Source organism: Nycticebus coucang, chromosome 9 (assembly GCF_027406575.1).
Source record: "Nycticebus coucang isolate mNycCou1 chromosome 9, mNycCou1.pri, whole genome shotgun sequence".
In the NCBI taxonomy this organism is placed as follows: domain Eukaryota; kingdom Metazoa; phylum Chordata; class Mammalia; order Primates; family Lorisidae; genus Nycticebus; species Nycticebus coucang.
This window is the reverse complement of record NC_069788.1, coordinates 120,755,711-120,899,548: the sequence shown is the minus strand read 5'-3', so window position 1 is coordinate 120,899,548 and position 143,838 is coordinate 120,755,711. Positions and strand designations below refer to the sequence as shown.

Genomic DNA, 143,838 nt, shown 5'->3' with positions numbered 1-143,838 from the left:
AGGGAACTTTCTCAAACTGATAAAGGACATCATACTTAATGGGGAAAACACAAATATTTTCTCTAAAATTGGGAACACGGCAAAATCTCTGTTCTCACCCCTTCTATTCAACACCTGAACTGGTGTTCCTTGCCAGTGTAATAAGGCAAGAGAAAGAAATGAAAGACATATAATTTGGGAAAAAAGGAAATAAAAATGTTATCACTTATGTAGAAAATCTCAAAGAATATACAAAACCATGAGTATAACTAATAAATGAGTTGAGTAAAGTTGTAGGATACAAGGTCAATATACAAAAAAACAGTATCTCAAGATACTAGCAACATACAATAGAAATTTAAATTGAAAAAAATAACATTTATCTTAGCATTAAAAAACATGAAATTGTTGGGGATAAACCTAACAAAATATATTCAAGATCTTATGCTGAAAATTATAAAATATTAGTGAGAAAAATTAAAGAAACCCTAAATAAGTGGGGAGATACACCATGTTCATGAGCCAGATGACTCAATGTTGTTAAAATGTCAGCTCAGTGGGCAGGGCACCAGCCCCATATGCCAAGGGTGGTGGGTTCAAACCTGGCCCCTGCCAAACTGCAACAAAAAAATAGATGGGCATTGTGGTGGGAGCCTGTGGTCTCAGCTACTCGGGAGGCTGAGGCAAGAGAATCACCTGAGCCCAAGAGTTGGAGGCTGCTATGAGGCCGTGGCACTCTACCCAGGGCAATAGAGTTAGATTCTGTCTCAAAAAAAAAAAAAAAAAAGTCAGTTCTCCCTGACTAAAGATTCAAAGCAATTCCAAATCAAACTCCTGGCAGGCTTATTTTTTTTTTAGAAATTGACAAGCTGATTTTAAAATTTGTATGGAAATACAAAAATCTTAAGATAGGCAAAGTTATTCTGAAAAAGAACAAAGTTGGAGTACTCACATTACCACATTTCAAATCTCTTATGAGTTTGTAGTAATTAAGACAGGGCAGTTTTGACATACTGTAAACAGATTAATGGAACATAATATAGAGTTCAGAAATAGACCCACACATACAAGTCAAATGATTATAGACAAAGATACCAGGGTGATAATATCTTATTGAAGCTCTAGAAACTTTTTTTCAATGAAGAAAGGATAGTTTCACAACAGCAATCAGATATAGACGATTCCTACCTTTGATTCTTACCTTGCACCGTATAAAAAAATCAATTCACAGACAAATCTGTGCAGATGGGAAAGTAGATTAGTGATTGCCTAATTCTACTCCCAAGGAGTAGGAGGAGAAATGTAAAGTCACTACTAATAGGTGTGGAATTTCTTTGTGGGTTCACAAAAAATGTTCAAAATTAAATCACAGTGATGGCACAACTCTGTAAAAACGTAGAATTGCACATTTTAAATGGATTCAGTGTGTGGAATGTGAATTACGGTAGCGCCTCCTTAGTTGACCATCTCCTTATATTGACCACCCCCTGAAGTTGACCTAATTTTCATAGATAGACATACGTCACATGCACGTTTCGGTACAGTAGGCCTAGTTCCTAATGTTGACCACCTCCATATGTTGACCAATTGTTACAGTCCCTTGGATGGTCAACTTATAGAGGCTCCACTGTATATTTCAATAAAGCTGTTAAAAAATAACTTGAATTATAGACCTAAATATCAGAGCACAAACTATAAAGTTCTAAAAGAAAACATAAGACAAATCTTTGTCATCTTGTATTAGGCAAAGATTTCTTAAAAAGGACAAACTGCTCAAGAAAAATAAATATACTTCATCAAAATTTAAAACTTTTGCTGTTCCAAAGATGTTGCTCAGAAAATGAAAAGTCACAAACTAGAATAAAATATTAGCAATAACACATCTGTGATAGGCTGGGTGTAGTGGTTTGTGCCTATAACCCTAGCACTCTGGGAGGCCAAGGTGGGAGGATTGCTTGAGCTCAGGAGTGCAAGACCTCATCTCTATTAAAAATAGAAAAATTAGATGGGTGTCCTGGTGGGCACCTATAGTCCTATATTCTCGGAAGGATTGCTTGAACCTAGCATGAGCTAGGCTGGTGCTATAGACATTTTAGCCTGGGGCAACAGAGCAAGCCTTTGTGTCAAAAATAAGATAAAATTAAAAAAAGAACCACAACTATGATAAACATTTTATATTCAGAACATATTAAGAATTCTCAATACAATAATGGAAAGATAATCCAGGGTTTTTTTTTGTTTGTTTATTTGTTTGTTTTTGAGACAGAGTTTCAAAAAACAGAGTTTGACACCTCGGTAGATTGCTGTGGCATCATAGCTCACAACAACCTTGAAGTCTTGGGCTCACGCAATTCTCTTGCCTCAGCCTCCAGAGTAGCCAGGACTACAGAAACTCACAACACCTGGCTATTTTTAGAGCTGGGGTCTCACTCATGCTCAGGCTGGTCTCGAACCTGTGAGCTCAGGGTAATCCACCTGCCTTGGCCTCCCAGAGTGCTAAGATTACAGGCCTGAGCCACCCACGCAGTCAACCCAGCTTTTTTTTTTTTTTGAGATAGTCTGACTATGTCACTCTCTGTAGAGTGCTGTAGTGTCACAGCTCACAGCAACCTCAAACTCTTGGGCTTAAGTGATTCTCTTGCCTCAGCCTTCCAAGTAACTGGGACTATAGCTGGCCACCACAACGCCCAGCTATTTTTGTTGCAGTTCTTATTGTTTAGCTGGCCTGGGCTGGGTTCAAGCCCACCAGCCTCGGCGTATGTGGCTGGCACCATACCACTGTGCTATGGGCGCCGAGCCCCAATCCAGCTTTTTTAATGCATAATAGATTTGAAGATGTCCCCCAAAATGATGTACAGGCCAATAAGCACATGAAAAAATTTTCAACGCCACCAGTCATCATGAAATGCAAATTAAAAACATAATGAGATGACACTCTTTCTAGAATAATTCAAATTCAAAAAAATCACCAATACCCTAACTGGGATACCCATGGTGGGAATGCAAATAATATGGGCACTTTGGAAAAGTTTGGCAATCTTTTATAACAATCTCATTTCTAGGTATTGAACCAAAAGAAAACACAAAACTCCTGAACAAATGTTTATAGCAACTTTATTTGTAACAAAGACAGAAAACAAGCCGCATTGGTGAATGGATATGCGAAGATACATTGGAATACCACTCAGCAATAAAAAGAAAGAAACTACTTCAAGCAACAAGATGGGTGAATCCACTGAAAGAAGCCAGACCCCAAAAGCTACATGCTTGTTGCATGATTCGAATTTTACATGACATTATAAACAAAGCTGAAGAATGGGCACCTAAATCAGACCAGGGGTCACCTGGGGCTGGGACTAGGGGCAGGAGATTGAGTGCAAAGAGGCAGAAGGAGACTTTAGGGGGTTATGGAAATGTTCTGTGTCTTGACTTTGGTGGTGGTTACATGACTGTCCACACGGGTCAAAATTCACTAAAAATATTGACGTAAAATATAATGCATTCTCTTTAGGAAAAATTCAAATAATATAAAAGTAGACAAAATAGAAAATGGAAATCCTCTTCTTCCCTCTGTAATCCCAGTTCCATTCACAGTTTGTAAATATTCTTCCAGATTGTTGTTTGTTTTTTTTTTTTTTTTGCTTCACAGTGGTTTAATATGAACAGAGTTGAGTATGACATTGTCTGATAGAATGAACAGTTTGCTGAAAAAAAGCCTTGAGTCAGGATATACACTAGCAGAAATGGGGCCTTGGACTCTCAGCACTTGTGCACAATGAAAGAAGGAATCTTTTTTTGTAAAAAGTCTTTAACAGAGGATACAAATCAAAAAGGAGGCAGCAACAACACTAACGTTGGCAAGGTGGGAAAGGGAGCACAGGCTCGCAGCTGGAGAGCTATCTTAGGGCACGTTAACATTAGATGGCTCCAAATCCATATCAAAATCCAACCCTAATCTCACTGACCAGGGTCATGTTGGAATCAGCAATCCTGTCCCCCAAGGTTCCATATAGAAAACTCTAATCCTTCTGTGATAAGGAGTCTAATCAAAGAGCCTTTCATCTGGCACCAGAGTTAACTCACTGTCATCCCACCACTTGGGATGGGAAATCAGGCCCCAACAAACAAACTACCTCCTCCCAGACAGAAGCACAGGATAGCTGCCAACCTCAAGAAGCTGCTTCAGACTCTAAGATTTAGGAAATTCATATCCAGTCACTATCCCTAGTTCAACTCTTGAGGAAAATGCTGGGGTTGTATGGAAAACAAGTGCAGGCAGTTCAATAACCCTGTGACCAAGCTGGGGAAGGCAGTGACAACTCGTGCCCCTGAGCCCCACTCAACAGCTCAAAGTGCTTAGTGAGAAGTCGGAGACTGTGTGGTTTGTTCATGTGCTTCTGCCCAAGGGCAGCTCCGAACGGGATGGTAGCCGGGGAAGGAGAATGGAAGAGTGGTGACGCCCTTCCCTACCACTGGGAGGAACTTAGAACATAATCAACTCCCACAAGTTTTGGAGCTACCTGGCAGTGGTGAGTTACCCCCACCCATTATACCACTAAACCTACAAAGCTAACCCATAAAGTAGCAAGGCCTTGGGCAGTGAATGCTTCTGGCCCATATTAACTCACCCACTTATGAGTGGGCAGCCAGAATGGGAAGCCACAAAACGAGAGGAGCTAGGCACTAGGAGCTCCCTTACTGCTCTATGGCTTTCCTCTGACTCTGAGGCAGCCATGATGATGGGCCCAGAAAACCCATACACCTTGCTCCACACGACACAATGCTTGGACTCTAGAAGAATTACTGCCATGAAAAGCGGTAAGAGAGAGAGAAATGAATGAAAGAAACTGTTAAGAAAACTGGAAGCAGGCCAGAGAAAAAAAAGCAGAGCTTCTGGATCTTTACCATCTTCCCAAAAAGGAAAAAGTTCATGCAGGCAGGAAGGGCAGGGTTTTTCCCTGTTCAGTGTTCCTGGTTAAACCTAAGAGTAATAAAAATTCCCTGGACTTGCAGCATCAGTATGTCCAAGTACCTCACAGAAAAACACCGCCTCCCCCCAAGGTTAGTCTTCTGGCATGGGTAAATGCCCCCCAAATTGCTTTCCAGTCCAATCCCCCCACCTCCCAACCCCAAGCAAAGGGCATCTGCCTGTGGTTTCCCACCTCTCCTCAGAGAAGAGGATCCTAGTAGAATGCCCCCATGGTGTCATCAGGTACCAAGGAGCACAATGTCAGACAGTCTATCAGGCCAAGGGATGGGCAGCCAACTTGAGATCAAAGAGAGAGAGGCTTAGTGTAAAACCCAATGTCATTTCAGCAGGAAAGTAGAGGGCAGGTGGTTAGAGGGGCTCCTACTGGCACCTTCCCAGGGATGTAGTTCCTGTCAATTGCCGTCTCCTGCAGGAACTTGTGTAGGCCGCGTTCGTTCTGAGCCAGTGGGGGCCCAGCAATTTTGTTAATAAATTGTTCAAGGCCCTGCCTCCTTTCTTCAATGAAAGATTCTTCAAAGATCCCTTCATCTCCTTGGAAAGGGAGCCGCCACTTCAAGGCTTTCCCTGGCAGAGGTGGTACTACAGTCTTACTGTCTCGCTCCAGCTCATTTTTCAGCCACTCAAAGTCACTGGAACACTGCCTAACACAGGACTCCTTCAGCCTGAAGACAGGTAGGTTTGTCCGCATGACAACCTCATAGGTGGTGGAGCTCAGGCGGCCCACAATCACCGTCTCCAGGAAGTTACTTGGCAGCCCGTAAGCGTCCGTCAGGTCCTGAGGCTTCAAGTTAAGGCGCCGAGTGTCAGCGACTGCCATGTCCCACATCTTTCCAAAGGAGAGTCCTTCCAGATGTTTTTATGATATTCATGTATATTTGCAAAAAAAGTGAATATAATACCAAGGTATGTATTTTTTTGTAACTGTCTTCATTTTTGTCACTTTAAATCACACACATCTTTTATCAGTAGATAACAATCTCTCCCATCATGGCACATCTCACTGTCAAGGATGGAGTGGGCTTTCCAGAAATGTTGACTGTTTCTGCTTGCTGTAAGTCAACTGGTCAGAGAGGGTCGGCCTCACTGGCAAGAATGGCAGACTTATTCCAGCAGCTGTTGGCATCCAAAGGGCACTATTCTTTCATCCTGTTACCAAACCAGCCAGGTCAGTTTCTTCTCCTATTTCCAAGCAAATTTCCTTTCATTCTCCTCAATCGCCACAGCATCAGGCTTATAGTTTCACTACAGGGTTGGGATGGGGGTGGGGAGACAGGGAATATTGTGACCTAAAAGAAAATACAGCAGAACCTCCACAGATGACCACCTCCCTACATTGACCACCTCCTTAAGCTGACCAAATTTCATAAAATAGACATGGACCACGTGTACACATCAGTCTAGAAGGCCTAGTTCCTTAGGTTGACCACCTCCATATGTTGACCAGTTTGTTACAGTCCCTTGAGTGGTCAACTTACACAGATTCTACTGTATTTCTACCATATTTCTATAAATACAGACCAACTCTTCACACATTTTAATTCCCATTTATTTATTTAAATCAACATGGTTAGTTCTTAAATAGTTCTAGTGATCCTTGAGAGACTTGTTTAAGGTCACATAAGCTACTGGCCCCAACTGGAAGGAAGAGGGTAAGGTAGCTATGCTGTCCTCAGCCAAGACAGGTGGTCCCAGGCACTGCCAATCACACCCAGAGTGGAATGCCAGGAGCACACTGGCAATTGGAAGTGACAGTTGGAATTTGGGAAGCTACATGGCAGCTTTGGTGGCATTTTCTAGGTGGCAACTTGCCCCTAGAAAGACCACCTGAGTGCTCTAGACACCTGAATGTCTGTGTCACAGACCACTGCTCTTTGTTACCCTGACACCCTTGAACTTCCATCTTGGTCAAGTGGTGCATGGCAACTTCAGACTGTGCTAACCCCACAAGGGTCTTAATCCATGAGCTGGGGTTCTCCCACTCACCTGTCTACAAACTGGAATGAGCACGAAGCTTATGAACTTAACACAGAGGGCAGAAACTATGCTGGGCTCAATCAAAAGGCAAGGTTTGGGGTCATGTGACAAGGTTAGTTCTAAGGGCCCTTCACTTGTAAGGTTCTCTTTTTATTCAGGGTAGTAGCACTGTGGTCAAGAGCATGTGCATTTCACATTTCGGTATCAGAGACTTGGACTTGGTCCTTGTTCAGACACCTACTAACTGAGTGATGTTGTGCAAGTTACTAGACCTTCTGCAACCTCAGTTTCTTCATCTCCATGGGGCTGTTGGGAGGTTTCTATGGCGTAATGCAGGGCTTCACACAGCACCTGCACCCAGAAAATGCTGGGTACCATGTATTATTAGCATTATTAAGAAAGTTCTCGTTCTGGGAAAACACATTAAATATTTTCTAGATATAAAGATCTTTCATAATAAAACTGTGACTAAGTAAAATAGAGGGAGATGACACAATGTGAAGGGGAGGACTAGTCAGACGGTTCTTTTTATTTTTTCACTTTATTTAATTGTTATTTTTATTTGGGGGGCTGGAGAACAGAGCCTCAAGCTGTCACCCTGGGTAGAGTGCCATGGTGTCACAGCTCACAGCAACCTCCAACTCCTGGGCTTAAGCGATTCTCTTGCCTCAGCCTCCAAAGTAGCTGGGACTACAGGTGCCTGCCACAACGCCCGGCTATTTTTTGGTTGTAGTTGTCATTTTTGTTTGGCAGGCCTGGGCTAGATTCAAACCCACCAGCTCTGGTGTATGTGGCTGGCACCTTAGCCGCTTGAGCTACAAATGCTGAGCCTATTTTTTCACTTCAATAGACCAGTATGATCCCATTAGTCACAGTTCTTTGAGGGACCTGCTGGAAAAAGTGAAGCCTTATTGAAAAAAAAATGAGAGGGGAAGTTAAGTGACTGCATGAAATAATGAGGCTAATAAACTTGCCACAGATTTCTTCTGCGTCCCAGGTAAGCACCCAGTTAGAGGCACCGTGCTGCCTAATTCTGACCGTGATCTAAGAAATGGGGTTTGAAGTCAGGCACTTACTGTTTCTGGGCTGTATTAATGTAGAGCTAGCATTAATTGAGCACTTACTATTTGTCTGTCATTATGCTATGATCACTATTCATCCGTTCTTAAAACACCTTGTGTCTAAGTATCACTTATGGGCTGAGACACTTGGGTACAGAGAGGTTAATCACCATGTCCATGGTTGCACAGCCATTAAGTGGTGGAATCAGGATTCCAGCAAGGATAAAAGTTTACCAAGTTTATCTTCCTAAATCTCTGCCTCCGTGTGGTGGTAGGGGTGGACCCACATCAATGCAAGAACCAAGTCCTCTCTTGGCACCAGACTCTCAGCCAAACCTCCAACTGGAAAAGATGATCATTCCAACTGACTTTCCCACATTCAGTTAGATTGACAAGAGCCTTTCTTCCCAGAATATTCTCCAAAGACATAATGTGGGACTTATGGTGTGGTTTTGAGGACACTTATAGCTGAGACTGAGCCTAGAAGGGAAGCTCTGTGAGAGCGTAGCAGCAGAAAGCTCAGGACCAGCTGGCAGAAAGCTGTAGCTCCACCAGTGTTCTTAGCCTAGATTTTGGGTGCAAGGAAAAGCAGGAGATACGATCTAAACAGTCTGAATAACTAGAAGTAAGTCATAGCTAAAAGGCCAGCAGGCCAGCAGAGAGGGAGCTATTATAAGGGTGTAGTATCTAGAATCCAGCACCGGGGATTTTATTCCCTGGTAGGTCTCTCACACGCTGGGTTGGCTTTGGCATGTTACTTACCCTCTCTGATCTTCATGCCCTTATCTAAAAGATGGAAGAATAAAAAGAAGGTCAGTGTGAAATTTCATGTAAACCGTGAAGTCCTATGCCCAGGGTATGGTAAATACTTGATATATGTGTGTATTAACTGTGATTCTAAATAAACAATATTCTTTGCAGCATTGCTCCAAAGATGCAATAAACATTCTCAGCTGATTTTTATGGCCTCTGTTGGTGAATTTATTAAACAATTTAGAACTGTTTCTAAATTGCCCTTCTCAATCCTGGGACAATCCCTTTCTACCTGCCTTTCTATTCCTTGTAAGTGATATGTAGATAAAATCATTGTCACAACACTTATTCATTGCTAATGGAACTGATATTTTGGAAACAGTTGGGCAGTTTCTTAAAAAGCAAAACATACACTTACTGTATAACCTAGCAATCCTACTTTTAGGTACTCATCCAAGGTAAATGAAAACTTATATTTACACAAAAACCTGTATGGAAGCATTTACAGCTGTTCTATTTATAACTGTCAATAACTGGAAACAACCCAAACATCCTTCAGCAAGTGAAGGACAAACTGTGGCGCATCCATCAATGGGATGCTACCTGCCGATACAAAGCATGAGCTGCCCATTCATGCAAACGCCTGCATGAATCTCAGATGCACAGCAAAGAAGCCACCCCCAAAAGGCTACATACCGTCTGATGCCACTTCTGTGACATTCCAGAATAGGCAAAACTATGGAAATAGAAAGCAAGTCGATGGTAGTGTTCAGGAGCTGGAGGTGGCAGGAGGGTTTGAGGGGAACGGGGCATGGAAGAATATTAGGGGTTGCTGAAACTAGTGCTGGTTTACATGACTGTATTTGTTCCTCAAAACTGCTAGAATCATACCCTAAATTTTACTTTGTGTAAATTAGGCCTTAATTTTTTTTCCATCTATAATGTTTTTTTAATTAATATTAAATCATAGCTGTGTACATTAATGCAATCATGGGGCACCATATATTGGTTTTATAAACAGTTTGACGCATTTTCATCACACTGGTTAATATAGCCTTCCTGGCATTTTCTTAGTGATTGTGTTAAGACAATTATATTCTACATTTACTAAGTTTCACATGTACCCTTATAAGATGCACTGCAGGTGTAATCCCACCTATCACCCTCCCTCCGCCTATCCTCCCACCTCCCTCCCCTCCCTATGCTTTAATTTTAAAAAACTAAAACTAAATCCTGCTGCATATACGATTTCAATATATCCCTATTTATCAGCTGTAGCAGATTCTCTCTTGTGTGCTGTGGGAGGGTAAGGCTTTGGGAGGGTAAGGCTTGGGGTGGGAAGTGGCAGAGGCTTTGGACACTGGCCCCTTGCCTGGAACTGTTTCCATTCTGACCCGGTGAGGCCCCTGCGGTCACTTCTTCCTCCCATCTTTTCTTCCCCATGAATCTGATGTTTTAAGTCATTGGTTTAAATAACATTGATAATTGATTAATCAATTTGTTAATTAAACGTTTGGTGGTGCATGTCTGAATTCCACAAAGCTTCAGAGAGCCATATTCCTTTCAAGGTCCATAGTTCTGTCACAGGGAGAAGACAAAGGACACCTCTTTGGAGGAACCAAGGGCCCTGGAGGCTGTTCCTCCAAAATAAAAGGAACTTGGAGTTTGCAGACAAATTTTTCTTGCTATCATATGAAAGAAGCAGGATCAAAGCTAGACAATCTGTCACACTTCTCAGTGGTGACTTCTGACAAAGAATCTTTGCTTGGCCAAACTTTAGCGTGGCTCCTAAACCTTCTCCTGGGTTCATCTGTGCACTTCCCCATAAAATCCAGCTTTAGCAAAGAAACCTACTAAGGCAGTTTAGCAAGAACCCCCATCATTGATACCTTACCATCCTCAATTTCTGATCAGGCTCCTTTCTCATCCTCCACCATTCTCAGGGCATAGCTCCTCGTACTGGCTTGTTTTCAGCAAGAATCCCACTGGGGAAGTTTAGCTAGAATCCCTCTTAGAACTGGTATTTCCTCTTAGTAATTCTCCATCCACTGGCCCCCACCCTGCTCCTTGATTATAGATTCCCATCTGCCCATGTTGTATTCAGAGTTGAGCCCAGTTTCTCGGCCTGCTGCCATGATCCTTACACCTACCACAATGATCCTGAATAAAGTCTTTCTCACAGTGATTTCATAAGTGTTGTTGAATAATTTTTCCTTTAACACTTGCAGACTGTCTCTTGGACTTCATTTTGCCTTTTAGTGTCAGAACGGAGACTCTGATTGGATTATTACTTTAAATAAACATTATTGTTCCATTCAATATTCAATATTCCATTAAATATCTGTGATTTTTGTTTGTTCTTTATAATTTGGGCTTTGACTATGGGAAATATAATGCATTCAATTATTATTCTATTGCATTAAAATTTCTCCTAAATCATATAAAATCTATTGTAAAACTAACAGTAGCCAAAGCAATCCATGAAATATCTTCCATCAACTTGTGATGTGTATTAGGAAACCAATCCTGGTGTTAACAAAACATCTTCTGCTGGGCTTTTCTTATAAGAGCTGTGAACAAATGGCTTTGGTGTTCAGATAAATGAGTCAAATTAATTCGAGGACTTAACGCATTGGCTAAACACAGACTTGGCCCTTCACATTAATCTCTCCACCGTGATCCCTGAGTCCTTAGGATTGTTGAAAAACATTTTGAGAATAATTCAGAGCTGGACTGCCCTGCCACCCACACTGTGTGGGAGCAGAATGTAAACAAAGAGCCCTCTTCATTTTCCACCAACCCCAGTACGTGAAGTCAGGTAGGGAAGCTCTTCTTAGCACCCTGGCAAAGGTGAAACTATCTTCATGATGTGTTTCCAGGTACTTCTAGGAATGACTAAAAACTTACCCATGCAGCTTACAAGATATGATGGGACTGAAATAAACAATTGTAAGTCCAGTCCCACAATTTTTATTGCCTTAGTCCATCCAGGCTGCTATAAACAAAATACTATATGCTGGGTACATTATAAACAACAGAAGTTTATTTCTCACGGTTCTGGAGGCTGAGAAGTCCGAGGTCCAGGTGCCAGCAGACTCAGTGTCTGGTGAGGGCCTGTTTCTCATAGATAGCACCTTCTTGCTGCTTGTTCACATGTCAGAAGAGGTGCAGCAAATGTGCTTTGTGAGGCCTATTTCATGAGGGCACTAATCCCATGGATAAAGGCTCCATCCTTATGACCTAATTACCGTCCCAAATGCCCCACCTCCTAATATCTTTGCTTAGGATTTAGTATCAACGTATGAACTTTGGTGGGGACACAAATATTCAGACATTCAGACCATAACATATTGTATACTTACCATGTGCCAGATACCACACTAGATGCCAGGCAATATGACTAGGGAAAAAATGAACAAGGTCCCTAGCCTCATAAAATGTATGGTCTACTGGGGGTAATGGTCAGTAAATAAGCAAACAAACTTTAAATAAAGATAGATGGTAATAATGTGAAAACAGCCTAAATGCCCACCAACCCAGGAATGGATTAACAAGCTGTGGTATATGTATACCATGGAATACTATTCAGCCATTAAAAAAAATGGAGACTTTACATCCTTCGTATTAACCTGAATGGAAGTGGAAGACATTATTCTTAGTAAAGCATCACAAGAATGGAGAAGCATGAATCCTATGTACTCAATTTTGATATGAGGACAATTAATGACAATTAAGGTTATTGGGGGGGAAGCAGAAAGAGGGAAGGAGGGAGATGGGTGGGGCCTTGGTGTGTGTCACACTTTATGGGGGCAAGACATGATTGCAAGAGGGACTTTACCTAACAATTGCAATGAGTGTAACTGGCTTATTGTACCCTCAATGAATCCCCAACAATAAAAAAAAAAAAAAGATAGATGGTAATAAATTCTGCCTACCTTAGACAATGAGATCTCTCAGAGCAGCTAAGAGTGAGCTGGCCACTTCCAAAGCCAGCTTCAGATGGGGGGACAAAGACCCTGACAAGGAGGTGAAGTAAGGAAAGAAAACCAGGGAGACCAGGGGTGGTGATGAGGGTAGGAAAGGTAAGAGCAGAGGTCAGAGGGCCTGGTCAGGAGGAGAAGTCAAGGTGATTGAAGGTTAAGTACACAGATTTACCTTTGTAAACAACCACTCTGGTCGTTTGAGCAGAGAAAGGATTCGAACAGGGGCAAGTATGGCAGCAGAAACCAGGTTTTCATTACCTTAAAAACTTTCTATGAAATGCCTCCCGTGTGCCAGGCTCTTGGACTAAGGCGAGATGGCAGAGAAGGGAGAGAGTAAATAAACTGAGTGTGCACTGCTTTGGAGATGGGACCCACTACTGGTGGGAGCGCAGGGCTCCCTGCTAGGAAAAGGAGAATTTAACCCACAGGTTTTGGTTTTGGATAACTGGGAGGATGGTGGCACCATTCTGGAGGAGACGGAAGACTGGTGGGAGACCAGATGGGGGAGGGGTGGGAGACTCAAGTTACTTTAAAGAGGTAAGTTTGAAAGTCTGAGATGCCTAATCGGCACCTAAGAGGAGATGCCATGTGCAGTGGACAAACGGAGGCTCCCAGGACATCTAAGCTAGAAGGCCCTGAGTGTCAACACTCAGATGACAATGGACATGAACACCTGGGAGAAAGAATTGAGCCCCAAGGACCTCCAGGAAGCATTCATGTAGAAGAAGAGTCAGCAAATCTGGCAGAGATGGGAGTACGTAAAACCACCTAGTGCAAAGACTTGTGTACTTGAATAAGGCCACCCCAAGACACAGCAGGGCCTATTCTTGAGGGGCTTACAATCAGTCCAGCAGGGGAGAGCGACATGCAAACAGCAAGTTACAAAACAGAATAGTAGGTCCCACGAGAAGGAAAGCGCCAGGTGCTACAGGAGCTGTAGAGGGCACCTGATCCATCTTCAGAGAATCTGTGCAGACTTCCTGGAAGAGGAGATGTATAGGCTCCAAAGGACTAGAGGAAATTGGAGATTAGTGGGAGCAGTTTGGAGGAGATAACACTCAAGGCAGAGGGAGCAGCATATGGAAATTCCTTTGGGGGAAAGTCAAGAAATTCTGCATGGCTGGAGCCTGATGGAAGAGTGAGCGGGAGCTGAAAAATGAGACCAGCAAAGGACCAAATCATCAAGGGCCTTGTCTGCCAGTCTGTGGAGTCTAGGCTTATCCTGATGTCATTGGAAGGATTGAAATGTTTAATGGAGTGAAGATATTTCATTCCAGATAGATCACTCTGGCTGCAGGGGGGAAATGGCAGGAGAAGGGTAAGCCTGGAGCCAGCAAAACTCACTAAGAGGCTGCTGCCAGGTGAGAGATAGCAGAGGCTTGACTGGGACTGGACTTCAGTGGGAGTTAAGAACATTCCAAATATGCTGATTGACCAGATGGGGAATTGGCAGGTAAGGGAGAGATGTTGTGGTTTAAGAGGGCCAATAAATAACACCCCAGTCTCCTACCTTGAATTTGGCCTCCCAGATCCAACTGCTCTGGGCCTCAGGCCTAAGCTCTACCAGGCATGTCCATCCTGCAGCCTGCAGGCCTCATGAAGATTATTTGAGGCCTGTTTTGCTTATCTGTGGTGTCTGATACTGCAAAAATTATGCACGATCCTTTTTTTTTCTGCTCATCAACTTCCATTAGTGTTCATGTTTTCAATATGTGTCCCAAGACAACTCTTCTTCTTCCAAGGTGTGTCAGAGAAAAAAAAAAGAGAGAGAGAGAGAGACTGGACATCCCTGCATGGGCCTCTCCACACAGCACCTCTTCCCAGTTCTGATTGCCACTGTCCCCTCTCCTCTGTAGGCCTAGGAGTGGGAATAGATTCTAGACAGTACTGTGCAATCCCTTGCAGTCTCTTTATATCCTTCCCAAAGATTAATGAACAACCTCTTTATTAAGAACTGCCAGCCAGACTCAGTGGCTCATGCCTATAATCCTAGCACTCTCGGAGGCTGAGGTAGGAGGATCACTTGAGCTCAGAAGTTAGAGGCTGCAGTGAGCTATGATGGTGCCACTGTACTCTAGCCCAGGTGACAGAGTGAGACTATGTCTCAAAAATAAATAAATAAATAAACAAGTAAATAAGTAAATAAATAAATACGAACGTCCCAAACTTCCAAATGATCCTAATTTGAGTGTGCCAGCTGGTTCTGGTGGGGACCCTGGTGGTTACACGCCCTCCCCCAAATAAGGAGAAAGCAAGCACAACTGACATGGGGAAAGGATGAGACTGTCTAAGGATTATGGTTTGAAAGTTTGCTGCTTAGGAAAGATATGGACTTACTAAGATAGTGGTAGTCTTTTAATAGCTCTGTTGTTTTGGTCAGAATGATGCTGCTCACTTAAAAAAAGAAAAAAAAATCATTGGAAATCCCACTTCCCAGAGACAAATACTTTTAACAATTTTGATAAATGCCCTTTCTACACATTTCTCTACATACCTATACAAATACACTCAATTTTCTATGAATGGCTCATATTCCAAATGCCGCAGCAAACCCTGCTTTTTGTCACTCATCCACAAGCCTTGAGTTTTGAATTGCCTATGGAATAATCCAAGTAGATATGTTCAGAAATAAATAGCATATAGCAATCCAAAGTTAAAGAGAGAGAGAGAGCTAGCCTTGGGGTCACCATAGCAGAGATGGTCATCAAACCATCAGAAGGTGAAGGCTCCCAGGAGGCCAACGGTGGAAGGAAAAGAGGCAAGTGCTAAGCACCGAGCCCTCGGAGCTTAAATGGTGATGGTGATGGGCAAGGGAAGGAGGAAAGCACGAGAGTTCTTGGCCTTCAGGAAAAAGGAGTGGTCAACAGTGTAGAAGGCCACTATCGGAACACATAAGATGAGAGTTTTGGATTTGGCAATGAAGGAGTAGCTAGTGGTAGAGAAAAGAATGATTTTAGTCGAGTGTTAGTGTTGATGCCCATCCTTGCCATCCTCCTTCCCCCATCAGAGCTTCTCAAATTCTTATGTGCACATGAATTACCGGGGCAAAATGTTAAAGTAGCGTGGGGTCCAAGGTTCTGCATTTCTAACCCGCTACCTGGCATGTGTTTGACACCAGATCATGCTTAAAGTAATAAGGCCAGTCTTGATAAGCTCACATAAGACTTTACCAAAGACAGTCAAGGGTATAAAGATTAAAATGTATTTTTTTTTTTTGGAGACAGAGTGTCATTATGTCACCCTGGGTAGAGTGCTGTAGCATCACAGCTCCCAGCATCCTCAAACTCTTGGGCTTAAGCGATTCTCTTGCCTCAGCCTCCTGAGTAGCTGGGACTAAAGGTGCCCACCAGAACACCTGGCTATTTTTTGGTTACAGTTGTCATTGTTGTTTGGCAGACCCGGGCTGGGCTCAAACCCGCCAGCCTTGGTGTATGTGGCTGGTGCCCTACTCATTGAGCTATGGGCGCCAAGCCCGAGATGAAAATGTATTTGTAGGATCCTAGATTGTTATTCACACCAGAAAAGCACTAAAAGGAAAGCTAAAGGAAACGTGTGTTCTTGTCTACCTCATTCTTTCTTGCATACATGCTTTTGCTCACAAAATCCCTTCACTAGGATTTCAGTTTCTTAAATCACAAACTTATAAGAATTCTCTAGTTATCTTTTTGTCACTATTTCTACTTTAATTGCATTAGGTCCACGAATATGCATTTTAAGATTACAGTGGTTAGGGTACCAGCCACATCCACTGGGGCTGGTGGGTTTGAACCCAGCCTTGGCCTGCTAAACAACAACAACAGCAACAACAACAACAAAGGTGGGCATTGTAGTGGGCATCTATATACCCAGCTACTTGGGAGGCTGAGGTAAGAGAATCACTTAAGCCTGAGAATTCGAGGTTGTTGTGAGCTGTGACGCCAGGGCATTCTACCAAGGGTGACATAGTAAGACTCTGTCTCAAAAAAAAGAAGATTACAGTTCTTTGAAATTTGTTGACATTTCCCTTTATAGCTTAGAACATGGTCAATTTTCATAGATGTTCCATGAGTGCTTAAAAACCACATAATCTACAATTGTTGGGTGAGGTGTTTTGTCTATTAGGTTAAATTTATTAATGAAGTTGACGTGTCTTCATATTCTGACAATTACTAAAAAGATATGTGTTAAAATCTCTAGTCTTTCTATGTGGAAAGCCTTTCCTCCTCATCTCAGCCTACTTGCTCAGGCCTCCATCCAACTGGAGATTCATGGTCTTTGCAGACCCAGCTTGTGCCATGATAGAGTTGACAACCTAAGAAGACATCCCTGACCACTGACACCTCTACTCCCACCTAGCACTCTTATCTCCTTCCTTTGAACTCTTAAGCAGCATTCACTACCTGTACAATTCATTTGACACTTACATAGTTTGTCTTCATTAAAATTGTATGTGTTCATAACTTACTCCTGTCAGGTTTTAGATTCCACATGAGCAAAAATTATTTTTCCTTTGTAACAGCTTTATTGAAATATAATTACTTACATATCATAAAATTCACTTTTAAAAAGTGTGCACTTCAGTGGGACATTACCTCATTTATTTTGGCTTCTCTATAGCAGTGGTTCTCTGTGTTGGGTGCATATTATAATCACCTGAAGGGCTTTAAAAAATACTGCTCTCTGGTTTCCAATCCCAGAAGTTATGGCTTAATTGATTTGTGGTATGGCCTAGGGATGGGAAATTTTTAAAGCCCTCAGGGGGATTTTAACTTATAGCCAGGGGTGCCCTATAGTGCTCTGTACATAGCAGACACCCAACCACTGTTTGTTGTAATCATCATTTAGCCTTAATTTCTAGTATCCAGTGAATTAACTCACCCAAGAGCTGCTGTCTGTGTCTCATAGCCCATCAGCTCCTATAATGGTCTGCTTAAGTCTGTCTACCCAACTTAGTGTGAAAGGAACCCCAGGACACAAAAGGATTTGGAAAAGGTAAGTTCACTTACAAACATGCACAGACTTCAGTAGGCCTGGATCACTGAATAAGAAATACAACAGACAATTAAAGGGAAAAATGTAAGGGAAGGATTGCTATATTTACATGTGTCTCTTCAGCATGGATGATGGTATGTGTCAACAAATTTTGGTGTTCAAAAGTCAAGGATAAAAGGGTTTTAATTCCAGAATCAGTAACTCATGAGAAAAGCTCAAGATTTCCTTCACTTGTGGACTAGATGTAAAAATAATTTGGTTGTTTATCTCAAGGTGAAGAGTCTTTGTTGTTGTTTTTCCTTCCAGGTGGGATTTGGTGCACTCTCAAAAAGTGCCGGTAGGACACGCAGGTTTGCTTGCACAACGTAAGCAGTATGAAGGCAGGGAGCATTCTGGTTTTATATATCAGGGCATCCTCGTGCCATATTTAGGTGTTCAATAAATGTTGGAATGGATGTATTTACACCTCATATCACGGTACATACAAGTATGATTTTAAGTGGACAGAGAGCTGCACAAGTTTCCCTCTTTGATTCTTTTTGCAATCTTAATTATGGTACTCTAAACTGGGACACTCCCTAAACCAACCTCAGAAGGGGCTTTACTTCGGTTGTTGAGGTTCTGTGACTGTACGAACTTCACGTTGAGCAGCTGAGTAGCGAGGATGGTCACTCTCGGAATATAAGATTTTCCAGCAGGGAGCGGCCCCACAACGAGGTCGGTCATCCTGCCTGCCCTGCACTACCACTCAACACCTGCCATTGGCACCTCCCCACCAGATCCCGAGCGTCCGCGTGGGGATCTCGAGCCGCGCCCCACGTCCCCAGCAGCACAATTTCCTTCTGAGCGAACTACGCCCCGGGTGCAAAGCCAAGAGACTCAGACACCAAAGAGACGAAGTGAAACCAGTCGCACCAAAGAGAGGCAGCTGGCTACTCCCCGTGAGCCTCCGCCCAGTCTCTAGGGCCCGGAGTCCGCAGCTCAGACGGTGCCCGGCTCCGGGAGACCCGTTCCCTCCACGTGTCCTGTCTTCCCAGCAGCCTCCTCTGCTGCCTGAGGATGAAAACCTCCTGACAACTCGCGGTCTGCGGACTACGACTCCCAGGAGGCGCCACACCACATCTCTCCCCACCGCCCTTACCCGGGACACGCAGGAGTCAACAAGCCGGACAATACACTGGCCTTGTGGGATTTGTAGTTTTTCTGCAGCTGGATAGGCCGTCAGTCAGAGGGAGAAAAACTACAAGTCCCGGCTGCCCCAGCGTGACGAGCCCGGTCACGTGGCAAGGGGCCGACCGGGCGTGCGTGCCGCCGTTGATCCGGTGCTGCAGTGAGGAGGTGGTTCTTACCCGTGTTGTGTGTGAGTGTGTGAGTGAGAGAGCGAGTGAGTGTGTGTGTGTGTGTGTGGAGATTCAGCTTGGTGTTGTCGGTGACTTCCCCCTCCCCTCCATCCCTTCCCCTCCCCGCCGCCGCTGCAGTGGCCGCTCCCTGGGCCGTAGGAAATGAGCGATAACGATGACATCGAGGTGGAGAGCGACGTGAGTCCCCGGGCTTCTTCCTTCTCGTGCGGGTTGTCAGGCGAGGACAGCGGCCGGGGCTCTCAGCTGGGCGACGGCGGGAGGGGGCCGGGCCGCCGCCGCTTCCTTCCCCTTCCCTCCGGGGCGGGACTGCCTCTGTCGCGCTCCCGGCTCGTTCCCCTCTGGGCTCCTGGCCGGAGCGGCCTCTTGGGACTGGAGGTGGGGAGGAGACACGCGGCCTCTGGGACCCCTACCTTCTCCTGTGGATGAAGGTGCTGCGGTCTCCCGCTCCCTTCCTACCCGACTTAGGATTCGAGGCACAAGGATGGGGGGCGGCTAGGAGCCCATTGTCCGGATCCTGGGGAAGGAGACTGTGCCCAAGACCTGTCTCTTGGGTCCGGAACCCCCTCCTCCCGTGACCCGCGGATCCTGGGGGGTAAGGGAGAGCAGAGATGGGTTGGGAGTGCCTGGATGCCCGAGCTAAGTCCGAGGGGAGGAGATAGTCCTAAGGACCCCTCTGGCCTGTGCTGGATCCCGGAAGGAGGGGCGGCGCTCGGTACCCCCCTACCCGGCTACTGGATCCTGCCCGAGGGTGGGGGCAAAGGGTGGAGAGGGAGAAAGGAGGGGGGTGCCAGGCTGACTTCCCCACCCGCCGCTTCCTTTGCCGCCGGCATTTTCTTTCTTATTATTGAATGTTAAGTGTAAAAATAACTTCTTTATTTTCTATTTTTTTTTTCTCTCTCTTATTCCAGGAAGAGCAACCGAGGTTTCAATCTGCGGTACGTCTCCTACTCTCCATTTCATTTTCATTTCTGTTCAGTTCTAGTCCTTTTTTGGGGTCTGAGAGAAAAAGAGATTGTTCTATTACCTTTAATATTGTAGTAAACTCTTCTGTTAACCACTAAGGTGAGGTGGGACCGATTCTGGGGCGGGAGGAGACTTCCAAATCCTAAAATTCCAGATTCTCAGGTGATAAATTTCAGGGACTATAGGTGAGTGAGAGGAGTTATATCAAAGAACTGAAACATCCTGTAGTTTTCTGATGGTGGGCTGCCCCTGCCTTTATGTAAATGGGATGTGAAAAATAACAGCATTCTAAAGTAAATGGTAGTATTATTTCAGGGCAAAGTGGTCAGAAGATTTACTTAGCAACAATAGGGTTTTAAATGGTATCTGCATAGTAGTGTGAAGCTGAAGCCACATGCAGTAATCACCTTTAACCAAGTCGTGTGTCTGCTGTAAACCCACAGGATCTAACATAGCATGGTATTTTAATGCAAAAGTTGGAAATGTAGAAGAGTGACACATAAAAGTGTCACTGATAGGTTATTGTGGTCTGACTCTTTATATTTCAGTAGAATGAGAGTTATAAAGAAAAACAGTTGTTGAAGGAAACTGGCATCGCTGAGACAGCTGTGCTGAAAGGTGATGGGTGAGACTATATAATATTACAAATAATTTCTTAGGGTTTTGGTGTTCATGTTCTCAGACGGTTCTGTGGCTTTTAGATATGCTCTAATCTTGTGTCTTTGGAGGCTAAAACAGTAATGTGGGTGTTTTGTGATTGGAGAAAAAGAGTAGACACAGAATAAATCAGAATCGGAGGGGGGAAGAGAAACAAGTATATCATAGGAACAGTAAGAAGTATATAGAACGGAGGTCAAAAATTGAAGTGCCCTTGTAGATAGTCAAGAATAAAAAAGAAGCCAGGCATGGTGGCTCACACGTGTGATCCTGTCACTCTGGGAGGCCAAGGCAGGAGGATTGCTGCAGTTCAGGAGTTCCAGACAAGCCTCAATGAGACCAGGTCTTTACAATATATAGAAAAATTAGCCTGGCATGGTAGTACACACCCATAGTCCCAGTTACTTGGGAGACTGAGGCAAGAGGGTCACTTGAGCCTAGGAGTTTGAGGTCCGGTGAGCTATGATGGCTCTGCTGCACTTTAGCCAAGTCAGGGCACCAGAGTGAGACCCTGTCTAAGATAGAGGGAAGAAGTGAGAACCTGGGTACTGGAAAGTATATGGCTCTTCTAAAAGGGCAATCATTCCAATGGGTTATTCCATGAGAGTGAGGGCTCAATGTTACCATATATTCCTATTTTTTAAAGAAAGATTAGAAATACAAATGTTATGTTAATTTTTCTGATTTTTAATAATATTTTTAAATGATAAGTGGTACAGCTATTTGGGGCTTTTTAGAGTTTGCAGGATGCCACGTTGATCTCTGGTATAAGAATTTAATAACCACAGTATAAAGGCAAGTTGTACCTGCTCTTCGTTAGAGCAAGCAAAGATTTTGCAGGTTGTCCAAGCAGGTTGGCATTAAGAAAATTTATATTTGTTGGGAGTTGCTATTTCTATAAAATCAAGGATGCCAGTATTGCAGGGCTCTTAAAAATTGTTCCTGTTATTAAAAATAATTTGTTTTATTTCTCCCTGAAGTATTGTCACATACTTACACATATATTCGAATTCCTTTTTTCATTTATTGTTATCCTTCATATTTGGGGCTCAGTCTATTTAAAACATTTTGTTCCCTCCAAGTCTCTAGTTGTAAAATCTGCCTCCGAGTTTGATCAGGATTGGTGGGTAAGGACTGGTTAGGCTTCCTTTGCAGAATCATCCTTTGGATTGAAATTAATATTGGCTTTCCAGTGAGAGAAAAGTTTTCTTTGTGAAAATTTGGCTCACAGTTCTTGAAAGCCTTCTGCTTTTCAAAATAATTATCCACATGGGCATTGATGTAAATTTGTTTATTATTAAAGTGTTTCTGCTCTCAGAATGCTAATCTCATTGTGTTGTCTAGATGCTTTTAGTTTGCTTTTAAGGTACCTAGAATTTCTCCTTTTGATTTTGTGGGGTTGGCAAGGGAAGTAGATTTGACCTTTTTTTGTAATTTGACACATCTATTTGTTGAAACTTAAAATTTTTTCTGGTACAAGATAATTACAGCAGCATAGAAAGCAAAAGCAGATGTGTTACAGACAGATTTTGTAGTATATTAAACAATTATTGTGAATGTGTAGGGTAAAAGGATTCCATTTTCCCCCCTTCATGAATGCATCTGCTTCTTGAGATTTAGTATAAATACATATTTTTTAATTTTAGGAGGAAGGTATTCCTAAGTTTTGCTGTAGAAAAAAACTGAAGAAAACAGCGTGGGCTGTGAACAATCAAATATTTAGGGATAGAGAAGAACTTTTTTAAGTTATTTGGAAAAGGTTCTGTAGTCCTAATGTAAAAAGAGACATTGGTTCTTGTTTTACAAAGTCACTACAATAGCTAGGCCTGACTGCATGAGAAATGTAGGCTACTGAGCAAGAACAGAGTTGGGAAGTGAGGCTAACTATAATAGAAAGTGAAACTAATTTGACGAATATCTTTTCTGTTGCTTTAGTACAAACGGAAAACAGCTTCTCCAGTGACTAGTAAGCTTTGTTAAAGGAAGTAACCCCAAACGGTATCTTCTTAACTAAATATAATACATTGCAGAATCCCACAGATGTGTTATAGTATTTTTATTATTTTTTGAGGGACATGGTTATATTTTAAAGATTAATTTCTGGGACAGGTGTATTTTATGCAAGTGATCCTTTGCTTTACTTCTCTTTGGGAAATTGCAGAAAAGTGAAGGTATACGGGAAGTGTAGGGTTAATGTGTTGGTCAGAAACACATAAGTCCATTTCCAGTTAATGTCCTTTATGGCACCTGACTGTGTTGCAGTTACAGTATACCTGTTGTGGGATAAGAAAAGATGTGTGCAATTCCACTTCTGGAACTTTCTGGTATGAAATGTTTTTAGCTTCTCAGAGCTCTTTGCTTCTTTAGGATTATACTGTATTCAGATAAAATGAGCTTGGTTGCCTCTGAGATTGGAATCACTCAGAAAACTATTTTACCTGGAATCAGGTGAATGGCATAAGTGCTGCAGAGTACATATACTTTCTGCTTAGAATGTTGAAGAGTGCATATACTTTCTGCTTAGAAATGCCAGGTTTATTTCCTAAATATGCGTGTTTGCTAGTTAAAGATGTTTTTAACATTCAAAAGAATCTTTTTTCAAGTAACTATGAAAAAGTTCATCAAACAATCCAACTTGGTTTTCAATTAAAATTTCCTTACAAAAGCATTCTTCCTTTTAAGTGACCGTAGTTGATGCCATGTTTGGACAATAGTATTCTCAAGATCCTTGAGGCAGGCACCATGTGATAGGAAAAGTTTTGAAAACAAATGTACACATTAGGTAACTTTGGAAATGTATTCCAGGGAATTGGCTATAAGCTAGAGAGATGTTGGGAAATTGAAATTAATATCTTTCTGTTAGGGACCTTAGTGAATTCATCTCATCCTGGGTGCCCATTATTTCATGTTGTAATTTTCATGTTGATTAAAATGAATATTTTAAGTTGCTTAGAAATTTTGCTTTATTCTATCTGGTTCTTATTTATTAGAAATAACGAGTAGATCTTTTATGATGAGAATTTTAGATCTCTGTATTCTGTCTTTAGTGTTAATATGAATAGCTTGATAATATAAACAACACTATTTTCCTCTAAAATGCAAGCTTTAAATTATAAAAGGCAGTAAGTATTTGGTGGGAAATTCCCTGTATGCTGAGAACTTTCTGTACTGGGATTGAGTACAGACTGACATCTAACCCTTGTAACCCTATTACAAGGGTTAGGTGTCAGGTAGACTACAAGAAATTGTTCTGGAGAATCTTGTGCATCTTTGAATGATGAAGCATTTATATATCCCCATGGAGGAAATAAGGTTGCTGACTGATGTAATGCTTGAACAAAGATAGGTTCTCTGTGCAATGAGTTGAAAGGAAATCATTTCAAGAGATTCCCCTTCTGCCCCGAAAGTTATGAACAGAACTCCTTAGCTTGAATGACCTCCTGCCAGTTTAGCAACCTCTTGGCTAACAAAATAATGTTTGCCTTCAACATTTAACAACACTTAAGATACACATGCTTGGTAAGTGTCAAAAATGAACAAATTGTAGGTGAAGATTTTTGTTCTGGCTGCCAGTGTGGAAAGTTGATAGAAATAAAACTGAGAGGCTGAGTAAAAACCTTGGCAAAGACGTCAAAGCTGGAAGTGATTTGGTGGGGGAGTTGCTATTTAGCATCTGTAGGCCTCTGCATATAACCCCTTAGTATTTCTGTTAGTCTGGGATGCCCTCAAGAAACGGTCTTCTGGCAGAAACCCTAGATGTACAAATCTAGTGTTTGAAGAGCAGGCAGCATCCCCTGCTGCCACTGTTCCCATAGATGTATAGGGGAGGTATTTGGGGGGCTGCTCTTTAGCCCAGGAGTGCCTCTGTCATCTCCTAGAATAGTGCCTAATTAATTCCACAGGGTGCTTTTGGTACCATTAGATTTCATTATCAAACATTGTTCTCAGTACACAGGAGAGAAAGCTGGCTCATCTGAGTTGACTTTTTTTTTTTTTGTAGAGACAGAGTCTCACTTTACTGCCCTCGGTGAGTGCCATGATGTCACATGGCTCACAGCAACCTCCAGCTCTTGGGCCTAGGCGATTCTCTTGCCTCAGCCTCCTGAGCAGCTGGGACTACAGGCATCTGCCACAACGCCCAGCTATTTTTGTTGTTGTTGCAGTTTGGCCGGGGCCGGGTTTGAACCTGCCATCCTCGGTATATGGGGCCGGTGCCCTACTCATCGAGCCACAGAGGCGCCGCTGAGTTGACTTTTATTTGTTCAAGACACATTTGTGGCACTTATTTTTTTAAACCAGTTTTGAATTTGGGGGAGGATCTTAGATGCCTTACCTTGGGAGTAATTCACCCAGTTTTTCTTTTTTGACTCTGAAATCTTGCCCCTGTGAGAAAGGGTTGCCAGCAAGTGATGACATTAACAAAGCAATGATAAGCCTGCCAACTAGCCTTCCATGAAGGAGGCTAAGTTATCAGGCTGGATAAATCTGTGGTTTGGAAATGTTTCCCAAAGAAAATTCTTAGCCTTCTGTAAAGGTTTTTCAGTTTTTCACGTGATCTTTCAAAGCATTTGTGATCAATGCCATTTAATTCAGAGTTGCCTGGAATTAGGTATGTTGTCCTGCATGTTTTTAACTTGCTCTTTCAAATGAGACTTAGGGGAGAGAAAAATAACATCCTTGCCATTGTCTTTGAGAGCTATAAAATTGACTCTGGTAGCAGGTCAGGGATGAACATTGCAGCAAGGATTGGTATAAGATTCCACTCTTCTGCTAGTTAAATTGGGCCTGGAACCACTACAGAAATTCCATCCACTACTTTGAGAACAACAGTCCCCAGCCCAGGCTTTCTACCAGGCAGTGGACTGCTGCCTTTCCTTGTTGAGCCAACTTCTCAAACTTGGCTGGCTCCCCAGATGAGAAGCCAAGATTTTTGCTAATGGTCCACAGCCAAGTTCACTTACAATCCTGTAAGCGGGAGACTTGTCCATTTGAGTCCTTTCAGGGCTTACTGAATGGGAAGGAGTAGTGCATTGTGGGGATGATTTTGGTGTCAGATTATACTTAACTCCACCTCTCTAGTGGAGACCCACGTGAAACCAAGTCCAACTTGATTCCAGCCATTTGAGATTTGCAAGGCTCTCCCAGAAAGAAAACAATTAGAATTTTATTTGTATCAAGAGGGGGGATTATGGGTAACTCTGGTGTCAGTGTTTCTGTGCACAACTCCTGGGAGGGGGGCCCAGGAATCAGGGTGATTTAGTAGAGACAACAGTATCTTGGACTGCTGCTGGAGACTAAAGCTGAGAGGTTAATTTGCATGTAAATAAACCATCTTAGGTATTACATAGCAAGCACAGGAGAGGCAGATACCTACCAAATGCTGGTGTCTGCCTCTCCTCAGCTCTCCCTCAGCTTTCTAAGCTCTTTATGTATACTCACAGCCCACCTTACCTTTGTATAGATAGCTAGAGGACACAGTAAGTTAGAAAAGGACTAGGTTTAATTCTTTCAAGCTCTTTCATACTGGTGTTAGAAGGCATCTGCAGTTTTCTTGCTGTAATAGGTGGGACAGAGTACCTACCTCTAGTCTCAGTTTCCCTGTAATATTCCACATATCACTGTAGTTCATTAAACATTCATTTTACAATGAATCAGGCAACAAGATGAGAACAGCTTTAGAAGTGCTCCAAGCTTCTGCCCCCCAAAAGAGCGATATGCTGTGGAGAAAGAACCATGATTGTGATGGGAACCACATGTCCAACTCAACAGGGCTGTAGGTGAGCTATTGTTCTGGAGAGACCAGGAAGTAAATGAAATGACCACAAGTGCTCCTGGCCTCTTCCTCTGTAATGACTCAGACTTCAGACTTTTAGGATTAGATGATAAGAGATCCTTTTATTTACATAATTTTTTTTTTTTTTTGGAGGCGGGATCTTGCTCTATCACCTAGGCTGAAGTGCAGTAGCATAATCATAGCTCACTGCAGCCTCGAACTCCTGGGCTTAAGTGATCCTCCTCCTAAGCCTCTCAAAGTAGCTGGGACTACAGGTTCACAGTACCATATGTGGCTACTTTTTTTTAAGAGGTGAAGTCTCTCTGTTTCCCAGGCTAGTCTCAAACCCTTGGTCTCAGGGGATCCTCCTGCCTAGTCCTTCCAAAGTGTTGTGACTATAGGTATGAACCACTTATAATCTTTTTTTTTTTTTCCACTTATAATCTTTATACTAGATTTTTGCCTGTACATCTTGTCTAGTACAAGGACTCATTTGAGGCTGCATTATTCTTGTGCTAAGCCAAGTTATTTACTCTTTTTTGCTCTATTTTTAAAATTCTTGGTGCTATGGGGAGATAAAACTACCTGAAGTTTCCATATACAGATTTGCTCTTCAGGTTAGCTCAGTGCAACCTGCATATTTAAGATGTGTTCTCAAAGTGGATTTTCCGGAGTATGGGTGTGAAGTTCTTGCTTTGGGTTGTGTCTCACTTGGAGGGGATGCCCCTTTAGTGGGGACCTGCTGACGCTCTTGCTATGATCTCCTGCACTGTCTTTTGTGCCTAAAGCCAGTGCATCTTGTCCTTCCTGATTTGTACTTAGCAGTTGATTGTTCTTTGTGCTTCCAAGCAGGACAGGTTAAAGATTTGATTAGGGAGATTTAAATACCACCAAATGAGCCTTACCTGCGACAGGTGCCTGAGCCTGTGGGTGTCAGAAGGTCTGCCCTCTAAGAACTGCCTTTCTGGCATCACCTGTAGGAAGGGATACCCTTGGCAGGATAGCACTTTGGATCTACTTTAAAAAATAAGAACTCAGAATGCAGTTGGCATCTCTCTCAGCTCTTTCGTCATGGTCTCAGAGTTGCGCATCAGGGTTCTCTAGAGGTTTTAGTTTCTGTTCATGATTTGACGCAAAGGTCTTAAACTAGTGCCTTTTAGTGGGCTGGAGACTAGGCCAGAGACTCATGGTGATGGATTTACATGGAATGAACACCAGGGATATAACTCTTCTCCACACCTAGCCTGGGGGTGATCACATCCTAGTCACCTCCTAACCACAGACTGGTGGCTGTTCTGTCACATAAAGTAAGTTAGGACCACTAACATTGTAGGAGAGTCGCACTTTGTCCCCATGAATAACTTTTATTTTACTTATGCATGAGCTGGATGCATCGAGCTACTTTGGATGTTCCTGTTGCAAGTCTTGCTCACCCCTTTCTCCCCCTTCAGCAGAGCCTAATTCTGGAGACTCCTAACTGCCCACCTCGACAAATCCTTCCCAGTCCACTCACCAGGGACAGCGCTGACAGCATATACTTCCAGGCTGTACCCCACCCACCCAGTACCCAGCAAAAGGAGTGACATTCCTAATTTATTCTTTCTCCCATTCTTCTAGGCTGACAAACGGGCTCATCATAATGCACTGGAAAGAAAACGTAGGGACCACATTAAAGACAGCTTTCACAGTTTGCGGGACTCGGTCCCATCACTCCAAGGAGAGAAGGTGAGTTTATTGAGAAAGCTGAGTAGCTGGCCACTACCCACTTGGAATGCAGGAGGCTTAGCAGAACATTAACCTCTTTGGAAAGAGGTGTAGTCAGGGATGTGCAGGTAGCATGCTTCCCTCACTTTTTGATTCTTTGGAGGATCATCAGACACCTTACCTGCTCTAGTTTATCCTTAGCAGAACGTGTCATATGTAGTGGAGCCATTCATAAGACATTAGCAGGAGTCATCTTTCAAAATTAGTATTATTTTATTGGAAGGGTACATGTCAAATCTATTTAAGTAGAGTATAAATGTCATAACATGTTAAATAAGTGAGGTGAAGACTATGTTAACCAGTTTGGTGTAAGCATTCCAAATTGTATATAAAATCAGCCCATTGTACCACATAAATGCATTAATGTTTACAGTTATGATTTAATAAAAAAAAATTTAATAGTATTTGTAATAAATTTGAGAAACTATTATAACTGTATACTGTAGTGTAGAGAGTGGGCCATACTTTGAGATAACATTAAAGATTCCTGAGGTCAGTTATACCCTAGACCTCCATGAGCATTTCTTTCCTGTGATTCAAAGTTATTACTTATTATAAATGAACATTTCCAGAAATGTCTGTGAAATAGGCTAAACACCACTGATTTTCCAGCCCCAATGACTATTATTTCCAAGACACGTAAAGAGCATTTTAAGCAGCTTGGGGCAAAAGATTTGAGTAAAAGGATATGTTCGTATGAAATAAAAACATAACCAGTCTCCCTCCTCAGTGCCCCCCTCCAACTGGGGCCTTTCAGAAACTAATCTTTTCCCTGAGGAGTAGGCACCACCTGTCTCTGCATTTGAAAAACAAAGTTAAAAGCACTGAGTAAAAGCCTGTGGGTGAGGGTCATTCCTTGGAATTTGGAGAAAACATCTGCACAGCTAGTTCCGGTCTTGACACAGACACAGAGTGGCGTTATCTGCTCTCTGTAGCAGTTCAGTGGTGTAACTGGCAAATTGGGAAGAGTATCTGTGCTTCTATTTCAGTGATCCAGCGTTTAAACAAGAAGCTATTCAATCTCTGCTCTTAGGTATTCTCTGAATGGCTCTACTGATTTAGCTCTGTGTTGGGGGTCCTAGTTTTTTTGGTTTATCCAAGATCAAATTTGGAACCATTATGATTTCATTTTGTTTATATTGTCACTCTGGAAAGTCATGCTTTATACTTTTTCTAAAGTACGGCTTTTCATGTAGCAGGGGCATGAGGAAGGTCTGGCTTTATAAAAAACACAAAAACAGGCCATGTGAATGCCTGGTGTCTCAAAACCAGAATTTGCCTTGGGTTAAGCCTATTTGATATGGACTTGGCCTAATGGCCGTGAGCCAAGGTACTCACCTGGAATAACAACCTTCCCTGGTACAACACTTGCCTTGAGTACCACAGAAATCTTTATGGCTGGGAGAGAGACTTAACCTTTTAGTCAAAGTGTACACATGCAAAAGATTATCTCTTAGGCTTGTCTGACCTGTTGACAGTTGATGCTTATTGCTTTACCATGGTATCAGTTAAAATTGCTTTGGTGAACTATATGGACAAGTCTGTCTTCTAACCAGGAGAGTCACTAAGGCAGTATTTCTCAAGGGGTGGGCTCTGCTGCTGCATCAGTCTTTCTGGTGACAGTCTGGGAATCTGTACTTAGAACAATCAGTCAGATGATTGTTAGGCATTCTTAAGTTTGAGAATACTGGGAGATGTGGGTTGTAGGATTATGACTATATCTTTTTCCTTATGTAACCTATTTTATATAGCCATTGCATTCTTCTTTAAGTCTTTATATTCACATTATCCTAAATCCTGTTGTCTCCTTTCTTCGAGGAAGTCCAAGGTCTGTATTTGGTAGTCTTACAAATAGAATAGTTTGTCATTTGTTCACTCAGTGATCCATTCAGTAAATATTTACTGAGACTCTTCCATATGCCAAGCACTGTTCTAGATACTGGGAATACAGCAGTGAATGAAACATGATATAGAAGCTCTTACCTGATGAGAAATGATAAAAATTAAGTAGTAATTTTTAAAAAAGGTATATATATCTATATATATGTCAGATAAGCGCAATGGAGAAAAATTAAACTGAGGAGGAAGAGCTATGATTGTAATTAGGACAGACAGGACAAGTGTCACTGGCAAGGTGACATGTTAGCGAAGATTCAAAGGAAGACAAGGAAAGAACCACAAGAACCACATATTTCTCCAGTAATGAGCATTCCAGCAAAGGGAAGTCAGGGGTAATGACTCTGAGGCTACTCTTGGGGCAGTCAGCAGAAAGGAAGAGGCCAGAGTGGCTCGTGTGGAATGAGTGAAGGGATGGTGTTAGGAGGTGCCAGCGGAGAAGCAGCAGGTCTAGGGGAGAGGAATGGTCCAGGGGAACAAATCAACAAAGCCCCAGTTTGAGAACTTAACTAGTGTCATTCTGACTTCGAAATCCTCCTGTCCTGTATTATAATCCAAATATATCACACTGGGAGTGAATAAAGGAAGTGACTCTTAGTTCTTGTTGAACTCAACCCCTTCCCATCTAGAGAGCACGATCTTCATTATTCTCTTTGTCTACCAGCACTGCTTCATAGGTGCAGTGAGTCTAATAGAATACTTTGATCTTTCAAGCTTCTGAGTTCTCACTAAATGTAGTAATTTTTATTTACTTATTTTTTAAATGAATATTTAAATTTTAAGATTCAAAATACACTCAATTCTAAGGTTATCCTGTGGAATTGGTTAATACAGAAAGCAAGCAGAATTCCTTAAGCATGCATACATAGCACCTTAAAATGTGGAGTACAGTTTAACAACCCTGTGTTGGAATGTGTATGTGTGTCTAATATTCTAGTCTCTCTGGCAACTAATTTTCTTCCCATTTATTACAGGGACATGTTGCATTCTTGGGTGAACTTTGTTGAAAGTACTCAAAATGTATAGAAGTAATGTTTTGTTTTGTTTTTACCTTGAAGGGTTTTACGACTAGTCATGGTAGTTCACACCTGTAATTCTAGCACTTTAGGAGGCTGAGGTGGGAGGATCACTTGAGGCAAGGAGTTCAAGACCAGCCTGGGCAATGTACTGAGACCCTGTCTACAAACAAATAGATGTGGTGTGGTGGTACAACCTCATAGGCCCAGCTACTTGGGAGGCTGGAGCAGGAGGATCACTGGAGCCCAGGAGTTTGAGGTTGTGAGCTATGATAACACCACTGCACTCTAGCCTAGGCAACACAGGCTAATCTCAAAGAAGGAAAAATTATATTTGGACCAGAGGAAATTGGCTTCTTTTTAATTGAGAATAGTAATTAAGGTTGTGGCATTTATCATGTAAGTTTTGGGGAACTTAGATTCTTGAAGGGAAAGCCTTTGAGCCTCTTTGTTACAGGTGATTTCTCACCTAGCATTTGGATTATCTATTGTCCATGCATTGTGTTTTCTAAAGAGAAACAATATTGATTGAATTGGATTCTACTTAAGAGTAGGGGATACTTGTAGGGAAAAAAAAATAGCTTTAAATCTGAGACCCAAACTCCATTCTCCATTTATCCTTTGTTTACTGTATTTTTGCTATAAAATAAACATTATAAGGAATGGTTACCTTTTGCTTAAGTACAAAAAATCATTAATAACATCTATATTGCAATTTAGAAATAAATTCACATAGTAATTCTGCGGTGGATCGTACTATATTACATTAGGGGCTGCTCTTGTCAGCATTACTATCAGATCCAAGTAAACAGGTTCAAGATCATCATTCCACTCTGTAGCAGGACAGGGACTAGAACTTGAGACTGCCAGTTGCCAAGTTCCATTTTTCTCCCACACCATAGGGTACACAATTTAAGCATATATTTTAAGGAAATCTTACCTAAATACCTATATTTTGTCATTATCTTGGAAGCTTCTCCTGGATGAAGCTATTAATCTTGGCAGTATGTTGTGCTAGGGCTACTCTCATGAAGTGCAGGGTTGAGGATCATTATAGTCTTTGAATTCTGAGTTCACACAGAGTCTTTTTTCTTCCTAGTAGTTTCTCAACTGGACATGGAGCCCACTGGGAAAAATAGGATGGAATTAAACCATCAGCCAGTTAACCAGAATAATGGAGTGAGGGCAGAATCAACTGTGGCCCCATTTTTTTCCCTATAGGGTGATGTTAAGTTTTCTTTCTTTCTTTTTTTTTTGTCGCCCTCAGTAGAGCGCTGTAGAATCACAGCTCACAGCAACCTCCAGCTCCTGGGCTAGGGTGATTCTCTTGCCTCAGCCTCCCGAGTACCTGGGACTACAGGCACCTGCCACAACGCCTGGCTATTTTTGTTGCAGTTGCCACTGCTATTTTAGCTGGCCGGGGCTGTTTTAGCTAAACCCATCACCCTCGGTATATGGGGCCGGCACCCTACCCACTGAGCCACAGGTGCCACCCAATGTTAAGTTTTCTTGAGCAGAAATTATTTTTTGTTTTAAGTGGCCTTGGTTGGCTACTAGGGAGTGTTACTCAATGGTTTACTGTCACTGAAGCTCACTATGTTTATGTTGGAGGTAAGACCTGATGGCCAGCCCATCAATTTGTGTTTACATGGGGATATAACTGTCCTCTACCCTTTAAGTAGTTCTCCTGCTTGAGGCAGAATGATTGTATCCAATCACCCTTTCTCCTTATCATGATTGACTTTAGCAATAGAAGTTTATTTTCACCATTGCCACTTGCAGCTGTATAGTGGTATATAGTAATTTCTCATTTTATAAGTCTCTCCCTAAATGCCTATCATACTTACTGCTCTCAGACATTTGTGCTCTGAATTTCTCCCTTCTGGATAGAGCTGTGTTGAAGAAAGAAAATAAACTTGAAAAGAAAGAAAAAATTTATTTTAGTCAGCATTAAATTTAGAATTTCTTGATTTTGAGGTGAAAATACTGCCTCTGTCAGTTCCTATTGCACACTCAGGTACAGAAAAGGTTCTTGGTACATAGTTACGGAGGGAAAGAGCCAGAAGAGACAGAAGAAAACAGTGACAGTTAATGCTGTGTGCTCACCTATGTAATTGAGACCCTGTGAGTGCTGTAGAAATTGAAGAGACATTCTAGGTGGTATCTACTCTTGTGGGTCTTGTCCTCATTGTCAAAGAAAAGTTACACCTAACAGGGCGGCGCCTGTGGCTCGAGGAGTAGGGCACCGGTCCCATATGCCAGAGGTGGCAGGTTCAAACCTAGCCCTGGCAAAAAAAAAAAAAGTTACACCTAACAGCAATAAGGCAACATATAAGCATCGACCAAGAGGTTTAAAACACTGAGCTAATCTCACTTTCATTTCTGAGATTTTTGGGTAAGGAAACCAAAAAAGATTCTGGTTTTCTTAACAGGTAAGTGTTAAAACCAAATAGTTCCTTATGTCAGGGAACATGATGACTCTGAAGGCCAGATGCTCTCACAGCACTTACACATATACATGCTCTCTCTCATATGTATAAATACACACACACATTTAGATATCATACTTAATGTATGTGGTTTTACATATGTTTGCGTTGTAATTTGATGACTGTCTGCCAGCACTATACCATAACAAGTACCATGAAGGCAGGGAAGATGTCTCCTTTTGGTCATATTCCTTCCTTCAGTTCCTGACAATTCCTTCCTTCAGTTTCTGACACATAGTAGGGATCACAGGGAGTATTTATTAACTGAGCGAGAAAGCCCCCCTCCCCCATTATTCTTGGGACGTGGCTCATTCTTTTGGATGCTGTTTAAAGCATGCAGGTCATTCAGCAGTACTGTGTCTACGTCATATCTGGGCTACTGGAGGGATTGTCTTTGAAATGAAATGTAAACCACAGCCATATCCATTCCACCTCATTACTCATTAAGGTTATTAGCTGGCCAGACTCCAACTTGGGCAATTATCTTCTTAAATTTTCTACCTCTTAAATTGTTGCCTATAGTTGCCAGGTCTCCCTTAAGCTCTAGGCACAGCAACTATAAATGTATTTATTTAATTCCTCATAAACTGTTTGTGTGCCGCCAAAAACCACAAGGGTTTTTCGTTGCCCATTTAGGACAGCCTGGCATTCCATGTTCTCCAGATAAAGCACCCAAATTGCCCACTGCTCCTTCCCCGCCTTAATGCTCCAGTTACCGTGAGGGGTATACACCTTCCTCTGTTTGCACAGGAATGTCATTCTTGGCTTATCTGAGTTCTTTGTTTCCTCAAATCTCAACAGCCCAGGTTGCATGTTGAAGAGACCTGCTCGCAGGGGCTCCGAGGGGTCTGTAAACACCCTCCTCCCCACCCCACCCCCACACACACACCCCTCTTCACCATGAGGCTACATCAAGTACTGCCTACCAGTAGAACCCTGTGAATTTCTCTTCTCCCTTGAACCCCAGTGGCCCTCTTGGGGTGTCTCCTGTGTCTTCCTTATTTCTGTGACTATCTTATCACCTAACTAAAGGGTGTGCTCCTTGAGGGCAGAAACTTTGTTAATCATTCTGGAATTCTCTGCAGTGTGGAATGGAGGAAGTCTCCCTCCTATGAAGAGTCCTAAAAAGCTAGCTGACTCTCAGCTAACATTTTTTGCTTCTTGAGATTTGGATGGTTGGGGATTAATTACTAGGCCTTCCCTTCAAGCGTTTCTTTTTCTTTATATCCTGAGCAAATTGCAAAAGCTTTAAAGAAATGGGAAGAAGAAAAAACACGAGTTTGCCCCTTCACCCTTTCTTCTAACACAACTACAATCTTCCCTTTATTCTAAAATTCTATGACAAGTGCTGCCAAATAGAAATGTGAGCCATAGGGCAGCACCTGTGGCTCAGTCGGTAAGGCGCCGGCCCCATATACCGAGGGTGGCGGGTTCAAACCCGGCCCCGGCCGAACTGCAACGAAAAAATAGCCGGGTGTTGTGGCGGGCGCCTGTAGTCCCAGCTACTCGGGAGGCTGAGGCAAGAGAATTGCTTAAGTCCAGGAGTTGGAGGTTGCTGTGAGCTGTGTGATGCCATGGCACTCTACTGAGGGCCATAAAGTGAAACTCTGTCTCTACAAAAAAAAAAAAAAGAAATGTGAGCCATAAATACATATACTTTAAATAAATTTTTAAAAAACACCAAGTATAATTTAAATACAGTTTAGTATAATTTCAACATGTGATCAGTATATTAAAAATTACTGAAATAGGCGGTGCCTGTGGCTCAGTGAGTAGGGCGCCGGCCCCATATGCCGAGGGTGGTGGGTTCGGACCCAGCCCGGCCAAACTGCAACAAAAAAATAGCCGGGCGTTGTGGCGGGCGCCTGTAGTCCCAGCTGCTCGGGAGGCTGAGGCAAGAGAATCACGTAAGCCCAAGAGTTAGAGGTTGCTGTGAGCCGTGTGACGCCACGGCACTCTACCCAAGGGTGGTACAGTGAGACTCTGTCTCTACAAAAAAAAAAAAAATTACTGAAATATTTTACATTCTTTTTCTTGTGTTTTCTTAAAACATCTGATGTGTGTTCTAGCACATCTCAATTCAGAGTAGTCACATTCAAGTGTTTATTAGCCACACATGACAAGGGACTGTCAGATTGGATAGTGCAATTCAAAGATACACTCTCCCTACCTCGCCTCCCATTTTAATAGGACTGAAATTGGGTACCATCTTCAAGTGGATGTTGAGAAACATGGGTCCCCCCTCCCCTTTTTTTTTTTTGCAGTTTTTGGCCGGGGCCGGCTTTGAACCCACAACCTCCAACATGTGGAGCCTGTGCCCTACTCCTTTACATCACGCCCTTTTTTCTCCCCCAAAGCTGCTATTAATGTTAAATCAGTGGATTTATTGATGGAGTCTGAGAAGCAGAGAAATAAGTTATTACCATTTGATGTATTCCTTTCTGGTCTCTTCATGTCAAATCTCTTGATTTCTGCGGGTAAAATGCTATACAGCTTGTTGCTTTGGGGTAATATGCTTTTTCCCTAGGTGATACATGTTCATTTTTAGTCATTAAGCATGTTTCTGTTGGTCAGTTTGGGTTGCAACCAGTTTTTAAATTTTATAAATTATGTAGTAATGATCATCTTGGTATTTATGCCCATGTCCATAGATCAAGAAATGGAATCTCTGAGTGGAGGGACACGAGCATCCTTTTTTTTGCTGTGTGTTGCCAAAATGCTTTCCAGGAGGATTGTTTTATGTCATTTTTCTTTCATTTTTTACAAACAACTTCTAAAGATCAGTCATTTGGTGGTATTTGAGAATACCAATTTTGTCATTATTGGAAATTTTGTTTTTGAGGGAGGTGACTAATTTTTTTTTTTTTGTCAGGTTCTACCCTATGTCCTGAGCAGAGTGCAATGGTGTCATAGCTCACTGCAACCTCAGACTCAGCTGTGGGCATCCTGCTGCCTCAGCCTCCGAAGCTCCTGGGATTATAGGCACTCCGGCGCCCGGCTGGGTTTTTTAATTTTTTTCATGAGTCGGGGGTCTCGCTCTCTCTCAGACAAGCCTTGAACTCCTGAGCTGAAGCAATCCTCCCACCTCAGCCTCCAACAGTGCTGGGATTATAGGCGTGAGCCACCATGCCTGGCAGGAGGTGACTAATTTAGTAGACAAAAGTTAGTAATTACTTTTGTGTTTTATTTATTATGTGTGAGAGTAAATGCTTTTCCAAATGTTTGTTTACTAGCTCTGTTTCCTCTTTGGGGAACTTTGTGCTCCTCTCCTTCATGACCGCAGTTTGATGGGGAAGTGTCACACCTTCATTTCAAGCTACTTAAAGGGCATGAGAAAAAAGAACGTTCAAGGTTTGGAAAATGGTTTGTGTTGACCCTTAAGTATATGACTGACTCCTGGTTTAATTAAACCCCTTGCCAGGCATGATAGCTCTGCCTTTTTCTAGTGATCAACATATTGGGTCTGCTGGGAATAGAGGGAGAGGGCAGGAAGCCTTCAAGGGGCCCCAGGGCTGTGCTGTCTCTGACCACACAGCCTTCCAACCTCTCTTGGCATTGGTGGGGTTCCACTTTTGAATGAACTAGTCTAATGTAGAACCAAATTTAGTGTGCAAATTCTTAATTTTGTTTTCAGAAGATAGCTTATTCAAGTAGAAGAGTGTTTTGGCTTTGCTCTAGCCTCCCTTCACCTTTCATGTGTGTAATAACTTGTGCAGGTTTTATCCTCTAGAACAGCGGTTCTTAACCTGTGGGTCGCAACCCCTTTGTAACAATGAAAATACATCACGGCATTAGGAAGGTTGAGAACCACTGCTCTAGAATAACTAGTGCAAAATAAAATAGGTGCCAGTTGGTGAATCAGATAGTAGCTCTCTTTGTCCTCCAGATACGGTATTTTTGGTTCTTCAGGAAACACTGCAGCTGTAACATCAGCCCAGTAGGATCTGGTTTTGGCTGTGAAGAGAAAAAATAATGAATACAGTTAATGTTTCTCAAATCAGCATTGGGAGCCCAGGGAAGGGCAGTGATGTTCCTACTGTTGACCATCTAGTATTACTATTCTTTTCCTCATTTCTCCCCACCAACTTTCTAAAATAATTTGGATTTTTTTTTTTTTTTTTTGAGACTAGGTGTCATTATGTTGCCCAGGCTAGTGTTTAGCTCCTAGGCTCAGGCCACCCTTCCACTTCCTCCTCCCTAGCAGTTGGGATTACAGGCACATGCCACCGTGCCTAGTGATACAACTTGGAATTATAGACAAGTCCAAGTTACTGTAGTAAGATTTACAACTCCAGAAATGTTTGGAACTCTTGCCTTATATATGAAAATTTTTGAGAGCCATTGCCTTAAATGAGATTTATTAACCTTGGACTTCATCATTGTAAACCAATTCAGGAGTCATTTGGGACCTTAAAAGGTTCTAATTAGAATCAAACTCTCTGGGTTTGAGATCTTTTATGAGATATGTAGTCAACTCTTGTGGTGATATGTGGATGGCCTCTGTTCAAGAGCAGAGGTCTATGAAGTGCGTGCCTTTGGAGGAAGGGTTGACTTTCCCCTCTGTGTCCTTGCTGTGACCAGAAGGATCCTAACAAGCCCAGCAGGTACAGTAGAAGGGGCTCCTGCCTGGGCCCTTTCCCACACCCCGGGTCTTCTCCATTGTCCATTTTGCTTTTACTCTTCTAGACTGCCAAGAAGTAATGAGGCTGGCAGCACTGTGCGAAGCTGACTTAGCCCAGGGCAAGTACAGTCAGTTCTCTCAAGCTAGCTTGCATCTTTAGGCTTTTTCTCTCAGTCTGTTTCTGTGAGAAACTTGTCTTTAAAAGACAAAAACAGTCTTCAGCTCACTCTTGCACCTGGTACGTGTGGGGAGACAATTTACCCCTTTGGTAAACTTCTCCAAGGAAACCACCTTCGCTAGGGTCTTCTATTGACATCCTTGTAGGCAAATCAGGTGATTCTTTCATAGTCCTTTCCTCCCTGCAGTTTTCTTAATCTTTTTAATTCTTTTTAATCTTTTTAATTCTGTAGCCTGTGTTCCCCCAAAAGGGCGTTGTGGTGGCTCGGTGCCTGTAGCTCAGCGGCTAGGGCACCAGCCACATACACAGGAGCTGGCAGGTTCGAACCCGGCTCTGGACTGCCAAACAGCAATGACAAGTACAACCAAAAAATAGCTGGGCATTGTGGCGGGCGCCTGTAGTCCCAACTACTCAGGAGGCTGAGGCAAGAGAATCGCTTAAGCCCGAGATTTTGAGGTTGCTGTGAATTGTAACACCATAGCACTCTACCCAGGGTGTGACATAGTGAGACTGTCTCAAAAAAAAGAGGTGTTGTGGAGTCCTGGGTTCAATTTATGACTCTACTTCCTACTGGTTACATAGCATTAAGTTACCGCTCTGCTTTAGTGTTCTCATTTATAAAGTAGGAAAAATAATATATCAGAAGATTGTGCGAAGATGCCTGGCACTTACTAAGTACTCAATAAGTGTTAGCTGCTGCCACTATTATCATTGTAATTGTCATAATCTCTATTGCTATGGAACAGATCCTGGCAAGGCTTCCAGGCATCCTTCTGTGTAGATCCCAGAGGTGAACCAGAGATCTGAGGAGTCACTTTGCATTCACTCATACAGCAGTATTCACATAGGAGGCCCAGCTATCTCTTGGGTCCCATCAGCCACAGTCCATCCTATCTTAGGATGGCATCCAAAGCAAAGAGAGCCATTTTTGCTCAGAAAGGCAAAATCAGAATTAACACCTTCAGATTGTAAATACCAGCAGAGAAAAAATATCCAGGTTCTTACTGAATACGCAGAGGCAACACTTGATCTGTGGACATGTTGAATTACCAAGTATCTATCTGGTCAGTCACATTCACGTGATGGTTGTCATTTGACTCAGCTGATAGGAGCATATTTAGGAAACAGAAACCGAAAGCCCATGGCTGTTCCATAGTCCATGCCATAAATCCTAGGGCTTCATGTTTGCTGGTCACATATTATAAACTCATAAAGGCAAGGAAGAGCCTGCCCACACCTTAATGCTGTGGTGGATCACATGATCTTATGTGGTTTAGAAAAATGGGGGGAGGGGATTTTAGATGAGTCTAGCATTTTTAGTTTCTTTCCTTTTTCTTCCCTGGACTATATGCACATGGAGATTTGGAGGAATGCTATATTTTGTGCTTGAAATTTTTTCTTGTTGGATTTTAATTCTTACTGAGTACTCTGGGAAGGGTAAATAAAGTTAACACTGTTCTCTTTTGATGGTCAGAGACACCCCGAGTGACCTGAGGCACGGCTTTTCAGCAGTGGTTGGAGAAAGCCACTCTGGGTGGCTCATGCTGGGTTTAACCCAACCCTCCCTCCTTTGGGAACATTTGTTTCCAACATACTCTATATTCTGAGCATCCATGTGAGTTTTATCTTCACACAAAAGTACCCGAAAGTGGAAACTGCTTCCACTTGCAGGATCTTTTTCCCACAGCTCATTTTGCTGTGCTTATTGCTCACTTTTTACTTCTTTTTTTTTTTAGAGACAGAGTCTCACTTTGTCACCCTTGGTAGAGTGTGGTGGGCTTCACAGCTCACAGCAACCGCCAGCTCTTAGGCTTAGCCAATTCTCTTGCCTCAGCCTCCTGAGTAGCTGGGACTACAGGCGCTCACCACAATGCCCGGCTATTTTTTTGTTGTAGGTTGGCCAGGGCCAGGTTCAAACCCCCTACCCTCGGTATATGGGGCCAGGGCCCTACTCACTGAGCCACAGGCCACTGGCGCTCCCCCCCCCCCTTTTACTTCTTGATTATTTCATGGTTTCATATGTAAATATTTGAAGAAAACACTGGTAACACAAAGGCCACTCTCAGTCTGATCATTCATTAACAATTATCACTGTATATTTGGAAATGCTGTTTTCCCTTTGTCCCAGATGCACATGAGTAGTTAAGAACTAATGTTGCCTTCTGAGAACTGTTACTTGAAAAAATAGCTTTAAAATAGGCAAATTTATAGAGAGCTTGGGATGTATATGTGCATGGCAGTTACACCAGTGATGCAAGGGGTAGAATTTGGAGGGCCAAGTGCAGTCTTAGAGAGTATCTAGTCAGATAAGGAGTAGCCGTGGGGAGAAATGTTGTACCTACAGTCTCAGAACCTAGTAATGACTAAAGTATAGAGCATAGCTCTGTCTCCTGAATTCCCCAATTCTTGCTACTCTACTGCCTTTCATACAATACTAATCATTTTTAATTCTATCTCTAGTGTCCAGAGAAACAAGGTATTTTGATTAGACTCCTTCTCATTTATAAGCCCCTTTCCCCATTTTATCACCTAATAATTAGACCCTAAGGCTCATTTGCAGAAATGGGAAACAGCATCTGAAGTATCCATTGCTTAGTACTCTCATTCCTCCCGCATAAGATGACTTGCTCACTGAAGAAACATACCCGGCTTTGCCTTAACCCAAGCCTGTTCTGTTCTCTCTACTCAGAGTGACCTTTTCCCATAACCTGTATCTTGGTCTCATGCAGAGTTCACTCCTTCAGGTAGGGGTTTGTGTGCATGTGTGTGTAGTGCCCAGGCCAGTCCTGGCACGGTAGGTAATCCCCCTTGCCAGAAGCCATCTTTCCTGGCCTTTCTAATCTGTACTAGTCAGATTACACTTGTCACTGCTGCCCTGTGATTTGTCTGTATATAGGTATATTTATCTCCTCAGACAGATGGATAGCAAGTAAGCTTCTGTGCAAAGAAGCCATGACTAATACATTTTGTTTCCCCCCCAGTGTCTGCCTAGTACCATGCACATAATTTGTACCAGATAAAAATGGTTGATTGACTTTGCAGGATTTCCTCTTAAGGAAATTGCTTTAAAGGTGCTCGCTGTAAGAAGAAAGCCTGGAAATTCTAATACTTGCAAGAACTGGCAAATAAAGTCTTTCTGATAGCCTCTCTGATAGACTCTGAGGTCTGTAAATGGAGATGGTTAGGATTTAATATGACTACATCTGGTTTGCCAGCCTGAGTATGGATGTATTCTTTGCCTTTCTCCCCTGTTGTGTTCTGGTTGTTTAGGACCCACAAGACGCTATAATACAGAATTGTCAAGTACACTTTACCCTGAGTGAGAAGCTTTTCTGCTGCTCAGTAGCCTCTGTGGCATGAATGTGAGACTTTTAACTAGTAGACTACCCTGCCTCAGGCTTGTTTTTTGGCTTTTTATCATTTACCACTTTGTCTGGCTATAAGAAACTCTGACCATGTTTGCAGCCTGGAGGGAATCTCACAGACAAGTTTGACTTCCAAGAGCACAGTCACCTGACATACATGCTGCTGACTTCCTGTCTTCTGACAGGGGAGTGCCCAGTCTACCCACAGCCATTGGAGAGGTGTGGCTGCTTCCTGAAATGGCCCAATCTCATGGCCTTCCTGTGTTGACATCTAGCATTGATAGCTTTCATGAAAGTCTCTTTGCTCAGGAGGCTGAAATAGTGACACAGCAGCATCGTTCAGTGGGAAATAGTTAACAAAAGTTGAGAGTTTGACTGAAATCTAGAACCTTGATGAAAAAAACTTTGTACCCTGGGTACCTGTAGCTTGGTGGTTAGGGCACTGGCTGCATGCTTCAGGGCTGGTGGGTTCGAACCTGGCCCAGGGTTGCTAAACAAAACAAACAAACAAAAAAATAGGGACGATGCCTGTGGCTCAGAGGAGTAGGGCACTGGCCCATATACCGGAGGTGTCGGGTTCAAACCCAGCCCCTGCCAAGAAACTGCAAAAAAAAAAAAATAGGCTCAGCACCTGTAGCACACTGGTTACAGCACCAGCCACATACACCAAGGCTGGCAGGTTCTAACCCGGCCCAGGCCAACTAAAACAACAGTGACAACTGCAATAAAAAATAGCCGGCGGCGCCTGTGGCTCAACGGAGTAGGGTGCTGGCCCCATGTGCTGGAGGTGGCGGGTTCAAACCCAGCCCCAGCCAAAAACTGCAAAAAAACAAAACAAAACAAAAAATAGCCGGGCATTGTGGTGGGTGCCTGTAGTCCCAACCACTTGGGAGACTGAGGCAAGAGAATCACTTAAGCCCAAGAGTTTGAGGTTGCAGTGAGCTGTGATGCCACGGGGTACTGTACCCAGGGTGACAAAGTGAGACTCTGTCTCAATAAGAAAAAAAAAAAAAAAAAAACAAAAACTTTGTACCCACTCCCATCCCATGCCAGCTGCAACTGAGATCTTGCTCTTGTCTTTCTAAACCATCTCCCTCAAGCCAGGCCCTAGCAAAGTGAGTGGCCTGAGCTTTCATTTAAGTAGTATTTTAATGTTTTCAGATACAGCCAAGCCAAAGACTTTAAAGCAACCTAAAGAAACAAAGGGGATGGGAGGAGTATAGTTCAGGAGTCAGATGGATTTGAGTTTATTTAAATCTAGGCTCTGCCACTGCCTAGCTGACAGGGTACTTCTCTGAGCCTCAGGTTGTTGGTAGAGCTACCTCTGAGGCTGAACTTGCAAGGGCTGCTCTGGAAAGCACTTGGCACTTTGTCTAGTACAGAGAAGTCCTTAAATACCCGTTACTCTTGATTTCCTCAGCCTTTTCTACCTTGGCCTCCTGTTTCCAGCCACCGAAGCTGCTGTTGCAGAAAAACAATGTTCCCTCACTCCCTGGATTTGGTCTTTATTTTATCCTCTGCTTTTCCTCATATTGTAATAGGCATCCCGGGCCCAAATCCTAGACAAAGCCACAGAGTATATCCAGTATATGCGAAGGAAAAACCACACACACCAGCAAGATATTGATGACCTCAAGCGGCAGAATGCTCTTCTGGAGCAGCAAGGTGAGCACTCGAGTCTGTGGGGCGGCTAGCCCTGCTATGCTCTGGCCAGGTCAGGGCTTTCGCACCTGGCCTTGCTTCTTGGGGCCTGAGTAGTTGAGTGTTAGAACTGTCGTAGGAAGGACCTGGGCCGCCACTGAAGAGACAGTGGAGCTAGGGAGTCAGACATCTGGAGACTTGTATCTTTTCCGACCTGATCTCTCCCCTTTTGGGGCATAGGTGCTCTGCTGGTGTAGGGATCACACCTGGCATCAGGTGTCTGAAAGATCTTTGAGGTCCTTGGAGTGGTATGTGCTGTGTAAGTACCAGAGACTCCAGGTATTCAGGGACAGTGAGCCCTCCCCATTGTCAACGGTAGTCCAATCAGGGCAGCCTATGGGCCAGGCCCATGCTGTTCTCAAATGCTCACACCCACCTTTTCCTACAACCACAGGGGAAAGCGAGAGCTGATCAAGTTCTTTGTTCCTGGGGAATTCACTTCTCTTCCTCCCTCATGGAAGATGCAAGTAAAAGGAAATGCAAGTAACCACCTGGGTTAGAAAACTTCAAATAAAATAAAATAAAAATAAATGGGTTGACTTTCCAGGCTCCAGCTGAGCTGAACCAAGGGCTGGGCAGTGGGGCGGCATCAGTGGGTTGGTTACTGGGCCAAGCAGCCTGCATGTAGGGGCTATCTGTCAAAAGGCCCAGGTATTTTGTGTGTATTGGTGACTTGCTTCCGAGTGTCTAGCTGTCGTTCCAAGTGGATCTTGTACATGAGAGCTGAGCCAAAACTTTTCTTTGGCTGATACATCTTACATCATCCTTTCCTGCTTATGTGTGGCCTTCACACCCTGTGGAGCCCGACACTGTTGGGCCAGCTTCTCTGTCATTGCACTGCTGCATCCCCAAGGGAGCTTGTGCTCCAGTCTCTACACTGGGCTTCCGTGGCAGGACGGTGACTTCACAAGCCTTCTCTTCAGCATTGGGTGGGACTGCAGAGTGACTGGCCAAGTCTGCTGGGCTCCCAGATCCAGCTGGGAAAGGAGGGAGGGAGGTGAAGTGTGTGGGTAGGTGGAACAGCCACCAGAGGGATTGCTTCTGAGACACCCTGCGCCTTGGGGCAGCAAGCAAGTTCTTAGGAAGAACAGGCTGGCCCCTGAGTCTGAGTTTGGACCCAGTCTCCAGAAGATGGTAACACACTCCCTTGGTTGCCTTTTAGTCCGTGCACTGGAGAAGGCGAGGTCAAGTGCCCAACTGCAGACCAACTACCCCTCCTCAGACAGCAGCCTCTACACCAACGCCAAGGGCAGCACCATCTCTGCCTTCGATGGGGGCTCGGACTCCAGCTCAGAGTCGGAGCCTGAAGAGCCCCAAAACAGGAAGAAACTCCGGATGGAGGCCAGCTAAGCTACTAGGGGCAGGCCAGCAATAAAAACTGTCTCCATCGTCTCATCCTCCTTTCAGTTCATCGTTAGAACCCTCAGAACCATTTAAGAGACTCTTTATTTTTCTCTTTCTCCCTTTTTTAAAAATTTTTATTTTTGCGTAGAAGCTCTTGGGCAACAGCTCTCCTTCTCCTTCCCCATTTCCACTTTTTTTTTTTATAAATGTATTCCCTTCAGGGATTCCCTGTCCCCACCAGGAATTTTTAAACCAAAACACCCTAATGTGGCAGCTTTTTCCGTGGAGGACAGACGGCGGCCGGACCTCTGAGCACATCGTGTCCTGCCCACCCCACCAGCTCCTCCAGCCCTGTTGGGCACGTGCCTGGAGGATGCCTGCCCTGCCCAGGGCTCTCCTCTGGGCCCACCCTCACCTCTGTTTGATAGACTTTGTGAATCTGTGAACTGCTCTACTTTGAGAAGACAACCGGATGGAGTAATCAGATTTACCTCTCCTCCTTTTTTAAGGATTTTTTTTTTTTTCTAAAAATCTATTTATCGTTCCTGTTAAAAGACCAGATCCTTAAAGAAGTTTGTGGTATATAAGGAAAGTGGGGGCAGATTTGCAGCTCAGAGTCTTTGGCGTGTTTCACTCCTGCTTCTCTCAGCCAGCTGTTTCAGCCTGCAGTGCCAGCCTGACAGAGGGCCGCATGACACTCTGGGGGTATGTATGGGAGACGGCAGCAGTGACGCGGCAGCCTCCAGGGAGTGGTCATTTGGGGGTGGGACAGGGAGGGAGTATGGGGTAGGGTAGAGGTTTTGTATTGAGGGCCAGTGATGATGTTTTGATATTTATTTCCTGCTACTGAAATTTGAATCTGAGTGAATTGTCCCTATTTCTGATGATGTCGATATTGCAAAGCGACAGATTCATAAAGTAATGATCAAATCTTTCTTTCTTTTCGTGTATATTTCTAAGAAATAGAGCCAACTGATTTTGTATGTAAATACCAAGAGCAATTTACCTGGTACTAAAGCCGCACCCCAGTGCGGACACTCCCCTGCTCTCACCCCACTTCCTTTCCTGCTGCCCCGGAAGCTGTCTCCACTGTGTGATCCAGCCCTGGTTCTGGCTGCGGTCAACAGATCCCAGTGAAGGGTTTTGTGTGTTTAGGCCTCATTTCTTGTCGTTTTCCTACTCCATTCCTGGCATTTGCTGATTTCTAGTGTATACTCTATAGTCTCAGTACGTGTTTGATTCCATTCCATGGAAATAAAAAGTATGTTGTACATACTGCCGAAGAATTGTCTTGCAAGTTAAGGCTTCCCCCTTTACTATAAGACTATAAATAAAAACTTATTTTATCCTTCTTGGTGGTGGTGTCTTCTTGCCCTTACAAAGGGCCTTTGGAAGCTGCTGGGCCGGTGTGGAAGCGGAGAGAGGAGCAGAGGCAGCTTACTTGGGCTTAAGGAACCAGGGGCAGCCGTGAGCCAGGTGGTTTCCCTTTGTTCTGAGGGCTCAGCCCAGCCCCAGGGAGGGGATAAGCAGGTGCTATTAACTGTTCAGTGAACAGAGGGATGGGGTTATCCTCAGCAACATTTCTAGGTTTAGTTCCTGCAAAACAAATGACCTGTGGGGGAATTGGTAGCCCAGAGCTGTGGTTTGGATTCTCTTGATAATGAATGCCCAGTTCAGAGGTGGCTATTGTCCAGGACCTTTCAGTTTCTAGAAAGTTCCAGTATATTAGGGGGCCGCAGTGCTGCTGTGGGCTGGAAGTGAAGAAGAGTATAACGGCATCAGGTTAGCTCAACTCAGGCAGGGACCCAACACCAGCCTGAATTTGGCCTCAGAAGAAAAAGGAATTGTGGCCAGACACAGCTTACCTTTGGCTTTCCTGTCTGATCAACAGGAAATACAGCTGTTCTTAGACCCTGGGAGGAAGTGAATCAAATCAGTTCTTCTATTTGTCACTATCTTTACAATGGTAGATAGTGCTGGGGCACCTGTCAATTGAGTGTCAAATACAAGGCATCTCCTCTTGGTTGATGGGAGCTGCAGATGGGTCATGTTTATGCAAGAGGCAATCTGAAACAAGATCAAACCCCCAAAGCCATGATTTTGTTAAGGAAAATAAAGAGTGTGGGAGCACAGGATCCCATTTATTAAAGCTACTCCTTTTCAAAGCAGAGGAAAGAGACTGGAATGAGGAAAAAAATGGGAATAAGAAGTGATTGCATAAGCCCTCAAGGTTAGCATACTTTCCTCTTATTCATTGCCCTTAACTGTATCTCCTTACGTATCTGGGTTTAAATGTGAACTTGTACACCACATGGTTGGTTGTTTAGGACTGGTACGGGTTAAGCTATGTCAGAGCTATGTGAGGCTGGGTACCCAACAATCAGGGAGCAAACAGGAAGGGGCAGTCAAGCCGGATAGGCGGGGTCCCTGAGAGCCAGTCCCTGGCATGTTGGCTGCACGAGGGGTTGAGTTTAGGCTCCCTTAGATTTCAGTAAAGCATTTGGAAGACAAGGGGCACAGCTGCTAGCTGGTTCACTTGGGACAGTCTGAGCTACCTGATGGCTGTGCAGAGCAGACTCTGGCAGATGGTGCAGTAAGGGTGGCACCACTGGGAGCAGCTGCCTGGACAGAAAACAAGGCTTGAAAGCTTGGGCTGGAGGCTGTTCCACAGAAGGTGACATGTCAGAGTTACAGCCAAGTACTTCTGGTACTTGTGTCTGGGAATGGAGTGTAAGTATGCCCCCAGTACACCAAAGTCTGACCATAGCTACTCTTGGTAATCTCTGGATTTTTTTGACCTTACTCTGGACAGTCTTCTGTGCTGAGCCAGATAACCTGTTGACCTACTTGGTCACTGCAGCAGGTGACTTTACTGAGCAGCCTATTAAAAGTCCCTTTGTCTTTTTGCAGTGGTACAACTGATAATTCCCTACCTTTACAATTGCCCTGAGTGCACTGCTCTCATTTTTAAAGTTCTCAATATGCTAATCATGTTGTAAAGCACCTACAACTTCAGTAAAGAACTACCAGCCTATTTGGTTTGATCACTTTTGGAAGTCAAGGCAGGAGGATTGCTTGAGGTTAGGAGTTCGAGGCTGCAGTGAGCTATGATTATACCATTGCACGACAGAATGAGACTCTGTCTCTTAAAAAAAATTACCTAAACTCACAGAGCTGTCATCACCTGGAACAGGTTTCAAAAACAAGACTGATGATAAAGACAGCCCTGATCTAGGCCTGAGGTAACCAGAGTTCTGTTTCTAATAATACCATACATGTTTCCTGCTTGGGCTCTGAAGTCAGACTGCCTGGGTTCAAAATCCTGTGTGTGCCACTCAGTAGCTGTGCAACTTCTCCCGGCCTTGGACTCCTCACCTATAAAATGAGGATGATAATAGTACTAGCCTTGTGGTCAGGAGGGTTAAATGAGATAATGCTGATGGTGTGCTTGACCTCAGCACCAAGTGAGCACCAAAGTGCCCGCTGTCTACACAAAGCCTGTGACCAGGGCTGACTCAGATAGAAAAGTCTAGTTCCTGGACACCGTCCCTGGAATGAGTGAGGGTTGACTTCTTGGTGTCTCATAAATGTTGTCCCATGCCTCAGATGTGCTCCATTCTTACCAGGCACAGTGACTAAAGAGACAGCAAGGTGACCCCAGCACTGGACTGACAGACTCTCCAAGACTGGAGAGGCCCTTGTGGATGCATGAGTCACGCCTCGTGCCAGGCTGAGTGAGATCTGTTCGTTCACTTCCTCCATTATTGAGCTTTGGGCGCTACTGGAGGTCCAGGCACAATTGCTCAGAAGTTTTCAGAGTGGTTTGAATGTTACTCAAAGTGGGGTCTTTGGGTCATGCCCAGGGGTACTTGTTAAAAGAATTGCTGGGCTGCAGTCCCTCTGACCTGAAGTACACTGCAGCCCAACAGAGTCAGCTGAACAAGGTCTCCCAGTGGTCCTCATGTCATTCAGGTTTGACTCCCAAAAGTAAAATAACCCGGGAAACAAAAGGATGCTGTTGGGCAAGTTAGGCACAGCTGGGCTGAATTAGCAGGTAGCTCTGTGGTCAGGTCGCTCTAAGGTCGCACATGGAGGAAGCTGGAGAAGCAGGCTTGTTAACTAGTTCCATCCTTAGGCCTGCCTTGAGGAGTCTCCCTGCTCCTGTGGGGCACTAACACTCTTGGGGGCTAGCTGACCAGCCGTGTTCTTAAACTTGAGAAGGAAGAAAGCCAAGGGCTGCCCCTGTACCCCCTTTAGGTCCCCCAGGCAGGGGAGATGCCGTCCTGGTGCAGCTCCCATTTCTGTACCACGCTCTGGCTGGCCCCTGGTCTCCAGGCGGACTTATAATCTAGTCAGGCCAACGTGCTCTCAGGCCTGCGCACCAGGCTGGTTCTCAACAGCCTGTGGGAACATGAAACTAGAGCCTTCTTTGTTGAAAACGGTTTCTCTAACCTGAGAAGGAAATGCAGATAGGGAAGGAGTTTGCTGACCTCTACGCTGCTAGATGGCTAGTGGTCAAAGAATCAAATTGGCCAAATACTGCATTCCTGAACGGTTCAGATGAGCCGGGCTTAACTCTTGGTGGGACTGGAGTGGCCGCATCAGGCTGGCCTATGCTAGGGTTTGGGAGGCTCTCCTGGCAAACCATTATCACCTAGCTGGTAAGTTGTTGCTCAGTAGCTCAGTGTTTCTTTGGTTGTGGGTGGGGAAGGAGCCCAGAGAGCTTCAGAACCATGGCTGGAGTGGAAGCATCCACCTGTCTGGACTGACACAACAGCTACAACCCTTACCTCTGTGGTGACATGGCCTCAACAGTAATAGCGCCAGGGGCTGTTGTTCGAGGCTTAAAGGTGTTAAGTGTGCAAAGCCCTTGAACTGTGGTACTTAGTCCTGAACTAAGACCCAGCAATTCTTAGGTCTGTTTGCCTTCCTAGGTCCTGCGCAGTGCAGGCATTTTTGAGTTTTATTGAAACGTAGATTAAATAAACTGTTGTCTTCTCTGGGATGAAATAAGGGTTCTGTGCATTAAAATCCTTAAAGGGGAGGTAAATGTACGCTGAATGCCAAAAGGCAGTAATAAATACGCTTTGCCTGTTTTCTGAAAGAATTTTTTTACCTTTTGTGTGGAAAAAAATGGATTTGGGAAATGAAAGACACTCTTGCTGGCTAGCCATAGCCACCGGCACCCCGGTAGTTCTGCTTGGCCTTCATTCCAGCCTTCATTTGTTTCTCCTGCGCCTGTTCCCAGGCACAGAGCCTCTGCAGCCACATCTTGTGCCTGTTGGTGTTTCTTGCCCAGGACGGGGTATGATAGTAGTCAGGCCGTCGTTTTTCAGCCTTCCCCCACAGGGGCCCCCTGAGCAGGTCTGCTTGGTGAAGTGAACTGGGGACAGACAAGCCTGCTGACTGGACCCGGAGGCCCACTTGCTTCAGCTCACTCTAGTGCCCAGGCACACACACCCAGCAGCTTGGGCGTGTCTAGAAGAGCACAAGCAGGTGGCCTTGGACAACTCAGAACCTGCCGAGCAGGTCCCCTCCTGTGTCCTGTGCTAATGCCAGCTGCCCCAGCAGGCCCCTTGTGACTGCCAGGCCCTATTTAGGATTGTTTTCCTCTCATATCCACTGTAGGGTGAGGCTCTTGGATACTCACAGCCTTCTCTGGGCAAAGTTTATCCAGCATAGTCTCTGCTATTAATTTTTTCTAACAAATTAAAAGCTGGAGGTTGGGGGAAAGAAGAAAAAGAATCAAAGATCTAATATTAAGAAAGCTGTGCCAGAACCTTCCACCTCAGTGCTGAGCGTGGGGAGGGATTAAGCCTCCTGCCAGGAAAAACCTGACAGCCTGCAGGCCAGCAGAGAGATGCGCCACCTCCTTACCGCCAGCTCCTGCAGTGACCCAAGAGCCTGGGATGAGCCATGCAAAGTCAAGTTCAAGAAATAAGCAAATAGATTCCAAGAGCCACTGCCCACATCTCTTGCCCCTTGTCCCCCCCAGGGGAGTCCCAGTAGCACTGTGGCAGACTGCAGTTCCCTTGTGTGGTGGGTGTCTTATTTCCTGGTGCCATCACAACCAGCCTGGGGAGGTCAGGGGCAGATCTGGGGTTAAAGGACAGTAGCCAACAACTGTGGGCCATAAGGCACAGCAAGGCCAGCCGGCGGAGGCCCTCTGCAAATACGTACTGTGATGCTAGTGGCAGACTGTGTGGGGGAAGGACCAGTTGACCATGTTTCCAATCTCCTCTGTGTGCAGAGAATGGAGGTTCATGGGTTCTGACTGGGAACTCCCACAAGGTCAGCAGCTAGTCTGCGCACACCCCTAGCATGGAGCCTGGCCTGTTGCGATTGCTCTACAAATACCATATGCAGATGTGCACATGCCAGTGGACTCCAGCCCTGTGGTGCACATGCATCTCTGTGCCCTGGACAGGTCTGCACTGGGGTCGCCTGTGTGTGAGCTCAACCCATAGGTGCTAGAGCAGCCTCAGCCCAGCACTATGCTTAGGGATGAGACTTGTGCACGTGGCACAGCTGTGCACATCGGGGCTCTGATTGCCAGAGGAGTTCAGGTGATAGGCTCCTTGGTGAGAGATGGTGAGCACCGTGGGAGGGTCAAGGGGCAGGGCCAGGTCATCGCTTCTCAGGCTCCTGGTGGGCACTCCTTCCACCCTCCTCCCAGAGCCCAGCTTCAGCTCCAGATGCAGCTGTCAAGGAGGCTGTTGGTGAGAGCAAGGTAGGCCAGAGCCTCCTGTTCCCGCTGCACCATGTTCACGGGGCCCTGGGTATCCAAGCACATGGCAGCCACTGCTCCAGAGAGGCAGGAAGGAGGTGGGGGGGCTTGAGAGAGAGAGCCTGACAAGGAGCACAGCGTCACCCATGTACTGTCATCACCTCCCTCACAAGGTTCCTTGATGCCACCACTGGTCAGCAGGGCCCTGTAGCCCTTCCGCCTTGAGAAAGCGGAGACATTGAGCCCTGCTCTGGGTCTGTTGTCACCTCCTTTGTCCCTTCAGCCTGGGCAATCACAAGTACAGCAAGTGGCAACAAAGTCTCCCATACCCAGGGTAACCAAACGCAATGCTCATTATGGATGTAATGTGATCAAAGTTTGAGAGAACAGTGTATTGAACCCAAATGCGCCAGCTACCTTGTGTGAATGATTATCAGCATGCCGTGTACTTCTTGACAGAAAAGAGTTGACCAAAAGGCATTGTTACTACCGAAATAAGAAAGTAGGGATACATCAAAGGGACACAGGTGCCAGTGAAAAACCTCCTGAGGTGGCAGCACCTGTGGCTCAGTGGATAGGGCGCCAGCCCCATATACTGAGGGTAGTGGATTCAAACGTGGCCCCAGCCAAACTACAACACACACAAAAAAATAGCTGGGGGTTGTGGCGGACGCCTATGGTCCCAGCTACTCGTGAGGCTGAGGCAGGAGAATCGCCTAAGCCCAGGAGTTGGAGGTTGCTGTGAGCTGTGACGCCACGGCATTCTATGGAGGGTGATAAAATGAGACTCTGTCTCTAAAAAAAAAGGAAAAAGAAAAACCTCCTGATGGCCAAAGCTGAATTAATTTGAGCAATAAAGTAAATGATGTTGGGGCCAATCAAGTGGCTCACGCCTCTAATCCTAGCACTCTGGAAGACCAAGGCAGATGGATTACTTGAGCTCAGGAGTTCAAAACCAGCCTGAGCAAGAGCTTGGCCCTGTCTCTACTAAAAATAGAAAAACTAGCTGGGCCTTGTGTGCTGGTAGACCCAGCTACTCAGCAAGCTGAGGCAAGAGGATCACTTGAGCCCAGGAGTTTGAGGTTGCTGTGAGCTATAACACCATAGCACTCTACCCAGGGTGACAAAGTGAGACTCAGTCTCAAAAAATAAAGTTGTCTGGGTTTGTTGGCTCATGCCTCTGGGAGAGTGAGGCAGGTGGATTGCCTGAGCTCACAGGTTTCAGACCAGCCTGAGCAAGTGTGAGACCCCGTCTCTAAGAAATAGCAGGGCATTGTGGCAGGGGCCTATAGTCCCAGCTACTCAGGAGACTGAGGCAAGAGAATCACTTGACTCCATGAATTTGAGGTTGTTGTGAGCTCTGATGCCACGGCACATTACTGAGGGCAACAAAGTAAGACTGTCTCCAAAAACTAAATAAAGTAAATGATGTTATATTGGAGCATAATCTGGAGCTAAATATTCATGAGTCCACACTGACAAATGCCTGAATGAATAAAGGGAGAGTGCACAAATCTCCCTGTAGAATTCCAAATGATTTATGTAGGCATCTGCCTTCAAGGATGTGGAGCATGGGTGCACACAGTAACTTCCTCAAAGGGCATGTGGAACAGGAGAAAGAGTGGCCTTATGAAGAAACTGGGCACACACCAATTCCGCTGGGTGATCAAGGCAAACACCGGCCTTAACATGTGAGTCAAGATGTGATGAGATGGCACTTTACCTCTGTGGTCTCTCTCCAAAAACCCATAGCCCCAGTCAAATGGTGAGAGAACATCATGATGTTGTACAAAACGTGTACCCAATCAGCTCCCTCTAAAACCGTCAATCTTCAAAAACGGGGGCAGTCTGAGAAACTCACAGCCGAGAAGGAATCTGAGGAGACATGATGACTAAATGTAGGATCCTCAGAAAGAAGATCATTAGGTAAAAACTGAGGGCATTCCAGGGAAGTGTGGACTTTAGTTAATAAGATTATCAACATGGGTTCATTTGTTACGTCGAATGCCCCATTTATGTAACCCTGGGAGAACTGAGGAGAGTGTACGGAAACCCCAGGTACTATCCTTGCGATTTTTCTGTCAATCTCAAACTATTCCAGAATAGTTTATTTCAAAAAGTGCCTTACAGGCCAGGTGCCGTGGCTCACACTTGTAATCCTAGCACTCTGGGAGGCCAAGGTGGGTGGCTTGCCTGAGCTCAGGAATTTGACACCAGCCATCTCTACTGAAGAGAGTGAGCAAGGGTGAGCCCCTGTCTCTACTAAAATTAGAAAAACTAGCCAGGTGTCGAAGCTGAGGCAAGAGGATCACTTGAGGTTGCTGTGAGTTGTGACTCCACAGCACTCTACCCAGGGTGACAGAGTGGACTCAGTCTCAAAAAAAAGTAAGTGTGTTCTTTTTATTTTGTAACAGCTGAGTTTTTTTCAGGGGGAGCAGAGGGCCAGGGAAAGTTCCCACTAAGCTGACTGGTGAAGGGCACTTAGTGTGTGTTCTTAGATGTGAGGGAAGCAGGAGGCAGGGGGCCATCACAGACAAGTGAGGGGATGTAGAGGATGTCCAGAAACTGGTGGACAGCCTGGAGCAGGCTGGCTGCTGTCAGAGCTCTGGTCAGCTCCCGAGAAGACTGACTCACCAGGGCCTCACCGTGAATCACAAGATGTCACACTCTGTGCTGGGACAGCACACACTTGGCAGTGGGTGACCCACAAGAAGGATGAGGGCCTGCCCTGTGGTTTGCTGTCACCCATCCCCATCCTGGGGAGAGATGGGGGCTGGTACTCAGAGTCTATCACCCAGCCTGGAGGTAAACAACGCACGTTAACTGCTGCCCTTGTTCCCTGAGACTGCCCCTTTTACCTCCACAGGCCCAGGTGCTAGAAGACCATGTGTGGGAAGGTGACACGTGGGCTGGCTCCTGACACCAGCATTCAGTAGCTGGGAGCCCTCTGACCGGTTTCTCCAGTTGTAAAATGCAGGTGATACACCTGCCTTGCCCACCTCCCGAGGTTGAGTCAGGGGTCAAATGAGGCAGCGGACCGGAAAGGACAATAAGGCGTCATTGTTTGGGCAGCTATGGTGAAGGTAGTCAGTGTTTTTTAAGTAGCAGGCCTCGTAGCTAATCTGGAGTAAAGTTTTGTGTATACAGTCACACACAACATAACGACATTTCAGCCAAAGATAGGCTGCATATACATGGTGAGCCTGTGAGGCTATAATGCTATAGTTTTACTGCACCTTTTCTGTGTTTAGATATGTTTACACGAAGCCTTGCAACAGATTCATTGCCCACGACACTCAGTACAGTACAAATCACAAGAGACAGCATAGAAAATGCTATTCTTTTATTAGGTAAATACATAGCCCAATATACCAAAGCAATAGGGAATTAGAGGCAGCAAATGGCCAGTTATTTTGAGAAAAGCCTCATGCTGCACCTCCAAGCTCCTGCCTGCCCACAGCCACTTACATGAAGACTGAGTCAGTGACAGGGGGTTCGTTGTGACCACAGCAGTGGACAGATGACCCAAATCAATACCTCAGTGACCGAGGAAGGGCTCTGTGGGGAGCGGCAGAGGCACTGGCAGGGCCCAGTAGGCCAGGCAGCATCCCCCTTGCCACCACCACAGCCAGCTTGTATAGCACTTGATTCGATTTCTCTAAGCCTGGAGCGGGCAGGACGTGAATAAATCCTGAGTCATAAATTAAGTAGAGAGACTTAGTAGTGTTAATACTCTGGGTGAGAAAAGACAACACTGTCTTGGAGCAGGGTGGGCTAGGAGTCTGCTGGGAGGAGGATGGAAACAGGCAGAATGGTCCCGGGCTGCAGGCGCTGCCTTGAGGACATCAGGGGTTTCCATGGTACATGATGGGGGGGTTCTGGGGGCTGCTTCCTCTGGCACAGAGCTGGATGAGAGGCTGGTTTTGCATTCATAATTGATTTCCTGGTATAAGTCGCCACACCTGGGCTGAAGCAAGCCTTGCTGTATACCAGGCCTTGGAGTGATGCGTGGCTCAGTTCTCCTGTGTTGAGGAAGAAGGACTCTCAAATTGAGACTTTTCTCCCCATACCCCCAGTTCCTTTCCCTTGCAAATGACCAGGGAGGGAGGTGAGGGGCAGAGGCATCTCCTGATGCAGCTCCACCATAGTCTTTGCCAGAAAATTCATTTTGGTGGGACACAAAGCCCCCAACCTTGGCATGGAGCAGACTTATTTCCACCCATAGGAAAGATCCTGTCTGGCGATTTAATGGTGGCATGAGAGTGGGAGTCACAGCAGTGCTCTGGGTGCTGTAAGTCTTAACTCACAGACACCATTCATTGCAACACGACTTCCCAGGCTGCAAGCAGGCAGGGAGAGGCTGCTTCCTCCCAGCATGCACTGGTCCCCAGCTGGTCCTCATAGGTTAACAGATTTTTGGTTTGACAGGTGGGAAGAATTTTAATAATCACACTGCTGTGTTCTCCAAACCTAGAGCCATTGGTTTTGTTTTGTTTGACAAGAAAGGACAGAGAGAACCACAGCTCTGTAGCGGCTAAGGCTTTGTAGCACACAACGTACTGTGCATCAAAACTGATGAACCTCGTCTCACTGGGGAGGCTGAGCAGAGCACAGGGCCTGGGCCTGGGCCTCTAGTCCATTGCAAACTCTGTTCTTGCCTCATCCTCTTGCTCCTCGAAGCCTGGGATTGGCTTCTGCAGAAAGTACATGGTGGCCTGGATCACCTTGTCTGGTCCAATATTGTACACGGGGTGAGTGGGCTGCTGCAAAGAGAAGGACAGATGACAGTCACCTGGTGTCCTTGGAAACATGCACATCCTTTGCCCCATGAAATGCACTTCTAAGAATTTAGTGTAAGGAATCACTAGAGATACAGATTTATTGTTCATGGCCCAAATGATCAAAACTGGGTAGGATACTTGCTAAAAACATTTTAGATGTACAGCAGTACATGGGACAGCCATTTAAAAACATGCCTTTAAATTGTTAATGGTATGGGCAAATGCTTATAACATTGAGATGGTAGTACTACCTCAAAGTTTACAAAAATGTGTTTGTAGATTGATATATATAAACAGGCAAAAACTGGACATATACCACAATGTTAAGTGATGTGATTATTTTTAATGTTCTTATATTTCTATTTTTATATATTCTAATTATGAAAACAATGAACACATATTTATAATCAGGAAAAAGGACCACAGTCCTATAAGCAGTAAGAGTGTCAGGTCATATTTAAATTCTTTTCTACCACTCTATTACATCATGAAAACCCAAAGCAGCATGAGGTTGGGACGGGCCAACCCCAGGCCAGCGCTCAGGGGTCTCCTGCTATGAAAGAATAAAGGAGGGGACATAATTCAGAAGAGATTTTTTAATTTCTAAAATAATACTATGAGCAAGTTCATATGAAAACATAAAAATTCAGATAAAGTAATTAGTAAAAATATTATAAATTATCAATATTGATTCAAGAAGGAATTTCTAAAAACCAATCTAAATAAATTAAATCAATAGTAACAACTGGTTATTCTGCCACCATCACTCCCCATAGAAAATACCAGACCTAGAAGGTTTCTCAGGCCAATATTATCAAACCTACAAGAAACCTATACAAACATTTTCAGAGACTAAAAACAAAATGGGGGGAGGGGCAGAAAGCTACTAGTCTAATTTTATGAGGCTAATAATCCTAGTATCCTGAAACACTGGAAAAGAATAAAAGAAAATTTTAGATCAACACTTTTTATTGAAATACTAGGTAAAAATACTGGCAAACTGAATCAAGTAGTGTATGGAACACACACAGACAGTGCACAATGACCAGGAAGGGCGGGAACACACACACATTGCACGATGACCAAGAAAGTAGGAACACACACAGACACTGCAAGATGACCAGGAAGGGCAGGAATACACACAACACTCCACAATGACCATGAAGGGCACGAACACACAGAGACACTCCACAATGACCAGGAACCGTGGGAACACATACACACTCCACAATGACCAAGAAGGCAGGATCACACACAGACACTCCAGATGACCAAGAAGGGCGGGAACACACACACACAATCCACAATGACTAAGAAGGGTGAGAACATACATGGACACTGCATGATGACCAAGAAGGGCAGGAACACACACAGACACTGCACAATGACCAAGAAGGGTGGGAACACACACACACACTGCACGATGACCAAGAAGGGCAGGAACACACACACACACTGCACGATGACCAAGAAGGGTGGGAACACACACACACACACTGCACGATGACCAAGAAGGGTGGGAACACACACCGACACTGCACGATGACCAAGAAGGGTGGGAACACACACAGACACTGCATGATGACCAAGAAGGGTGGGAACACACACACACACACTGCACGATGACCAAGAAGGGTGGGAACACACACCGACACTGCACGATGACCAAGAAGGGTGGGAACACACACACACACACACACACACACTGCATGATGACCAAGAAGGGTGGGAACACACACACACACACTGCACGATGACCAAGAAGGGTGGGAACACACACACACATACACTGCATGATGACCAAGAAGGGTGAGAACACACACACACACTGCACGATGACCAAGAAGGGTGAGAACACACACAGACACTGCACGATGACCAAGAAGGGTGAGAACACACACAGACACTGCACGATGACCAAGAAGGGTGAGAACACACACACACACACACTGCACAATGACCAAGAAGGGTGAGAACACACACAGACACTGCACGATGACCAAGAAGGGTGAGAACACACACATACACACACTGCATGATGACCAAGAAGGGTGGGAACACACACGGACACACTCCAAGATGACCAAGAAGGGTGGGAACACACACACACTGCACGATGACCAAGAAGGGCGGGAACACACACAGACACTGCATGATGACCCAGTAGGGCATGTCCCTGAACGTAAGTATTCTGGCTTAACATCAGAATAATGAAACCCATCATACTAAACGTGAAAAATCAGAACCAGAGAGCATTACAAAATTAACACTAAGTCATAATTGAAACAAGCACAACCTAGCAAGGGCTAGAGAACATCATTAACTTGATAGGTAGCAACTGTCACAACCCCACAATATCACATTTAGTGGTGAAATAACAGAAGCCATCCCATAATCAGGTGCAAGACGGTTATTATTATCTCTGGTCAGCACTATGGGGATCTCAGCCAACATTGCAAGGCAAGAAAAATAAAATTCTTATGAATTAGGAAGAGACAAAATTGTCTTTATATGAACATACTTTCACTTTCCAAACAGAAAATCCAACAGATTCTATGGACAAACTATTACAATTATTAAGAGGGTTCAGCAAGGTGGCTGGATAAAAAATTAACATTAAAATGTCATTAGCATTTCTGTGCACTAGTAAAACCAGCCGTAAAATGTAATAGAAATTAAGATTCTAGTCACAACAGACACAACTATATATTACTTAGATGTAAATCTAACAAAAAATGTGCTATGCTAGTCCCTTATGGAAAAAAAGTTGTGAAAGAAAATGTGAAAAATTATGTTTATAAATGGAAGCTTAAATATTGAAGTCAGTTCTCTCCTATAAATCTGAAATTCAATGCAATTCATAAAAATCTCATCATATTTTTCTGTGGAACTTGTTAAGCTGATCCTGTAATTCACACAAAAAAGCAAAAGGCAAAGAACAGCCACGGCTATTTGGAAGGAGGTGGATGAGACTTGCCTGCTATTATTCAGACTTGCTCAAAACAGCACCAACAGGCAAACAGACCAAAGGAACAGGACACAGAGGCCAGAACCAGGAGTCTCATGCACTGCAGCCTGCATGCGTAGTACACCAGATACAGCAGGAAAGGCTGCTGGGCAACTGGCTATCCGTATGGAAACATGCTATCCAACCCTCACCATAGACAAATCCAAGAGAATTAAAAACCCAGTTGGAAAAAACAAAACCTTAAACTGTTTAGGAAAAACGTGGCTTGCTGTAGTGCCGCATTTATTCCCTACACTGCACTCCTCACAATCCTGACACAGTAGGACCTCTGAAGTTGACCACCCAAGGGACTGTAACAAACTGGCCAACATAGGGACTAGGCCTATGTGCTGATCCATGAAGACCAGGTCAATTCAGGAGGTGGTCAGCTGTGGAGGGTCCACCGTACTTAGTTCATGTGCACTTCTGTCTGCGTCCCTCAAAAATTGGTAGAGAGGCCAGCCTGGTGGCTCACACTGGGAACCCCAGCATTCTGGGAGGCTAAGGCAGGAGGATGACACGAGCTGAGGAGTTCAAGACCAGCCTGACTGAACGAGAGCAAGATCCCATCTCTACTAAGAATAGAAAAATTAGCCGGGCGTTGTGGCGGGCACCTGTAGTCCCAGCTACTTGGGAGGCTGACACAAGAGAATTGCTTAAGCCCAAGAGTTGGAGGTGGCTGTGAGCTGTGATGCCACAGCACTCTACTGAGGGTGACAGAGTGAGAATCTGTCCAAAAAAAATAAGAAATAAAAGATTAAAAAATGGTGGAGAAAGACTTCTTAAGTAAATCCCGACCACTCCTCCCGCAAAACCCTGAAATTCAAAAACCATAGAAAAGACATTGACTTTTGAAAAGACATTGACATTGAAAAGACATTTGACCAGAATTAAAATCTTGTATTTGACAAATAACACTAAAAACATAGCGTTATGGTTTATTTTTTCCCACCAAAGTTCATGTTAAAATTTGATCCCAGTGTGGTGGTGTTGGGAACTAGGGGCTAGAGGGAAGGATCTGGGGCAGGTCCCTGTGAGTAGTTGCTGCTGTTCCCGTGGTAGTGAGCTCTCCCTCCCTCTCAGAAGACCGATTTTGTTCACAGACTCCACTGTTGTAACCCAGGTGCCCCGCAGGCCCTCCTCTCTTCTGACAGGCTATTTCCCCTTTGCCCTTCTCTTCTGTGTAGTGTGGAGCACAAAAGCCCGTTTTTTGAGGGAAGCAGACAAATACAGTTGTTTTCGTTTTTTGTTTGTCTCACTTTGTTGCCCTTGGTAGAGTGCCGTGGCATTACAGCTCACGGTAGCCTCCAACTCCTGGGGTCAAGCAATCCTCCTGCCTTAGCCTCCAAAGTAGCTGGCTGGGACTATAGGCGCTGCCCATGACACAGGCTAGTTTTTCTATTTTTAGTACAGACAGGGTCTCCCTCTTGCTCAGGCTAATCTTTTTTTTTTTTTTTTCATTTTTTTTTTTTTTTTTATTGTTGGGGATTCATTGAGGGTACAATTAGCCAGGTTACACTGATTGCAATTGTTAGGTAAAGTCCCTCTTGCAATCATGTCTTGCCCCCATAAAGTGTGACACACACCAAGGCCCCACCCACCTCCCTCCTTCCCTCTTTCTGTTCCCCCCCCCATAACCATAATTGTCATTAATTGTCCTCATATCAAAATTGAGTACATAGGATTCATGCTTCTCCATTCTTGTGATGCTTTACTAAGAATAATGTCTTCCACGTCCATCCAGGTTAATACAAAGGATGTAAAGTCTCCATTTTTTTTAATGGCTGAATAGTATTCCATGGTATACATATACCACAGCTTGTTAATCCATTCCTGGGTTGGTGGGCATTTAGGCTGTTTCCACATTTTGGCGATTGTAAATTGAGCTGCAATAAACAGTCTAGTACAAATGTCCTTATGATAAAAGGATTTCTTTCCTTCTGGGTAGATGCCCAGTAATGGGATTGCAGGATCAAATGGGAGGTCTAGCTTGAGTGCTTTGAGGTTTCTCCATACTTCCTTCCAGAAAGGTTGTACTAGTTTGCAGTCCCACCAGCAGTGTAAAAGTGTTCCCTTCTCTCCACATCCACGCCAGCATCTGCAGTTTTGAGATTTTGAGATGTGGGCCATTCTCACTGGAGTTAGATGATATCTCAGGGTTGTTTTGATTTGCATTTCTCTAATATATAGAGATGATGAACATTTTTTCATGTGTTTGTTAGCCATTCGTCTGTCGTCTTTAGAGAAAGTTCTATTCATGTCTCTTGCCCATTGATATATGGGATTGTTGGCTTTTTTCATGTGGATTAATTTGAGTTCTCTATAGATCCTAGTTATCAAGCTTTTGTCTGATTGAAAATATGCAAATATCCTTTCCCATTGTGTAGGTTGTCTCTTTGCTTTGGTTATTGTCTCCTTAGCTGTACAGAAGCTTTTCAGTTTAATGAAGTCCCATTTGTTTATTTTTGTTGTTGTTGCAATTGCCATGGCAGTCTTCTTCATGAAGTCTTTCCCCAGGCCAATATCTTCCAGTGTTTTTCCTATGCTTTCTTGGAGGATTTTTATTGTTTCATGCCTTAAGTTTAAGTCCTTTATCCATCTTGAATCAATTTTTGTGAGTGGGGAAAGGTGTGGGTCCAGTTTCAGTCTTTTACATGTAGACATCCAGTTCTCCCAACACCATTTATTGAATAGGGAGTCTTTACCCCAAGGTATGTTCTTGTTTGGTTTATCAAAGATTAGGTGGTTGTAAAATGTTAGTTTCATTTCTTGGTTTTCAATTCGATTCCAAGTGTCTATGTCTCTGTTTTTGTGCCAGTACCATGCTGTCTTGAGCACTATGGCTTTGTAGTACAGACTAAAATCTGGTATGCTGATGCCCCCAGCTTTATTTTTGTTACAGAGAACTGCCTTAGCTATACGGGGTTTTTTCCGGTTCCATACAAAATGCAGAATTATTTTTTCCAAATCTTTATTTTATTTTATTTTTTATTTTTTTTTTTTGTGGTTTTTGGCCGGGGCTGGGTTTGAACCCGCCACCTCCGGCATATGGGACCGGCGCCCTACTCCTTGAGCCACAGGCGCCGCCCTTTTTTCCAAATCTTGAAAGTACGATGTTGGTATTTTAATAGGAATGGCATTGAATAGGTAGATTGCTTTGGGAAGTATAGACATTTTAACAATGTTGATTCTTCCCATCCATGAGCATGGTATGTTCTTCCATTTGTTAATATCCTCTGCTATTTCCTTTCTGAGGATTTCATAGTTTTCTTTATAGAGCTCCTTCACCTCCTTCGTTAGATATATTCCTAGGTGTTTCATTTTCTTTGAGACTATGGTGAAGGGAGTTGTGTCCTTAATTAGCTTCTCATCTTGACTGTTATTGGTGTACAGAAAGGCTACTGACTTGTGGACATTGATTTTATATCCTGAAACATTACTGTATTTTTTGATGACTTCTAGGAGTCTTGTGGTTGAGTCTTTCGGGTTCTCTAAGTATAAGATCATGTCGTCAGCAAAGAGGGAGAGTTTGACCTCCTCTGCTCCCATTTGGATTCCCTTTATTTCCTTGTCTTGCCTAATTGTATTGGCTAGAACTTCCAGCACTACGTTGAACAGTAAAGGTGACAGAGGACAACCTTGTCTGGTTCCAGTTCTAAGAGGAAAAGCTTTCAGTTTTACTCCATTCAATAAAATATTGGCTGTGGGTTTGTCATAGATAGCTTCAATCAGTTTTAGAAATGTGCCACCTATGCCTATACTCTTCAGTGTTCTAATTAGAAAAGGATGCTGGATTTTATCAAATGCTTTTTCTGTATCTATTGAGAGGATCATGTGATCTTTATTTTTGCCTCTGTTAATATGGTGGATAACGTTTATAGACTTGCGTATGTTAAACCAGCCTTGCATCCCTGCTCAGGCTAATCTTAAACTCCTGAGCTAAGGCAGCGCCTATGGCTCAGTGGGCAGGGCGCCGGCCCCATATACACAGGGTGGCAGGTTGAAACCCAGCCCCAGCCAAACTGAAACAACAACAACAAAAAATAGCTGGGCATTGTGGTGGCCACCTGTAGTCCCAGCTACTCGGGGGGCTGAGGCAAAAGAATCGCCTAGGCCCAGTAGTCGGAGGTTGCTGTGAGCTGTGAAGCCACAGCAATCCACGAAGGGCAATAAAGTGAGATTCTTGTCTCTAAAAAAAAAAAACAAAAACTCCTGGCTCAGCGCCTGTGGCTCAAGCAGCTGGGGTGCCAGTTACATGCACCTGAGCTGGTGGGTTTGAATCCAGCCTGGGCCTGCCAAACAACAATGGCGGCTACAACCAAAAACTAGCTGGGCATTGTGGTGGGCACCTGTGGTACCAGCTGCTTGGGAGGCTGAGACAGAAGAATCGCTTGAGCCCAGGAGTTGGAGGTTGCTGTGAGCTGTGATGCTACGGCTCTCTATCCAGGGTGACAGCTTGAGGCTCTGTCTCAAAGCAAAACAAAACTAAACTCCTGAACTCAAGCAATCCACCTACCTTTGCCTCCCAGAGAGCTGGGATAACAGGTATGAGCCAAACTTTTAACACATTGACTGCCTAAGTTGTATTTCACTCAGGCTAGTTTTGAACTAGAGGCCTCGTGAAACATATATAACTCATATGTCTCTTGTACACTGACTGCCACACTAGAAAAAATATATTTTCCTAGAGGCCACAGTGTTTCATCAGGTCAAGAGACGTGTGAGGGTGGGGACCCTGAGCTTCCCAGCCTGTCCACACAGGACATGCAGGGAGCCACTTCTGCAGCATCTGAGTGGCTGCTCTGCTCACCTGGGAAGTGTCCTGTCTGGGGAGACCCTGTGCAGAAGGGTGTGAAGCCCCCGCCCTTCTTACCAGAGCATTCTCAGGCACACCCAGGACCACATCATGCAGCATGGCGCCACTGCCGAAGTGCTGGGCTATGGACAGGCCACTCAGGCAGTAGCAGGTATGGTAGAAGTCACGTGACCTAAAAGGACAGGGCAGCTCTGAGTGGACAGGCCTCTGCACCCCACATCCCCCAAACACAGACACACCAATTCCAGGCCGAGGTACAACTGCACACACCCCTCGTCCTCCACATGGCTGGAGGTGGCATGGTTTCTCCTGGCAGTACCTTTAAAGATCCTGCCCAATAGCAAGAATGGTAATTTAGAGAGGGTCTCCACAGCTGTGTTAAGAAAGGGGCTCTCCAAGGGCTGGATAGTGGTAAATTCATATATTTCTGTAGAAAAATACCAACATATCTAGAAATGAGCCAAAATGTTCCTGATAAATTGCTGTGCCAGGCCTTCCCCTGCAGCCAACAGCAGTAGAATATGTGTTTGGGGGGCGTGATGGAGGTGAATGACAGGGAACAAGACTTATCTCCCCTTTTATTATGACATCTCAGATTTGAGCCCAGGTATTTCATATACTCTTTAACAGTTGTCGTGATTATAATCTCTCTTGATAACACTCAGGGGGTTAAAATCCAGTACCCTGGCCAGGCATGGTAGCTCATACCAGTAATCCTAGCACTCTGGGAAGCTGAGACAGGTGGATTGCCTGAGCTCAGGAGTTCAAGGCCAGCCTGAGCAAGAGTGAAACCCTGTCTCAAAAAAAAAAAAAAAGCCAGCTACCTGGGAGGCTGAGGCAAGAGAAACACTTGAGTCCAAGAGTTTAAGGTTGTTGTGAGCTGTGACGCCACAGCACTCTACCAAGGGTGACAAAGTGAGACTCTGTGTCAAAAAGAAAATAAAAATAGGCTCAGCCCCCATAGCTCAGTGAGTAGAGCACTGGCCACATACATTGAAGCTGGCAGATTTGAGCCTGGCCCAGGCCTGCTAAACAACAATGACAACTGCAACCAAAAAATAGCGAGGCATTGTGGTGGGCACCTATAGTCCAGCTACTTGGGAGGCTGAGGCAAGAGAATTGCTTAAGGCCAAGAGTTTGAGGTTGCTGTGAGCTGTGACACCACGGCACTCTACTGAGGGTGACATAGTAAGACTCTGACTCAAAAAAATAAAATAAAATCCAGTATCCAATTCTATTTAAATCACTTTGGTTTAAAGAAAAAAAAAAGGGTGGGAGATGGGGAAAGTAAAGCTCCCAACCTTGCAATCCATTCACCTCTCCAGGGCAGAGGATGCAGGTCAGCTGGGGACAAGATGGGCAGCTGAGGTGCTAGCACAATGGCCCTCAAAGGGATGCTCCCACTTGGGGGGCCTTGTCCATGTAACACTGGCACTAGGCAGCCAGAGGAAGGGATGCCCCAGCTGTTAAAAGTCTGGCTCTGGTGGGCTGCAGGGACACCTCCCCGCCACCCCCCATGTGGACAGCACTCACTTGCCAGGCTTATCCAGAAGCCCCCCAGCCGGGCACTGGCAGCACATCAGGATATACTCCTGCAGGGCCTGCTGATGGAACATCCAGTGACTCATGCTGAGGGCAGGGTCACCTGTTGAAGAACAAAGGGTCAGGGGGGCTAAAGGGTCCAGCCAAGTACCAGTCTGAACAGTTCTTCCACTCATCCTTGGTCCACGTCCCATCCACAATGTGTCCCTTCTCCTGAACACTGACATGCATCACAGAGCAACAGTTATAAGTGGCACTATTTTTTGGATTAACATCAAGGTGCTAGAGAAAGACACAGCTAAATTCCTAAATTCAGGAAGGGGAGGCGGCTTGGTGGACTCCCACTTTTTGGTACAACGTAGGGGTAGAGGCAGGCAGTGAACTAGCAGGTGAGCTCAGCTTTCCGATGGAGCTCTGTAAGCACCCAGACTTGCTCCATGGGCTTCTTTCTACAGATCTCCTTGAGCACACCCCCCTCAAACCCAAAATCAGACTCTCACTAGCCAAGCGGACTCTTACCAGGGGTGATAAAGTCTGTTCTTTCTCCACTTTCCTAAACCTGAACTTAATAGATTTCTAAAGAGAATTGTCCAACTTTTCTCTTGGCTCAAAGAAGGTTCCTCAGAAGAGGGGAGGGAGTTGGGAGGGGAGAGGGGAGAACAGGGAGGACAGAGGGAGACTGGTGCACTCCCACCTAATGGGCACAATGTGAGGGCATATAGCACACCTCCTGGGGGGAACACAACTACAACAGGGACCTCATCTAACAAATGCAAACGTTGTAACCTAATCATTTATACTCTCATATTAATCTGAAATAAAAAATAAAAAAGCATTACTTGTAACTGCCCTCTTTTTCTTTTCTTTCTTTTTTTTAATTTTAAAGACAGAGTCTCAAGCTGTTGCCCCAGGTAGAGTGCCATGGCTCACAGCAACCTTCAATTCTTGGGCTCAAGCCATCCTATTATCTCAGTTTTTCTATTATTAGTAGAGAACACGGTCTCGCTCTTACTCCGGCTGGTCTTGAACTTAGGAGCTCATGTAACCCACCCGCCTTGGCCTCCCAGAGTGTTAGAATTACAGGCATGAGACACCATGCCCAGCCATAACTGCCCTGTTGCATTGTATGATTCCCCAAGCAAAATATGGCCATTCTGGTAATCATACCATGGTACTGACAAGTAACTGAGACGTTTCTCCCTGAAATTCAATTAGTATGGCTAAAGGATTCTGTGAGTCATACAGTCATCACATGGGGAGGAGGGACAGATGCTAAGGGATAGAGGTGTGCAAAACCATCAGGTGGGGAAGAGGGACAGATGCTAAGGGATAGATGTGTGCAAAACCATCAGGTGGGAGGAGGGACAGATGTGTGCAAAACCATCAGGTGGGGAGGAGGGACAGATGCTAAGGGACAGATGTGTATAAAACCATCAGGTGGGGAGGAGGGACAGATGCTAAGGGATAGATGTGTGCAAAACCATGAGGTGGGGAGGAGGGGACAGATGCTAAGGGACAGATGTGTGTAAAACCATCAGGTGGGGAGGAGGGACAGAGGCTAAGGGATAGATGTGTGCAAAACCATCAAGTGGGGAGGAGGAACAGATGCTAAGGGACAGATGTGTGCAAAACCATCAGGAGGGTGGAGGGGACAGATGCTAAGGGACAGATGTGCGCAAAACCATCAGGTGGGGAGGAGGGACAGATGCTAAGGGATAGATGTGTGCAAAACCATCAGGTGGGGAGGAGGGACAGATGCTAAGGGATAGATGTGGGCAAAACCATCAAGTGGGGAGGAGGGGCAGATGCTAAGGGACAGACGTGTGCAAAACCATCAGGTGGGAGGAGGGGACAGATGCTAAGGGACAGATGTGTGCAAAACCATCAGGTGGGGAGGAGGGACAGATGCTAAGGGATAGACGTGTGCAAAACCATCAGGTGGGGAGGAGGGACAGATGCTAAGGGACAGATGTGGGCAAAACCATCATGTGGGGAGGAGAGGACAGCTGCTAAGGGACAGATGTGTGCAAAACCATCAGGTGGGGACGAGGGACAGATGCTAAGGGATAGATGTGGGCAAAACCATCAAGTGGAGAGGAGGGACAGATGCTAAGTTACAGATGCGTGCAAAACCATCAAGTGGGGAGGACAGATGCTAAGGGACAGATGTGTGCAAAACCATCAGTTGGGAGGAGGGGACAGATGCTAAGGGATAGATGTGTGCAAAACCATCAGTTGGGAGGAGGGACAGATGTGTGCAAAACCATCAGGTGGGGAGGAGGGACAGATGCTAAGGGATAGACGTGTGCAAAACCATCAGGTGGGGAGGAGGGACAGATGCTAAGGGACAGATGTGTGCAAAACCATCAGGTGGGAGGAGTGGACAGATGCTAAGGGACAGATGTGTGTAAAACCATCAAGAGGGAGGAGGGGACAGATGCTAAGGGACAGACGTGTGCAAAACCATCAGGTGGGAGGAGGGGACAGATGTGTGCAAAACTATCTGGTGGGGAGGATGGACAGATGCTAAGGGACAGATGTGTGTAAAACCATCAGGTGTGAAGGATGGACAGATGCTAAGGGATAGACTATGCAAAACCATCAGGTGGTAGGAGGGACAGATGCTAATGGATAGATTATGCAAAACCATCAGGTGGGAGGAGGGACAGATGCTAATGGATAGATTATGCAAAACCATCAGGTGGGAGGAGGGACAGATGCTAAGGGACAGATGTGTGCAAAACCATCAGGTGGGAGGAGGGACAGATGCTAAGGGCCGTGAGCAAAAGCCATTCACCTCAACAACTGAGTCACACTCAGCCCAGCAAGGCAGTCGCTGCTCAAGAGGTACAGCAGCTGACCCAACCCACGGAGGGACACAGCTGGCTTGCTGCAGGCCTCCTACTCACAAAGCATCTGCACTATTCTATTTTAACCATTTTCCTCTTTCCCCCGACCTATAAGCGCAGTTGACTGTGTAGAGGTACACATATCTATGATGGGACTTCACTCTTTCACTTATTTCCAAGTTTGTTTCTAGTTCCTTGTAATTATAAGAAATGCTTCACTACGCATCTTGTGAATATTCTTTATGTTTGGGGTTATTTTCTTCAGACAGACCAGAGTGGAATTATACTGTCAGAGGAAAACATTTTTAAAGCCTTTGATAGGTACTAAAAAACTGCTTTAAGAATGTATGGCTGCCAGCAAAATTTAAAATTTTACAGTATCACTTCTAACATTGGTTACTTTTAAAAAGTTCTCCAATCTCACACCTGTAATCTCAGCACTCTGGGAAGCCAAGGAGGGTGGACTGTTTGAGCTCAGGAGTTCAAGACCAGCCTGAGCAAGAGTGAGGCTGGTAGTGTGCCATGGCATCATCCCATTGTACGTCATCCCCTTCTCTATAAAAAATAACTAGCTGGGTGTGGTAATACACACCTGTAATCCCAGCTACTTGGAAGGCTGAGGCAGGAGGATCACTTGAGCCCAGGAGTTTGAAGGTTACAATGACACCACCGCATTCTACACAGGGTGACAGAGGGAGATTCTGTCTCAAAAAAAAAAAAAAAAAAAAAAAAAAAACCAAAACATTTTTCACTTACACTGTAATCATACTATTGATTTTTCCTTTGTGATTTTTTTCTTTTAAAAAAGCATATTTAGGGCGGCGCCTGTGGCTCAGTCAGTAAGGCGCCGGCCCCATATACCAAGGGTGGCGGGTTCAAACCCGGCCCCGGCTGAACTGCAACCAAAAAATAGCTGGGCATTGTGGCGGGCGCCTGTAGTCCCAGCTACTCTGGAGGCTGAGGCAAAAGAATCGCTTAGGCCCAGGAGTTGGAGGTTGCTGTGAGCTGTGTGATGCCACGGCACTCTACCGAGGGCCATAAAGTGAGACTCCGTCTCTACAAAAAAAAAAAAAAAAAAAAAAGCATATTTAATGGGTACGTGGAGTATTAGGAAGGAAGAATGATCGAAATGTTCTAAAACTGATTGTAATGATGGCTGCACTCTATTGTGACTGCTAAAAAACACTGAATTGCACACTTTAAGTAAGTTGTCCAGTATGTGCATTATATTTCAATGAAGCTGTTATTTTAAAAAGCACATTTATTGGCTCAGCGCCCGTAGCACAGTAGTTACAGCACTGGCCAAATATACCGAGGCTGGCGGGTTCAAATCCAGCCTGGGCCAGCTAAATAACAATGACAACTGCAACAACAACCACAAAATAGCCAGGCATTGTGGTGGGTACCTGCAGTTCCAGCTACTTGGGAGGCTGAGGAAAGAGAATCACTTGAGCCCAGGAGTTTGAGGTTGCTGTGAGCTAGGATGCCACAGCACTCTACCAAGGGTAACAAATTAAAAATTTAAAAAGAAAGCACATTTATTAAACTTTAGGAAACTACACTAAACATCTGTATGAACTATGCATTTATTTCATCTCCTATAACAAATAAAAGACTATTATAAGGTAAATGGTAACCTCTGGCTAACACTGGAATCTGAAAAGAAAATGCTATGTTTAATTTACTAAGAAGATTATAGACTGTTTCAGTTACTTCCTATATTATTGAAGTTTAAAACCTCAAAGTTCATAAACTCTATAAGGAGCTTCTAGATGCTGTGAATTTGAATACCAGCACACATAATCACAGCAAGATGAAGGGAAACGGGATTACAGGGTGATAACAGTACACTGGAGTCAGCCTTTTAAATCCTTTATATCTCTTCCTTAAATTACAGATCTCCATCATAATGTCATTTTGCATTTCAAAGGTTCCTTTTATCTAAGAAATCAAAAGTCTTTCCAAACCATAATTGACAGGTGAAGCCATCTGTAGCTAAACTTCACAGGTGGACAAGAAAAGGCCTAGGCCAAGATGTCTCCAAAAACGTACAAGAAGCCAGTAACTATCAAACTGCAGAGACTCACAGGTCTGATGCTTCCTTACTGCTGCCCCCAAACAAAATTTTAACTCACTGATTTATTCAGCATGTTATATTTTTAAGCTACTACTAATAATTCATTCTTCTACTCAAATACTGTCATCTACACGTGAAAGGTAGTCATCTGCATGGAGCTGATGGTCACTTGCCAAGGCAGGGGCTAGACTCACATCCTGAACTGTTGAGACTTTTCCCCTCTTTTTAGTTAGCAATGGGATCAATGCCTTTTAAAAGTATATTTGTTCATTTACCAAAATAAAAGTAGTACATGTGGTTAAATAAACAGTATAGGGCTCAGCGCCTGTAGCTTGGTTCAGCGACTGTAGCTCAAGTGGCAAGGCGCCAGCCACATACACCAGAGCTGACGGGTTCGAATCCAGCCCAGGTCTGCCAAACAACAATGACAACTACAACCAAAAAATAGCTGGGCATTGTGGTGGGCGCCTGTCATCCCTGCTACTTGGAGGATAAGGCAAGAGAATCGCTTAAGCCCAAGAGTTGGAAGTTGATGTGAGTTATGATGCAACGGCACTTTACCAAGGGCGACATAGTGAGACTCTGTCTCAAAAAAAAAAAAGTATAGTACAGAAGGATATACAATTTCAAAAGTCAGTCTCCAGCCCTCTGTCTCCTACCCTCCTTCCAAAGATACCCACAGTTAAAGGGCTACATAGGCTTCCAGGAGGAGCAGTGTGTGCCCCAGACTGTGTGCACGGGGCTGCCCCAAGATCAGCTCACAGCATGCAGCTATTGTCTAGAGAGACCATCATAATTCATTTAACCTTTAACCTTTTCTTCTTTTCAAGACAGGGCCTCACGCTGTCATCCAAGCTAGATTGCAATGACATAATCCTAGTTCACTGAAGCCTCAAACTCTTGGGCTCAGGTGATCCTCCTGCCTCAGCCTCCTGAGTAGCTGGGACTACAGGCTCCTGGCTAATCCTTAGCCTTTTGATAGGCATTTAGGTTTTTTGCTATAAAACTCCACTTCAATATACATCCTTTGCTAGTATCTCTGCAGGTAAATTCCTGACAGTGCACTTGCTGGGTTCAAAGAGTATATGCCATTATAATTTAAATAGATGTCTCCAAACTGCCCTCCAAAAAAATGATTCACCTAGTTACACCTTTACTGATAAATGTATAAAAAGTGCCTGTTTTTCCACATTCTCCCCAATACAGGGTACCAAGTTTATTTAATCTCTGATAATAAAAGCAAATAGTCTCACTGTTTCGATTTCATTTCCTTAACTACAAGGGAGCTGAACAAATTTTTGTTGTTTTCATGGCCATTTGTAGTGGTCATAAGCACAGCAGGCTCTGATGCCAGGTAGTCTGGAATTACACAACCACCTACCAACCCTTGGGGGTGCCAATCAGGAATTACGAAGGGAGTCACTCAGCCTCCCTATACTTTGCTTCCTCCTCTGTCTAATGGGGATAATGAGGGAACCTGTTTCCTTGGTCTCAGGACCAAGTGAGAAAATACCTGTGTACAGCCTCTGGCACATGGTGAACACTTACCCAGTCTCAGCTACCAGTGGTTGTAGTGGGTGTAGCAGAAAAAAGTAGTAACAACAGTTTATTTTGGGGGGCAAGCTGTCTGTCTGAATCTTATTTATTTATTTATTTATTTATTTTTTTTTGAGACAGAGTCTCACTATGTCGCCCTCGGTAGAATGCCGTGGCATCACAGCTCACAGCAACCTCCAGCTCTTGGGCTTAAGCAATTCTCTTGCCTCAGCCTCCCGAGTAGTTGGGACCACAGGCACCCACCACAACGCCCGGCTATGTTTATGTTATAGTTGTCATTGGTGTTTAGCAGGCCTGGGCTGGGTTCGAACCCTCCAGACCCAGTGTATGTGGCTAGCGTCCTAACCACTAAGCTACAGGCGCCAAGCTTGTCTGGATCCTTTGTCTGTTTTTCAGTTATGCTGTTCATCTATTTCTCATTAATTTGTGTGGTTCTCTCCAAATTAAAGAAATTAGCTCTTCATCATTTGTCACAAATATTTTTGTCACCTTGCTACTTGTTTTGTTTATACAATTTTCTTTCTTTTTTTTTTTTGTAAAGACAGAGTCTTAGTCTGTCGCCCTCGGTAGAGTTCTGTGGCATCACAGCTCACAGCAACCTCCAACTCCTGGGCTTAGGCAATTCTCTTGCCTCAGCCTCCCGGGTAGCTGGGACCACGCCTACCACAACGCCCGGCTATTTTTTTGTTGCAGTTTGGCTGGGACCAGGTTTGAACCCACCACCCTCAGTATATGGGGCTGGTGCCCTACCCACTGAGCCACAGGCACCTCCCTATACAATTTCCTTTCATTTATAAAATAATTTCTGTAAAAAGACAAGAAAACACAAACAGAAGACAAACATCATCTATAATTTCACATCCCAGATACTTTCTATTAATTTTTTTGAAGTCCATTCTTCACTAAAAAAATGGAATTACACATATACTGCTTTGATAGTATCACAATGTAGTGTGAATCTCTTTCTACATTTCCTTTTCTCTTTTTTTTTGAGGCAGAGTTTTGCACTATTGCCCAGGCTAGAGCGCCAGGGTGTTAGCCTAGCTCACAGCAATCTCAAACTCCTGGGCTCAAGTGATCCTTCTGCCTCAGGCTCTCAAGTAGCTGGGACCACAGGTGCCCTCCACTGGGCCTGGCTGATTTTTCTATTTTTGATAGAGACAAGGTCTCACTCTTGCTCAAGCCGGTTTCAAACTCTTGACCTCAAGCGATCTTCCCACCTTAACCTCCCAGAGTGCTAGGAAGGAATATGCATTTAGCCCGGTCCGCATCTCCTTTTGACTCCCAAAGTTAGTATTTTGCCCACCACTCAAAACACTTCCCTTATTCCAAGACCTCTGTCTGTCCCAAGTCCAAGAAACACACTGTATCTGAGAAGGAGGGGAGCATCAGGCCCAACACAGGCCTTGTCCCAGGCAATGAGAAAAGCCGAAGCACCACAATTCATAGGCAAAGCTTTGAATGTGGTTGAACCCTCCAGAACTTGTGGTGCAGCAGACACAACCCCAGCCAGCAGCTCAGGGGCTGTGCAGGGAGAGCTGCAGGAACAGCTCTCTCCAGTCTTTCCACAACTGCACAATCACTGCATCCCTCCCCTGCCAGGGATAGTTTATAAAAGACTGACAGCTTCGGCCAGCCTTGACCTCACCAATTCTAACTAAAGAGCTCACCAAACCCCATGTTATTTCTGCTTTGGAAACATCAGACTTCCAGGGAATTCCTGACCTCCCTACTCATGGTTAAGCCAGAGACTGTGCAGATTCCAGTTGGGAGAACCAGGTTCCTCAACACCCTGGGTGGGAAAACAGGACAGAGAGCCTGTTTACTTTAACTGAGTATCAAAAATACCCTTAACTCAAAGGAAATCAAGAAACTAAAGATTGAGGTCAGAACAGAGACAAACAGGAAGAAAAGGTGTAGGGAGGGGGCAGAAGGAAAAAATCCCACCTTTCAGTTGAGCAATTAATTACCCAACTAAGTCCAAAGAACAGCTTCCCTCTGGACCAGAGATATTTTTGTCACCTTGGAATGCATCAGCAACCAGCAGGGCACCATGGCCTCTGCTTCCCACCAGGTTCCTCAGAGACACCCTGTTCTCAGGGAAAGTAGGTGAGAAAGATGATTCAGGAGTGAGCAGGCAGTCCACGGCTTCAAGAGACAGGGAGAGCACATCGCCAGAGTTTGTGCTTGCCGTCCAACTCCTTCAGCTCTGCACTCCCATGTGACACCCTTCAGAAACAACTGTGGGTTTCTCTACTCCAGTGGTGCAAGTGGAACAAACTCACATTTAGGCTTGTTTAATGCTAATGGTAACAACTATACAGCCAGCCAGACCTGGTGGCCTTTGTGCAACTGCTCTTCCTCTCACCACTGTGACCAGGCGTGCAGTGTGGGTGCTCAGCTCTGATGTGCCCAACACAGAGCTCTGCGGTAAACTGTGGCTTTACCTCCAGCTGAGATGACAGTCACTGAGGGCTCCAGGATGGGAGTGGGCTGCTCCCTCCAGATAACACAGAAGCAGCACCAGCTGCTACCTCCTAGAGTTCATTAAGGGAGCTCACTTTGCCACAGCCAGCCTGGAGAAGCGATGAAGGATGTTAACATGTTGGTCCAAATCTTTCTCTGTAGATGAGTGCCCCCGTCAAGAGGGTGCACAGGGGCACTCAATCCAGGACAGAGTTCATTTCAACCCTTCTGAAAAAGCACTCTGGCTTCTGGACTTGGTTAGCAACCACGGGGAATCACCCAGCCCCGGCTCCCAGCCTCACCTTGGGCATGCAGCGCGCGGTGGAGCAGGGGCAGGAGTCCCGCCTGCCAGAAGGAGTAGCAGCCATCCACCAGCTTGTTGCATCGGCCCTGAAATCCTCCTTCAAATCGCATCTGCCGGCTTGTCACCCATTGCTGAGAAGGAGACACAGATGGGACAGGCAGTTGTAGGCTAAAAGAGACACAAAATCCAGCAAGACAGGATCTCCAGAGGCTTCCCGACTCTGGGCTTCTTGGCACTTTGATTTTCTTCCCTTCCCTCCCGCTCCCTGACATGGACTAGAGTGGGGCACTGAAGCTGACCCTCCGAGGCAGCCGGCGCTAGTCTCTCCTCAGCACCAGGCACATAACTACCTTCCCCTGGGTTTTAAAGCAGTGCTGACGCTGACAGAACAAACAGGCTCAGTTCATTCGTAGGGAGACCTGCAAAGACTCTTAATAAACACAGCCTAAGTAGGAAAGTTAAGGCAAGACCACGTCACTTCCCTGCTCAGGGATGTTTATTAAAGACAGATAAATGGAATTTTGTGCTGTATCTCATCAGATGATAAAAAACTGTTCCTTCTACTGGGCACCTAGGGAAATCTACCCCTGGTCTCTCTGCAAGTCGTAGCATGACTGAAAGCTAAGGCCATTTGTCCTGATTACCAAATGATGACTGCCCAGTCTATGGCTGATATTAAGAAAATCTTTTACTTTGAAGGTATAAAATAGCTCCTGATGTCACTCAGTGATCACACTTGACACTACCACCCGTTTTACCTCCAAGTTTTCTAAACACACGCTCTTACAAAGATCAAGATAGCCATGGGTTTGGCCTCCAGGAATGACCAGACCCAGCTGGCCGAACAGATATAGCATTTCCATTTCCGTCCGTGGCCATCCTAGGCAGTTCCAGCCACCAGCGTGGGCTTCCACTGCCCCACTGAACTGACTGGGTACCAGACAGGATATTTCTCCTAGGTCCAGAGTCTTACTAGATTGAGTTTCTGAGTCCCTAGGGACCCTCAATAGAAGAGGGGTCCGGCTCTCCCTTAACAGTTGCAGAATTTAAATCACATCCCTGTTCAAGGGAACACCCACCCACAGAGAGTCACAATCCCAAAGCCTTAGAAGGAAGACATAAAACCCTGCACTGTGGGGGTACTGATATGTCCTTGGTTGGTCTTAAATGAACCAGAGCTTTAGGGATGACGCACAGTGGAAGTGGGCTAAGCATTGCTCAAGACAAGAAAAAGCAGTAACAACAGTGGGGGCCCACTCTTCATTTTTACTTACCCACAACTTAACTGTTTTTAGGTCAGACTAATTTACTTTTTGAAGTGCCTGAATCCATGCGTTTCCTCTGTTTCTCTTGGCTATATGAATTCATAAAATCCTTCAGCTATGGGGTCTAAGTTCTCACAAAGCAATCAGAGGGAATGGAATAGTTTGGGTAAGAGAGATACTAATATTTATTAAGGACCTATTATGTGCCTTTCTTTCCTTTAACCTTCAAAGAATAGGAATGTCATCCCTACTTTATGGAAGGAAGAACAAAAAACTCACGCTAAAGTAGATTAGACAATTTGCCCAGGATCCCATGTCTAGGAAACAGCAGGTGCAGGGTTCAACGCCTCAGGCATTCACTAGTTATATTCCTTATTTCTGTCTGGGAGATGGGACTTTTCAGTTTCTTCCCTTGTTGATCAAATTTTAAAGCATCTGATAAATTCTAAGCCCAGTGCACAATGTTGGCTGTTTTGGCACAAACTTTCAAGCCTTCAAGAAAATTTAAGAAGCGCTTACCCTTGGAGGCTTTCTAAGGGTAAAGGCAAAACCTACTCGTTAGTTTTCTTCAGAGTACAACAGAAACCAGCTCACAACCACAGGCCACATGGGGTCAGTGTGAGAACTGGGAGAGGTGCTGCATGTCTGCTACAGCTGGTATGCTTTGAGGTCATAGTCAGAGTGCATACTCCCCAAATTACACAAGGGGAACACCTCCTTCTTTGTGGCTGTGGAGGCGAGTGTGTGTTTGTCCACTAGCACACAGTGATCATTCTACCCAAGCTGGGTGCTCCCTGACTTCATTCCGAATATTGCCAGGAGCATGGGGTCCACTCAGACATACACACGTGGGCTGGCTTCTCAGCACAATTACCCAGCTGTGCCTGGAGAACTCATCTAAGGGTAGGTACTAAATGTTCACACAGTGCAACAGGCAATAAAAGATGGGCCTCAAAATGTTTCAAAGCTTTTCTTGTAACTTTTTCTCTTAGAAGATTCTTTCTAAGATGCATGAAAACCTCTAATTCTAAGGAACTGGTGTGTGAGGAAGGCACTCCAGCTCACACCAGGCGTCTGCAGAACATCTGGAGTGGCCTAACACATGTACAAAGTTCCAAGCAGAAAGACAGAAAAGAAAGAGCTGAAAGGGAGAGCTCCAACAGTGACATGCAAAGCTTCGTCCCAGAACTTGAGTCTGTGAACTCAAGGCCCTTGAGCCACACCAGCCACACCTTCCCGGAGCCAGCATATCTGAGTCCAGTCACATCTCCAGTGACCTAGGCCTGACAGGAAGACAGCTCTCAGACACTTACTAATAAGCTCTTCAAGTTCAAGTAACGTTCCTTGTTGAGAATTGCCAGCGCAGCCAGGCCACAGAAAGTATAGCCACCGTGGGCTTCCATCCCTGGCACCCCGCCAATGCCGCCTTCCCAGTTCTGACACCTAAGAAGAGGTTGAGGAAGCACAGTGGTTAGCGAGGTTGTACACACAAGTGCAGAACCTTCCTGGGGGCAGGGAAGGAGTTCGCTCAGTTGAAGCATAAGGCATCACAACTGTGAATGGAAAGATGAATTAATTAACTTTAATCAACTAATTAACTTTTGTAGATGCTTTTTCTACATAGTGAATAAGCAAATAAATGTAAGAAACACAGTACTTCAAATTACGGCACTTTGGACAAAAGTTATAAAATCACATACGTTTATACTATATAATAACCATGAGATTAAAATAAAAGTGAAAAAAATTATTGCTGATTCTGGTGATCTTTAAGTACAAGTGTATTGGTAATGTTTTTCCTTTTTGTTTTTCTCTGTTTTCAAAAAGTTTCTATAATTAAACTTAACACTATTTGAAATGAAACTTTTATTTAAAAAAATTATAATTTCTGGGTGGCGCCTATAGCTCAAAGGAGTAGGGTGCTGGCCTCATATACCGGAGGTGGTGGGTTCAAACCCAGCCCCGGCCAAAAACTGCAAAAAAAAAATTATAATTTCTTATATATTCAAATCATCCATCTATTATTATTATTATTTGAGTGAAAGGTATATATTAAAAATATATCTTCTAGTCAAAAAAAAACACGCATAATCTTTAGCCCAGCAATATAAGGCCATTTCTAGGTATTAATCTTACAAAATAAGTAAAAACGTGTCCAAAAACCAAACCATGTTAACTGTATTCCAGTTTATTACAGCAAAATATTTGTTAAAAACATAGAAGTTCAGTAATAGAGGACTGGCTATATAAATTATGGTACAATTATGCAGCAAAATACTACACTGTCATTTCAAATGATGCTATAGAAGTACATTTAAAGATATTCCAAATATATGAAAGAAATTTGTAAAATGATAATATACTACAGGATTTCATTCCCAGGATTCCAAAAGATATACACCAAAAGAATAGCTGTCTTTTTTTTTTTTTTGAGACAGAGTCTCACTATGTTGCCTTCCCTAGAGTGCCGTGGTGTCACAGCTCACAGCAACCTCAAACTCTTGGGCTTAAGTGATTCTCTTGCCTCAGCCTCCCAAATAGCTAGGACTACCAGTGCCCGCCACAATGCCCAGCTATTTTTTGTTGTTGTTTGTTGTAGTTGTCATTGTTTAGCAGGCCCAAGCCAGGTTTGAACCCACCTGCCCCGGTCTATGTGGCCGGCACCCTAACAGGTGCCAAGCCGAAAGTAAAAGATTTTAAAAATAGATAAAACCATGAGGTAAAGAGAATGGAGAGGGTATTAATACAGACCAGTGATAACGAAATTTTGAAAGGTAGAAAAGGAGAATAAGAGGAACTAATTAGCAGAACAGAGAAACTTTCCCCAGCCAAAGGGTGGGGCTGAGGGAGCGGCAACAAAAAGCAACATGATTTGCTCCACGAAAGGCTCCTATTTTGGGAAAGACAAGGTACCTCTAAAAATGAGATGAGTTTGATCCAAGTTCATTGGTTGCAAACTTATATAAGAATCAGATCTCCAGGTCCTCTCCTCCAACCCAGGAGAAGATGGGAAGTTTCACAGGGGTTTAGTCAAAAGCATCTGGATTCCAGGACATCCGGCAAACTGAGAGCAGGAGGGAGGCACAAACTAACAAGGGGGTTAAGTGACAGTCTACAGTTGACACAGACACCCACCCCCTCCACCTCATATCTCTCAAAGCTGGCTGTCATCTTCAGATCCCAAGCAAGAATCTAGAGAATTCCTCTCTAAGGAAAATTCCACCCAAGGAAAAGTCCCTACACATATTGATATATAAGAATTCCTGGGGCTGAGCCTGTGGCTCAGTGAGTAGGGCACCGGCACATATACAGAGGGTGGTAGGTTCAAACCTGGCCCCGGCCAAATTGCAACAAAAAATAGCCGGGTGTTGTGGCAGGTGCCTGTAGTCCCAGCTACTTGGGAGTATGAGGCAAGAGAATCGCCTAAGCCCAGGAGTTGGAGGTTGCTGTGAGCTGTGACACCACGGCACTCTACCGAGGGCGATAAAGTGAGACTCTATCTCTAAAAAAATAAAAAGAAGAATTCTCTCCAGCGAATAGCTGGATCATAGCCCACCCCTGTACCTAGCCCTCATCAGCTGTTCAGTGCTGGACTCAAATATGAACAGACAGCTGTGGAGCACCAGGTAGCTGAGTGAAGTCTCTAATATGAGAAAGAAAAAGACAACAAACAAAAATAAGTTGGAGGAACTAGTACTGGGAGAAGAAAAAATATATATATATATTTTTTTGAGACAGAGTCTCACTCTGTGCCTTGGGTAGAGTCCCATGGCATCATAGCTCATAGCAATTTCACATGCTCAGGCTTGAACAATCCTCTTGCCTCAGCCTCCTGAGTATCTGGGACTACAGATGCCTGTCACAATGCCTGGCTAATTTTTCTATTTTTAGTAGAGATGGGTTCTTGCCCTTGCTCAGGCTGGTCTTGAACTCCCAAGCTCAAGCAATCTACTTGCCTCAGCCTCACAGAGTGTCAGGATTATAGGTGTGAGCCACCACCAGAGGAAAACTAGCCAGAGGAAAACTTTTAAAAGTTAAATCTTTAGACAAAATATTATATGGAAGCCAGGCTCATGCCTATAATCCTAGCACTCTGGGAGGCCAAGGCAGGTGGATAGCTTGAGCTCATCAGTTCGAGACCAGCCTGAGTAAAAGCGAGACCCCGTCTCTACTAAAAATAGAAAAACTAAGGCAAGAGGATCACTTGAGCCCAAGAGTTGGAGGTTGCTGTGTGCTGTGACACCACATCACTCTACCCAGGATGACAGCTTGAGACTCTGACACAAAAAAAAAAAAAAATTATATGAAGTAAGAATACTGCAAAGATAACATATCCCAATGTATCAAGTCTATGTAAAAAGTCTGTGTAAAAAGAATAAGCACTCAGGAGATAAACCTGAGCTCTGGAAAATTAAAAATAGGATTATAGAAATAAAAACCGAACAGTCTGGGAGGCTGAGGTGGGAAGATCACTTGAGGCCTAGAGTTTGATACCAGACTGAGCAAAAGAGTGAGACTCTATCACTACAAAAAAAAGTTTTTAAATTTAGCCAGGCACAGTGGCACATGCCTGTCATCCTAGTTACATGAGAGACTGAGACAAGAGGATCGATCACTGGAACCCAGGAGTTTGAGGGTGATGTGAGCTATGACACCATAGCACTCTATCCAGGGCAACAGAAAGAGACTCTGTTTAAAAAAATAAAAATAAAAAACTCAACAAAAGATTAGAAGACAAGCAATGAGAAAGTACAAGGAGAAGGATTAAAGAACAAAACACAGGGCGGCACCTGTGGCTCAAAGGAGTAGGGTGCTGGCCCCATATACCTGAGGTAGAGAGTTCAAACCGAGCCCCGGCCAAAAAAAAAAAAGAAGAAGAAGAAGAACAAAACACAAACAACAATTATTTTGAAAAATTAAAAGATCAATCCTACTAATAGGATACTATTAGAAAAGAGTAAACAGAAAACAGAAGAGAAGAAATTATCAAAGACATACTATAATAAAGTTTCTTGGTACCCGAGTATATGCACTTGCAAATCAAAGAGGCCTGCTGAGAGCCCAGCAGAATGAATGAAAAATGATCCACATTCAAGGTTCATCGTTATAAAGTTTCCAAACAGCAAGAATAAAGCTTCTAAAAGCCATTAGAGCGGGATGGGATGGGATGGAGGTAAACAAGAGAAGCAAAACAAAACTGATTAGGAATCACAAAGGCACTTCCAGGCTGTAGAGCACAGTGGAAACCACTTGATTTCTTTGTCTTTCAGCTTGATATAAAATTCAATATCCCCGGGCGGCGCCTGTGGCTCAGTTGGTAAGGCACCTGCCCCATATACCCAGGGTGACGGGTTCAAACCTGGCCCCGGCCAAACAGCAACCAAAAAATAGCCGGGCGTTGTGGCGGGCGCCTGTAGTCCCAGCTCCTCGGGAGGCTGAGGCAAGAGAATCGCTTAAGCCCAGGAGTTGGAGGTTGCTGTGAGCTGTGTGAGGCCACGGCACTCTACTGAGGGCCATAAAGTGAGACCCTGTCTCTACAAAAAAAAAAAAAAAATTCAATATCCCATCATTCAGCATAAAGAAACTATGACACAGAGAAGTTAAATAATTTGTGCAAGGCACAAAGCTAATAATAAATGGCAAGACAAGGATTCAAACCCAGGCTACCAGAGTTCCCTGTCCAGCAAGTGCCTAACAAATCAATCCTCCTGCAAATAACAGCTTACACTCTGAACAAAATGCAAAAATATCCAGGCGTGGTGGTTAGCACTCTGGGAGGCCAAGGCAGGTGGGTGGATTGCCTGAGCTGACGAGTTCAAGACCAGCCTGAACCAGAGTGAGGTTCCATCTCTAAAGATAGCCAGGCGTTGTGGTGGGTGCCTGTAGTCCCAGCTACTCAGGAGTCTGAGGCTAGAGAATCGCTTGAACCCAAAAGTTTGAGGTTGCTGTGAGCTATAACATAACAGCACTCTACTGAGGGTGACAAACTGAAATACTGTCTCAAAAAAAAAAAAAACCAAAACAGTTTCCCCAGGGCTCTACTGACCAAAAGGAGGGAAGTAGATTCTGATGGGGTTTGCAACCTTGGAGCAGACAACAGCAAGGAGTTCACCACTCCACTCTGCCACCCTACTTGTTTCCTGTTGGGTTTGCCCTGAGCATGAGCCCAGCCTGAGCTCAGTGGTGACAGCAGATCGGGTGTCTAAGAGAAAGCCAATCACCTTTCTGGCAGGAGAAAGAGGATGCCAGGAAGTGAGGAGGAAATCCAGAAAGAGGAGAGTCAAAGAAGGAAAACCCCAAATTCTACCTTTCAACTCCACTCAGGTTTCTGCCTGACCTCTAATTCACACACGCATTGGGCAATCAGAAAGCAACTTCTAACCAGGATTGAGACCTGAGCTGCTGCCCAGGACAGGTGTGGCAGTGCAGAGTCTGACCAAGTCAACTGCCTGACAAAACAAAACACCAACAGTCTACAAAATCCTTAACACTATGTGATATTATACCTATAATGTAACATCACAATGTCCAGCATACGATCCAAAAATTACACAACACACAAAGAGTCAGGAAAATACCACATGCCAATTCCAAGATACCCAGATATGGAAATAACCAGGTGAGGATTTTAAAGCAGATATTGTAATGACATATTTATCACAGTGGAGTGAAGACAAATACAGGTGGGTGGGTGGATTGAATAAAAAGATAGGCAATCTCAGCTGAGAAACACAAAAATGTATTTTAAAAAAGAACCAAACCCAGGCAGTGCCTACTCTCAATCTCTGAACTACAGCTACTATTGAGCCTTACGTAGCCCTCAATAAACGTGGTAGTTATTGTTATCAGTCTTATTAACCATGATACTGGGAGCAAGAAAACAGCAGAATGAAGCTTACAAAATTCAGAAAGAATACAGTCTTACGCCATTTCCAACTTAGAAATCCCTAACCAAATAAACTATCAATCAAGCATGAAAATAAAGACATATACAAGACGTTAAAAATGTATCTCGCAGGTATCCTTTTAGGGAGAACTATTAGAGTGTATGCTTCATTAAAATGAGTAAGAAAACCAAGAAGAGCTGGGCCTTCAACAAAGGAGAGAAGTAACATGAATTTCATGCTGAAAGGAAGCTTTTGGATGCCTGCTGTGCAGCAAGCTGGGAGCAATCTGTGCAGACTGAAACAGGAGGGCAGAGGATTCTAGGAGGAGGACTCGAACACACACACACACACACACACACACACACACACACACACACACACACACACACACGGCCTACCGGAAGCATTTGACTGTGTTGAGAGTAATTTTTTATAGCTCTGGGAGAGAATTCAGGAATGAATTCATGATGTATACAATGACATGTACGTTAACTCCAGGAAATGAAAGCGACACAGAAGACTATGATCAGAGTAAACGTCGTCATCTGCTTTCACTTTGATAGAAATAAAAATTTAAAAAAACAATACAACTTAGCTATCATTCCATAATAGTACTTATGTATAATACCTAGTATACCTTTCTTTTTTCTTTAGAGACAGAGTCTTACTTTATTGCCCTTGGTAGAGTGCTGTGGCATCACAGCTCACAGCAACCTCCGGCACCTGGGCTTAGGGGCTTAGGTGATTCTCTTGCCTCAGCCTCCGAGTAGCTAATACTACAGGTGCTTGCCATAGCACCTGGCTATTTCTTTGTTGCAGTCTGACCAGGGCGGACTCGAACCTGCCACCCTCGGTATATGGGGCTGGTGCCCTACCCACTGAGCCACAGGCACCACCCTCTTTTTTTTTTTTTTTTTTTAATTATGAAATGTTTGAAACATCCAAGAGAGTAGAGCAAATAATACATAGAACATACATGTGTCTAACACCTACCTTAGATTTAGCCATATGCACTTCAGGTCTTTTTATGTTTTATTTTTAAGAAATGAACTATTGCAGTTGAAGTCTCCTGGCAGACGTTTCCTGCCATCAGGCTCTCTTCCTGGAAGTAACAGTCACCTGAATTTGTCTACCTTTCCTGTGCATGTTTTGATATTATTATTACATGTGATTCTTCCCATAAACAATACAGAGTTATCATGTATGTTTTCAATTTTTCAGTAAATGTGATCTGTATGGGTTTGGGGGTTTTGTTTTTTATTTCTTTAGGGTTTTGTGTGTTTTAACTTTTTTTTTTTTTAAACTCAACATTGTTTTTGAGATTTGTCCATATCGATACATGTAGTTACAGTTTACTGGTTCTGACTGCTGCATTAAATCCCAGTCTGGCTATACCACAACTTAACTACCTCCGTTTTATGAACACTAAACCTGTTCCCAGCTTTCTGCTGCTACAAACAGTCCTAGGCTTGTCCCTTTAATGAGCGCATATGAGGTTCTGCAGGAGTGGAATTCCTGGCTTATAAGCAAAGGCACCTTTGAGATAGTGCCAACCTGCTCTCCAAACTGGTTAAATCAATTTAGACTCCCACTGGTATTGTTTACCAGAGTTTTGATCTTTGCCAATCTAAACTATAATATAATCCAACATTAAAGCAAGCTTGGAAAAAAGAAGAAGTGTTTTTTAAATGCACAGTTATTAGATAACCTTAATATTATCTCTTGTAATTTTTATTTTTTTTTTTTGCAGTTTTTGGCAGGGACCGGGTTTGAACCCACCACCTCCAGTATATGGGGCCAGCACCCTATTCCTTTGGAGTCATAGGCACCACCCCTATCTCTTGTAATTTTATATTCCCCTCCAGCCCTTTTTCATTGTTTTTATTTTTCCAAAATCAAGTCTTGACCACCTGCTCTGCAGGAGGCCAGGAGACATCCTGGCTTCTCTCACCTTGCTATCCACTCGGCTGTGCCCTCAAAGAGGTCTGGAGTGATGATTTTAGTCAGAGAGGCGACTGAGGTGGCACAGTATGCACTTCTGGAAAGACAAAAACAGATGGGGGATACACGGTAAGCTCTAAGGAAGAGCTAAATGAGGCTGGTGAACTTTGTGGGTGGATTGCTCGCCTTGCCTAGTAAGCTGTAATCACCTCCTGTCCTCACTCTCGGCACACGGTCAGTCCTCCTGGGTCTCCAACTGAGAGGTGTGACATTCTATTTGGATAGAGTTGCTCACGGCATGGCTTCAGTGAAAGAACATGACATTCTATTCTCCCTACCTCCACATGGTCAAATCTACATCAGAGGAAATAACAGCCATGTCAATTCATGTCAAAAGCGGAGTCAGCTTTTCTCTCAAAGACCTACGATGGTTCCCCCATGTCCATGGGGTGATTCAGGTACTGCTGATGTGCTCATTCATTCAGACGCTGGTACCATTTCAGATTCAGGATTTCTGTCTGTGGTCTGAACACATGGAAGGTTTTCTATATTTTGTATGCCATAGACACACTCCAAAGCAGGTCACCAAACCCTAACAGCTGCTTAGACCAAACAAGAGGGATAGGAGGTGTGCCCGCTCACAGATGCTACGTATTCCTTAAGTCTCTGAATGGAGCAAAGAGCTTTGATGTCAAGCTTCATCAGTACACATGCTGACACATGCCTTTAAGTAAAAAAAAAAAGGGGGATCACGTCTATTTTTAAAAAAAACATGATCCTGGCTCAGCGCCTGTAGCACAGGTTACGGCGCCAGCCACATTTACCAAGGCTGGCAGGTTCGAACCTGGCCTGGGCCAGCTAAACAACAATGATGACAACCTCAACGAAAAATAGCTGGGCATTAGGCGGTGCCTGTGGCTCAAAGTAGTGGGGCGCCGGCCCCATATGCTGCAGGTGGTGATTTCAAACCCAGCCCCGGCCAAAAACTGCAAAAAACAAAATAGCTGGGCATTGTGGCAGGTGCTTGTAGTCTCAGCTACTTTGGAGGCTGTGGCAAGAGAATCGCTTAAGCCCTAGAGTTAGAGGTTGCTATGAGCTGTGACGCCACAGCACTCTACCAAGGGTGACATAATGAAATTCTGTCTCAAAAAAAAACCATGATCCTATTTGATCTGGGATAATTCTTGTCCTTCTTTTAGAGACATTCTATTTCAGTTTCTTGCTCTGTCATGGAACACTTCCACAGATTCCCTTTTCTCCCCCTCTGTGGTCTCTTCAAATATCCAGTATGTAGAAGATAAAAACTACTTGTTCAAATTCTGTTCACAAATCCTTTCCCTAAAAAGGAGGAAAAGAAGGGCCTCACTTCTGTCTTAATTCAGGACAGACATAACATGAAGCCAAACTTACTGAGATATTCCAAAGAAGTCTGTGCAGAAGCTGCCCGCATTCTCACCCTGCCTGCAGTTTTTATCAGCCCTGCTCCAGCTGGCCAAAGGCACAGTGGAAGTTTAGCCTCAGTGGCTGGCAACAGGAGCGCTCCAGTCCTGGACGCCAATGCCAAATGCTACCATTTACCATAAGCTGACTTTGAAGGTCTGATCTAATTTCCTTCAGGTCTTCAGCCTTCAGTAAGCCTCAGAAATATTTGCTCTTGAATCCTAGGGTGGCCTCTGAGTGGGGTGGCAGCCTAGAATACATTTGCCTCCCCAAAACTGGAGAACTGAGAAGTGATACCTGAAGACACCAGTCCCAGATCTCACACTGACCAGGGGGAGAGCATTTCTTCCCGTACCACCACCACCCAGTCATCACAGCTCTCAGATTTGTCCCATGTTCTCCATCCTTGCTGCTGTCAAACAAATCCATACCATCATTATCTTCTGTCTGGATCAATCTCCTATCCTGTCTCTCTCCCTGTAGCCCTGAACTTTTACTAGAACTACAATCCATTCACTGCAGCTAGAGAACTTCTAGCAAAATACAAACCAGATCACGGCACTCCCCACTTAAAACATGAGGGGGAGGCAGGGATCCAGCATTTGTGAAAGCTTAGATGAGAATCGTGGGTGGGCTCGGCACCCGTAGCTCAGTGGTTAGGGCACTGTCCATGTACACTGGGGCTGGCAGGCTCAAACCCAGCCAGGGCCTGCTAAACAACAATAACAACTACAACAAAAAATAGCCAGGCATTGTGGCAGGTGCCTATAGTCCCAGCTACTTGGGAGGCTGAGGCAAGAGAATCGCTTAAACCCAAGAGTTTGCGGTTGTTGTGAGCTGTGATGCCACGGCACTCTACCAAGGAGGACATAGTGAGACTCTTGTCTCAAAAAAAAAAAAAAATAGGAAATCATGGGTATATTCAAGAAACTTCAAGTTCACTGTTAAAGTTTAGAGGGTCTGGGAGGTGAAGGAGCAGTAGACCTGTGGACAGGCCCAGGAGGCCCTCATCTCCTTCGGGAGGGTGGGGTCTATTCTGATGGGTTTTGAGTAGGGAGTACTTCCAGATTCCTCCAGATGACAAACTGTCCCCAGTCACAGCTGCTCCTTTCCAGGTCAAATCCACTCCTAAGTAATGGATGATGCTTCTAAGCAAAGGACAATGACAGGAACACCAAGTGAAAAACAATGGAGTGGGGCACTAGAAACCAGGCAGGGCTAGGAAACCGGACTCCATCACTTGGGTTTTCTCTGTCATTCGTGTCGTTAATCCTCCATGTAAGTAGAAAGCATGGGCCCTCCACCAGAAGAGCAAAGGCAGATGAGGAATATGGCACCAGTGCTCTGTAGAGGAACAAAATCCACACTACGGAGAAGTCTCCTAGCATTTGTCTGGGAGATATAAATAAGAACACAAAAAAAACTGGTGCTGGAATGAATAAGAGAATAATCATATCTGAAAACGATATGTGATAAAATATCAGTGGGATCTTCTAGGGTTTATTTGTTCTTGCCAAATAATCTCAGTAGGTCTTAAAAAGCTATGTGTTGAGCCGGGCACAGTGGCTCACACCAGTAATCCTAGCTCTCTGGGAGGCTGAGGTGGTGGATTGCCTGAACTCATGAGTTCAAGACCAGCCTAAGCCAGACTAAGACCTCGTCTCTAAAAACAGCTGGGCATTGTGGTGGCACCTATAGTCCTAGCTACTTGGGAGGCTGAGCTTGCAAGAGAATAGCTTAAACTCAAGAGTTTGAGGTTGCTGTGAGGTATGACACCATGGTATGCTACCAAGAGGAAAGAAAGTGAGACTCTGTCTCAAAAAAAAAATAAAAAAAAAGCTAAGTGTCAAGACTGTGTTTTTAGGTAGAATATCTACAGAATAGACATAAAATGTAGTGACCATGAAGGGAAAAATACCTTTTAAATTTTCCTCAACAAGAATCAACACAATATTGCTTTACTTCAGTAGTTAACTAGTGGTATGCAGAGATACTTGGTCTAATTTTCTGGCTTAAATAGACAAGTTAGAGATTGAAGAAACTCTTTTACTATTGGCCTTTTCAGACTTGTTACCTACTTTTATCTGCAATGTGTTTTATGCTCCACAACTCTCATGTTTTTTTCTTCCCCTGTACTTTTTTTTTTTTGTAGAGACAGAGTCTCACTTTGTTGCCGTTGGTAGAGTGCCGTGGTGTCACAGCTCACAGCAACCTCCATATCCTGGGCTTAGGTGATTCTCTTGCCTCAGCCTCCCGAGTAGCTGGGACTACAGGCGCTTGCCATAATGCCCTGCTATTTTTTTGTTGCAACCTGCCACCCTCGGTATATGGAGCCAGGGCCCTACCCACTGAGCCATAGGCGCCGCCCTCTTCCCCTGTACTTTAACCCCAACGGTTAATCCACAAGCTTAAGCCAGAATATGTAGTGTTAATCAACTCGTGTAGAAGCAAACTCATCTAATCATGAACAATAAGATGACTATGATATAGAACCCTCACAAAAAATGTGTTTCTCAGACTAAATAAGAAAATGGTATAAAATCTCAATGAGCCACTATATTTGTGAAATGATTCAGTGAATTCCCTATGTCTCATTAGTACTCTCCTGCGAGGTGAGGAAGCTACTTGCTAAGTACATCAGGTACTTCCTGGGTAAAATAATGACTTTGGGCCAACTGTACCAGTTAAGTGACTTTATTCCACCGCACTCTACTGGCCCACTAGGATCCTTACACTTTCCAGAGCAACTCCTAGGCCTTGGGAGGATCTCGGGAGATAAACATTCTCATGATTTCATTACATTTCATTCAGAAAATTTTTACTGAGTCCCTATGGAGTCCCTACTCCTCCCTTCCTATCCCAGGGAGGTAAAACATTGTATTACACAGGGACTATGTACAGTTAGCGGTACATCATATTATACCAAACAAATGTAATTTTTTGTTGTTTTACTCTCAGATTGATATGAGGATACAAATGTTTACGTTACATTGTTTTCATTTCTAAGGTAAAGTTCAAGTTGTAGTTGAGCCCTTCACCCAGGAGGCCTCCTGAACACCCTCACGTCGTGCACATTAGGTGAGATCCTGCCAATCGCCCACCCCTCCCTCCTTTCCTCTCCCTCCTCCCCCTCACTAGAATAGACCTGGTGTTTTTCTTTCCTATGGGCACATAGTTGTTTATATATTGGTTTCTTATTAGTATTGAGTACACTGGATACTGTTTTGCCATTCTTGTGATACTTTACTAAGAAGAATGTGTTTTAACTCCATCCAGGTAACATGTAAATGTATTTTTAAAACAAAAGCATATTTTGTTTCTGTCTTGATTGTAGTCAACATTTACTTAAGTCAAGTGATAATGACACCTGAGAACCTCTGTATTACACCTGTAATGATTATGACACCGAGTCACTGACATGTCATTCTATGAGTCATCCTGTGAGACAAAGCAGCAGCTTCCCTGTGTTGTTCCTTAGGCAGATAAGCTCTAGGGTCAACTGAGAAAACCCCCACTCACCTCACATCCACCTCACCTCCAACATGCATGAGAAAAGAGCCATCGGGCTGCTTCAGCGAGTACAAATACTCTAGAAGCTTCTCTCTGAGAAACACAAGGGGCAGAGGCAGGAGAGGCAGTGGTCAGTGCCATGTCAGCAGGCAGGGAGCCCCCTGGGTTTCTGTCACTGCTGGCCGCTTTGGCTGTACCTGTTAATGACCTCGTAGGCCTCCTCGGTACCAATGATGCACAGGGCGTTGACGGCTGCATACGTGGGGGCAAGGTGTGGGTACTGCCCGGGGCCCCCTCCAAAGCCGCCGTCCGGGCTCTGACACAGCTCCAGGAACTGACATACACTAGGTACACAGTGGGGTGGGGGGGAGAAACGAAGTCAGAAAGTATTAATTTCAAAACACCAGATTCCCACAAGATTCCCGGCCTTTCCAAACCCTCGTCTAAGGGCTCAGTTCTCTCCCCACTCTTGTGGGCTATGTGTGCCCTCCTCTCTCTGCGCTTTGCATGTGAGTGCTGCCCAGTTATAAGCAAGGAACATCTGGCCAGGCAGAAGCAGCCTTTCACAGTCGTGGGGTAAGAGCCTAAGCTCCTTAACCAAACCTTTCTCAGACTTTCCACTCAATTTGCCTCCCTGGATCTGTGGTACCAGCCCATCCTCCTTTCCTTTGGGAACCTCCCGCCTTTCACCTAGAATTTGCCACTCAACCACTTCTTTAGGAGTCCTCAAACTGCGGCCCGTGGGCCACATGAGGCGGTGTGATTGTATTTGTTCCCATTTTCTTTTTTTACTTCAAAATAAGATATGTGCAGTGTGCATAGGAATTTGTTCATAGTTTTTTTTTTTTTTTTAACTATAGTCTGGCCCTCCAACGGTCCGAGGGACAGTGAACTAGCCCCCAGTTTAAAAAGTTTGAGGACGCCTGCTAGACCCATCACCTAGGGCAGCGCCCATGAGGATACAGAGATGCCTTCTTGCTCCCACTGCAACCTAGGCCCCTGCAGGCTACTGATTTCTTTCTTTTCTTTTTTAGGCTACTGATTTCTATTCCTTCCACCGGTAAGAAACCAGCATTTAACAGAGCCCACTGCCAGGGTGAGGAGAATGGAAGAGAGGCCAGCTTCCATTACACTCCCCTCAACTGCAGCAAACTCTGAGAAGCACACTGACTCCCATCAGGAGATTGCATCAAAGCACGGAGATTGCATCAAAGCACGGAGGTTTCCGGAGAAGTTTTCACACTAATCCAAAGAGGCTCCAGTTCCCTCATTGAGGGAAACTGTTTATTAAGGGTTTGCCTCCAAGCTTGGCATCAGGTTGCCCTGAAATTACATCTTGCAAATCAAGAGAGCCCCTTGTCCAAGGTCCTCTGAAGTTCACTACAAAGAGGTCTCCTGGAAAGCCTGTTTCCCCAAAACTCAGCAGGGTCACTGCCTTCCTACCAGAAGAAAGCTCCGTTAGGAGAACAAGCTGCAAACTGTCTCCCCTGGACTCAGGGGGCCTCCTTTCCCTGGGCTCTTTCACCTCATTATTTCTCACCTACTGCTGCCAGAAAACCCATGTAGCCTCTTAATTTCTATGAAGACACAAGTTCATTACTGTTTTCCCACATCACTTTTAATTACTTTTGATTTCAGACCTTCCATTATCTGGGTAGCAACAACAAAAGAAAATGCTGCTTGGTCTTCACAAATGCAGCTGAGAAAGATTAAAAAAAAAAAGAAAGAAAGAAAGAGAAAAAGGCTGCCGACTTGCTATTTGAGTCCTAAAATCTTCACCGGTTAAAACAATACTTGTTTTAGTAAAAACACATTTACTTGTTTCTACAGCTAAAATTTATGGCAGAAAACACAAAGATTGAAATGGAAATTGAGAATCAGAGAAGGAAGACGATTCTGGGGCACATTTTTAGTAATAATTATTTTCATAGGAAAACTGAATTTGGTTCTAGCATAGTTTCCAAATTGTCATCAATTCTTATGCCATTTCCCCAAAACAAATAGCTAATAAACTCAGGTCCTAACAAAGGTTGGCTGCACTAGCATATCAAAAGCTTTCTGTCTCACAAAAACAGAAGGTTTTACTGACATAAAACTTAACAGCTCATTTAAAAGAGAAGAAGAATCACTTAGTTGTCCATTCCTTTCCCCAACTCCTAACACAGAATCCTGCTGAACACAACACCCCTGACTCTGCACCCTGAAGTCTAGAATGAGTTCGGATCTGAATGTTCCAGGTATCTTGGTATCATCCCTCCATGCCAACCTCCCTCAGCTGACACGCTGCATTCTGTCTTCCGGACAGTACTAGAAAACTGGAGGTTGAACTTCTCTCAAATCTCAGACACCACATCCATGTCACAGGACATTTTGATCTTGAGGCCTTCTGACTTGAACCATAAGAAATTGGCAAATTAACTTGAAACTACCAGCTGTCACTGAGCAGACTTCTTGGCAATTCTGAAAACCATGTTAAAGGTACTTCTATCTGTAAAAAGGGCAGAAAACTTACCACAGAGACCAGAAACCCCCCAAACATTATAAAAAATTACAGGCAGGGCAGCGCCTGTAGCTCAGTGAGTAGGGCGCTGGCCACATACACCCAGGTTGGTGGGTTTGAACCCGGCCAGGGTCAGCTAAACAACAATGACCACTGTAACAAAAAAATAGCTGGGCGTTGTGGCAGGCACCTGTAGTCCCAGCTACTTGGGAGGCTGAGGCAAGAGGATCACTTAAGCCCAAGAGTTAGAGGTTGCTGTGAGCTGTGACACCACAGCACTCTACCAAGGGCGACATAGTAAGACTATGTCTCAAAAAAAAAAAAAAAAATTACATGGGCAGTGCCATGGAGGGCTCAAAGGAGGAGGGTGTCAGCCCCATATACCAGAGGTGGCAGGTTCAAACCTGGCCCCAGCCAAAAAAAAATGCAAAAAAAAAAAAAATTATAGGCAGGAAGTACCATGCAGACACCAAGAACGGCACACTTTGTAAAAAGCAGATATTCCATAAAATTGTTCATTTTAGATATGACTAAAATCTGTAACAGATCAATGTTCTTTAATGGCATCTGGGCGCTTCATTCTATCTTACATGACAAATACCAAAAAAGCGGGAAACTAGCCTCTAGATCAGGGATTTTCAAATCCAAAATGTGTGTACCAGAATCATTGAGAAGCTATTAAAGAATACAGAGACCCAGGCTAGCTGAAGTGGAAAAGAGCCTGGGCCTTTGTATTTTCACCAAATCCCTGAGTGATTCAGATACACACACCAAGCTTGAGCACTACTAGACTTTGCTGCACAATTACAACCATGTGAGGGATATTTTTAAAAAGCCCAATGCCCAGGCCACACCTTATACCAAATAAATCAGAATCTGTGAGGGGAGGACCCAGGGTGCAGTTTTTGGGTTTTTTTTTTGGAGACAGAACCTCAAGCTGTCACCCTGGGTAGAGTGCCATGGCATCACAGCTCACAGCAACCTCCAACTCCTGGGCTCGAGAGATACTCCTGCCTCTGCCTCCCAAGTAGCTGAGACTACAGGTGCCCGCCACAACACCCGGCTATTTTTTGGTTGCAGCCGTCATTGTTGTTTGGCTGGCCCAGGCTGGATTTGAACCCGCCAGCTCAGGTGTATGTGGCTGGCACCTTAGCTGCTTGAGCCACAAGCGCCAAGCCAGGTGCAATATTTTTAAAACTCTTCATGTGACTCCAACGTTCAGCCAAGTAGCAGAGCGTCTTAAACTTGAATGTGCATAGAAATCACCTGTGGACCTTATTCAATGCGGCTCTAATTCAGCAGAGAAGGGCCTGAGATTCTGTATTCCTAACAAGCTAACAGTGAGATCTATTTCACTGCTACCCAAAATGTGGTCCCCAGACCAGGAGCAGATGATAGCAATGCTCCTGGTCTGCAGACATTTTATATAGCAATGAGATAGATCTGCACTATCCGTAGCAACTAGACCTATGAGACTATCTAAATTTTCATTTAAATTAATTAAAATTGAAAATTCAGCTCCTGCAGGTGTGCTGGCTCGCACCTATAATCCTAGCACTCTGGGAGGTTAAGGCAGGTGGATTGCTTGAGCTCAAAAGTTCAGGACCCGCCTGAACAAGAGTGAGACCCTGTCTCTACTAAAAATAGAAAAAACTAGCAGGGCATGGTGGAGGGGTCCTGTAGTCCCAGCTACTTGGGAGGCTGAGGCAGGAGGATCACTTAAGCCTAAACGTTTGAGGTTGTTGTGAGCTATGATGCCACAGCACTCTAGTCTAGGGCAACAGAGTAAGACTTGAAGGGAAAGGGAAGAGAAAGGGAAAGGAAAAAGAAGGGAAAGGGAAAGGAGGTTCAGCTCCCATAGCTCAGTGGTTAGGGCGCCAGCCACATACACCAAGGCTCTTGGGTTTGAACCTGGACTGGGCCTGCTAAACAATGACAACCGTAACAAAACAATAGCTGGGTGTTGTGGCGGTGCCTCTAGTCCCAGCTACTTGAGAGGCTGAGGCAAGAGAATCAATCACGTAAGCCCCAGAGTTTGAGGTTGCTGTGAGCTGTGACGCCAAAGCACAGCAGAAAGGAAAAGGAGGGAGGAGAAGGAGGAGAGGGAAGGAAATTCAGCTCCTTAGTCATGCAAGCCATGTTTTTGGTGCTCAATAGTCATAGGGGCAAGTGGCTACCATATTGGACAGCAGAAGCACAGAACATTTGCATTATCAAGGAAAGTTCTTTTGGACACCACCGCTCTGTCATTCAGTCATTAGAGAGTATGTAAATCTCATAAGAGGGTGAGGTTCAAAGTAAGAGTATCAATGACTGACTCTCAACCTTATAAGTTTATCGGGACTTTCAGGTGATGGTGAAAATGGATCTAAAGGGGTTGACTGCAAACATCACTGCTACCAGCATGAATGAAGGATTCAAAAGCACGTACAGTAAATAAGCAAGTAATGGAAAATTAGCAGGGAAACAATCAGAAGGCAATAAAAATAAAAAACAAATGAAATTGGTACAAGTAGCAAAAAATATGCTTAGGAATAGCAGGGGATGGCTGGGGGTGTAAAGCAGCTAAATATAAGACGGAAAATGACATCGGAGAAAATGGGCCTGAGATTAGGGTCCATGAGTTGTCAACTGTAACAGAATACTTGTTAGAAGCATCATAAGCTGGGTGCAGTGACTTGTAGTCCCAACAGGAGGATCTCTTGAGCTCAAGAGTTCAAAGACATCCTTAAAAATTAAAAAAAAAAAAAAAAAAAAAAAAAAAAAAACAAAGACATCCTGAACAACACAGCAAGACACCATCTCAAGAAAAGAAAAGGAGAAAAAAAATCATAAATACACTGTTGGTCAGAACTGTATCTGGCTCGAGGCTCCCTTTTCCAACTCAAAGGGAGTTCACATTAGAGTTGTAAAAATGGTTAAATTTTAAGAAAATACTAGCTTAATATTACAGGCCACTACAATGAAGAAGCTATCCACAAAAATACCTCCTCAAGTATACAAATGGCGATTACACAAACTTTCTGGCAAATAACAAAAATTGAGGCCAATCTATAAGAAGAATTTAGGTTATATTTATGAAAAAACTCCATGCCACAGGAGGTTACCACAGACACTTAAGGCATAGAATAAATTATAAAGATTTGGAAATGAGAACAGTCCTCCCAGAACAGAATGGCTTAGGGGTAGAAGCAAAGAGCAAGGTTCAAGAGTTGGCATCCTGCTTCCTGCAGTACTAATTCATCCAAAGTTCTGACTGTGACACAGCTTCAGCTTGTTACATGGACAGGAAACCGCCTTCCCTGGGCAGAGTACAGCAGTGAAAATGGTGAAAGGCAGGCAGCTGCGTGTGTGACCCCATGCTCACAGGGCAGGACAGGCTGCCTCACTGTCATCAAGCACTGGCACGCCTCTGGTGCCTGTGGTCAAGTAAGGTCAAGTCTAAAGCTGGTTATTTCAGAGCAGAGTTTCTCAACTTTTAGCATTATTGACATTTGGGGCCCGACAATTCTTTGTTGCAGGGAATGTCCTGGAGAGGATATTTAGCAGCATTCTTGGCCCTCGACCACTACATGTCACGGCACCTGGCCAAAAAAATTGCCCAGAAGACAAATTAGACATGGTGTCCTCACTGAAAGGGAAGGAAACAAATTACATTTATTTATAATACATTAATTATAAATAATACTATAAAATAATTAATATATTATATAATATATAATAATTTATATACTTTATACATACATTAATTTATAAATTAAAAGAAATATTAAAAGGGCCATTCAGGTAACAAGTTACTAATAAACTTTTGAAAGGGAAGTAATTAAACACTAAATATTAAAATTTGAATTTGTGTTTAGAAAAATATAAAATAGTTTTTCCATTAAAGGCAACTTTTAGATCTCATAGAAGCTAAAAATTTAACTTTAACAGCAATGGTCTCCCTGTTCTGTATGTTTCTCTAAAGTAGCTTTTTTTTTCTTTTTTCAAAACAGAGTAGCACTCCATGCCCTGGGCAGAGTGCAGTGGCATCATAGCTCACAGCAACTCCAAACTCTTGGGGTCCAGAGATCCCCCTGCCTCAGCCTCCCAAGTAGCTGGGACTACAGGCGCCTGCCATAACGCCCAGCTAGGTTTTCTATTTTTAGTAGAGATGGGGTCTCACTCTTGCTCAGGCTGATCTTGAACTCCTGAGCTCAAGCAATCCACTGGTCTCAGCCTCTCAAAGTGTTAGGATTACAGACATGAGCTAAAGCACTGAACCCGCACGTAGCTTTTCAATAATAAAACATGTGGGATTCTCATTAAAGGATGTTTCGCCAGTGCTAAAATCATTAAGCAAATGTATGTACTCTGGTTCCAAAATTATAATTTGCTTTATGTAAACAAAAATTTGTGTATCTAACCTCTTAAGAAAGGCAAGCTGAACTCCTACCTATGACTACATCACTCTGGAAACCTCTGATGCCAGCAGTATGACAATGGTGATTTCGTCCACTAGAGGGAACCTAGCTTATCACTGTTCCCGGAACAAACAGAAGCAGGACAGGGAACACGAGGAGTGAGAAGCCTTTGTGTGTCTGTGGTGTTCGTGCTGCATTCAAGGAAAGAGGCGGGCAGCAAAATAAGAAACTCCAGAACTAACCTCTCGCCTCTAGGTCACCTGAATATTTCAATGAAGGAAAAAAACCAACCACATTTCAAAGCATTTCTTTTCCATGTGTAAAATAAGTAAAAAGTAAAAAAATCCCCACATTTTTATAAAAGTCATTAAGATTGCTCTGTATCTTCCTAAAAATAGTCTATTACCTTATAGGTCAAGGCTATTAGGCTCTGCTCATTACAAGTATTACCTGTACCTAGAACTAACAGCCTTCTGGGCACAAAACAAAATACTATTATTGGAAAGTCTATGTAATTCTTTTTTTTTTTTTTTTTTTTTTTGAGACAGAGTCTCAATTTGTCACCCTTGGTAAAGTGCCCTGGTGTCACAGCTCACAGCAACCTCAAACTCTTGGGCTCAAGCAATTCTCTTGCTTCAGCCTCCCAAGTATCTGGGACTACAGGCATGCGTCTCGCTCTTGCTCAGGCTGGTCTGGAACTTGTGAGCTCAAGCAATCCACCCGCCTCAGCCTCCCAAGTGCTGGCATTATGTGAGTCACCATGCCTGGCCAGGCTATGTAATTCTTTAAAGTTCATTAAATGTAAGAAACATAGGGCCAGTGTGGGGGCTCACGTCTGTAATACTAGCACTCTGGGAGGCTGAGGTGGGTGGACTGCCTGAGCTGGGCGACCAGCCTAGCCAGAGTAAGACCCTGTTTCTAAAAAACAGTCGGCCACTGTGGCAGGCACCTGTAGTCCCAGCTACTCAGGAGGCTGGGGCAAGAGAATGGCTTGAGTCTAAGAGTTTGAGGTTGCTGTGAGCTATGATGCCATGACACTCTACTAGGGGCAACAAAGTGAGAATCTGTCTCAAAAAAAAAAAAAAAAAATAGGTAAAGCTGTTAAGGCAGCTATTGGGAGCAGAAACTCAGTCATTAGCCACCAAGTCGTTCTTGAAATGAGGACAAATCAGCTTTTCTTTTTTTTTTCTTGAGACAGAGTCTCACTGTGTTACCCTTGGTAGAGTGTCATGGCATCACAGCTCACAGCAACCTCAAACTCTTGGGCTTAAGTGATTCTCTCGCCTCAGTGTCCCAAGTAGCTGGGACTACAGGCACCCACCACAACATCTGGCTATTTTTTGTTACAGTTGTCATTGTTGTTTAGTAGGCCTGGGCTAGGTTTGAACCCGCCAACCTCAGTGTATGTGGCTGGTGCACTAACCACTGTACAACAGGCACCAAGCCAACAAATCAGCTTTTTATATTTAAAACATTCTTTTAGTTACAAAACAATAAAGGCTCATTGTAGAAATCTTAGAAAATGCAAATAAACCTAGAAGATTGTGAAACCTCAGCCTCCAAAAATAACTACTACATGTACATGTATCCTTTTTTCCCTACACATATAATAATCTATGTATATTTTGTTTGTTTTTTGAGACAGAGTCTCACTCTATTGCCCAGGCTAGAGTACCATGGCCTCAGCGTAGCTCACAGCAACCTCAAACCCTTGGGCTCCAGTGATCCTCCTGCCTCAGCCTCCTGAGTAGCTGGGACTACATGTGCCTGCCACACACCCAACTAGTTTTTCTATTTTTAGTAGAGATGGGGTCTTGTTCTTGCTCAGGCTGGTCTCAAACTCCTGAGCTCAAGCAATGAACCCACTTCAGCCTCCCAGAGTGCTAGGATTACAGGCATGAGTCACTGCACCAGGCCATCATGTAAACTTTTAATCTGTAAAAGTTGAATCTTGTTAAATGTTTTCCTTTCATATCTCTCTCTCTTTAAAATACACATCTACACACATGTATTTTTATATGTAATTTTTAAAGGCCACACAGTATTTCATTATACTGCACCATGATTTCCTTAAACTGTAAGGAAACGTGAAAGCATCCTCTGCTGCTGACTGTTCACTGCAAGAATCCCTTTAAGTCGTTCCTCTCTTCCTATGTGATGCTGCCATAAAAGCAGCTCTGGTGTTTATTTCCCCAGAAAAGCCTTCACTCTAAAACGCAATCACACAAGCTAGAGAAAACTCGGAGTCTCTTCTGACTCCATCTCTTCTGCCTCGGGAGCCCCTCATCACCCCCTTCCTGCACACTGACGCGTCCTTTTCTGCCCTCCTTCTGCCGGCATCTGTCCTCATGCTCACTGACACCTCCCGTTTCTTTTTTCTTCCCTCGCACGCATGTGACTTTCCCCTCATCCTAGCACACATCCTGACTGTGTAGGTGTGGGGGGAAAACTTCCCCAACAACCCACACCCCCAACTGGTATTTCAAAAACACATGGGCCTTTATTTTGACAATTAAATTCCTGTTACTGCAGAAATTCTGTTCAGCTCTGCTCCCAGCACTGGAAGCCAGCAGGCTTGCAGCAGCATCCTGGTGAGTGACAGGAACAGTGCAGGCCCCTCTCAGACAGCATCCTACATCTCCCAAGGGTTAACGGCCTAATTCGTTCTTATCTTCCCCATCCACACTCATCACAAGACACCCTGCCCAGGAAGGCAAGAACGAGGGGTCATTGTTAAGACTGAGTGACTGTGACAATGCACAATGTTGTTCTCCAGACCTGACACTGTGACCAGAGAGGGGCACGAGATGGCCTCTGTGCTTTCTGGCACAGCTGCCTCCTTGTGCTGTGGAAAAACAAAGCCCCGCCCCAGACCCTCGGCCCCCAGGAGCAGCAGGGAGGCAGCTGAGCTCAGGATATGGCCTGGAGGACCTTTTGGATCCAGTCCCTGGCTGTTGTTTCCTAACCCAGGTACCCCCAAGGATGGAGTAACAATCAGCTTTTTCTTCTTTAAGATGTAAAGTGTGATGAGCTTCTGAGAATGAGCTGTCACCCCAAAAATGCCATCTGCACAAGCAGCTTGGGAAGAATCTCAGTGGCTGAGATCTCTAATCACAAATCAGCAGTTTAAGCAAACTGGTGAGTTGTGTACCAAGATGGTAACACATGCAGGCCCATCAGGAGCTGTGCTTTTCCTCCAGGCACTGGGAAGGAGGACCTTCCACAGAGGTGTTCAAGGAGAGCAAAGGCATATTTGTTCACTGAGTTGGCAGACTCTTCCCAATAGAAATTGTTCAAATGCATACTATACTTTCTGGCGAAATCATGCCTCTCAGTTGATGATAAAGGCTTTTCTCAAAGACCAGAGGCAAGAGCCAAAAGAAAAGGCCACAGAAGAAACCAGAATCCTTCTCTTGGGAGTTCAAAGTCTTGTTCTACCCACCAGCTTACATTAGGCTTTGAAAGTGGAGGAGTCTCCGGAAGTTGCCGGAGGTCAAGAGAAGGGTAAGAATTTCTTTATAGCATTCTGGCATTTTTCCATTCTAAACAAATAAAACAGAAATATGAGGAAAAAAACCCAAAACTCAATATACAGTTTCAGCGAACACCCCAGATTCCCCAAAGCCAGACTCACTCTGCAGCCACTGTCTGGGGGATGGGCTCATCCAGCAGCTCCAAGCTGTGCAGGATCCAGTAGCAGAGCCATGGGCGGCTGGCATCCAGACACTGCGGGAGGGGTGGGGAGGAGACACACCCCTTATTCAGAGCCATCCTGAGACACTGCTGACAAGGTCACATCTGTCTTACCCCCGGCAGCCTGGCAAGGGCAAGGGGGAGGAGGGAACCCTTGCTGAACAATGGTTAGTGAATGAAGGATGTTTGGCTTTGTGGCCCAGCCAGAAGCTGAAATGACCATCTGTGAGAACAGACAATGGGATTTTAAAAGCTGACCTTGAACCCGATAGGTACTTCTATGGCAGGCATCTAAGGAAGACGAAGCAGAGGACTCTTACATGCCAGGAAATTAGGGGCTCCTAGAGACCCAAGGAGATATATAATCTGAGAAAGGGATTTCCTGGATTAATTCATTCACTGAAATATTTGATAAGTGTCTACTTGTGCCAACCACTGTATTAGCACTGGGGGCAAAATAATGAATAAAATCTGGCTCCTATTCTTGAGACGCCTGGTCTACAGAGTGTGTGTGGTCATCTGCAGAGGACAAGGGCACTAGACAGATACATAAGTTCCTTCATGTCTTTCTTGAACAAGGCAGAGCATGACACAAGTGTATAGGTACTTGGATGATGCTGTGATGGGCAGAAACAGACTCTTAAGAGATTGGCTAATCCTGCCTGGGGGTGCTGGGAAAGGATTCCAAAGGTGACATGTGAACAGATCCTGATCCTAATTCAAGCTGTGAGTGATTACTGTGCATTCAAGATTAGGCAGGTCAGGGAGCTGTATTGTGCCAATTTTACAGACTCAAAGTACATCATGAGGGCTAGAGAGATTAACTTTTTCCAGATCATAAAAATAGTAAATATCAAAAACTGAGATAAGAATCTAGGTTTTAAGACTCTCACTCCAGTGCTCTTGCCATTGGCTAAGCTGCCCTCTTCAAAAACATGCTGATGTCTGCTGCCTGGGGGTCAGGTCTGGTGGGCAACCAAACACACTGCCCCACAGCCTCACTTTATTCCCCGATTTTCCTCTTATTAGCTTTGTGCCTTTGAGCAAATTCTTAATCTTGCAATGCCTGTTTGCTTACCTATAAAAAATAAAGACTGACCTACCTCTTGGGGTAGTTATGAGGGTTAAATGAGTGCAGGACAAGCTTTTAGCACACCGTTTAACAAATTGTTAGATGTTATGGAATTAGCTGGGTGAGGGCTGACTGGACCCTAACCATGGAGGCCTGGAGTCGAGGACTGAAAACTGATGGCTCCCAGACAGTATTGCACCTGTGCATGTTTTTATTTAATTGGAATTGGTTGCAGCATTTAACTTTTAGGAGACACACATAAACATATGGATTTCTGACTTGATTTGTAAAAAAGGCCTGGCAACCCTGGGTCTGTGTTCCCAGATGGCAGCAATGGGTGGAAATGGGGTAAAGGCTTGTGGCCTCCAGTTCATCTTAGTCTCCACCCAGCTAGCTTGGGCCCTACAGGCATTTGAGTTGGCCAAACTCTGCCATGCTCAAATGTAGAACGCTAAATAAAAAGCAGATTAAAAGTAGAGCTGCTCTGTGTAAAGTGGGGCAGGAGACTGGAGGCCTCCAGTACACAATCCTCCTTTGCTGCCACTCAACCCCACCCAACCCCCATCCTCTCTACCACCACCAGCCCGAGGCTGCTTAGTGGAGAACACGAGTTAAGATCTGCTGTGAGTTTGGGCCTACAGTATTAGCCTGCAAGTAGTACTCTCATGGTGGGACTCACATGTTGGTCCTCTGGCTAGTGCAGAAATTAGATCAGCTTATAGGGCAAGGGGTCAGGGATGAATAGGTAACTGACTTTTACATGGCTCTACAAGAGCCATTGAGTTGTGTTCTAGAGTTGAAGGCTCTAGAAGAAAGCATTGAACCCCACAGTCATGATCTAATGGGAGAAGAAAGCCCGACCCCGCCAAGGGTACTCTGCCAGCTCTGAAAGAGACCTGGCTCTGCCCCTTTCAGAGGTGGCACAGCTCTGTGACAGCGCCCTGCTTCCTGCTGTGATACCTAGAATGAATCTGCACCTGGCCAGACCCAGCAGCCTTTTACTTCAAGTAGAAAAAAAGGAGGAACACATGGCTGGTAACTTGACAGAAAGAGATCCTGGGTGGCGTATTTACCTCATAGGCATCTGTCAGTTGTCGGAGGCCCCTCTTCAGATAATGGAAGTGCTTCTCCCTCTGTAAAATGAGCCTGGAAAGACAAGGCACTCATAAGCTCATTCTTTTTTTTTTTGAGACAGTCTCAAGCTGTCACCCTGGGTAGAGTGCTGTGGCATCACAGCTCACAGCAACCTGCAACTCTTGGGCTCAAGGGATTCTCTTGCCTCGGCCTCCCACATAGCTGGGACTACAGGCGCCCACCACAACGCTTGGCTATTTTTTGGTTGTAGTTGTCATTGTTGTTTAGCTGGCCCAGGCCAGGCTTGAACCCATCAACCTGGATGTATGTGGCTGGCGCTGTAACCACTGAGCTACAGGTGCCGAGCCCATTCTAATAGCTTACACTGCACCCCACCATGTGCACACCCAGCTGTGGGACATCCCCCTGTAGTCACTAGATGGACACCCAGCAATTTCAACAGCTCTAGGGGCACCTACACCAGAGAGAAAAGGCCCATGTCTGAATGTCTCTAAAGTGCCTGAAAATTGTGCCAGTAGACACTCTGAGAGTTTCCTACAGGAGGTGACTTGGGGCTCACTGAAAAGCTGCAGTGAGCAGCCAGGCAGTGACAGTCCACCCAGAAAGTTCCTCCAGGATCTAAGAATAGACATCTGGGGCTCGCCACACCCCTGACAAGGTTGGCCACTGTCCCTTCAGTCACTCCTTCTGGGATCACATCTCCAAAGTCTGCAGTCTGCATCCTGCCAACCCCCAGTTACCCATCTGTTACTCCCTCCCTGAAATTCCACCTCCTACGTGTGACCCATAGCCCTGGCCAGTCACCATCCTTGGCACTGATGCCAACAACACGGGCTTTAAGCTGGAATGTGCTGCCCGTGGCCACCTGCACAGGCAAGGCGGAGGACAGAGGCAGCACTTCTTGGCCTTGCAGAAGGAGCCTGAGTGACTATGGAAAGAAGGAAAAAAAGAACCAAATGCCAGCACATTCACTGTATGCGCCAACTGCAGAAACAAAAGAGAATCCGCCCTTTTTCTAGGTAGTCAATTCAACAATTATTTGTCAGACTCCCACTGTACTATGTTCAGAATAAGATCCTAATGTCTTTCCTCAAAAAAGTCTAATTTGAAAGTGAAATAAGTACATAAATGGCTACAATACAAGGGAAAAAATCAGTAGGTTTCCTAAAGAAAAGATAAAATACTTTAGCTGGGTGCAGTGGCTTGCTTAGAAGGCCAAAGCAGGAGAACCACATAAGCCAAGGAGTTTGATACCAGCCTGGGCAACATAGTGAGACCCTGTCTTTAAAAACAAACACATAAAATACTAATGGGGCTCAAAAGGGAGGAAGGCATCTCATGAACAAAGGAATAATCAGGAAAGTTTATGTGGAAGAGGTAGTTTGAGATGACAGACCCTGGTACATGGAGAAATTTAAAATTACTATGTAAGTAGCTACAGGTAGCTAACAGCTACTGCCTTAAGTAGTGCAGGTATGGAGCGTACGGAGGAGTAACAGGTCAGGTAACCTGGCCTAAATTTAGAAATGGAAGAGGACCCTTTTCACAGGGGTCTGGGATGCTAGCTGAGAAATGCCTACACAATTTAGTGGGCAAAGGGAAGCCCTCAATGTTTCTGAGCTGAGAAAAAAATGACTAGAACCGTGCTTTACAAAAAAAGCATCTGCCAGCAGTAGAGTTCAGCACGTGTTTACAAAGGGAACTGAGTGAAAGCATCATACTGGGCAAAGAGCTGGGAGAAGAGGCTAGGTGAACAGCCCCGAGGAGCTGGCCTGGTGGGAAACACCTAGAGCCCAAGCTACAAGGTGTTCCAGCTCACCCCTAAAGTTGCCACACATAGGGAAATTATAGCGAAACGTGCCTTTATTTACAAAATATTCATGACAAAACTTTACAAAGAGTTAACCAACACATAGGGGATATTTGTTAAGCTTTGTGATGAATATTTTGTACATAAAGGTGTATTTAACTACAATTTCCCATATTTAGCTACACTTTCCCATTTTTGCTATGTATGCAGACTTTTCGGACAGCCTATATTGTGAGGCCCCACAATCAGCTGCCTTCTGGACACAGAGGGCACTGGAAGCGTACTCAGGGGAGGGTGTCAGCTGGGCTGCTAGAAGCACGCGAGGCTCAGGGTACACATGCAGTCTAAGAGTCATTCACCTGCACGCAGGTGACAGCTGACACCACAGGAGAACATGAGAGAGCAGAGAGAAAGTCTGAACAGAGAGCTGAGGGAAGACCCATCTTTAAGGGCTTAGAGGATGAAGAGCCAGTGAAGAAGAGAAGTAAGACAGTTTACACCCGCAGGGGAAGGCCACTGGTAGGTCCTGTCCCAGGCAGTAAGGAAGGAAGGAATTCACAAAGGTATTCAACTGTGGCAGATGCGACAAAACCAGAGTAGCTGGTGACCTTCAAGAGCATTCAGGGCATTAGTGAGAGCAAAAAGGGAAGGCCAGACTCAGTTTCTCTGTCAGGAAGGACCAGCCCAGTGAGGACTCAAGGAGCACCCACTTGGTGTGCTGGAGAGTCCGGCGCAGGGCTAGATGCTGCTCTGCTCCCTCCGGCAATGGTGGATGAGGCCACACACGACAGGCAGAGCCTTATCTGATACACACTGTGTTCAGGGAAGTGTGATGAGCTCTGATAGCCACAGGAAGGCGTGGGGGATCAGAATACTCTTCCCAAGGCAGGCTGTGTGTAGTGACTCACATCTGTAATCCTAGCACTCTGGGAGGCTGAGGCAGGTGAATCCCTTTAGCTCAGGAGTTCAAGACCAGCCTTAGCAAGATTGAGACCCCATCTCTAGTAAAAATAGAAAAACTAGCCAAGTATCATGGAGGGCACCTGTAGTCCCAGCTATTCAGGGGACTGAGGCAAGAGGATCACTTGAGGGTGGTGCCTGTGGCTCAGTGGGTAGGGCACCGGCCCATATACTAAGGGTGGCGGGTTTGAACCTGGCCTTGGCCAGCTAAAACAGCAGTGGCAACTGTAACAAAAAATAGCCAGGTGTTGTGGCGGGTGCCTGTAATTCCAGCTACTCAGGAGGATTAGGCAAGAGAATCGCTTAAGCCCAAGAGTTGGAGGTTGCTGTGAGTTGTGATGGCATGGCACTCTACCCAGGCTGACACAGACTCTGTCTGAAAAAAAAAAAAAAAAAGAGGAGATCACTTGAGTGCAAGAATTTGAGGTTGCTTTGAGCTATGATACCACAGCACTCTAGCCAGGGCAACAGAGTGAGACTCTGTCTCCAAAAAATAAAAAAATAAATTTAAAATAGAAAGAAACTATTCCCAAGGGGAACAGCACCGAGGCTAAGGCCAGAAGGACGTGAGTTAGCCACACAAAATGAAGAGCACATTAGAGTTACCTTAGTTCAGCTGGAACAGTACAAGGGCGTGAGCTGAGAGAAATCAAATACTGAAAATGCAAGGGCCCGAGAAATCCATCAGGTCAGGTCCCCATAGAAGAGGGAAGGGGTTGGGATGAGGGTACAGCAAGAGGGAGAGACATTAAGGAAGAATTCTGCACTCTGGAGCCAGAAATGACATACGAGATTACCAAGCAGGCGAAATACAGGACTCTGAAGTGGGGGAGAGGACCTGGGAAACTCAGGCTGGGCGGCCTCAATCTCCTCAGGGACTGAGAGTAAATGGTTGTTGGAGAGTTGGGGATCAGCCACGGTGCCAAACGTGTTAGGGAATCCACAGGAGATAATATAAGGATTATACGGCAGTTAGTGAAGCCCAGTGGAGATTCAGTAGTATAAATTTTGGCAAAGTCAGTCAGCAGCCTCAGGAGAAACCAAACCTGAAGACACCTTGACCTTAGACTTGCTGCCTCCAGAACTGAGAGGAAAGAAACTTATGCTCTTTAAGCTGCCCTATCTGTGGTGCTGTTACAGCAGCCTAAGCTAATACCTTAGCAGTCTTTCATTCTCAATTCACCTCTATCTGAAATTCTTTTCCGTGTAGGAAATTAAAAAAAAAAAAAAAAAAAAGGCTAGGTCTTGCCCATAATCCCAGTAAGATCAGAAACCAAAGCAGAAGGATCATGTAAGCCTAAGAGTTCAAGACCAGCCTGGGAAACACAGTGAGATCCCCATCTCTACAAAAAAAAAAAATTTATTTTTTGAGACAGAGTCTCAAGCTGTCACTCTAGGTAGAGTGCTGTGGCGTTATAGCTCACAGCAACCTCAAACTTGGGCTCAAGCAATCCTCTTACCTCAGTTTTTCTATTTTTAGTAGAGACAGGGTCTTGCTTTTGCTCAGGCTGGTCTCGAACTCGTGAGCTCAAGCAATCCACCTGCCTTGGCCTCCCAGAATGCTAGGATTACAGGCATGAGTCACCACGCCTGGCCTACAAAAAAAAATTTTTTTTTAATTAGCTGGTTATTGTGGTGAGCACCTGCAGTCCTAGCTACTCAGGAGGCTAAGGCAGGAGAATCGCTTAAGCCCAGGAGTTGGAGGTTGTAAGCTGTGATGCCACAGCACTTTACCAAGGGCGACAGCTTGAGGCTCTGTCTCAAAAAAAAAAAAATTAGACACTCCTCATGACTGTCCCATGGATAACTGCATGTCCAAGTTCATTTGTTCACTGTCCACCACTCCCAGGTGACTGAGAGCCCAGCAGAGGCAGGACCGGGGCAGCTTTACTTGTGCGTGTCTCCTGGAGTCTGGCAGAGCCTGACCCTATGGGGACCCTCCAGATACTGTTGCTGAGTCAGTGAAGAAATGAATGACTTCACATGAATAAAGAAGAGTAGAGTAAAAGCAAACACCCTTCTTCCGCCTCCACCTGACCACCCCTGAGAATCACACCTTTGGTGAGACAGATGAGAAAGAGGATTCAACCCATTGTTGCCTCCTGGAAACTTTCTAAACCCAGTAAAGCCAAGGGCCTCTCTACTAAGTAAGAAGCTGCTTGAGGAAAGGTGAGCTTGTTTGTAAGACCTTGAAAAGAACAATGGGAAGGAGCACAATTTGGGGGCTGGGCGAGGTGGCTCACACGGGTAATCCCAGCACTCTGGAAGGCAGAGGCAGGTGGATTGCCTGAGCTCACAGGTTCAAGACCAGCCTGAGTAAGAGTAAGACACCATCTCTAAAAATAGCCAGGTGTTGTGGCGGGCACCTGTAGTCCCAGCTACTTGGAGGCTGAGGCAAGAGGATTGCTTGAGCCCAAGAGTTCAAGGTTGCTGTGAGTTATGATGCCACAGAACTCTGCCAAGGGCGACAAAATGAGACTCTGACTCAAAAAAAAAAAAAAAAATAGAGAGAGTGAGAGAGAGAGAGAGAAGTACATTTTCTAACTGCTGAGGAATTGGGAAATTCTAAAATAGCGCCACATATAGAAATGGCCAAAAGCACGATGCTAAGTAGACACCTGTATGAGGCCTGCTTTGGGAGCTTCTGAGCCACAATTGACACTTAACCTCCAGGGCTCTGTTAGCACAGGGAATCAGCAATATCTCTCACTTGTGAGGAATACCAGGTCCCTTTTCTCAAGAGAAAATAATTTTAAAATTATATGTGAGAGTGGTGTGTACATAGGTTATGCACCACAAGACTCATTAAAGCCATGGATGAGGATAAACTCATAAAAGTGTGGAACAGCAAAAATACACACAGGAAAGAAAAATTAATTTTCATGGGAAAGCAGGATGTTATTAAAACTGTTAAAAGCATGTCCAAAAAGCTCCTTGGGACTGATGACCCCATTCTAAGTAGAGTCACAGCCTTAGAGAGCCTTGAATCTCAACCAGATCTGCTATTCAGCTTTGCCTCTGAAAGGCCAAGCCGGCAACTGCCTACTTCAGCACCACTGCAGGCATCCCTGGCCCCGAGTGTGGTCAGTGGTGCTGGGACTGTGTGCAATTCTGTCTCATCTGATCAGCACCATAACTTCACAAACACATGCCATCAAGACTGACTGCTAACGTCTGAATATGGATTTTAGCTAACACTGAAGGATTATTCCTGCGTTATACTGTCAGACCTTTAAATTTTAACTACTAAAATGTTAAATATTGAATTGTGATAATAATTTAAAATTCTGATAAGTTTTCAGATTGATTTTTCTTCTTCTTTTTTTTTTTTTGTTGAGATAGAGTTTTACTCTGTTGCCCTCGGTAGAATGCTGTGGCATCACAGCTCACAGCAACCTTAAACTCTTGAGCTTAAGCAATTCTCTTGCCTCAGCCTCCCAAGTAGCTGGGACTATAGATGCCTGCCCCAATGCCTAGCTATTTTTTTGCTGTAGTTGTCATTGTTGTCTTTAGCAGGTCCGGGTTGGGTTCGAACCCACCAACCCAGGTGTATGTGGCCGTAGCTCTAACCACTGAACTACAGGCACTGAGCCCAGATTGATTTTTTTTTTTTTTTTTTTTTGTCGTATACCACATTTACTCTCTGTTATTATTGTGGTGAAATACATATAACAGACTTTACCATTTTAACCATTCTCAAGTGGCATTAAGTACGTTCACATTGTTACAACATCATCACCACCATCCATCTCCAAAACTTTTTTTCATTTTTCCAGACTAAAACTCTATACCCATTAAAGACTAACTCCTCATTTTCCTCTATCCTTAACACGTGGCAGCCACTGTTCTAACTTCTGTCTCTGTGAATTTGACTACTTTGGATACCTCAGATAAGTAGAATCTTAAGATATCTATTCCTTTGTGATTGGTTTACTTCACTAAGCATAATGTCTTTAAGGTTCATCCATATTGTAATTAGTTTTAGAATGTCCCTCCTTTTTAAAGCTGAATAATATTCCATTGCATATGTATACAACATTCTGTTTCTCCATTTATCTGTTGATGGTCACTTGGGTTGTTTCCATCTTTTGGCTTGTAAATAATGCTACTGTGAACATGAGTGTACAGTTATTGAGTCCCTGCTACCAATTCACTGGATTATATGGTAATTTTGTGTTTAATTTTTTTAGGAACCAGTATACAATTTTCCACAATGACTGCACCATTTTACATTTTTACCACCAATGCATGAAGGGTCCAGTTTTTCCACATCCTTGCCAGCACTTGTTATTTTTGTGGCGGGTTTTTTTTTGTTTGTTTGTTTTTATTGTTGGGGATTCATTGAGGGTACAATAAGCCAGGTTACACTGATTGCAACTGTTAGGTAAAGTCCCCCTTGCAATCATGTCTTGCCCCCATAAAGTGTGACACACACCAAGGCCCCACCCCCCTCCCTCCATCCCTCTTTCTGCTTTCCCCCCATAACCTTAATTGTTATTAATTGTCCTCATATCAAAATTGAGTACATAGGATTCATGCTTCTCCATTCTTGTGATGCTTTACTAAGAATAATGTCTTCCACTTCCATCCAGGTTAATATGAAGGATATAAAGTCTCCATTTTTTTTAATGGCTGAATAGTATTCCATATACCACAGCTTGTTAATCCATTCCTGGGTTGGTGGGCATTTAGGCTGTTTCCACATTTTGGCGATTGTAAATTGAGCTGCAATAAACAGTCTAGTACAAGTGTCCTTATGATTAAAGGATTTTTTTCCTTCTGGGTAGATGCCCAGTAATGGGATTGCAGGATCAAATGGGAGGTCTAGCTTGAGTGCTTTGAGGTTTCTCCATACTTCCTTCCAAAAAGTTGTACTAGTTTGCAGTCCCACCAGCAGTGTAAAAGTGTTCCCTTCTCTCCACATCTACGCCAGCATCTGCAGTTTTGAGATTTTGTGATGTGGGCCATTCTCACTGGGGTTAGATGATATCTCAGGGTTGTTTGGATTTGCATTTCTCTAATATATAGAGATGATGAACATTTTTTCATGTGTTTGTTAGCCATTCGTCTGTCATCTTTAGAGAAAGTTCTATTCATGTCTCTTGCCCATTGATATATGGGATTGTTGGCTTTTTTCATGTGGATTAATTTGAGTTCTCTATAGATCCTAGTTATCAAGCTTTTGTCTGATTGAAAATATGCAAATATCCTTTCCCATTGTGTAGGTTGTCTCTTTGCTTTGGATATTGTCTCCTTAGCTGTACAGAAGCTTTTCAGTTTAATGAAGTCCCATTTGTTTATTTTTGTTGTTGTTGCAATTACCATGGCAGTCTTCTTCATGAAGTCTTTCCCCAGGCCAATATCTTCCAGTGTTTTTCCTATGCTTTCTTGGAGGATTTTTATTGTTTCTACCTTAAATTTAAGTCCTTTATCCATCTTGAATCAATTTTTGTGAGTGGGGAAAGGTGTGGGTCCAGTTTCAGTCTTTTACATGTAGACATCCAATTCTCCCAACACCATTTATTGAATAGGGAGTCTTTCCCCCAAGGTATGTTCTTGTTTGGTTTATCGAAGATTAGGTGGTTGTAAGATGTTAGTTTCATTCCTTGGTTTTCAATTCAATTCCAAGTGTCTATGTCTCTGTTTTTGTGCCAGTACCATGCTGTCTTGAGCACTATGGTTTTGTAGTACAGACTAAAATCCGGTATGCTGATGCCCCCAGCTTTATTTTTGTTACTAAGAAATGCCTTAGCTATACGGGGTTTTTTCCGGTTCCATACAAAACGCAGAATCATTTTTTCCAAATCTTGAAAGTACGATGTTGGTATTTTGATAGGAATGACATTGAATAGGTAGATTGCTTTGGGAAGTATAGACATTTTAACAATGTGATTCTTCCCGTCCATGAGCATGGTATGTTCTTCCATTTGTTAATATCCTCTGCTATTTCCTTTCTGAGGATTTCATAGTTTTCTTTATAGAGGTCCTTCACCTCCTTCGTTAGGTATATTCCTAGGTATTTCATTTTCTTTGAAACTATGGTGAAGGGAGTTGTGTCCTTAATTAGCTTCTCATCTTGACTGTTATTGGTGTATACAAAGGCTACTGACTTGTGGACATTGATTTTATATCCTGAAACATTACTGTATTTTTTGATGACTTCTAGGAGTCTTGTGGTTGAGTCTTTGGGGTTCTCTAAGTATAAGATCATGTCGTCAGCAAAGAGGGAGAGTTTGACCTCCTCTGCTCCCATTTGGATTCCCTTTATTTCCTTGTCTTGCCTAATTGTATTGGCTAGAACTTCCAGCACTACGTTGAGTAGTAAAGGTGACAGAGGACATCCTTCTCTGGTTCCAGTTCTAAGAGGAAAAGCTTTGAGTTTTACTCCATTCAGTAAAATATTGGCTGTGGGTTTGTCATAGATAGCTTTGATCAGTTTTAGAAATGTGCCACCTATGCCTATACTCTTCAGTGTTCTCATTAGAAAAGGATGCTGGATTTTATCAAATGCTTTTTCTGCATCTGTTGAGAGGATCATGTGATCTTTATTTTTGCCTCTGTTAATATGGTGGATAACGTTTATGGACTTGCGTATGTTAAACCAGCCTTGCATCCCTGGGATGAAGCCTATTTGATCATGATGAATGACTTTTTTGATCATAAGCTGCAATCTATTGGCTAGGATTTTGTTGAAGATTTTTGCATCTATATTCATGAGTGAAATTGGTCTGAAATTCTCCTTTTTGTTTGGGTCTTTTCCTGGTTTTGGTATCAGGGTGATGTTTGCTTCATAGAATGTGTTGGGGAAGATTCCTTCTTCCTCAATTTTTTGGAATAATTTCTGCAGTACAGGAATAAGCTCTTCCTTGAAGGTTTGATAGAATTCTGGTGTGAAGCCATCTGGACCAGGGCATTTTTTGGTTGGAAGATTTTTTATTGTTTCTTTGATCTCGGTGCTTGAAATTGGTCTATTCAGGAGCTCTATTTCTTCCTGGGTAAGTCTAGGGAGAGGGTGTGATTCCAAATATTGATCCATTTCCTTCACATTGTCAAATTTCTGGGCATAGAGTTTCTGGTAGTATTCAGAGATGATCTCTTGTATCTCTGTGGGATCAGTTGTCATTTCCCCTTTATCATTTCTTTTTGAGGTTACTAGAGATTTTACTTTTCTATTCCTCGTTAGTCTGGCCAATGGTTTATCTATTTTATTTATTTTTTAAAAAATACAACTCCTTGTTTCATTAATTTTCTGAATGATTCTTTTGTTTTCAATTTCATTGATCTCTGATTTGATTTTGGATATTTCTTTTCTTCTACTGAGTTTAGGCTTAGATTGTTCTTTTTTTCCAATTCCATAAGATCTCTTGTGAGATTGCTGATGTGCTCTCTTTCTGTTTTTCGAATGTAGGCATCTAAAGCGATGAATTTTCCTCTCAAAACTGCTTTTGCAGTATCCCACAGGTTTTGGTAGCTTGTGTCTTCATTGTTGTTATGCTCAAGGAAGTTAATGATTTCCTGTTTTATTTCTTCCTGCACTCATCTGTTATTCAACAGATTGTTTAATTTCCATGCCTTTGGGTGGGGTCGAGCATTTTTGTTAGAGTTGAGTTCCACCTTTAGTGCCTTATGGTCTGAGAAGATACAAGGTAAAATTTCAATTCTTTTGATTCTGTTGATATTTGTTTTGTGTCCCAGGATATGATCAATTTTGGAGAATGTTCCATGGGGTGATGAGAAGAATGTATACTCTTTATCTTTGGGGTGGAGTGTTCTATATGCGTCTGTCAAGCACAGTTGTTCTAGGGTCTCATTTAAATCTCTTATATCTTTGTTTAATTTCTGTTTAGAGGATCTGTCCAGCTCTGTAAGAGGAGTGTTAAAGTCCCCTGTTATTATAGTATTATCAGATATCATATTGCTCAGGCTGAGTAAGGTCTGTTTCAAGAATCTGGGAGCATTTAAATTGGGTGCATAGATATTTAGAATTGAAATGTCTTCTTGTTGTATTTTTCCCTTGACCAATATAAAGTGACCATCTTTGTCTTTTTTGACTTTAGTTGCTTTAAATCCACATGTATCTGAAAATAAGATTGCAACTCCTCTTTTCTTCTGAATTCCATTTGCCTGAAAAATTGTCTTCCAACCCTTGACTCGGAGCTTTAATTTGTCTTTTGAAGCCAGGTGTGTTTCTTGCAGACAGCAAATGGATGGCTTGTGTTTTTTAATCCAGTCAGCCAATCTATGTCTCTTCAGTGGGGAATTCAAGCCATTAACATTTATTGAGATAATTGATAAGTGTGGTAGTATTCTATTCGTCTTATTTTGTGAGAGTCCATTGCTTAGTTTTATCTTTTGCATCAGTGTGGAGGTTAGGTTCTGTCCTTTAATTTCTGAGTTCTTAAAAAAGTAAAACAACCTCAGAAGATGTTCTATTGAACACAGTATCAGGGAAAAATAAACCAGAAATTGCAAGCTGGAAAAAAAAATTTCTGAGTTCTTACTTTGATGCTGATCCATTGTGGTGGTCAGTGTGCAGAACAGGTTGAAGTATTTCCTGTAGAGCTGGTCTTGTTGTGGCGAATTTCCTCAATGTTTGTATATCCGTAAATGATTTGATTTCTCTGTCAATTTTGAAGCTTAGCTTAGCAGGGTACAGAATTCTGGGCTGGAAATTGTTCTGTTTAAGTAGATTAAAGGTAGATGACCATTGTCTTCTTGCTTGGAAAGTTTCATTAGAGAAGTCTGCGGTCACTCTGATGGATTTGCCCCTGTAGGTCAACTGCCGCTTACTCCTGGCAGCTTGCAGAATCTTTTCTTTTGTCTTGACTTTGGACAGGTTCATCACAATGTGTCTTGGAGAAGCTCGGTTAGAGTCGAGGCGACCTGGGGTCCGATATCCCTCTGAAAGCAGTGTGTCAGAATCTTTGGTGATATTTGGGAAATTTTCTTTTATAATATTCTCTAGTATGGCTTCCATTCCTCTGGGGCATTCTTCTTCCCCTTCTGGAATTCCTATAACTCGTATGTTGGAACGCTTCATAAAGTCCCATAATTCTGACAGTGAACGTTCTGCTTTCTCTCTCTTCTTTTCTGCCTCTTTTACTATCTGAGTTATCTCAAAAACTTTGTCTTCTACCTCTGAAATTCTTTCTTCTGCATGGTCTAACCTGTTGCTGATACTTTCCATTGCATCTTTAAGTTCCCTAATTGACTGTTTCAGTTCCTTCATCTCTGCTATATCCTTTTTATATTCTTCATATCGTTCATCTCTTACTGTTTTTGGATTTCCTTTTGGTTATTTACCACTTTATTAGCAGTTTCCTTCATTGTTTCCATCATTTCTTTCATTGTTTTCAACATGTGTATTCTAAATTCCCTTTCTGTCATTCCTAACATTTTCTTCATAGGTGGAATCATCTGCAGTAGCTACCTCATGGTCCCTTGGCGGGGTTGTTCTGGACTGGTTCTTCATGTTGCCTGGAGTTTTCTGCTGATTCTTCCTCATGAGTATTTTCTTTTATCTGTTTTCTTTGCCCTAATTTTCCTTTCACTTCCTCTTGCTCTTTAAGTTCTCGTGCCTGTGGACTAAGGGTTACAGGACCAGAGGGGTGAGAAGGTTGAAGAGCAAAAAAGGGATGAAAGAAAGGAGGACCGAGTGATAAGAAAAACAAAGAAAAATAGAGAAAGGAGAGGGGGTGGGTAAAAGGAATATTGACAAAAAGAAGAGAGGCACAGAAAGAGGGAGACAGAACAATATAGGTGTACAGTAGGGTACTTTGACACAACCTTAAGAAAAAAACCACCTTCTGGGGGTGCCCAGTTGGGTGGTTCCCTTGAGGTCAGCAGCTCTTTGCTAACCTGATCAGACACAGTACCCCACCTCCACCCAGTAGAGAGGAAAGACAAAAATGCTATAAATCAAGACAAAACAAGCAAACAGAAAACTTTACTGGATAAAATTGGGTGAAAAACCAAATAATAGCAGTAGAAACACTAACAAAAATGAAGTTCTAATTATTGAAAAAGACAGCAATGGGAAATTATAATTAAACTAGAAAAATTGAGAAATAAAAAGGATCTGTATGGAAAAGGTTGAACTTATAAAACAAAACAATATCAAAATAAACAAAAACAACCAAACCAAAAAAAAAAAAACATAACCAAAAACAAAGCGGTATGTATATGTTATTGAATATTGTCTGGGCAACACGTGGTCTTCTGGGGTATGAGATGTTAATCACAGTTCTGATACGACTGGAGGGTGCTGATTCTCAAACCCCAGCAGGTAGACACCCTAAATCTCTCTTCAGCCCACTTAAAAGGCACTTTGAACTTGTTCACTTGCTGAGCAGAAGCTTTCCCAGGAAAGTGCTTGTCGCTGGAATCACTGCTGAAGTGGCTATCCACTTACCCAGTGTGCCAAAACCAGTCTCACTCTGCCCCTGAGGGTTAGGGCTGCAAGGCGGCTCAGACCCCGCCCTTAGGCTACTTGGTCGCTGGGTTACCAGCTCCCACCCAATTCTAGCTCTGCGACCCTGAGGGCGGAGCTTGCCGGGGCAGATCGCTCACAATGGCTCCCTGTGACCCACCGCCAAACACCATTAGCTCTGTCTGGCTCAGCGGCTCAGACTGGGGCCCTAGACAACGGCCAAAGTTCTCCACACTCCCGCTCAGGCTCTCCCCAAGGCAGTTCAACTGAGTGCCAAGTCCAAAGACACCAAAACAGTTCACAGGTAAGGCCTTTCTGGTTTGCAGTCTCGCTGCTACTGAACTTACAGTTGCGGGCGGGTTTAGACCGATTGAACACACGCGACCACTTGCCGGTTTTCCACTCTTTTAGTCCTCCTCTTGGGATCCAGAAGTCTCTCGCTGACTCCCTGTATCCGCGCAGCGGTGATGATAGGCAGATCCCACCAGCCAGAGATGCCTGGAGTTCTATCTCCCCAGACTCACAGTGCCCAGATGCAAGGAAGCTGTTACTCGGCTGCCATCTTGCTCTGCCTCCCTCCAGATTGATTCTTATATCCTAAAATTTCATTCTATGTTTGGCTTCAGCCTTATATTGATATATTGATTTACATACTCATTTGGCCAAAATATGTAATATCTTTAATTATTAACTAGCCTTTTTTAACACACTCATGTTCATAGGCAACAATGATAAAACAGGAAATTGTCCAATTCTTAAAACTAACCCAGAGCCCTGATGCATTCTAATTCCACAAGTATCCATGCTGAAGATGACTACTGTTTTCCACTCACACCTCACACCTGACCTAAGAACTCTGAATGAGGGCATTTCACTCCTCTGTGGTCTCCCATAGCACTCCCAAAAAACAACTTCTTCCTCCCAGACTATAACTTTCCAGTTTCCTTCACATCACAATAAGAGTAAGAGTCCCAGGGCTGTAATGTGGGCAGTACATGAAAAAGGAATGTCAGCTAATCAAAGGTTCCTCACGTAGAGAACATGGAGAAACTCAGAGCCCAACCAGGTGAGTTACGTAGGAGTAAAACTCCTTGCAATGAGCCCCGCCCCAGGGCAATCATGCCCCTCACCCTCACCAAGTCCTCATCTCCGGGGAGGCTCCACTGGCCCTGCTTATGCACAGGTAAGACAGCGGGTTCTCCTAAGCTGTTGAAATAAATGGCACCATTTGCTAATTTCCAGCTGTGGCTCATGACAAGAGGAACAGTCACTTTATTGAGATCAGAGCTTTGGTGAATGCAGAGATTTGAGGAAAGACTCCTCTCGTTAGTTAATACGTTCCTCCTTTCCTTCCCCAGGGAAGGAAGATGAAGTTAACCTTCCCATCCATCGTTCCCTGTAAGTTCTCACCTTTTCCAACTGTTGTCTGTCTTAACTAATCAGAATTTTCTTTTTTAAGGAAATGGTGGCAAAATAGAATAGTGGCAAAAAAAAAACACACAAAGGCAAAGGCAAGGGCACATGTAGTGAGAATACGATGGAGTCAGTCAGGTCAGGGTTGCCACGACACAGCTGGTCTGGTCAGTTTGGGTGCTACGTGACCTTCCCCTCATGTCTTCCATCCCTATTGTTTTGTAAGTTCAGCTTTAACCTAAAAGTGTGTATCTTAAGTAATTTAGGGCAATTAATTTAGGAGAGTTAACTTTTTTTTTTTTTTTTTTTGGAGACAGACTCTCAAGCTGTCACCCTATTCAGCTCACAGCAACCTCAAACTCTTGGACTTAAGGTGATTCTCTTGCCTCAGCATCCCAAGTAGCTGGGACTACAGGCCCCTGCCACAATGCCCAGCTATTTTTTTGTTACAGTTGTCATTGTTGTTTAGCTGGCCCAGGCCAGGTTCGAACCCGCCAGCCTCAGTGTATGTGGCCAGTACCCTACCCACTGAGCTATGGGCACTACCGTGGAGATTAACTTTTAAATTAGAAATGTTGTTTTGGGTCATGGGTTATGCCATTTATTATTATTTAAGGTAAGGGTTAATGTAGTTTTTGCTTTGAACTTGGGAAATGAAAGGGCAGAACAGTCTTGGAAAGGCTACTCTCACTCTTCTCCAGAATTGCTGGCCTTCTTAATAATAAGGATAGCTGGACCTATCCCCCTCCTTGCATTTGGCTGACAGTGACAGGCAGCTGGACCTCTTTATCAGGTAACAAAGGTGACAAGGCTGGAACCATCTGCAATGTTACAGTAAGCAGAAGTTCGCAGAGACTAACTTGCCAGGGTTTAGTGTGTCCGAAGGCCTCAGAAGTCAGGAGATGTGACAAAGGAGATGAGGCTAGACTGCAGGCCCTGCAGCTTCCCTCCCAGAGTGAATCAGCCAGCAGTCTAACCACACTTTGTTCAGAGGCTATCAAAAAAAAGTGTCATATCATTAAGGCAAAATGGTGACCACACAGTTTTGAACTACTGATTAATCAATTCTGAAAGCTGAAAATATAACACAGGATGATCTCAGAGAAACAATTTGTGCCTAGAAGAGAAATACTAATAAAGGAAGGAAATAAAAAATTATGAAATTCTAGTGTGATATATTACAAAATCCTGGAAAAAAGAGAAAAGAAAGCCTCAAATTATCAAATTTCTTAAAATTCCCTTTTTGGAATTTCTGACCTCACAGGGCTTAGAAGACTTCAACTTCCTAATATACAAGGAATACAAAAGGGATTATATTTTTCTTTGAAATAGCATCTTTGGGATACTCTGCACAATTACCAACAAGGTAATTGTTGACCAGGCTTGGAGAAGCTCAAACTTCTCATGTTTTTCCATCACATGATAATTCACATCAAAGAAATCCAACCTTTGCCACTCCCCTGGACACTGTTTCAAAGTACAAAATGAAAGAAAAACTTGAGAGTTTGGGTTCTCATCTGAATCCAAAGTGGCAGGACATGACTAAACAAAAACCTGGAATTCCTCTCCATCTTCAGAAATCAGAGTTTAGGCTGTTAGGGGCATCTCCAAGTAACAGCTGGTGGGTCAGTTGGAATGGATCATGTCCTCCGAACAGCAGTCTATAAAGCCATAGCACACCCAGGTAAGCCACAAGGTCCAGAAACACCGGCCTCGCAGCAGATTCCACCCCCTCCATCCACCCCAGGTAGTAAGGTACATTCAAGGTGAAAGGAAGAAGGCATCCCACATGAGGCAGTGCTCTCCCAGATCCCCTCAAATTCCTGACCACGGCTTACCTTGGTACAAGGTGGTTGAACTTGTAAGAACTGAAGACCTCTTGGATCTTTTCTTCTACTTTTGCCTAGTAAGGATGCAGGAGATAAGAGACAGAAAACAAATGCAGATGAGAACTCTATCAACTTTTTTCCCTATTGCCACAAATGTTTATTAGCTAGAACTGCTTGCTGTGATTTGGTACTTTGCAGTGTTTTAAGACTAGATCCAGGAGTTCTTCAAGATGACAGGCTTAGGACAAGGTGGGAGGGAACAGAAAAGGGGAAGTTGGGAGAAAGAGAAAGAGAGAATCTCTGGCACCACCATGTTGGTACCACAATCTACCCCGTAACCTCATCCATAATATACAAATTAACGGTAGCTGAGGTGTTTGGCTCCCTGGCACTGTTACTCAGGAATCAGATGAAGACAGATCTTTTGCTTGTGTAGGCTACCAGAATATGCCACCCCAAAATATACCTCAATGGCAGAAGGATTATTTTGAGCCTATTTTTTAAAGAAACTAAAGACAGAGGAGAAGCTCTGAAAACAGAGAAATTTAAATTAACAAAGGAAATCTCCATTTGCAAGGGTGTCGCCCTGTCTGTACCAGATGGGTAGAAAAATTAAATCACAAGAAACTCTAATCAAGAAGCACCCGGCTGGGCACCTGTGGCTCAAGCGGCTAAGGCACCAGCCACATACACCTGAGCTGGCAGGTTCGAATCCAGCCTGGGCCTGGCCAAACAACAATGACGGCTGCAACCAAAAAATAGCCGGGCACTGTGGGGGGCGCCTGCAGTCCCAGCTAATTGGGAGGCTGAAGCAGGAGAATTGTTGGAGCCCAGGAGTTGGAGGTTGCCATGAGCTGTGATGTCACAGCACTCTACTCAGGGTGACAGCTTGAGGCTCTGTCTCAAAAAAAAGAAGGCAGCACCTACTTAAATCTGAGTAACAAACCTCACTCCTGTTTACCAAACTTTTCCTGGTCACCTCTCCATAAGTGGCCTCCCACACTTTATTTTTAGTTTTTTAGTTGACGATGCCACATAGGCTGGAGTTTTAGACCACCTCTTTCAGTGTTATGCTTTTTTCCCTGAGTATCTACCATGGGTATACGAGATATACATACTAAACTTCTGTTTGCCTTTCTTTTGTTCATCTGTCTTTTGTTACAGGGGTTCCAGCCTAGAACTTAGAAGAGTAGAGAGAAAATGATTTTTTTCTTCCTCTACACTTGATTTATTCTTGCCTGCTCTATGAAGTTGTCTGGGTGTTCATTAACTGGGCCATCATGCACAACTAGTTCCTGCCAAGAGTTATACTTCTCATTGCCAGATTGAATAGTTCAATAAAAATATTAAAATCATCCAAGTGATTTATAAGAGCTTCATTGTGGAAACACCAAAAGAATAGCAATTGGGTCCTTAAAACAGAGGACTCCATGGTCCCTTAAAACACAGGATCTCTAGCCGGGCACTGTGGCGGGCCCCTGTAGTCCCAACTACTCAAGACGCTGAGACAAGAGAATCATCTAAGCCCAGGAGTTGGAGGTTGCTGTGAGCTGTGATGCCATAGCACTCTACCAAGGGCAATAAAGTAAGTCTCTGTCTCTAAAAAAACAAAGGATCTCAGAAAGTCAGGTCACAAAAGAAATCAGATCACCTGCCTCCTCTGAAGGCCACACTATCATACAGTCTCACAAGACAGCCCCAGTAAGGACAGGGTATAGTAAAGGAGGGGTTAACATAATCTTTGTAGTGTGGCATATTCTTTAGAGATTTCCAGATATATAATAATCTCCTCCCTGGAAAATTTCAATAATGTGTCATTTATTTGTAGAGTTAGGAGTTAGAGCTCCTAGTCCCTTGGACAAGTGTTCAAGAAATACTTATGATGAGGGGAGCAGTGACGTGGATCATCTAAAATGGCAATCAATCTAAAATTCATTTATATTTGGTTTTAGGATGTGCTTTGAGATTTGCCTTTGAACATGAATTTGAGGGATGAACTGGTTAAGACATTATTAATGCTTCAAAAAACAGACTGAAGTCACCATGAGAATCTGACTCTGGAGGAATAAGAAAGTTGTCCCAGAATCTTCATCATCCTTTTTTCCATTCCAGACACTCACACTAACTAAAATAAAGCACCAGCCTCAGTGAAACACAGAAAATATATTAAATACAAGAAATATGTATCCAGAGACTCACTTCTCTCTACTCCCAGGTGTTTGCCGCCTGTTTTGGTCCTACTGAGGCCAGATAGAGCTCTTGCCCCGGGCCACCTCGCCAGACCCTCAGGCAGAGCTGGACAGCACCGTCCTCCTCACCTGCTCCCTCCTGGCGGACACTCGGCAGCTGGCTGCACAGCTGAGGGACAAATTCCCAGCCGAAGGGGATCACAACCTTGATTCTCTACTCACGCTGGCCATGAGTGTGGGTGCCCTGGGAGCCCTGCAGCTCCCTGGTGTGCTGACATGACTTCAAACTGACCTGCTTTCCTACCTGCACCATGTACAGTGGCTGCACTGGGCAGATGGCCCTTCCCTGAAGACCCTGGAGCCTGAGCTGGGTGCCCTGCAGGCCCAACTGGACAGGCTACTGCACCGGCTGCAGCTCCTGATGTCCCGCCTGGCCCTGCCCCAGGTACTCCCAGAGCCACCAGTGCCCCCTCTGGTCCCACCTGCCTCAGCCTGGGGAGGTGTCAGGGCGGCCCACGCCATCCTGGGGGGGCTGCATCTGACACTGGACTGGGCTGTGAGGGGACTGCTATTGCTGAAGATGCAGCTGTGACTGGGACCCAAAATCACCATCATCCTTCAAAGCCAGATCTTATTTATTTATTTATTTATTTCGGGACTAGGGGCATAGCAGCCAGGTGCTACCCCTCCCCTTCTCCCCCTAGCAAGATATAGTTCTTTCATGAGATCTGGGGGGGAAACATCTGTGCTTTATTTATACTTATTTATTCAAGCAATGGGATGCAGGAAGTGAGAGTTCTTCTGGGTCCCTGAGAAGGAGGAAACTGAGATTCCAGGTTCTTGGCTCTCTGAGAAGTCCGTCCATAGAGCCTTCCTGACTTCTCCCCTCGGGGCCCAGGCAGGAACATATATTATTTATTAAACAATTACTTTTTGTGTTAGGATGGGGGGGGAGGGAGGGAAGAGGGAAGCCTGGATTTTTGTACAAAAATGTGAGACATCCTTGTGAGACAGAGAACAGGGAATTAAGTTTGTCACACATACTAGGGAGTGTGGCTAGGGCGATTTCTCTGAAGCCTGGGGCTGGACAAGGGGCTGCCTAGGGCAGGGGCAGGAGCAGGGGGAAGTCCTGGCTGGCAGAGGAGGGGAGGCTGATCAGTTGTCCAGAACGTTCTGTGAAGGCAGAGTGTGAGATTCACCTGACATCCAGAACTTCCCAGGTTCTCAATAAATATTTAATGGAAGTTTCCAGAAGGTCACCGACCTATAAGTTCAAGGTCATTTATTATGGCAATGTTCACAATAACAAATTGGAAACAACTAGACGTCCAACAGAGGAGGATGGTTAAATAAAATATGGCATGATGGAATACCAGCCATCACACAAGGGAGGCCATGGAGAAACTACCTCAGTGTTGTGGGGGGCACCACTGAGGCAGGAGGATCGCTTGAATCCAGGAATTTGAGATTTCTGTAAGCTAGGCTGACGCCAGGGCACTCTAACCTGGACAACAGAGTGAGACTATCTCAAAAAAAAATTTTTTTTTTAATTAAAAAAATTTAAAAACAATGGAAGCCACCGGAGAAAAGACACAGAAACCACTAAGGGAATCCTCATTTTACATTTCTCTTTCTACACTTACGGATTGAAGGGAAAAAAAGTCCTGGAGAGAAATACAACAAAATGTTGACAGTGACTCTGGCAAGGTCAATGGTGAGAGGTGGGATTGAAGGTGACTTATCGTTTATGTCTGTATTTTTTGGAATTTCTACCATGACTGTGTATTTTTCATGACACATTTAATAATAAACACTATTTTTAGAGTGACATAAAAAAAAGAAATATGTATCCAATTATTGAATAAAGATTCACCTATCATATACAGTTGTTCCTTGGTATTGCATAGCAGATTGGTCCCAAGATCTCCCAAGGATACCAAAAATACACAGTTGCTCAAGTCCCTGATATAAACCGATGGACAATTTGCATATAACCTACATGCATCTTCCTGCATACAGTCAGACATCACTTAACGACTGAGGATATGTTCCCAGAAATGTGTCATTAGGCACGTCCTCTTCAGTGAGCATGACACAGTGTGCTTACTCAACTCTCGATGGCACAGCTGACCACATGCCCAGAATATATTCAGTAGAGCCTGCTGCTCCTCAGCTACACACCCGGACAGCTCGTTACCATACCAAGTACTGTACACAGCTGTATCATATGACAGGTATTTGTATATCTAAACATAGAAAAGGTCCAGTAAAATACAGCATTATAATCTCATGGGGCCACTGTTGTATATGTGCTCTGTCAACTGAAACATCGTTATGCAGCACAGGACTGGAGTTTAAATCATCTCTACGTTACTTATGATACCTATTGAAATATAAATGTTGTGTACATAAGTCTACATGCTCAGGACAGATGTACTTCCTTTGAATGAATATTTTTTCTTTTCTCTCTTTTTCTTTTTTTTTTGAAGATGGGGGTCTTATCATGTTCCTCAGGCTAGTCTGGAACTTCTGGCCTCAAGCAATCCTCCCCTATCTCAGCCTCCTGAGTAGCTGGGATCACAGATGGGAGCTGCTGTGTGGCTTTCAGATAGATATTCAACCCACGGGTTGGTTGAACCCATGAATGCAGAGCCCACTGATGCGGACAGCAGACCAAACTGTGAAATCTGAGGTGATGAACTCTGAATGAAACAAAATCAGACTAGAGAAAAACACAATTGCTTTACTCCAATACAAGCCCATTCAAATCCTTGCGACTCAGTAACTGTCAAATGCTAGCGGATGAGCCACCTTCTCCTTAGCATCCTGCAGTCCAGAACTCCATCCCAAGAAGTCCCGCTTCAGCTCCCACTCAGACAGCATAAGCAGCCAAGTAGTAGGCAAGAAAAATGGAGATTTATTTATAAACTAAGATGCCTGAAAAATCACGGGAATGTGTCATGCCACGAAGTGGAAAATGCTTAAAATATTCCCAACATAGTATTTTTTGATTTCCTAATCCTTTCTTCAGAATGAACAAGCAGTTAGTAACTGACTGAGATCTGAAAATTCAAGCTATGAATTCTGATAAATACCTGAGTATGACAGGTCAGCTGTTCATCATAATGAATTAATGGCTTCTAGCATATTCACAGAGTTGCACACCCATCACAATTTTAGAACATTTCACTACCCCAAAAAGTAACACTTTGCCTCTTAGCCATCACACCCAACCTTCACCTCCTCCCCCGCCCCCCAGCTCCTGCTAACCACTCCCAGTCCAGATATAAAGACCCAGGAAAAGCTGTCTATTTTTATGCTGACGTTTAATGAAGAATGGACAGCTCTGTAGATGTGATTGCACAAAGGGAATATCTAATGGGATCCACTCAGATTCTTCTTGGCCTCTGTGTGTAACATTTCTTCCTCCCGAGTATGGGGCAGGGTCCCTCTGGAATGAGAGTCTTCTGGAGAAAAGAGAGAATGATCTTTCCGGGTTTTATGGCTTGCTTTGAGGAAAAGGAATTTTAGTTTCTATGATTCACCTTGGGGAAGAGGATCAATTTTAGAACATTTTATAATGTTCATACAGTCAATTTTAGAACATTTTCACCACCTGAAAAAGTAACCCCACACCTCTTACCCACCGAACCCAATCTCCTATCCTCTCTAGCTCACAGCTAATCTACTTGCTATCTCCACAAATTTCCCTGTTCTGAAATTTCATACAAGTGGAATCATACGATGTGCAGTCCTTCAGACAGGCTTCTTTCACTTAGCATGTTTGCAAGGCTCGTCTATGTTATAACATGCACCAGTACTCTATTTCTTTTTATTACATTTTTTTCCTAAAATATTCACGTATTATTCCACTATGTAGATAGATAAAATTTTGTTTGGCAATTATCAGCTGATAGATAGGCTGTTTCCATTTCTGGCTACTATGAATAATACTGCCATAAATCATGGAAACCAAAATTCCTCTTCCCCAAGGTGTGAGTTCACTTGGAACCAAGCTAAACTTGTTAGAAAGGTAAATTGTCAGTATTCTCAGATATGGTCCACCCAACCTTCCAGAGGATTCTAATGCAAACTAACATTGAGGAAAGTTTCTTTGTTCATACTTACTTAGTTGTTATTAATGTGAGAATCCAAATGGAGTCACTTGTGTTAAAAAATCCTGACAAACAGAGCCAGGAATGGCTATGAAGAGAGATTTTAATGCATAAATTGCCTGATAACAAAAACTGTCACTTAAGACTCTGCAAAAACCGCAACCTTGCACAAAGGCTATAGCAAAATAAATTACTGCAAGGACATCTGTGCAGAAATTACCTGTCCAACTTTGGACTGGCATCACCTTTGTTATTAATCCTTGTAGCCAAGAATAATTATCTTAACAATTACAAAATCCTCACTTTTTCTTTAAAAACCTTTGCCAGCTAAGGTGCCAGCCACATACACCAGAGCTGGCAGGTTTGAATCCAGCCCAGGCCTGCCAAACAACAATGACCGCTACAACCAAAAAATGGCCAGGTGTTGTGGCGGGCGCCTGTAGTCACAGCTGCTTGGGAGGCTAAAGCAAGAGACTCGCTTGAGCCCAGGAGTTAGAGGTTGCCGTGAGCTATGACGCCACAGCACTCTACCCAGGGTGACAGCTTGAGGCTCTGTCTCAAAAATAAATGAATAAATAAAATAAAAATTAAAAAAATAAAAAATAAAATAAAAACTTTTGCCTTCCTTTATTTTCCTGAATATGCACATAGCTTACTATGGCGTGCATACTCCTACTAAAACACCCCATACCAAATAAATATCTTCTTTTAGAGATCCTCTTTCTGCTTATGAATTAGGTTGAATGTCTGATTGATCAAAGAAGGTTTCTAGGATTGGCACCCATAGCACAGTGGTTACGGCACCAGCCACATACACTGAGGCTGGCGGGTTTAAACACAGACCCGGCCAGCTAAGCAACAATGACAACTGCAACAGAAAAATATCTGGGCATTGTGGTGGGCGCCTGTAGTCCCAGCTACTTGGGAGGCTGAGGCAGGAGAATCGCTTAAGCCCAAGAGTTTGAGGTTGCTGTGAGCTGTGATACCACAGCACTCTAGGGAGGAAGACATAGTAAAACTTTGTCTTAAAAAAAAAAGTTTCTAATAGTGTGATACTCACTAAATTTTGATTTGGAGGTTGAGGCATAAAGTTTCACTTCGAATAGTACTTTCTTTGTTCATACTTACTTAGTTGTTATTAATGTTTTTTTAAACTGCTTACCATACTGTTCTTCTGAACTAATAAAGGATAAAAAAAGATAAATATTTTTTAAATGTTTAACAAACAAAACATTTCTCTGGATAAATAACCTAATATTTTGGATATGTAGGGGACCAGAATATGCTACCCCAAAACATAACTGTAGGAGACCAGAATATGCCACCCCACAATAAGCCTCTTTAGCATAAGGATTATTTTGAGCTAATTATTCTGAGAAATAGCAGGCACAGAAGTTCTGAAAACAGAGTAGAAGTTATCGTTTTGTAAAGGAATTCACATCTATAAAGGCAATCTCCATTTGTTTCTCTGTATATATATACCAGAAAGAGAAGGATGTCCCTGAACCACTAGGGACTCTTATCAAAAGAGAAGGCACCACCTTACCATAAATCTGAACACCAAACCTTGCCCTTGTTTACTGTGCTTGTTCTGGTAACCTCCCCACTACCGGCTTCTCAACATCCTTCTTTGTTTCAAATGGAGATGGTATTTAAGCCTGAATTCTAAGCCACCTCTTTGAGATGTACTCATTTCTCTGGGCATCTTCCATATACACATGACTTATTCGTGTTAATAAACTTACTTCTTGGGCAGCACCTGTGGCTCAAAGAGTAGGGTGCCGGCCTCATATGCCAGAGGTGGCAGGTTCAAACCCAGCCCTGGCCATAAACTGAAAAAAAAAAAAATTACTTCTCTCTTATTAATCTGTCTCTTTTTATAGGGGGTCCCTGCTAAGAACTCAGAAAAAGTAGAGAGAAGATTCTTTTTCCTCCCCTACAGTTCCATGATTCAACAGGAGGTTGACGGAGCCTCCTTACTCTGCTGTGTCCTCTCCAGCAAGGCTGAAAACCTCCTTGAATGGTGCCAGAGTTCTCAGTGCTACACATTAGAACCAACAGGGGAGATCACGTAAATACACCCAGAGGTTCTGCTTTAATTGGTGTGCGGTATTTTGGGGGAGGGGGAGAAATCAAAAAGCTCCCCAGATGATTCTAATGCACAGCCAGCTTTTTGAGCCACTCAGTGCCCTCACTGTCAATTCCTTTTTAAAAAAAAAAAAAAAAAAAAAACTTGTTTTAAGATTAGGTGCTTCTAAATGTAAAGAAAGAAAACTAAGCTTATATCATAAATTAAGAGATTCCCAAAGGCCTGCAGTTCAAAAATTTATGTTACTAGCAATAACCCCACTCATTCAAAGGGCAGGTGCTTGTCATTATTATGTTATAATATGCAGAAATCTTTCTCTAGCAGCATTTTCATTAAAAAATTCCTTAAGCCTGGCTCAGCACCCATAGCTCAGTGGCTAGGGCGCCGGCCACATACACCAGGTCTAGCGGGTTCGAACCCAGCCTGAACCTGCTAAACAATAATGACAACTACAACAACAACAACAAATAGCCAGGCACTGTGATGGGCATCTGTAGTCCCAGCTACTTGCTCTCAAGTAAGCAAGAGAATCACTTGAGCCCAAGAGTTTAAGGTTGCTATGAGCTGTGACGCCACAGCACTCTACTGAGGATGACAAAAAAAAAAAAAAATTCCTTAAGCCCATGCATATATGAAAACTTAGTATTAGGGAGATGGTAAAACTCACTATCAAAGGAAAAACCATGGATTATTAAGTAAATGTTGCTGCAAGAAAATTAGCTTCCTACTTTATGCCCTAAAAAAAAACTCAAGTTGATTAATCTTAAACATGAAAAACATAAATCATTTTTTAAAAAAAGACATACAGAATAATCTTTATATCTTTGGATAGGGAAGGATAGCATCAAAAAGCCCAAACTATAAGAAAAAAGATAACACAAACATAAGCAAGGGTAAGGAAGAGCTTAAGGGAATCTGGAACATATTTAAAAGATACCATTTTTCCTAGCACTCTGGGAGGCCAAGGTGGGTGGATTGCCTGACCTCAGGAGTTTGAGACCAGCCTGAGCAAGAGGGAGGCCCCATCTCTACTAAAAAATAGAAAAACTAGCCGGGCGGTGTGGTGGATGCCTATACTCCCAGCTACTCAGGAGGCTGAAGCAAGAGGATCACTTGAGCCCAAGAGTTTGAGGTTGCTGTGAGCAATGATGATGCCACGGTGCTCTACCCAAAGTGACAGAGTAAGACTCGTCTCAATACAATACAAGAAAATAAAAGATACTATTTTGCACAAATTAAGACTTCTGACAGCCAGGAATTTGAGGCCAGCCTGAGCAACAGAGCAAGATCTTGTCTCTATTAAAAAAAAAAGACTTCTGACAATGTCAAGTCTTTGAGAGAGTGTTGTGAAAACAGAACTCCAGTATACTACTACCCTGCTTCCCCGAAAATAAGACATCCTCCGAAAATAAGACCTACTTACAGGAAAGATAAGACGTCCCCTGAAAATAAGACCTAGCACATCTTTGGGAGCACACCTTAAAATAAGACACTGTCTTATTTTCGGGGAAACAGGGTAGTTACGGTTTAATTGCTGCAGTCACTGTGGTAGGCAATTTAGTACCAATATGAGATCAGGTACTAAAATTAAAAGGGTAGAGACCCTACGACCTACCAATTCTACCTCTTGTACCTGGAGAAACTGTTGCACGTGTGTACAAGAAGGTGTGTATAAAGATGCTCACTATACTGGTAGGGGTTGGGACACGTTACCCCAAAATAGGCATCTTGGCAGATTAAATATTTTAACCTGAAGGAATTTGAGACCTGAAACGGGTCATAAAACTCTTACATGTGAGGGCCAGGCACTGTAGGTCATGCTTGTAATCCTAGTACTCTGGGCGGCCAAGGTGGGTGGATTGCTAGAGCTCAGCCTTAGCAAGAGTGAGACCCCGTCTCTAGTAAAAATAGAAAAACTAGCCAGGTGTCATGGCAGGTACATGTAGTCCCAGCTACTCGGAAGGCTGAAGCAAGAGAATCACTTGAGTCCAAGAGTCTGAGGTTGCTGTGAGCTATAATGCCACAGCACTCTACCAAGGGTGACAAAGTGAGGCTCTGTTTCCAAAAAAAAAACACAACTCTTATGTGTGAGGTGCCCTCCATATATTTGGAGAAAAGGAGCACCCTTATCCCCAAAGAGGAAGGAACACAGACAGGAATGTGAACGAATGGGCCTTGCTGAGTTTCCTCCAGTGTTTACTTAGCTCATACCCACTCTTCTCATCTCACTTCTCTATGACTTTCCACTCTGCATCAAACCTAGTGTAAAAATACCCAGGTTTAACTACTTCGGGTCCTCATTTTCTCAAGAAGGCTCCCATGTCACATAAAATTTATCTTCTTCTTCTTCTTCTTTTCTTTTTTTTGAGACAGAGTCTCACTCTGTTGCCCTAGGTAGAACATCATAGCTCACTGCAACCTCAAACTCTTGGGCTCAAGTGACCCTCTTGCCTCAGCCTCCTAAGTAGCTGGGAGTATAGGTTCCTACCATGATCCCCGGCTAGTTTTTCTATTTTTAGTAGAGATGGGGTCTTGCTCTTGCTCAGGCTAGCCTTGAACTCCTGAGCTCAGGCGATCCATTCACCTTAGCCTCCCAGAGTGCTAGGATTATAGACACGCATCAAAATGTTTCTTTTTCTTTTCTCCTTTTTTTGTATTAAATCATAACTATATACATTAGTGCATTTATGGGATAATGTGCTGATTTTATATATAATTTGGAATGCTTACATCAAACTGGTTAACATAGCCTTCACCTTACTTAAGTTTTATGGCAAGTAAAAGTTTTACTTGCCATAAAACTTTTCTTAAATAAAATTACATGTTTTTCTCTTGTCGATCTGTATTTTTTTTACAAGGGCTCCAGCCAAGAACTCATAAGGTAGAAGAAAAAGACATTCTTCCTCCCCTATACAGTTTTGTAAATAATAGTAAAAACATAGATACAACCCAAATGTCCACCAACAGTAAAATAATAGATAAAATATAGTATATTACATGATATAATACTATTCAATAATGTACTACACACGTAGGTTGTCCCCTCCAACTACTATATACCATGGTACATTATAAACACACTATATAGCAGCATAGGAAAAAAAGTGCACTTCGGTAGAAAACTAGCATCATCTACAGGACCCAGGCATCCTGACTCTGGCCCTCTTCACTGTTTTCTTCCTTGCAACAAATAACCAGAAGCAAAAAATCATAATAAAATATTAACAAGTTAATTCTAGTTATAGAAAAATGACTGTTACTTACATTACTTTGTACTTTTTGTTAACTATAAATTTCTTAGGAAAGACAGAGAATTCCAAACTGCTTAGTTTTGTGATGCCTCATACCCCGCACCTACAAAGACAGGCAGGACACAATATACAAGAAGCTGAGCTCCAAAAGTTCATTGGCGAATCAATTGCTTACCCCTTATTAATTTTCCTATCAAAACAATATTATACCTGTTAGGTTCCCAAGCTAGCCAGCCCTCCATTAACAAATGTTAATCTAGGCAAGGCACAGTAGCTCACACCTATAATCCTAACACTCTGAGAGGTCAAAGCAGGAGGATCCCTTGAGCTCAGGAATTTGAGACCAGCCTAAGCAAGAGTGAGATCCCGTCTCTACTAAAAATAGAAAAATTAGCCAGGTATATGGCAGGTACCTGTAGTCCCAGCTACTCACGAGGCTGACGAAAGAGGATTGTTTGAGCCCACGAGTTTGAGGTGGCTGTGAGCTATGACACCACCACAATCTATCCAAGGCAACAGAGTGAGATTCTGTCTCAAAAAAAAAAAAAGTCCTAACAGTGCAGTTCTTACCCTCTCTAGTCATGAGGAAACTGGTCACTTAGGATATGGCAAAAAGGGAACATGAGTTCAGAGCGTTTGTCAGAAGTACCTGTTTCCAACAGGATACTGGCTAGGTGTCTCTACATACAGAATGTTTTCAGGTTTGCTGGTCAGATCTTTTTTTTTTTAATAAATGTCTTTTTATTTTTTTGCAATTTTTTTATTTTTTATTTTTGGCCGGGCTGGGTTTGAACCCGCCGCCTCCAGCATATGGGGCAAGCGCCCTACTCTGTTGAGCCACAGGTGCCGCCCTGCTGGTCAGATTTTATATTTATATATATGTGTGTGTGTGTGTGTGTATACACACACACACACACATACATACATACACACACACACATATGCTCACACCCCACCATATACTATAGAAAATATACACACATCTTTAGGACATATAATCTAACATATATTTTTTGTTTTGTTTTGTTTTGTTTTGTTTGAGACAGCCTCAAGCTGTTGCCCTGGGTAGAGTGCTGTGCCATCATAGCTCACAGCAACCTCCAACTCCTGGGCTCAAGCGAGTCTCATGCCTCCACCTCCCAAGTAGCTGGGACTACAGGCACCCGCCACAACACCTGGCTATTTCTTGGTTATAGCCATCATTGTTGTTTGGCGGGCCTGGGCTGGATTCAAACCCGCCAGCTCAGGTGTATGTGGCTGGCACCTTAGCCGCTTGAGCCACAAGCACCGAGCCATATATTTTTATATATGCTATACACAGATATATAATATAAACTAATATAATCACATAATGATGCTTCCATCAATAAGAGCCACAACCACATATACCTATTAGGACTTTTTTTTTCTTTGAGACAGAATCTCACGCTGTTGCCTTGGATAGATTGTGGTGGTGTCATAGCTCACAGCAATCTCAAACTCTTGGGCTCAAGCAATCCTCTTTCCTCAGCCTCCTGAGTAGCTGAGACTACAGGTACCTGCCATATACCTGTCCCATGAGATTGTAAAGGAGCTGAGAAATTCCTGCTGCCCAGGACGTCACGGTTATAGCTTCTCAGCAAGCACATTGCCTTGCTCACATGCCTGTGATGGTGCTGGTGTAGACAGACCTACTATGTTGTCTGCTGTATAAAAGGCCAGCACATACAGTTATGTACAGTACATGATGCTTGATAATGATAATAAACAACTATGCTACTGGTCTATGTATTCACCACACTATACTTTTTATTGGGATTTTAGAGTATATTCCTACTTACAAAAAAAAAAAAAAAAATTAACTATAAGTCAGCCTCAGCCAGGTCCTTTAGGAGGTATTCAGAAGGGGGGCATCGTTAGCATGCAACATGACAGCTCCATGTGCGTTAGTGCCCCTGAAGACTGTCCAGTGGAACAAGATGTGGAGGTGATGGTCCTGACTCTATGTAGACCTAGGCTAATGTATGTATTTGTGTCTTAAGATTTTTTTCTTTTGGCTCAGTGCCTGTAGTCAAGGGGCTAAGGTGCCAGCCACATACACCAGAGGTGGTGGGTTCAAATCCAGCCCAGGCCTGCCAAACGACAATGACAACTACAACCAAAAAATAGCCGGGCGTTGTGGCTGTCACCTGTAGTCCCAGCTACTTGGGAGGCTGAGGCAAGAGAATCGCTTAAGCCCAGGAGTTAGAGGTTGCTCTGAGCTATGACACCAGAACACTCTACCCAGGGCGACAGCTTGAGACTCTGTCTCAAAAAAAAGATTTTTTTTCTTTTGCTTTGTTTTGTTTTTGAGACCGGGGCATTATCACAGTTCACAGCGATCTCGTAGGCTCAGGTGACCTTCTGCCTCAGCCTGCCAAGTAACTGAGACTAACAGGTGCCCACCAACACACCGAGCTAGTTTTTCTATTTTTGGTAGAGATGGGATCTTGCTCTTACTCAGGCTGGTCTTAAACTCCTGAGCTCAGGCAATCTACCTACCTTGGCCTCCCAGAGTGCTAGGATTACAGGTGTGAGCCACCTCCCCTCACCTGTGTCTTAGTTTTCAACAAAGAAAATTTAAAAATTTAAAGAGGAAATAGTTTATGGAATAAGGATATAAGGAAAGAAAATATTTTTGTATAGCTACACATGCTTATATTTCAAGCTAACAGTTATTACAAGAACCAAAAAGTTGGCGACTCCCACAGCTCAGTAGGTAGGGCTCCAGCCACATACACCAAGGCTGGGGGGTTTGAAGCCAGCCCAGACCTGCTAAAACAACAGTAACAAATAAAACAAAAAAATAGCCAGGGCTCAGCACCTGTAGCTCAAGCGGCTAAGGCACCAGCCACATACGCCAGAGCTGGCGGGTTTGAATCCAGCCCGGGCCTGCCAAACAACTACTACCAAAACAAAAATAGCCGGGCACTGTGGCATGCACCTGTACTCCCAGCTACTTGGGAGGATGAGGCAAGAGAATTGCTTAAGCCCAGGTGTCAGAGGTTGCTGTAAGCTATGATTCACAGCACTCTACCGAGGGCAACATAATGAGACTCTGTCTCAAAAAAGTTTAAAAAAAGATAAAAAGTTGGCTTGGTGCCTGTGGCTCAAGTAGCTAAGGCGCCACCCCCATATACCTGAGCTGGCGGGTATGAATCCAGCCCAGCCCCACCAAACAACAACAATGGCCGCAACCAAAAAATAGCTGGGGATGTGCAGATGACATCACCAGGACTCTAGGAAGTTGCACACGGAGATCAAACATCTGACAATGGCCAAGAACAAATTACAAGGGCAGAAGTCCAGGAATGTATTTCACATAGCCAGCCAAAAAAACTTTAGGCTAAAAACAAAGCAAAACCAGTTACCGCTAACCTTAAGAAGATAAGTATTATGAATCATGAAACAGTTAACAGAGTGAATAAAGCTTTTGTAAATATACAAAAGGAACTTGCACACTTCTCAAAAGGCCTTTCTCTTGAACTGTGCAGAAAGAATTGATTCCTCAGCGGCGTCAGGAAAGTGAACCAGTTAATGTTGATGAAGCTACAAGATTAATAATGGCTCTGTTGTAATACAGTAGTGATGCATCTAATTCCCCCAAAAAGACCAATAAATTAAATGTTTTATACAAAAATAAATAAATAAATAGCCGGGCATTGTGGTGGGCACCTGTAGTCCCAGCTACTTGGGAGGCAGAGGCAGGAGAATCGCTTGAGCCCAGGAGTTGGAGGTTGCTGTGAGCTGTGATGCCACGGCACTCTACCGAGGGTGACAGCTTGAGGCTCTGTCTCAAAAAAAAAAAAAGATAAAAAGTTTATAAAGTAGAAAAGTTAGAAAAGCACTCTACCTAGGGTGACAGCTTGAGGCTCTGTCTCAAAAAAAAAAAAAAAAGATAAAAAGTTTATAAAGTAGAAAAGTAAGGTTAATTTATCATTTGAAGAGAGAAAAGAAAGTATAGTAAATGTAGAGCAGCCCAAGCGCAGTGTCTATAGTCTAAACCAGGCGTCCTCAAACTGCGGCCCGCGGGCCACATGAAGCAGTGTGAATTGTATTTGTTCCTGTTTTGTTTTTTACTTCAAAATAACATATGTGCAGTGTGCATAGGAATTTGTTCACAGTTTTTTTTGTTTTTTTTAATTATAGTCCGGCCCTCCAACAGTCTGAGGGACAGTGAATTGGCCCCCTGTTTAAAAAGTTTGAGGACGCCTGGTCTAAACTATAGTTTACAGTACAACCTCCTAGGTCTTTACCTTCACTCCCCACTTGCTCATGGACCCACTGTGGCCACTTCCAGTCCTGTAAGCGCCATTCGTGGTAAGTTCACAACATAGGAGTACCGTTTTTATCATTTATACTGCATTTTTACTGTACATTTTCTACATTTAGACATGTTTAGATACACAAATACTTGCCATTGTGTTACAACTGCCTACAGTACTGAGTGCAGGCTTGTACCCTAGGAGCAACGGCTATCCCATACATAGATGTGTACTAGGCTACACCACTTAGGTTTGTGTAGATGGCTGCACTACACAGATTATGTAATAGACTATGTAAGATTATGTTAGATATTAGACGTATCTAAGACTATGTAATAGACTTCTGTGCTGTTCACACAAGGCAAAACCCATTTCTCAGAACATACTCCCATCATAATTGTCATAGCTCACAGCAACCTCAAACTCTTGAGCTTAAGTGATTCTATTGCCTCAGCCTCTCAAGTAGGTGAGACTACAGGTGCCTGCCACAACACCCAGCTATTTTTTTAGAAATGGGGTCTATGGCTTGGTGCCTGTAGCTCAAGTGGCTAAGGCACCAGCCACATACACCAGAGCTGGCGGGTTCAAATCCAGCCCGGGCCTACCAAACAACATTGACGACTACAACCAAAAAAAAAAAATAGCCAGGCGTTGTGACGGGTGTCTGTAGTCCCAGCTACTCAGGAAGCTGAGACAAGAGAATCACTTAAGCCCAGGAGTCGGAGGTTGCTATGAGCTATGATGCCACAGCACAGCACTCTACCTAGGGTGACAGCTTGTGGCTCTGTCTCCAAAAAAAAAAGATGAGAAAATAAAAAAGAAAGAAATGGGGTCTCACTCTTGCTCACTGGTCTTGAACCCATGAGCTCAGGCAATCCACCCGCCTCAACCTCCCAGAGTGCTAGGATTATAGGCGTGAGCCACCAAGCCCAGCCTAGTTTGTGTTTTTCAATGATAGACTGTGTTACATTCTAAGAGCCAGAGATGTAGAGACTGTACTACAGTCTCCAAGACTTAGGTGCCCTGGTAATAAATTAAGAACTAACCATCCCCCCTGCATTCTCAGAAGCTCAGTTTAAAAGATACCTCATGGAGGCCAGGCTGCCGTGGTGGCTCACTCCTGTAATCCTAGCACTCTAGGAGGCCAAGGCTGGTGGATTGCCCTGAGCTCACAGGTTTGAGGCTAGCCTGAGCAAGAGCAAGTCCCCATCTCTCAAAAAAAAAAAATTTTGGCTCAGCACCTGTAACCAGAACTGCGGGTTCAAACCCAGCCCGGGCCTACTAAACAACAATGACAACTGCAACAAAAAAATAGCCAGGCGCTTCGGCGGGTACCTGTAGTCCCAGCTACTTGGGAGGCTGAGGCAAGAGAACTGCGTTAGCCCAAGGGTTTGAGGTTGCTGTGAGCTGTGACACCATGGCACTCTGCCAAAGGCGACATAGTGAGACTCTGTCTCAAAAAAAAAAAAAAAAAAACATATCTCATGGAGTTTCTCTCGAAATTCAATCAGTTGAAGCACAGAGTAATTTCCATTCACCATTGAGTGGTAAAAGTCAACTAGTACACCTGGTACTTTCTTGGTTTCTATTTAAAGCCATTCTCATGATGCACTGACTTTCACATCAACAGCCATCACTCCCTGTCTTCCTACATCTCCCCTTCTCTCCCAGAGAAGGACTGTTCCAGAAACCAGATTTGCTGCCTGAGATTCATGCTATTGCTGAAGCTATGTAAAAAATATGTTAAACATAAGGCAAAATCTTCCAAAAATTTTTCACACACAAATACAAAGTACCTCTTTCTCTGGGGAGTTTTTTTAGTTTCCTTATTTTGAATACAAAGTACGAGTTGGAGGTGACAAATTAGCCTAAAACAACTTTGGTCAAGGTCTAATTTTGGCCACTTTTGCTAGTGGTATCAGCCATAGAAGACAAACCTTAAACATAGATTTAGTCATTATTCCTGGGCATCTGAACTCCCATTTCTATGGATAAAGTATCATTAGAAGCTAGCCTTTCAAAAATCACTTTAAAAAGTAATAAAGTGGTTAAATTGTAGTCATCAAAAATAAACACCAACTAGATACATTGTAAAAAACAAAAAATTCTACTGTTATGCAAGTGGATACTTGTAACTTGGGATAAAATATTCAATGACAACATCCTACATACAAAAAAAGGACTTATCTCAGAGAAATGAACATGTGGTCTCGAAAAACAGCGGCTGACTCAAAAAGCAGTTCCAGCAAGGCTAAAAATACTGAAATCAAAGATGCACGTGAAGAGTTTGAATAGGAACATTTTATGAATAAGAAAGAGAGGGAAAACCAGTATTTTCAAATTAGTGTTATTTTATAAAGTATGTGATTTTAATAGGTTTATGTTTCTAAATCTAAATTTTCTAAGTAGGCATTTGACTTGTTCACCTTCCTACCTGAAAGTAAATGTATTTTCAAACTTCATTGGAAAACATTTTTTTTTACTTTTAAATGGGGAAGTTTTGATACTTGGGATTATAGCTGGGCAATATGGTCTATGTTAAATTTCAGTAAAGTAAAATTGGCTCAGAAAGCTAGCCTACTGATCACCTAACCAGGTGAATCCTACTACCAGAGGCATAAGAAACTGAGAGGTTTGATCATATTTCTTTCAGAGCCTCTAATTTGAAGTAAGACAACAGGGGGCCAGGAGTCTTTCCTGAACACTGCAGATCCCTCCTCAAGATGTGTGGGGGCCTCACTGCCCACACATGAAGCCAGCATTCAGCCAGCCTATCACCAAGCTCACAGGACCTTCCTCCCCGCTCACATCCACTCCTGGTAAAGCCATCTTCCTCACTGTCTCCAGTCAAGCCTGTGTCCTCCCTAATAACACTCTTCCTCCTGGAACGACCCTCTTCAACTCTATTCTTTACCATCCCACCTTCGTTTCATGTTCTTCATGAAGTAACTCTGACACCTGGAGTTCTCTGGAAATCCAACTCCAATCAATAGAGGGATTGGATTTCTAGAGAACTCCCCCCCACTTCGCTCTTCCAGTCCCTGAAATCCTCATGCAATGATGTCATAATTTAGCACTCAAATTGCTTCAGGCACATTCTTTTTCTTTTCCTCTAAGAGAAAAGAATTTTGAGGGCAGGAATCAAGACTGATAATTCTTTTATATTCCCCTTGGAATTGACTATCACCTGACTTAATGCAGTTTGATGGCATCATGCCATTTCACGAGAATGCTTTTGGGCCTGTTCAAGGGCAAACTAAAAGAAAAGCAGGAGTAGCACCTTCTGTGAACAACTGTTCTTGGCAAGGCTGCTACCAAAATGATCAGTATTAATCTACCAACTTGAATCACAGTGTTTGCAAAGGGGTGACTGCAGATGGCACAAGAAAGGAGGGCACTAACAATGCAACTACACCCTGCTTTCTAGTGTCATAAAAGGCCCTTCCTGCAACAAATCCATCTGCAAAACAGGTTATCAAGGTAGAGACCTTCAGATAATATCCAGAAGCTCCACTATCTTCACTCTGAGCTAGCTGCCCCTGACTCCCACCTAGAATACCACAGGAGCCTCCTGAAGGGCTTCCCTGCATCTAGCCTTTCCTCCCCCACAGTCTACCGTGGAGAGTAACCTAAATGAGCCTGTTAAAATGCTAGTTATATCATTCCCTGCTGAAAATCCTCTGATCACAGACCAGTCTGAGTCCTGGCAGCAAACAGATGGCACAAAGTGGGTGATCTGAGGAGACTTTGTCAAGGAGCTACCTACAAAGGTATGGGCAGGTGTAGAGAAACCATGAGGTGAACTGCAGTGTGGGGAGCTGAAAACTCAGGGGTATCTGACCCCTCCTAGGACTGGATATGTGAAGAGGGGTGGAGAGGGAGACACAGGGTTCCGGAGAGACAACACCTGATAGAAAATGTGACCTTAATGCTAAGGAAAGCCAGCCCACACAAACAAGAGGGACGAAATATCCAACAGCATTCTTCTCCCTCTCTCTCACCCTGTAGCAATACTTTCCACAGACAAATACAACCAGCAGCCGCCAGTGGGGGTCACCTCCTGGAACACAGTGCAGGGTGGAAAGGGTCAAAGGAATCTGGGGTGGTAAATGGCTCCCCATCTCAATCAGGGTACTCTAAAGTACATCCAATGTTCAGGAAGGCTCTCCATGATCCAAGCCCATCTCCTAGTCTCCTGTTTGCTCACTAGGCATACTCCTGCCTCAGGTCTCCCTGCTTTCTCTGCTCAAAATACTCTTCTGCCAGATCCACACATGCCTTGCTCCCTCCCTTCAGGTCTTAGATCACATGTGGTAACATCAGAGGTTTTCCCTCACCACCTATGTGAAAACCTCTCAGGCTCCCTCCCTACCCACTGCTGGCACCACTATCCCCTTTCTTCTGCTTTACTTTCTCCACAACACTTCTCTCTAATTAGCATTTTTTACACAGATAAAGAAATTTTTTTCTTTTTTAATTGCCCCCTTGGCCTAAAACAAAAGTTTCAGAAAGGCATCAACTTGGCCTTTTTTGTTCACTGACATACAATGAGCACCTACAATAGTCCCTGACACACAGAAGGCACTCAGGTTTATTTGTTGAACGGGCTTAGCACCCATAGTGCAGTAGTTAGGGCACCAGCCACATGCACCGAGGCTGGTGGGTTCAAACCCAGCACAGGGCAGCTAAACAACAATGACAACTGCAACAAAAAAAAAAAATAGCTAGGTGTTGTGGCAGGCACCTGTAGTCCCAGCTACTTAGGAGGCTGAGGCAGGAGAATTGCTTAAGCCCAAGAGTTGGAGGTAGCTGTGAGCCGTGATACCACAGCACTTTACCCAGAATGACACAGTGAGACTGTCTCAAAAAAAAAAAAAAAAGTGAGACAGCCACGAGAATGAGATACCACATTGTCTTCCTGTTCTTAAAATGTGAGCTGGAATAAAGACATGGAAAAGAAATGTAAGATGCTCTACTGTTTAGCATACCACTGGGCTTAGATTTGAAAAATGCTTTTCTAACACCAACATTCCATATCAGAACCTAGCATCCACATGTAGCCCTGGCCTTAGCTAAATGACAACCTTGTTGTACCCACTTTCCTGTCACTCAATATGGCTAGGTACACAGATCAGAAATGCTGGTGTTTTCCTGGTAGGAACTACATATGTAGAAACTTCAGTACTCTACTAAGGAAAGAGAGAAAGACAAAGAGACAGGGGTAGGGGTGCACATATCAGAAAAACTCCGAATAGTATTTCTGTTTTTGACTTGCCTCTGTAAGTGCAAAAGTTTGTTCCAACTTGTGATTCCTTTTTCTCCACTAGCCTCCTATCCATACCCTTTTCTGCTCCGTCAATTCAATCAGCTACATAAGGTCAGATAAAAAGACTTGACCTGAATAAAATCAAGAATCCATCACTAAGAGTTCAGAAGTGGCTGAGGCCTGTAATCCTAGCACTGTGGGAGGCTGAGATGGGTGGATCGCCTGAGCTCAGGAGTTTGAGACCAGCCTGAGCAAAAGCAAGACCCCATCTCTAAAAATAGCTAGGCATTGTGGCAGGGGCCTGTAGTCCCAGCTACTTGGGAGGCTGAGGCAAGAGGATCACCTGAGCCCAAGAGTTTGAGGTTGCTGTGAGCTATGACATCACTGCACTCTACAAGGTGACAAGGTGAGACTCAGTCTCAAAAAAAAAAAAATCCATCACCAAGGAATACTGCAAAGATTCTATTCTGCAGGTTTTTCATTGATGGGAGATTTCTGTCAATCTTTTGCAATCAGACTTCTGTAGTACACAATGGTGAAGTAACCAACCTGGGGGCTAGATTCAAAAGGTAAGGATTTCCTTTGCCACCCTAATATCCATGCAGTGTAAACCTCCAGTAAAAACAGTCTGCTGTTCCTGAATAATCAGGTCTTTGAGCCTTTATTTTTGTCATAAATTTATATTTAGTCATAACTGTACAATAATTATTGCTATTCATGTTGTGTGAAGAGAGGCTTCCAACTTCAGGTATGGAAAACCAAAGCAGGTCCCTCCAAGGTTAAGCCTGGAGACTGATCTTACTTATTAGAGATCTTATTTTAGTAAGCAGCCTGACGCCCATTTGTTAATGCTAAAAAGAATCATCCTAACCTCTTCTAGTGACAGATGGGTATAAACAATTCTGTAGTAACTACCTTAGAAACAATTCCAACTGGGGAATGAAAAGAAGAAACTATAGTTCACTACACACTCCTCCAACACTTTTCAAAAGTAATAGGACTTAATGAATAAGTATTCCAAAATTTATGTTTTTATTACAGCACTTTCCAAACTGTATTGTTTTCCTGTTTTCTCCAACCAGGCTCCCGTGGAGGGACTGTTTACTTCTTTGTATTTCCAGTGTATCCGACACAGAGCTAGTGTTCAAATGACTGCCAAAAAGCTCACCCATGAGGGAGGCTCCAAACCTAAGCGCTGCAGGTCAGGAATTAGATTGTGAAATGGCATGACTGCAGTCTGGACCTTCTCTCCTTTGTCGGTCCAGGAACTGACAGCCACTTGGGGAAAGCACACTCTCCATCCCAGCACCTCCCCAAGTCCTGACTGAATGGAGTGGGCTGTCGGAACCACCCGGGTTGCCTGTGTCCTCTAGGCAAAGAACATGATCCTCCCCGTTCTCTAAGGCAGAGGCGACTGGGTGCCGTCCTCTCCTCCAAGCCCAACCTCGAAACGACCCCTCCCCGACCTGACCCCACAAACGGTACTCTCCGTAACCCCAGCCTGGGCGCCCAGGGCTTCCCAGAGGGGGCGCCGCGATGCACTGTGGGAGTCGTAGTTCCCCGGCGAATCCCACGCCCGGGCAGCCATGCGGACGGGACTCCCACTCCCAGAAGGCCCCGCGCGGGCGCCTCGCCCAGCCCTGCCACACCTCACCTGTTCTATGGACGTGACTGTTTCCACCGAATCGTCTTGCAACCGCTCCCGCGCGTGCTCGGGCCTCAGACTGTACAGCGACTCTGACCAGACAGTGGAGGAAGATGGAGGACAGTAATAGGTGAAGGAACTCGGAGAAGCCATGACCGGGAGAGCAGCTGGCGGAGTGTAGGACACAGCTTCGTTGAGCAACAGCGAGCATTGAAACTCGAGCGGGCTAAGGCGCTACGGAGAGCGGGTAGAGTCAAAAAGATTTTGAACGCGAATCTCTCCTCCTATCTTACACGTCTTTGGGGAGGGAATTACTGAGCTGTTGCCGCCCCCCATTGGGCAGAGGTGTTGCTGCAAGAGCTCAGCTTCCTGGAGCGCAAGAATGCGTACTTCTTGAGTTTCAGAGAGATGGCGTAGGATACCTCAGTTTGTTATGCAAATTTTAAAACTTTAGCATTCTGATCATTTATTGTAATGCAGTAGTTTGCAGTTTCAGGTGCCCAAGGACCCAATGAGTGTAACTTTTTTTTTTTTTTTTTTGTAGAGACAGAGTCTCACTTTATGGCCCTCGGTAGAGTGCCGTGGCCTCACACAGCTCACAGCAACCTCCAACTCCTGGGCTTAAGCGATTCTCTTGCCTCAGCCTCCCGAGTAGCTGGGACTACAGGCGCCCGCCACAACGCCCGGCTATTTTTTTTTTTGGTTGCAGTTTGGCCGGGGCCGGGTTTGAACCTGCCACCCTCGGTATATGGGGCCGGCGCCTTACCCACTGAGCCACAGGCGCCGCCCTCAGTGTGTGTGTAACTTTTTTTTTGAGACAAGCCTCAAGCTGTCGCCCTGGGTAGAGTGATGTGGCATCACAGCTCACAGCAACCTCCAACTCCTGGGCTTAAGCGATTCTCTCGCTTCAGCCTCACGAGTAGCTGAGACTACAGGCGCCCGCCATAACGCCCGGGTGTTTTTTGGTTGCAGCCGTCGTTGTTTGACGGGCCCGGGCTGGATTCGAACTCGCCAGCTCATGTGTACGTAGCTGGCGCCTTAGCCGCTTGAGCCACAGGCGCTGAGCCCAATGAGTGGGACTTTGAAAGAGCTTTTGACAGCTCTGCGTATAGCTTCTGGGATGCTAGTATTAATAGAATATTTGTGCACGTTTGAGTACTTAAGAGCCTCCCAGAGAAGCTAGGAGCTTCTCAACAAATGTGCAGAATTGCCCTCTTAGTAACTCAGTGATGGAGAGGCACTGTGATTTTTTTCCTACTTCTTGGGAGTTACAGAGCAGTAGGAAAGAAATATTCACCCAGTCAACCAGCAAATAATTATGGGACATCTACTACATGTCAGGTATTGTGCTAGGGCTAGACACTAGGATATAAAAGTGAAAAACAAACAAACAAGGTCCCTGCCCATGGAGTCTTACATACTAAGGAAATTGAATGTCTAAACCCAATAGATAAGACCTGGGCACATAGCTCACACCTGTAATCCCAGCACTCTGGGAGGCCAAGGCGGGCAGATAGCCTAAACTCACGAGTTCTAGACCAGCCTGAGCTAGAGCGCCACCTCATCTCTAAAAATGGCACCGCATTGTGGCAGGCGCCTGTAGTCCCAGCTACTTGGAAGGTTGAGGCAAGAGAATCACTTGAGCCCAGGAGTTGGAGGTTGCTGTGAGTGATGGCGCCAAGACACTCTCTCCCCAGGGCTACAGAGTGAGACTCTGTCTCAAAATAAAAATAAAATAAACACAACAGATATGTGAAGACTTGTGGTAAATGGTATGAAAGAAAATAA

At 44.1% G+C, this 143,838-nt stretch overlaps 3 protein-coding genes and 2 pseudogenes across 11 annotated transcripts; 3 read left to right on the top strand and 2 right to left on the bottom strand.

Moving 5' to 3' along the window:
- Window positions 1-5,162: 5,162 nt before the first annotated feature.
- LOC128594793 (sorting nexin-12-like) lies at window positions 5,163-5,795 on the bottom strand. The gene is made up of 2 exons (XM_053603657.1): window positions 5,312-5,795; window positions 5,163-5,245 (listed from the first exon to the last, which is right to left on the bottom strand). Exons 1-2 carry the CDS (start codon window positions 5,793-5,795, stop codon window positions 5,163-5,165), a joined length of 567 nt encoding a protein of 188 aa, XP_053459632.1.
- Window positions 5,796-19,012: 13,217 nt separating this feature from the next.
- Window positions 19,013-46,190, top strand: MAX (MYC associated factor X). Of its 7 annotated transcripts, none has more exons than XR_008382301.1 (6): window positions 19,013-19,249; window positions 19,981-20,007; window positions 28,083-28,190; window positions 43,336-43,459; window positions 43,890-43,990; window positions 44,658-44,795. XR_008382301.1 is itself a non-coding variant. In XM_053601117.1 (5 exons), the coding sequence occupies exons 1-5, from the start codon at window positions 19,214-19,216 to the stop codon at window positions 44,843-44,845; spliced, it is 483 nt and encodes a 160-aa protein (XP_053457092.1). In that variant the 5' UTR covers window positions 19,013-19,213; the 3' UTR covers window positions 44,846-46,190. The 7 variants fall into 7 exon arrangements, 5 of the variants coding, with proteins under 5 accessions (XP_053457092.1, XP_053457094.1, XP_053457093.1 ...); XR_008382302.1 differs by having other exon boundaries at window positions 43,890-43,974; window positions 44,658-44,700; XM_053601117.1 differs by lacking the exon at window positions 43,890-43,990 and having other exon boundaries at window positions 44,658-46,190.
- Window positions 46,191-54,894: 8,704 nt separating this feature from the next.
- On the bottom strand, window positions 54,895-142,438 carry FNTB (farnesyltransferase, CAAX box, beta). 3 transcript variants are annotated; one of them, XR_008382295.1, is made up of 13 exons: window positions 142,060-142,438; window positions 119,222-119,286; window positions 102,750-102,822; window positions 100,546-100,637; window positions 90,206-90,352; window positions 90,018-90,101; window positions 85,069-85,155; window positions 77,544-77,673; window positions 74,964-75,096; window positions 65,704-65,815; window positions 64,228-64,342; window positions 56,127-56,329; window positions 54,895-55,588 (listed from the first exon to the last, which is right to left on the bottom strand). XR_008382295.1 is itself a non-coding variant. In XM_053601098.1 (13 exons), exons 1-13 carry the CDS (start codon window positions 142,201-142,203, stop codon window positions 55,580-55,582), a joined length of 1,296 nt encoding a protein of 431 aa, XP_053457073.1. In that variant the 5' UTR covers window positions 142,204-142,438; the 3' UTR covers window positions 54,895-55,579. The 3 variants fall into 3 exon arrangements, 2 of the variants coding, with proteins under 2 accessions (XP_053457073.1, XP_053457072.1); XM_053601098.1 differs by having other exon boundaries at window positions 56,225-56,329; XM_053601097.1 differs by having other exon boundaries at window positions 54,895-56,329.
- LOC128593828 (interleukin-11-like) lies at window positions 119,524-121,993 on the top strand (annotated as a pseudogene).
- Window positions 134,149-134,452, top strand: LOC128593249 (ribosomal biogenesis factor-like; annotated as a pseudogene).
- Window positions 142,439-143,838: the final 1,400 nt, after the last annotated feature.

Coding starts and splice junctions, on each gene's coding strand:
- LOC128594793 (XM_053603657.1), bottom strand. CDS start 5,795: ATGTGGGACATGGCAGTCGCTGACACTCGGCGCCTTAACTTGAAGCCT. Junction 5,246..5,311: donor AGGAGCCCCTCTAACCACCT/GCCCTCTACTTT, acceptor TTTGATCTCAAG/TTGGCTGCCCATCCCTTGGC.
- MAX (XM_053601117.1), top strand. CDS start 19,214: ATGAGCGATAACGATGACATCGAGGTGGAGAGCGAC. Junction 20,008..28,082: donor AACCGAGGTTTCAATCTGCG/GTACGTCTCCTA, acceptor CCATTCTTCTAG/GCTGACAAACGGGCTCATCA. Junction 28,191..43,335: donor CATCACTCCAAGGAGAGAAG/GTGAGTTTATTG, acceptor ATATTGTAATAG/GCATCCCGGGCCCAAATCCT.
- FNTB (XM_053601097.1), bottom strand. CDS start 142,203: ATGGCTTCTCCGAGTTCCTTCACCTATTACTGTCCTCCATCTTCCTCC. Junction 90,102..90,205: donor GCCTACGAGGTCATTAACAG/GTACAGCCAAAG, acceptor TGTGTTTCTCAG/AGAGAAGCTTCTAGAGTATT. Junction 77,674..85,068: donor ACAGCCGAGTGGATAGCAAG/GTGAGAGAAGCC, acceptor ACCTCTTCTTAG/GTGTCAGAACTGGGAAGGCG.